Genomic DNA, 144,179 nt, shown 5'->3' on the forward strand with positions numbered 1-144,179 from the left:
TGCAAAGTGGTTTTCCACCTTTCTTTAACCTTTGGTCCTTGTCCTTTGGGTGAAAGCTTTCTTTATCCTTATCCAAGGGTTCCTCCACCTTGTCCTTAGCCTTGGAAGTTCATATGTACCCTTATGCAAAGTCTTGTAGCCTTTTTCATGTCCGTGCAAATTGTTTACTTACGTTCTAAATTCAATGAATTTAAGTTTACAAGAGTTTAGGCATACATTTGAATTTAAGTTTACAAGAGTTTAGGCATACCTTCAAATTTTTGAATTGCTTCAAAAATATACTTTTGATTTAAAACCCTTGAAGAGTGTTCTTTGTACTTGCCAAAGCTTTGATACCATTGAAACATGATTCTTTTTAGGCTTAAACCAAATTCTCACAATAACAAATAAATTGAATAGATAAAAATAACATAAGCATAAAAGATGTACGTGAACACTTGAAAAATATACTTAACCACACAAAAGACACAAGCATTGGGTACAATCCCCCCCCAAAGTGTGTGGCTCCTTCTCACACACGCAATATTTATGTCATATTCATATTTTTAGCTCTTAGAGCCGATAATAGCACCTTTTTCCAGTTTTGGCCTTTTGCTTTACATATAAATAACCTTGTCAAAGGTTTCTAAGGTTTATACATGACAAAACCTTTGCCCAATGATAAATACTAATGGGCCTTTACACATAAAATAATCTTGTGCACATTTATACATAAAATAACCTTGGACATACTCGCACATAAAATAATCTAGTGCACACTCGCACATAAAATAGCCTTGTGCACATTCCATATATTAAGCTAGTTTTTGCACATAGTTAATCAAGCATATTTTTCTACAATTATTGTGCTTCAAAAATATAATAAAATATACACCTATAACAGTCACTCATATGTTGCGAATGATATATAACTCATCTCGAGTCAATAATCCTCTTCGAGGTAATTAAGATGGCCCTTATGCAATGGAAGAGATGAGTTTGAAAATCTTCATGCTCCATAATTCGAGTGACATCCAAGAGTCGGCGAAGCCCAAAAAAATAATGTTCAGTAGAAATAACTTGCCCTTTTACGAAAATTTGAAGGCGAAGCAAATATGATGCAAACCAGCTTAATATTCAGATTTTTTTGAATTAACGGGCTCTGTGTAGGAACATCCTCTTACTCTTGTATAAAAGATTGTGGTAAAAGGCCAAAAGATGTGAAATGAGCCAAATTTAATAAAGTTTTTGACTTTAGGGCCCAATACTTAGGAGATTGGTTAATCTAGCTTAATGTAAGATTAAGCTTTTATAAAGCTCACAGCAATAAACCACGAATGCATCGATTTGATGAAGACAATGGTGGGCTGTCTTTTATCCATAAGCACCTCATGTTTTTCCATATTTTGGGCCTCCTTTACATAGGTATTCACCTGCAAGTGACGGATCTTAAAGAGGTGAAACACTTCAAAATCCACTATGACAAAGGGTAGCGCCGTTTTTCATCATGCTAGCCGTTATGGAGAAGTTTTTGTGAGCATTTTCACCTCCCAAGGTTACTCTTTAGCCCAATGAACTAAGGGTCATTGAATTGCCTTATTCTTTTGTCCAAAAGTCCTTGAGCTTTGCCCTTTGCCTTGGTTTTGATGAAGTACCTTTTATTTTGCAGGCTTTTATTTTGCCTTTTAACAATTTGCCTTTTAACACAATTTGCTCCAAAATTCATAGAGAGGCTTCTTACTCCATTAATCACCTTCTAAAAATCAATTTTTTGATTTTTTTCTACAATTCTCCATGCTCAAATTCTTTCTTTGGATTTGACCATGCTTTGATACCACTGTCAAGGATCTTTATACATGGAAACTTTCCAATAACCACACTTTCTTCCAAGATAAGGATTGAACCAATAAACTATGAACAAGATCGCAAGATAAGCATATATACATGAACATAACATAAGTAAAATAGTAGACACAAAAGCACATAAGCATTGGGTCTAATATCCCCCTAACATGAGTGGCTCCGCTTTCTCATGTGGGTATTTAAAGTTGTATTCATCAAAATTAGCCCTTGGAGCTATAATTAGTTTGTTACTTCCAAAATTGGGCTTGTACAAACTTAACTATTTGTTTGCTTGTTCGTCTCTCTCTGTGCTCTTGACTATGGGAAAGCAAGGTGAGGGAGGACGGCAGGAGTGCGAAGACCCTCCTTTTTTTTTTCTTTGGATCTTGTCAGTGCCGTGTTTGAGGATGGGGGAGGACTGCTATGTTTGAGGATGGGAGGAGTGCCATGTTCGAAGATGGGAGGAGTGCGAAGATCCTCGTGTGGTCGATACCTTGGGGTAGACTAAGGTGTTGATTAATTAAAGGGCTATTGAGCTTGATTAATTAATTAATATGTGGCTAGCCTTATCATAATATAAAATATAATATATGTTAATAAGGTAACCTGAAATATAATAACCTTCAATATAATTAAAGGGCTATTGAGCTTGATTAATTAATTAATATGTGGCTAGCCTTATCATAATATAAAATATAATATAAGTTAATAAGGTAACCTGAAATATAATAACCTTCAATATAATTAAAGGGCTATTGAGCTTGATTAATTAATGAATACGTGGCTAGCCTTATCATAATATAAAATATAATATAAGTTAATAAGGTAACCTGAAATATAATAACCTTCAATATAATAAAGTAAGGTATAAAAGTAAGAAGCCAGAAGTAGTAGTCAGTCACCTTTGGCAACGTTAGACTTGCAGCAAAGACAAAATGAGCAGCACAATTGATTCGCAACAGATCAATGATCATATTAATAATGTTGATCCTTCAACACAAACTGAAGTCATCCATGCTTGGTCCGGCCCTCGATCCCTCAGCACTAGCCTCATGTACTCCTTCGCACAGGTAAAAAAAGTATTCATTACTTCATTTTTTGGGGAAAAATTCAACCTGATTAGGCATTCTTCTTCAGCTCAATTTCGTTTTTAGCACAATGTCTCCGAGAAATGTTTGCAGATTTGATTTTCTTGGTTTCGGGGAAAATTTCGAGAAAATGAGGCCCTCAAATTTCTCTTTGATCCGCTCAATAAATCTAATGTTGTTCGTATTTTTATTTTGGGTTCTTTTTTAGAGAAAATAATTTCCTTCAGCTGAATGATTTTGATGCTGCTGGCGTTCAAAAACTAAAATAATTCTGTCCTTTTTACCCAACAGAGGGATGATACAGAAGTTGTTGATGAACCCCTCTACGCCCACTACTTGCATGTTAGTGGAGCTCAGAGGCCTTATAGGGAAGAGCTTTTAGCAAAAATGGTAAAATTTTGAAAAAATTTCCCCTATTTTTTAGTCAAAAAGGAAAAAATAAAATCTATTTTGTTTGACGAAGATCTGCTAAAGGTTTGGTGATAATGACATTTTAATCATATTTTAATGAGCAATCTAGCTAATTCTGGGGTTTATCTAGCTAGTAATGAGGTGATTGTGTGATTTTCATTAAAATTTCAATGAAACATCTGCACAGGAAACTGATGGCAACAAAGTCTTTCATGATGTGATAATGGGGCCTGGTCAAAAGAGGTACCGATACTGTAAGGTTTGCACCCCATTTCTGTTTTTTTCTTTCACCTTATACCTTTGTATCTTAGCTCAAACAATATCCTAGGCAGGTCTAAGGTTCTAAGGTTCTTCATTTTTTGTTGAAATAAGAGTAAAGTTAAAAAACATAATTTACATTGAAAACGTTGTCATAAAGAAGATCATCTGCTCCCTCAAGTGATTATCCCTTCCCACTTCTTGTTCCGAAGAGGAAGGAGAAGGCTGATGCAATGTATCCCTACCCTTATAGAAAATCTGTAGATAGAATTGGGGTAAAACCAAGCAATAGGGCCTCACTTAACATACATAGGTTTATCCTGAAACGGCCAATGAGACATGCAATAGAACACTAGCCTTTGCAACTCCAGATGAAATGTTGATCTTAGTCAATAGCAGCTGAACGTCTAGGGCATGGTGGATCTATTCCAAAAATTGCTCTCCACTGGTTAATCAGAAGTCCACCATACAAGAAAAGCCACAAGAAAAGAGAGATCTGCCTCCCCTTATAAGAATGCCAGAGTCTATGTGAGATCTTTGTATTGCTGGAGTAATCTCGTATGCGTTCTGAGCGCAGGAATCCTCTGCAAAGCTAGCTTAGCTTTCTTGACATATATTCAAAGAAGGGAAACCTCCTCGTAGTGTTGTTAGCATCAATCCACTTCCACTCTCCCAGGTCTCAATGAACATAATGGATGGAACAATCCTAGTCATAAAATTGAATCACATGCAGAAGACTCGAGTAGGCTCAATGTACCAATGTCTCCTCAAATGGCCTATTTTCCTGACAGGCTTTCTAAGAGCTCCAAAAATTGGCTATTGGTCAGCCGAGTGTTCCAATCTCCATCCCGACTAAGAGCCCCTGCTCGGCTCCAAAGAGTACTAAGCACATGAAGAGGTACTCCAATCTGAGAACCAAACCCTATCCATTAGGGAGACAAATCATGGTAGCTGGTGGAAGGTATCGCAATCCAGTCTAAAGAGGAATGGTTGATTCAATCCGCTCAATATGTATGTGGCTCCCACGTAAGTGCTGGGGACTCAGGCACCTCCTAATCGTCTGAAAGGCTTTTGGAAAATTTCCAAGATCTGTTTGAAGAGGTGGGACCTCTCCAATATTAACCACTGCATACAACTAGATGCACCCAAGTCATCTCTAACGAAATCATTCCGCATGATGGGCTGCTTGTCTTCCTCTACTGCTGAGCCTAGTAATCATTGGCTCGGGAAGGTTCTTATGTTGTGCCACACTTTGCCAATAGCTGATAAAAGAGGAGAGGAGAACATGATGTAATCTGCCTCTTAGAAAATCCAACGTGTCCTGTGCATGTTAAATATTAATAGTGATTAATGTGGGAATAAACAAGTGCTAGGTGGTTGAGTAAACTAGCCCTGAATGTAAGCCTTAAATAAAGCGGTTCCAATGTGTGTGAACAAACGCTAGTATGTACAAGTCTCTTGTGTAGGAATAGCCTCTTAAAAGGCATATGTGGTGGCATCATATTTGGCACATGTGGTGGCATCATACTTAGAATATGTGGTGGAATCATATTTAGCAGATGTGGTGGCATCACATCTAGCATATGTAATGAGGTCTCTCCTATAAAAAGGACCTAGTTCTATAATGAATATATGCTTTCCACTACATCTTGTACTCCCAACAATCCCTTTAGCTTGTGATGATCATCTTGTTGATTATCATGTCTCTTCCTCTTATCCCCACTATTGTGTGGTTGCACTTAAGACACTAGCCAACAATGCATCCCAAGACTTCCACTGTGGTGTACACTTCGTGAGTCGTAATATGGTATATGAAAAAGTTCTGCAAAGGCTGTATTCTTGGAAGCCACTCTGTAACCACTAGCTTCCTTACACAAGTTGTTTGGTTCAATAATATTCAGTCCCCCCACCTACGTTGGGCAGATGATGGTATCTAGATTCCATGCAACCCTGGCATGTGTATCTGAATTCTGATGTTCCATCCGGTCTTGATCACAAAAAGTTCTTAATCAATCTCCTCAACTAGCCAATGCAGCATTTTCTTGAACTAGCCAATGCAAGCATGTGAAAAACACTAGGAGGATTGTGGATTACAACCATCAATGCATCGTGATCCGAATGGCACCCTGGAGCACATCTGGGGGTGTAGTGTAGTGAGGCACCGGTCACCCTACCAACGGAGAGACCATTTGCTCTATCTAGACGGATCTTGTTCACACCTTTTGGAAGCAATCGGTGCCATGAGTTCGGTAGCAACCATTAGGCATCCTTCTTTCACACTTGGAGCCTAGGCCCTCTTTCTTATCTGAGTGGATTGCGGTGCCACTTGGCATTATATGCTCCCAATGTGGCCTCCACTCTCCTTCCCCCTTTCTTTTTCTATTTTGCACGTTTTACCTTATATAAGAGGGTTGTAGTATGCTTGCGAATAAGCACTTTGATTTCTACTTATAGATGCTTGAGGGGGAAAACAGAGAAAAATATCAACAAGATGCAATGAACCAAGGTGTTGCTCCTAGTTTGCAAAAGTAACTTTGGAAGCCATTGACAACATGTAGTGTATGTAGGCAAAAGTCACAAGATGAAGGATCTTTTAGAGCACAAAACTTCTAAACTCAAATTGCACAATGGGAGATAGAGAATAGTCCTATATTGTTGATGTGATGCAATACATGGTGAAGACTGATACCCGTGTGCTCTGGTGAAAGGGAGCTTTGATGGTTGATCCGAACCGCTGAGATGGGAGTTGTATGCTAATAGGATCTAGGGAATGAACTCACAGTGATGATTGTGAAAAAGGGGTTGGCCGTGTGGAAGCGTGCTTAATGATGATTAACGCAAAGAAATAAAGATTAACGCTAATCACATGCTCATGAACACAAGGAAGTAGAGAGAAGGAGAAGAGAGAGACTCTTTACCTAACCTACTTCTACTATATATTACTGAATGAATGATTAATTACAATGATTGTCATAGATCCAATGTAGATCTAGACTATGAATGCTATGAATGAACTTATGCTTATTGTCCTTAATGGAAAACGCTGATTTGGAGATGTACTTGGCTGATCCAAATTGTTAGGCTGCATGTCCTTGGTCTTGGCTCTGCAATCTTTGTCTTTGAATGAATAGAAATGACCATGACTTGTCTTTATATAGGGATTTGATAGCAAGTCGTAATCAGGTCGGTTTTCACTTTTCAGGCCATAAAAAGTCATAAAAAATGTCATAGAATGTGTTCATATTGTGCCCATAATATGTCCTAACCATTGGTGCATGTCTTGGGCACCTCCGGGCACCTAAAGGGCCACCAAATTGACTCCAAACTGCCCATATACGACCTTTAACTTTGCCCTTAAGGCGGCTGTAAGGAATAATCATGTCTACATGGCACCGGATTAAGGTGTGCATGTGACATTCCCTCTTGCTAAGCTTGGAGCTGGGGTGCACATGATGCGTCTTTGCTCTCGTTGATTTGACTGCGGACTGTATCTCCCATATGGTGTCTCCACCACTATCTCCTCAAGAATCTTCTCCTCCTCGTCAATGGATTCGGAGATAATTGTGGGAACCTCGCAAATTGTCACCTCCTCGATGGCTATTATGATCTCGGAAACTCGCATGGAATCTGGAATTGTTTGTGGCTCTGTATGCTCGAACAATTGTACCTCTTGGTTGACCTCGACCTACGGATCCGACACAATTTCTAGTGCCTCTTTGGTATCACTTTGACTCATCATGGCGAAAAGCTTCTTTATTTCTTTCCAATACTCTTCTTCACGTCTTTTGTCGTCTTTTCTTCTTTGTCTTGCTTCTTCTAAGTTCTTCACGTTGTTCCCTTTGGCGATCCTGGTCTTCACATTCTTGTTGGTAAATGAATGAATGATTAATTACAATGATTGTCATAGATCCAATGTAGATTCTATATTGTATACGTGGGGCGCCCATGACATGACTACGTAGGTCCATGGTTATAGTTGGCCACCATCCACGGGTGCAAACTCGGCCCATAGAGAACTACTAGAAACTGCCACGTAGTTCTCTACCTCCCACGGCCATCCAAGTTCATCTTGGGCCCACAATGTCAGGACAATATGTCCAAGAGTAAAGTCTACCTACTCCATGTGGAAGGGTCCACTATAGCATGTAGCCTATTTGGTAGTATGCCAAATCTAATCTAAGTTGTCTCTAAACCATTTGGCCTTCTAGTCACCATTCCATGTGAATACAAGGGAATGCTTGGTCTGCTCAACCATGGCTATTACTCATAATGAGGGCCGTACAAACATGAGCTAGGTGCGTGTGCAACACAACTTGAGGGTAAAACATTTGTTTTCAACAACTAGGTTGAATCCTAGACAACTTTAGTAAAGAAGCTTTTTACATACACTTAGGAAAATTGGTGCTGACATGGAAGATGTGTCAATTTCAACCCGATAGTCCAAATATGGGGGTTGCCTGCTCAATCTAGGTAAAACCAAGGTCAACATTCCAAGTAGTCTGTTTGAGTCATTGCTCCTAAACTGAGCCAATTTGTGCCAATTAATTAGTGCACGAGCAACTAGAGAAAATTTGTCAATTGTCACCCAAAAACAGCATAGGCAAAGATGGGAGGTCTCTAGGAACATAGTAGTGTCATCAACAAGCTCAGAATTCGTCAATTGTCACTTGCACGAGCAACTAGAGAGAATTCGTCAATTGTCACCCAAAAACAGCATAGGCAAAGATGGGAGGTCTTTAGGAACATAGTAGTGTCATCAACAAGCTTAGAATTCAGGTCCTTTATTGTCTCAATAGTTACTGCAATCTTGAAATTGGTACCCTAGAGTAGAGATAGATTCTCATAGCTTCTACTGCCAATTTGATATGGCGGATGTAAGAAACTGAAAATTAAGGTTTTTACAGTAAACCTTATTGTTCAATGTTGCTGCTTATTGAATTAGGGTTTTTTGCTGTAAACCTTAATTTTCAGAATCTTCCAAAGGCTTTCTGCAACCTTGAGCTTGTTCATTTTAATTTTCCAAATGGAATAAATAGACTTATCTAGCTCCTCATCCAAATCATGCAACTCATTAGTAGATGCCATGTAACATGCGGAAGCTTATAGACAAGGATTATACTTTGATTAACGGTGTCATGTGCAAGAAATGTGCATGCTCATTTCTAGGAGCTAATCTTTGATAGGCAGCAGGAAAAGACAGGTTTTGGGCATGAGCTGGGCACTTTGGTGTGCAGCAGAACCCCAGATTGGAACAAGAGCCCCTCGGCTGTAGCTACAAAGCTGGCCGACATGATATTCAGGTCGGGTTCAGGATGATGCTTGCCGATAGCAGCAGGTCAGTCAGGTGTCATGCACCAAGAAGCGCTATAAAAGGGGCTATGCCCATTGCTTAGAGGCATTCACTCTTTTAGGTAGTCGGATCAGTAGATTAGGACTCTATGAGTCAAGACCTCCTTTTGATGAGGCAGCCTATGGCTGCAAGACTTGTACTTCCTTTGTGATATGCAGCGGAAGTCTTTGTATTGGAAGATCCTGTCACACAAATGCTCACACCGTCTTCTGTATCCTGAGTTTCGTGAGTTTAGCAATCCACTTTAATACTTCAAACTTTAAAGAGAGATGAGAGAGGGATATGAGAACTGTACACCAGATTGGGTCCCGAATTACCCACTGAAGGGCCCCCTATCCCGATAACGAGATAGTATTTGCTTTATTTCTTTAGAGAGAATGACTGTGGACTGTAGATAAGCCAAACGCAAGATCTCGGAGGATCGGAGATTGGATGAGTTGTACACGGTTGTAGAAACACCTCGATGACCTGATCTCGACCCTATGCACTCTTCCCAATGGCATGAGGAAGGGCTGCACACGTGAGGCTGAGAAAAGGAGATGGTGGACTGTTCTAAGCTATGTTAGAATGCTGTAAATGCTTATTTATGAATGCTGTGTTGCCTTCACCAGATGACTGCTGCATGTATGGATGATGCACAGAAGGCGGGGTACTGCTGTAGAACTGATGCAAGACCAGAAAACGTAGGCTGTAGGACTGAAACGCAGGCTGTACTGCTGCTGTTGGACAGAAACGCAGGTGTGTTGCTGCTGGACAGAAACGCAGATGAGTACAGCTGCTACTGGACAGAATACGCAAGTTGTAGGTGTTGCAGATCTGTAAACGCAGGTCTTCTTGCTGATTTAGGGGGCTGATCTGATGCTGAATGCAGGTGCCTATGGCTGTAGGTGCTGCTGAACTGCAGGCCATGGCTTCCAAGTAGTCCGCCAATAACTGGGGGTACTCCTGGAAGAACTCCTCGTCGAGCCATACGGCTTCGTGGGTGCCTTGATCTCGGAATTTCGTATAGAACTGATGAATCCGTCGACCGGAACCATGCTTCCATCGATGAAGAAGGATCTGCTCAGGCTCAATAACTTCTGCCTCGTCTACCACGTCTGGCTGCTGTTCATCTGAAACATCAAACACTTCTGGAGCAACATATGGTTTTAGCCAAGAAACATGGAAAACATCATGCATTGTTCAACTGGCAGGCAACTTTAACTTCATGGAGACATCACTTAACTTCTTAACTATTGGAAAAGGGCCAAAACTACAGAATGAAAGCTTGGGACAACGTTTGCCCACTTGTTTCAATCTCTGTTTCATAATACGCAAATAGACCCAATCCCCTTCTTTGAAGTGGACATCTCGTCTAGACTTATTTGCCTGTCTGCTATATGCTTTCTGAGCTTTGGTCAAGCAAGCGGTCCTTGACTGACTCAATGATCTCGGAAAATGCTTTCGTGGTTTTATTAGCCTCTAAAGATGGAGACACCATTCTCGTCAAAAGAGAAGGAAAATGGCGACCAAAGGCTACTTCATATGGAGTCCGTCCGACACTGGATGAATGAGTGTCGTTCAAGATAGCTTGAACCAATGGAAGATAATGTTCCCATTTGGACTACTGGTCATGACAGTATGACTTGAGGACATCAAAGGCCAACTGGTTATAAATTTTTGTCTGGCCATCTATCTGGGGATGGAATGCACTAGACAACTGCAACTTAGTTCCAAAGTTTTCAAATAATGCCCTCTAGAAATGCGAGGTAAACTTGGAATCTCTATCTGATGTTATGGTGCTAGGCAAACCACAAATTGGATACCAATGCTTGAGAAACAGACGGGCTACGTCCTCGGCTGTGGCCATATGCTTGCATGGGATGAGCATGCAGAATTTACCAAAGCGATCCACTATGGTAAAACACTGAGTGTTACGGGATCCAGTGGATGCTGGTAGAGGCCCTACAAAGTCCATAGATATGTCGATGAAAGGTTCGTCGGGAATAGGCAAAGGTTGAAGTAAACTTGTCTTCTTTGTATGGGGAACCTTGACTTTTTGACAAATCTTACAGGCTTGTATATGTGCGTAGACATCACGCCTCATCTTTGGCCAATAAAAGGACCGTTCTAATTTCTCGAGGGTACTGTTGATACCCCTATGTCCTCCAACTAAGGAGTCATGGGCATCGTGGAGAAGAGCGGAACGCTTTTTCCGAGTAACACAGACGGTTCTTGTAGAACAACCAACCGTTCTGTACTGAATAGTGGCCAGGCTCAAAAGTGAGGGCCAAACCATACTGAGTACCAAACTCAGGGGAGTCAACATATTGGTCTTTCATACTATCCAAGTCCTTCCCCGTGATTTCGAGAATGGTAGATTCTTGGACTGCCTGGATGCTGGACTTTCGACTGAGAGCATTTGCTACTGGGTTATGCTTACCAGGGATGTATTCAATTATACCTCCAAACTGTTGGAAAATTTGACTCCACCTGGCCTGTCGATCACTCCACTGGGCACTTGGCATAGTCTGAAGCCACTTAAGTGCTCGGTGGTGTGTTTTCATTGTGAAAGCTTGTCCATAAAGAAAAGGCTTCCAATGTTTGAGCGTTGTGATCACACCCAAAAGCTCTTTGTCATATACCAAATAATTCTTTTCGGCGACATCCAACTTTCTACTATAATATGCCATGGGTCTATTGTCCTGCTGGAGGACTGCACCTATGGCTACATTGTTGGCATCGGTGATGACCTCGAAAGGTTCGTCCCATGATGCTAACTTTAATACAGGTGCTTCTGAGGCAGCTTTCTGGAGTGCACGGAATGCATCAAGCGCCTTACCTGTAACTGAGACTTTCTGCTTGCGAGTCTTCACCCCCTTGAGCAAGTCGGTAAGAGGTGCTGCAAGGTTGGAAAACTGATGGACATGGGTACTATAGGCCTGACAAAGACCTACGAATGAACGGATTTCTCGGGCGGTCTTAGGAATGTCCCAATCTAAGATCTCCTGAACCTTTGATGGGTCCAGTCTAATCCCATCGTAACCGATGATGTAGCCCAAATACTGAACTTCCTCAACACCAAAGACAGACTTTTTGGCGTTTATGTAGAGCTGATTATCTCGCAAAAGTTGCAAGACTTTCTCCACATCTTTCCCATGCTGCTTCGCAGTGGCTGAGAAGACTAGTATGTCATCAAGGAATATGAAAACACACTTCCCAATGTGGACTGCGAAAATCCTAGACATCATCTTATTGAACGTTGCGGGTGCATTTGTAAGCCCAAAAGGCATGACTACGAACTCGTAGTGACCACGCTCTGTCTGAAAAGCTGTTTTTGGAATGTCAGCTTCAAGAATGCGGACCTGATGGTAACCACTCTTGAGGTCGATCTTAGTGAAAAACTTAGCACCGTCTAAACGCTCCAAAATGTACTCTATCCTGGGCATAGGAAACTTATTCTTGATAGTGAGTTTGTTTAATGACCTGTAGTCTACACAAAGACGTGCAGACTTGTCCTTCTTTTGGACAAATAGGATAGGTGCAGCAAATGGGGAGAAATCTGGTCTTCAGGTCATGGACAAAGATGTCCCAGTCAAAGGCTGTGACACCTGTGGCCTGGTCTGTATGAATACTAGACCAATGCTGCCACCAAGTGACTGCCTCACTAGTGAGATGGGGAGCCGCTAGGTGGACTTTGTCTTGAGGGTCTGTGATCCTAGCTAAACGAAAATGAGCATTAAACTGATGAATAAATTGATTAATTGATGAATGATTACACTTACCATCATACTTACTGAAGTTTGGTTGATTGCGAATGATGGTGGTTGATGCTGCTGCGGACTGCTGGCTGGTGACACCTATGATTGGGGAGACTGAGGAGAGCTGCTCATACCTCAAGTGTATGGCCTCCTTTTCCCGTTGGTGCTCGAGTAACATACGTTCTCGATCAAGCTCACGTTGGTGTTCCCGAGCGGCGAGTTCAGCCTGACGCCGGTCTTTGTCGATCCTGCGTTGGGCTTCCTCATAGTCCCGTCTTTCTGCTTTTTCTCTTTTCCTTCGGGCCTTGTCCTCTCTCCTTTGTTGTTCCATCTGAAAGAAGAGGGAGATGTAGTCGGGTGCTGCTGGAGGTGTAGAGGGACGTGCTGCTACTGCCACCAAGAGTTGGAGACGCTCCATGAGCAGCTGGTTCTGAGCTCTAAGAAGAGCTATGGTGTCTACTGTAGGCGGAAGAACATGGTCTCCTTCGGGGGAGACGTCTTGTGGCTGATGAGTACTCTCTTCTGTAGACATGATGCTGAAGTCGGTGGTCGTGCCGGAACGCAATCTAACCATCCAAGGATGCCCCCACGCTAGGATACGGTGTGTGTGGACAATCTGAATCTGATACCAATGTGATATGCAGCGGAAGTCTTTGTATTGGAAGATCCTGTCACACAAATGCTCACATCGTCTTCTGTATCTTGAGTTTTGTGAGTTTAGCAATCCACTTTAATACTTCAAACTTTAAAGAGATATGAGAGAGGGATATGAGAACTGTACACCAGATTGGGTCCCGAATTACCCACTAAAGGGCCCCCTATCTCGATAACGAGATAGTATTTGCTTTATTTCTTTAGAGAGAATGACTGTGGACTGTAGATAAGCCAACGAAGATTGGCTGAGCTGTACACGGCTGTAGAAACACCTCGATGACCTGATCTCGACCCTATGCACTCTTCCCAAGGGCATGAGGAAGGGCTGCACACCTGAGGCTGAGAAAAGGAGATGGTGGACTGTTCTAAGCTATGTTAGAATGCTGTGTTACCTTCACCAGATGACTGCTGCATGTATGGATGATGCACAAAAGGCGGGGTACTGCTGTAGAACTGATGCAAGACCGAAAACGCAGGCTGTACTGCTGCTGGTGGACAGAAACGCAGGTGTGTTGCTGCTGGACAGAAACGCAGATGAGTACGGCTGCTGCTGGACAGACTGCTGGACAGAATACGCAGATGAGTACGGCTGCTGCTGGACAGAGAATACGCAGGTTGTAGGTGCTGCAGATGTGTAAACGCAGGTCTTCTTGCTGATTCAGGGGGCTGATCTGATGCTGAATGCAGGCGCCTATGGCTGTAGGTGCTGTTGAACTGCAGGCGTTGGATGAACAGGGCTGGTTGAAGCAACCTCAAGCACTCCAAGAGCTGGATGAGACTAGTCTAGTGCTGAAGGCAAGGGAAACTCCTAGGGCTGAGGAGGAAAGCTCTTAGCACACTGAAGACTGAATGAGAAACTAAGCCCTATGCAAGCCTATTTATACTAACTGGAGGTTGGTCAAGTTGGCTGGTCATTTAATAAAGTTTATATTTATAAATGACAATAAATGCTAAATAAATACTATAAAATATGGAAAAAATACCAGATAAATCCTAGTAAATTCCCGAAGGCTTCTGGGATGTTCTAAATGATGCACAGGCATATGAATGCATATTATGCAGGATGTGGGATGTTCTAAATGATGCACAGGCATATGAATGCATATTATGCAGGATGCAGAGTGCTTTCTGATGCAAAGCCTAAGGCTTCTACTGACTCTAAATGCATGAATGATTCTCTCCAAGTGGGTTAAGGGACTTGACTGACTGACTGACCCGCTAAGGCTGAGGAATGACCTACGTAGCTCGTGCCTGACTTATCCTGGACTGAGGATGTACAATGGGGTCGCAAATATCATCCTACTGGGTTCTAATACTGTACAACTGTTGCACTTTGGATGATGAGCCATCTTGTCACCATGCACTGAGTGCAGAGTGCATGTGACATCCTTTTTGTACATTATGAATATACTGAATACTTACCTGTCTTTCTCTCTCTTCTCTATCTTCTGTATGCATTTTGCATCAAGCATGTTCTAGGATGGTGTTTAGGGCTGAAAGAAGACTCCAAGAATTCCACATGTGACAAATGGGATTCAGCACCTTCAACCTTGACGATGAATAGCACAATATGAAGAGGAGAGAGAGAGAGAGAGAGAGAGAGAGAGAGAGAGAGAGAGAGAGAGAGGGTGGGTGGGGGGGGGTGGGGGGCGGAAGAGTACACAGTATTGGGTCCCAAATACCCTCCTAAGGGCCCCCACCAGTTGTCTAGTGTGTTTGCTTTCATTGCTGAATGTAGATTGACTGTATGGCTGTAAATCAGCCTGCTGATGACAACATGGGATCACATCGAGCCCTGGAAGGGGCTACTTGACCTGGCCATCTTCTTCCCCACATGCTGGACAAAACCTGGCTGGCATCTTCCCTGACCATGACGTTCTCAAGGGCAGCGTTTTGCTTCAGCCCTGCTGGGACAGGAGCACCTATATATAGGGGTATGTGGGCTGCTTCTACAGACCGACTGCATGAAGAGAAGGCTGACCAGAAAAATAGGACAAATAAATCATTCAATGATGTGTTTTCACTCTTATGGCCTGCTACACTTGGGTGCCTAGGCCTGGCTGCCTACGTGGGTCCCTAATGAGCCATGGGCAAGCCACCAGGTCTGCCCAAAGTGCCACAAGCTGTCCTTAGCCCTGATTTTGTCCATAATCCCCTTGTTGGTGCTGCTAGTTACCATTCAAATATAGGTTTGCACACATTGTGCTCCTGGACAGTGATCCTATGACCTAGACTAGACTTGACAGGTGCCCGTACAGTACTAACACCATGTGCGCTTGAAACGTTGCAAAAGAATCTGTCCTGGAACCATCACTTCGGCTTCGTCGAGGATATGGGGTTCTGGTTCATCTTGGACATTTGAGGGAAGAGGTCCGTTATAGTGCTTCAGCCAACTGACATGAAACACATCATGCGTAGTTCAACTGTAAGGGTGCTTCAACTTCATGGACACCTCATTGATCTTCTTGACAATGGGAAAAGTTCCGAAGCTCCAAAAAATGTTCCCATTTACCTTGCTAGTCATGTACGTAACACTTCAGCACATCGAACGCCAACTCATTGTAGATCTCTGTTTGGCCGTCCGTTTGTGGATGGAATGCATTGGAAAAATTCAGCGGAGTCCCAAAATTATGCCCTCCAAAAATGACTTGTGAACTTGGAGTATCATGGTATGATACTATGGTCCTAGGTGTGCCACTGATTGGGTACCAATGTTGGATAAAAAGCTCAACTACGTTAGCCCTGCAAGGAATCATCATAATAAATTTACTGAAACGATCGACTATCGTAAGACACTGCATGTTATGTTTACATCGACTAGGAGGCAAATTTGTCATGGAATCCATAGATATGTCCTGAAAAGGTTTGTCAAGAATTGGCAATGGTTGTAACAACCTAGCTTTCTTTCCATGAGACGCTTTTACCTTTTGACAAATTTTACATTTACCTTCTGACATACGTGAATACATCTTGGGCTGGCCCTTCAAAGAGTATTTGGGACCCTATCCTGTGTACTCTCTCTCTTTCTCTCTTTTCTATTACATTGTGCCATCGTCAAGAACCAAGGTGCTGAATAAGCTTCCGCATGTTACAGTGGTATCAGAGCTTTGTCTTTTGGTGAAGAGATTTAACCAAGAAAAAAAGTTTTTTTTTTTCGCTTCTGTGGTTGGTTTTTATACCACTAGCACTCCCCATTCTGGTGTGACTCCTATCCCTCAAAGGATGGTTGGTTTATAGCCTCAGGAAGTGACCGGATACGTCTCCCACACACATAGTTGATGGTTTATTTGTAGTTATTTTATAGCCTCCGGAACTGGCCGGACATGTGTCCCACACACATTATTTGCGGTCAAGGCAAAACTTGACCACTCCCACTATGGCGAAATCTGACGTGAGAGAGAACTCCAGGCCCCTGAAGAAACTGTTTCTTCTATAGCGACTACATCAAGAAGCCAAGTTGCCAGTGGTGATATAAACGCCATGTTCCAGGATTTGATGCGTATCATAGCGCACCAAGGGGAACAAATGTTGGAGTACAAGGCTGCGGTACAGGCCTTGGAGAAGTGGATACCTCTTCACCTCGTCATCCATTCCCACCCCTTTTCCTCCACTAGTTACCCCTTCTGAGACCCCTTCCTAGATCTTTGCTTCGGCTACCTCCATTGCGGAGTTAACACAATAGTCCCGTGCTTTACATGATTTACAAGTACAGGAGTTAGAGCTTTGCATTGTAACATGCAGTGGAAGTATTTGTAATTAAGGATCTTGTCACACAAGTCTCACACCGTCTTTTGTATCTTGAGTTTTGCGAGTTTAACAATCCACTTTTATGACTTCAAACTTCAAGAGATCTAGAGAGAGAGAGACTGTACACCGTACGGGGTCCCGAATTACCCACTGAAGGGCCCCCTATGATGCCCTATCCTGTTACCGGAATAGTATTTGCTTTTATTACTTTGAAGAGAATGACTTTGGACTGACGATAAGCCAAACGCAAATCTCAGAGGACCAGAGTCGGGCTGAACTGTACACGGCTGTAGAAGCACCAATAATGACCGATCTCGCATGCAGGTTACCTTCACTGAAGTGCTGTAGCAAAGCGATGATGATATAGATGCTGAAACCTGGTTGCAAGCAGAAAACGCAAGGCCTTCTGATGGGCTGAATGCTGTGAATTGTTGCGTTTTGTTGATAGAAGCTGAATGCTCATTCGTTGATGCTCCTAGATGCTGTAGGATGAAACGCTGGCTGAAAATGCTGAAGGCTGAAGTGATCTATGGGCTGAATGGTCAATCGTTTATGCTCCTTGTGCTGAAGGCTCAGATGCTTGAATGCTTGATGGCTGAATTATGAGATATCTGATATGTGAGTGAAGAGTGCTAGGGCTGGTCGGTTGGTTGTAGGGTTGGCCGACTGGTCACTAATTGCTACACGACTGAATACCATGAGATAAATGGCCTAATAATAGTTAATGATGGTATTTAAATGCTGGAAAAATATAGGATAAGTGCCAAATAATTAGGATAAAATACTATATGATATCGTAAGGCTTCTGCAATGTTCTAGATGATATGATGTACATGCACATGGAATGAATGCTATGCACAATGCAAACATGTCCTGATGCAAACACTAAGGCTTCTAAGACATCTAGATGCATGAATGATTCTCTCCAAGTGGGTTAAGGACCTTTGACTGACTAACTGACTTACTATGGCTGAGGAATGACCTGCGTAGCTCGTGCTTGACATATCCTGGACCGAGGATTACAATGGGGTCACGGCGTACGGCAAATATCATCCTAAAGGCCGCCAAGCTAAGCAGGAGGGAATGTCACGTGCACTCTACACTGTAGTGCATGGTAACAAGATGGATCATCATCATCAGTGCAACATCGTACAGTATTAGCACCAGGTTCATGGCTTCCAAGTAGTCTGCCAACAACTGGGGGTACTCTTGAAAGAACTCCTCGTCCGGCCAAACGACTTCGTGGGTACCTCGATTCCAGAACTTCGTATAGAACTGACGGAGTCTTCAACCGGAACCATGCTTCCAATGATGAAGAAGCATCTGCTCAGACTTAAGAACTTCTAACTTCTGCTTCGTCTACCACGTCCGGCTGTTGTTCATCTGAAACATCAAACACTTCTGGTCCAACATATGGTTTTAGCCAAGAAACATGGAAAACATCATGCATTGTCCAACTGTTAGGCAACTTTAACTTAATGGAGATATCACTTAGCTTTTTAACTATAGGAAAAGGTCCAAAACGACGGAAAGAAAGCATGGGACAAAGTCTGCCCACTTGTTTCAATCTCTGTTTCGTGATATGCAAATAGACCCTATCTCCTTCCTTAAAGTGGATATCTCGTCTATACTTATTTGCCTGTTTGTGAACTGAATAATGGCTAGGCTCAAAATTGAGGGCCAAACTGGGTTGAGTACCAAACTCTGCGGAATCGACATGCGGATTGGTCATGCGATCTAAGTCTTTTGTAGAGATTTTAAGAATGGTACCGTATGGGGTCTCGAATTGCCCACTGAAGGGCCCCCTATCCTGTTATCGGAATAGTATTTGCTTTTATTACTTTGAAGAGAATGACTTTGGACTGACGATAAGCCAAACTCAATATGTCAGAGGACCAAGAGTCGGGCTGAACTGTACACAGTTGTAGAAGCATTGATAATGACCGATCTCGAGCCTATGCACTCTTCCCAATGGGATGTAGGATGGTTGCAAATTTGAGGCCCAGATATGGACTGTTTGGGACTGTTCCAGGCTATGAATGAATGCTATAAATGAATGAATGCATGCGGGTTACCTTCACCGAAATGCTGTAGCATTTTGTTGCTCTCCGAGACAAAGCAACAGGCCAAGTGGTTTGGGAAGGCGGAGTGGAGAATGGAGTTTACAAGCTTTCAGTACTCTCTCTCCCAGGTCCTCAGGTTTGTGATGAGTGGCAGTCTGGTAATGGCCACTTGTGTGTGGATACGCTGCAAGTACAGGCTTTCCGGGACCAGATGGTGGATAGCTTACCAGTAGATGGCAGCAGTTGGCAGGAACTTTCTAGTACTGATGTTGGTAGTTCATGTTCGTGAGTCAGAGGAAACTGAACAGGTCACTTATGCTCTGATGTCTCGTAGTATTCGGGACAAAGAACCTCCAATAGTTGAGGATGTTCTTTCCACGGGGACCTTTTGAAAAGCCAGGCAGGTGGCAGGTGCTTACTTGCAGAAGGAGGTGGTTTCTCCAGGCTTTGTGGTTCCGGATTCAGAGGGGGTAGTTTACAGGTTTCAGAAGGCCTTGCGTGGTCTTCATAAGGTTTCTAGGACTTGTTTTTGCACCGTAACAGGTGTTGATCCTTGTGAGCAGTGTGATGTCTTTGTGACTCAGAAGCTGTATGGTTCATTGATCTGGTTGATGGACACCAGATTGGACGGGAGCTTCCTGATGAGGCAATTGAGCTCATGGTTGCGGATGACTCTTTGGGAGGCAGGATTGCGTTTCTTGTGGTTTCTGCGGCATGCGAAGGATCAGGGACTCTTGTACACAGGAGGGGGATTGTTGGATGGAGTCCGACTCCACGGTTGGAGTGACTCAGTTTGGGGAGGAGATCTGGACACGAGGAGATCTACTTTAGGCCCAGGAGCAGTTTTACGGAGTAGTCATCTTTTGCCTTGTCGAGAACAGAGGCAGAGTACCGAGCTGTTTGTGATGCTGTTTGTGAGGTGGTGAGGATGCAGAGGTTGCATAGCAGGTTTGGGCTTCCACTGGAGGAACCCATGGTCATCGAGAGGCACTTTGTTCGTGAACACATCGTTGCTGATGACATCTTGCTAGAGTTCTGGTCGACGGAGGACAGTACGGTGGACCTCTTCATGAAGTCGCTCTCTCAGGATTTGCTCAGGCGACACCCCAGCTCCCTGTGGTTGGTTTCACAGCCAGGAGCTGAGAGGGGGTGTTAGAAGTCATCTCCTGTCTAGATTTATACACCAGGGCCTTTGTTGTGGGTGTGCCCGCCCTTATGAGGTGTTTTATCATTTTTCCTCACTCCCCGCATTTTTCCCCTATTTTTCCCATTTTTTTGTGGCTTGGGAGGCAGCCTTGAGTTGGCAGGAGGATTCTTTTGCTGGCCGACTACATCAGATGTGTGTACTGGAGCTGGCCGACTGTACTTGATGCAGTCGTGGACCCTCAGAGCTGGCCGACTGGCTGCATGCTGCTGGCCGACTGTAGATGTAGTCGTGGAGCCTTTTTCAGCAGGCCGACTGCACATGTGGGGGCATATAAATAGGCCCCCACCCCCATACCACTCAGTGTATCATACCCGGGATTTTCTTGTGTATATCAGAGCAGAGTTACACGCCTACTTCTCTCTCTCTCTTGTGTTGTTTTTTTGCATGCGTTTTTTTGCTCGTGTCCCAGATCTGGTCATCATCTCCGCTGCGTATTCTGACAGATATCTCGTCTAGACTTGTTTGCCTGTTTGTGAATTGAATAATGGCCAGGCTCAAAATTGAGGGCCAAACTGGGTTGAGTACCAAACTCTGTGGAATCGACATGCTGATTGGTCATGCTATCTAAGTTTTTTCCATAGATTTTGAGAATGGTAGGCTCTGAATGGTCTGGATGTGGGTCTATCTACTAAGAGCGTCGGCCACTGAATAATGCTTACCAAGGATTACTTGTTCACTCCTCCAAGCTGGTGGAAGAGCTGACTCCATTTGGTTTGCCAATCACTCCACTGGGCACTTGGCATCGTCGAGAGCCACTTAAGTGCTTGGTGGTCTGTGTTAACTGTGAAAACTCGTCCAAAGAACATGTTTCAAATGTTTGAGTACCGACTGTTGTTCTAGCTTGCCCTTGAAAGTCTTGGAAAGACGATAGAGAAACTTGCTAGAAGGTGCTGCCCTAGGGACCAAATCGATATGATGATCCTCAAGACGAGAGGGTGGGATATTGGGTGGGAGATCATCCATAAGTAAAATGTTTGAATGAGAAAGGAGATTTGCCAACTGAGGGACTGAAGAAGAAGATGAGACATCTGTTATCGATGAGATAGAAGCTGTCTGAGCATAAATCAATGCTCCTTCTACTCCCTTGCGGATAGCTCGTCGGGCCTGGAGATGAGAAATCATAGGAATGCCAAGAATGCTCCTATCCCCCTGAATCATGACAGGCTCAGGAAAACCTTTAGAGATAATAGAGGTGTCCTTTCCCCAATTGGGAATAGGTTTATATTGACGAAACCACTCGATTCCTAAGATCATGTCACACCCCAGAAGAGGCGAGACAATGAAATCTCGTTGGAATAAGGCCTTTTGAACTACAAAGGCAAACTACTGTGCCTTTTGAGATAATGTGGGTGCAGAGACCGGGTGTGAATCCGGCCTTATACAAATGATATGGCACTAATGTACAGCTCATGTTGGTAGCCAATTGGGGAGAGATGGTGTCCTCAGAACTGCCCATGTCAAAAAGGATTATGAACTGGCGGCCCTTGGTAGAGCCATAAGCTCGGATGAGGCTTTTCTGTGCAGCATCGCTCTCACCCTCCTGCTTAGCATCGAATACTACGGATGGCATAGGATGCGTGGAAGGTAAAAGCTGAACTGCATTTGTGGTAGTAGGCGAGGCTGGAGGAGCAAGAGATGTTGCGGCAACTCTCGAAGAAGGGGCTTTGCAGGCTTGCTCCGCTTGCCCATGGTTTGATAGAAAAAACATATGTTTTCTGATTGGTATTTCCTTCGTTCCTTTGGAGAAAGGTAGCCTCCAGTGATGCCTGCTTTAGCCTTTTCTTCAGGGGTTCTCTTAGGCTTGAAGTCCTTATCCTTCTTACCGCCTGAACTAGAGCTATTAGTGCCGTTTACTGCCGTCCTTCTTAGTATCCTTAGAAGATGCATTACCTTTCTCTGGTTGTGCAGTAGATTGCTGTTGCTAGGGACGACTGCTTAGGCTTGCCTCCGTTCATCTTCATTTCTTCATTTTGAGCCAGAGTCAAAGCCCGGTCATATGTATTGGGTTCAAAGTTGCGAACTGTGAACCGGATGTTAGGATCTAATCCACGAATGAATTGATCCATCTTGGCCTGCTTAGATAACCCTAATTGTTGTGCTAAAGTTATAACCTTTCCGGAAAAGTGAAGCACGGGTGACCCGTTTTGTCCGTGTCCATAGAACTCATCTGCCAGGTTGGTCAAATACTGGGGAGGGAGAAATCTGGTCTTAAGGTCATGGACAAACGTATCCCAGTGAAAAGCCGGGACACTTGTGGTTTGGTCTGCATGAAGACTAGACCAATGCTGTCACCAAGTGACTACCTCACCCGTAAGGTGGGGAGCCGCTACGTGGACTCTATCCTGGGGGTCTCTGATCCTAGCTAAAGGAAAAGGAGCATTAAATTGATGAATGAATTGATTAGTTGCTAAATGATCACACCTTACTATCATACTTACTAAAATTTGGTTGAGTTCGGATGACGGTAGTCGATGTCGTGGGTTGCTGGCTGGTGGCACCTATGGTCGGGGAAATTGAAGAGAGGTGTTGATACCTCAGATGTATGGCCTCCTTTTCCCTTTAGTGTTTGAGTAACATGCGCTCTCGATCGAGCTCTCGTTGGTGCTTCCGAGCGGCGAGTTTAGCCTGACGCCGGTCGTCGCCGATCCTGGGTTGGGCTTCCTCATAGTCCCGTGTATCCGCTTTTTCTCCCGCCATCTAGCCTCGTGCTCTCGTCTTTGCTGTTCCATTTGCAAGAAGAGAGTGATGAAGTTGGGGGTAACTGGAGGTGTGGGTTTTGCTACTGTTTCCTACAAGAGTTGGAGACGCTCCATGAGAAGCTGGTTTTGAGTTCGGAGTAGAGCTATGGTATCTGCGGTAGGTGGAAGAGCAAGGTCTCCTTCTCTTCCTGCTGATGTGTACTCTCCTCTGTAGGCATCGTGCTGAAGTCGGTGGTCGTGCTAGAACGCAATCTGACCATCCAAGGATGCCCTCACGCTAGGATGCGGTGTGTGTGGACAAGCTGAATCTGATACCAATGTAACATGCATCGGAAGTATTCGTAATTAAGGATCTTGTCACACAAGTCTCACACCGCCTTCTGTATCCTGAGTTTCGTGAGTTTAGCAATCCACTTTTATGACTTCAAACTTTAAGAGATTTAGAGAGAGAGAGACTGTACACTGTATGGGGTCTCGAATTGCCCACTGAAGGGCCCCCTATCCCGTTATTGGAATAGTATTTGCTTTTATTACTTTGAAGAGAATGACTTTGGACTGACGATAACCAAACGCAAGATGTGAAAAGACCAAGAGTTGGGCTGAATTGTACACGGCTGTAGAAGCACCGATAATGATCGATCTCGAGCCTATGCACTCTTCTCAATGGAATGTAGGAAGGCTGCAAATCTGAGGCCCAGATATGGACTGTTTGGGACTGTTCTAGGCTATGTATGAATGCTGTAAATGAATGAATACATGCGGGTTACCTTCACCGAAGTGCTGTAGCAAAGCGATGATGATATAGATGCTGAAAACTGGTTGCAAGCAGAAAACTCAAGGTCTTTTGATGGGCTGAATGCTGTGAACTGTTGTGTTTTGTTGATAGAAGTTGAATGCTCATGCGTTGATGCTCCTAGATGCTGTAGGATGAAACACTGGCTGAAAATGTTGAAGGCTGAAGTGATCTATGGGCTGAATGGTCAATCGTTTATGCTTCTTGTGCTGAAGGCTCAAACGTTTGAATGCTTGATGGCTGAATTATGAGATATCTGATATGTTAGTGAAGGGTTCTATTTGTATGGGTGCTAGGGCTGGTCGGTTGGCTGTAGGGCTGGCCGACTGGTCGCTAATTGCTACACTATTGAATATCATGAGATAAATGGCTTAGTAATAGTTAATATGATGGTATTTAAATGCTGGAAAAATATGGGAAAAATGCCAAATAATTAGGATAAAATACTATATGATATCCTAAGACTTTTGCAATGTTCTAGATGATATGATGTACATGCACATGGAACGAATGCTATGCACAATGCAAACACTAAGGCTTCCAAGACATCTAGATGCATGAATGATTCTCTCCAAGTGGCTCCAAGTGGGTTAAGGGACTTCGACTAACTGACTGACTTACTATGGCTGAGGAATGACTTACGTGGCTCGTGCTTGACATATCCTGGACTGAGGATTACAATGGGGTCATGGCGTATGACAAATATCATCCTAAAGGGTTCTAATACTGTACAATGTTGCACTGATGATGATGAGCCATCTTGTCACCATGCACTACAGTGTAGAGTGGATGTGACATGGACGCAGGCGGCAACTTGCACTGCCACACGTGAGGAACAAAGACGACACGTGGAGCACGAGTGGTTCCTTGTAGCTCTTGATGCAAGAACAATATTGGAAACTTTTTCGACTCACCTTCACGGAAGGCTGAATTTTAGTAACTATAATGGTAAACACTAACCCCCAACTTTGTACTCATGGATTCATCAGTTTGAGGCTTATTTTGCTGATGGTAGGAAGTCACGTGTGGAAAAAGTTGTGTTAGCTAGAAGGGGAATTTTTTCTTGATGGACACATTGGGCGTAGGTAGATTGTCACTTTGAGGTTGCTGCCTATGAATGGATCTAGTTTGTCATGGACCTCAAGAAGTGGTTTCTACCGCCTCACTATCATGAGCGGCTCGAGGATGAGTGCCGAGGATTGCGCTAGAAAGCGTAGCGGGTCCTCAAATTTGCCAATAAAGTTACTCACTTGGTTTTATAGTTTGAAAAATCAGAAGAGGACAAGAAAGGAAAAATTCTTTATGGTTTAGACACGCAAATCCAATGGGATGTGCGTATGTTTGAGCCACATACTTTTGATCGGGCACTTTTGCTTGCACAAAGTGCCGAGATGAATTACTACGGTGGAAAACCGAAGACCTTCTAGCCTAGAGTGGCCAAGGCAGCACTTGCAAATGGCAAGGGTTAGAACCAGAACCAGAACCAATTGAGGTCTACCCCAAGAGCCTTTGGCTCCAAGAACTTGAACAATGCACCTCACCATACTCTAGACCAGAAGGCTTAGGCCAGTAAGAAAGGTGGTAAGCTCAGCCCCGAGGAGCACAACCAATATAAGAAGAATGAGCGATGTTTCTTATGTCATACAAAAGGACATACTTGTAGGGCATGCCCTAAGAAGATCCCTGCGCAGACCACCACTCTTGCCTCGATAGCTTCTGTGGTGAGCCAATCTCCTATACCAACCCCCCAGATTGCCACTAGTCCTCCAACTCCCAATCCTACGGTTGGCGCCATTGTTAGTTGGGAGCTCGAAGATAAGTAGAAGGGAAACCATGCTCATTAGTATAAGTGAAACGAGCTGCTCAAGACATTTGGCTACATAGTGGCTAGAGAGGAGTCGTCCTATTTGACAATAGCAATACAGAGGACGTGGTGAGGAAATAGGCCACTCGATGAGCTCTTTTTGTCACTAAAGCATCAAAATACAGGTTGCTGATATGCAAAAATGCAACGCGCAAAAAAAAAAAGTTTTGAAAAAAAAATAACGTGGCATTGATGAGGTGCTGATGGTGAGGTGGCATTGACACGTGGTAGGATAGTAGTGCAAGGTCACCTTATAGGCTTGGAATGATGCGACTAGCTTTTGGAATGCAAAATATTAAAAGCTTTTTAAAAACTAAAAAAAGAACAGCTTTTATTATTCCCTTCTTGAGGCCCTTGGTCTCCCTCAACTTTGGACATGGCTTTGTCACCCCAGAAAAGATTTCTTCAAGAGAAATTATGCTCTGATACCATTGTAAGCCCAACGGAGAGTGTGCATTGACAGATTCAACCATATGTTCGAGAGATATAAATAGAGAGAGAGAAGGGGGGAGAGAAATGGGTATAGGGGCTTCACAGGGTACACCACGCTGAGTGGGAAACAGGCCCCACCCCCTTTTCAGGAATTTATTTGAGGATCAATCCAGGAGCTCTACCAAGCCAAGACCATTACAACAAATGAATACAATATCAAACAAATATGTCGATGACGAGGTCGGTGCTGGAGTCGACGTAGAGGCACAAGATCTCTGATGCCTAAGCTCACCACTAGGAAGACCCACGAGAGTCTTACATTGGGCTAGTACCAATATCCAATGTCTGAATCAAATGTGATGCTCTCAAATACCCCCAAGAGTTACTACACCCAATCCGGACAATAATTCTCAAAAAAGCAAACACCAAGGTGGTGAATATGTGGCCTTGAAAAGTAATCCCTCTTTCTGAGGTTTTTGAAGGAACTGGTGGTGATTTTGTCTCAAACGGCGGCGTTCGTGGTACTAGCGGTGACAGTTGCTAGTCAGTTGTTTATTCAGGGTAGCGCTTAGATGAGTTGGTGGTGTGGGCGTTGTTGGGCGGCGCTCAGAGGAGCTAGCGGCATAGGCATTGCAGGGTTGCGCTCAGAGGAGCTAGCAGCGCAAGCGTTGCAGGGTAGAACTATTGGAGTAGGGCGGTGATTGGCGTTGGTGTTGTTGGCGACGAGAGGCAGCATATGGCATAGAGGCAACAAGTGGAGCAGGGGCGTATAATGGAGGCACAGCCAGGTAGGGACTGGTGCTGGAAAGCGGCGGCGGCGCTTTGAGGAGGCGGTGTGATCAGATAACAGGTGGCGGAGTCGGCTCCGAGACAGCGGCGACGTCGGTGGAAGCTGGCTCTGGGCAGCGGAGCCACCAGCGGAAGCGGAGGCGGCGTTGGCGGAATGGATGGCGACACCGGCGGCGGTGGTTCTGCAACGGTGGCTAAGGCGGAGATGGAGGATCTGGGCGGCACTTAGGGGTAGAAAGGGAAGAAGATGATAAATCTTCTAGGAGGTTCTCTCTCTTAAAGATCTCCACACACACAAGATGATTCTCAAATAGGGTACAAGCTTCTTATATACTAGATGGGGGCTCCTGCTTTTTGCCTTGCCTTGCTTTTGCTTTGCCTCTTTGCTTTTGCTTTACCTTTTAGATATTAATAACAGTAAAAAATAGCCAAAGGTCTTGATTTTGTTTTTTGTAGCTTCAGAGCCTTGCTTTTTGGCCCTGGAGTTGCTTTTTGATCCAGTTCGATGTCCTCTTTCCAATGGTGCCCTCAGCTTTTGGTCAACATAGTTTGACTTTTTGCTTTTTCTTGCTTTTTGACCAAGACTGGTGCTTTTTCTTGTGCCAAGTTCCGACCTAAGGATCCTTGTTCCCATGTATCCATCAACTTGTCCAAGTGTCCGGGCATGAGTTCCATCTTCTGAAATGAGCTCGGCGGGCCAAATAGTTACACCACCCTTGCTTTCTCATTATGTATATACATTGGACTATGCAGGGGATTGATGCCACTCATGTGGTACTGTGGATGTGGCTTTCCGTTGGGACTTGTGTAGTGCATCTAGAATTCCAAATGTGCCACGCTGTGATGCTAGCAATAATCTCCCATGGAGTGTCCAACCTTTGTGTTGGAGGTACAGAGCCTGACTCTGGCATGTCCTAAAGAAGACACCGCCGACCCACTCCTTGGGTAATCCGCATGATCATATCTCTGTTTTTCACTTCAAACCTGATTTGCAGGCCCAACTGTGTTAACCAAACAATAGCACCAAAATAAATGTAGGCATCTCTCCTCATCCTTCCAAAAGGTGTGCTATTGCAATCCAGATCCTCTCTACCTCCCTGCACTCCATAAACATTTTTTTTTCAATATTTCTTAGTGCGAGCTTCACCACAAGCATAAATGTCCTAATGACGAAGATCTTCAGCACCATCAGAAGTCTCTTATTTAGCCAGAGTCTTATTTAAGTGGGAGGGAATGTCACGATTGTGACTTTATCTCTCGTACTACTCTTGATCAACCTTCAATCATTGAAAGGACACCAGTGAAAGGTCACACCTTGTCACATGGGTCATCACTAAAGGACACATCTATTGATCAAAGGACACATCTCTACGTCCAAAGGACATAACTATTCATTCAAGAGTCACACCCCACACTTTTGTTAGGGATGTGCCTCTTCATTTGTACCTATTCACGTCCTATTTAACAAGGCCTTGTGTCTCAATGCAACAACACAACTTTCTGCTTTTTGTCTCATATTTACTCTAAGTATTTAAATATTAAAAGCTAAAAGCTTGACAAGTACCCTAGGGATGTGGCTGGTGCATTTGTCAAGCCAAATGACATAAATCAGTCCCATGTTCCAAATGGGGTGTGGGGGTGTGGGGGGTGTGGGGTTGTGGGCACAAATGGCTGGGAGGGATGATACCGCAACTTGCTTCCAGCTGTGCTAAGAGTTCTTTTGAAGCCCTTAGAAAGAATCAATCAGCCAAGAGTAGGCTTGGGCAATTAAGGCATTAGCTCAATAATAGTGGTTGGTTAATAAACTCATGCTTTCCCAGCACATCGCCAAGATTATTCTTTAATGTGATTTTCTCAAAAATTTCTAGATTCCATTCACCTAAACCTATTGGTCTCCACTTAATGGATAATTCTATGCATTGTCTCATAACCCACTCGACAATGTATATGACTTCTCCCTGGACCCCATTTTCTTGAAGCATACAGACAAACCTTCATTCATCATTGCAAATTGGTAGCCAATTGTGTTGGTGCAATATCCATCTTGGTTGGCATTGGTTTTTCTTTTGCAAATGTGTTACTTGTGCATGCAATATTTGCACAATTCGGTGCTACGTCCACTCCAAATTGCATCGATATACTCTTGTTGTGTTACAAAACCACAAGTTAGGTCTTGCAGTTCTGTAAGATATGTGGTGCTGTCCATGTATTCTTTGATCTTTTTTATAGGTAAATACTAAAAATACAAATGTTAGGACTTTTCTCTTTGAAGTGTGTGTGCATGCGTGCATGGCACCTTGTTTTTCATGCAATGATCTCAAATGTCTAGTTCAATTCTAACAAATTTATGGGTTCTTGTTGTCTAAGATATCCTTCTGAAAAATGTGATGTTCTGCTTGTTTTCTTGTGGGTGCAGCATATTGCAAAACAAAGAACACCTTGTTTAACAAACCAGCTAATGAAAACAGGCAAACATCTCATTCTTATACGGAACCCTCTGGACTCTCTTGTAAGTGAGTCATATCATGAGTACTGCATGTCTTCTCATGCCACTTTCCTTGTAAGTGAGTTGTATCTTGAGTACTGCATGTCTTCTCACACCACTTTCCTTTCCAAAACAGAGCTAATACTATCCTTTTGATCTAGAATGTATACAAGCAAGTGAATGAAAGATATGTGGGTGTGTGCATGTACGTGTGAGAGCGAGCATGGATTTGTATGTGGGGTTTGTATGTGGTACGATGTCAATTTGATGATCTTCTGATCTCTCTGGCGTCTTTGCCTTCCTTTCCCTTACCTGTCTTGAGGAAATTACATCTAAGAGAGCAGGCCTAGAAGTAGCTTCCTTGTCTCCTCCATGATAAATAGAGCGGGTAGCTCTAGATCCTTCTGCAATGGTGACTCCTTTGGCCCGAAGATAGGCGTTAGCAGCTTCAACTCCTTTGGCTTCGGTGGCTCGATCCTTGATGAAATCTTCAAACATTCAAGCCCTTCTTTGGTCCCGTTCCCTCTTGGTTCTCCAAGCAAGGAATTCTTCATCTCTAACAAATTGTCTGAACTGCTAAAAGTCATGTTACTCTTTTGATGACATGGCCACGGTCTCATGTGAGTAATGAATCGACGACCCTAGTTCTTATCCTGAAGTCCTGGATCGGCAGTACCAGACTGCGCGTGAGGTGCACATGCCAGAACAGACAGTGGAGGTCCTAGACTTCTATTTAATGAGCCATCCAGAGTGTTTCCCCGTAGTATGACACACACATCATCACACACAGAAGGGATATTTCCTAGTATGAGAGTAACAGAATTCATATTCATTTAGATGACAAGGTAAAGCCTTGAATCATACATACCATAGCATCGTGTGTCATAACCTTCACTATTCCAGACTGTGCACAAGCTGCACAGTACAGACTCAAACTCTCTTGAACTCTACTCCCAGCATACTGAGCTGCACACCCAGGTACATGCACACGCACACAAGACTCTTCCCAGCTCTTACTCTTTATCCGGGTACTACCCATTAGCCCCTTGGGCGGTTACAAGAAAGATTACAACTAATGATGGTTCCGTCGAAGAAAGGCACCAACTGGCAGTTAGCCGGGGATGAACTATAACGGCTTGTTCACCCACCAACACTGTCTCTGAAAGCTTAGGGATCCTAGGAAGAAGCAAACCACTGAGATAAAAGTAGCAAGGAATGAAAGGTAAGCTGAAACAGAATCCTTTTTGAAGCATTGAGACTTTATGCTAGCAAAGGACCGCTGTTGGTTATTCTAGACCTTTTTGTGGTTGAACATGATGAGATTCAGTCTTGAACCAAGCAGGCCATGTTTTGGCCTATGAATGTCAAAGACAACAAAGTACTAGATCCGCTATCACAGAGACCCATGATTTATGCAGTTTCTATGGGTTACCATATGGACTTCACTTTGCTGAAGGATCCTTATGCTACCAAAGATGATTTCAAAGATGTTTTTGAATAGATTGCAGAATAGAGTCATGTCATCAAGTAGGGTTTTCTTATGATGCAAACCCAGGTTATGTGTGACACAAGGAATTGAGGCCAAGGTAATGGAAGAGTGCCATGCTCCTTTGTACATGGGACATAGAGACACCTTGACTATACTTCAAGCTTTGGAGAGCTACTTCTATTGGCCTACTACTATGAGAAAGGACATTGAACTTTATGATTCAAGAATGTTGGGTTTGTCAGAAGGTCAAGTTTGATCGACAAACACCAGTAGGATTATTGCACCCATTGAATGTTCTATGGGAAAGTATTGTTACGGATCCCGAACGATAAGCTTCCCCAATAAAGCTCTACTTTGATCGACTGGATCTATAATGCCCAAACCTCCCTGAGCCAGCGGAAGTGTAATAACTGCCCATGCAACCTTTGCCCGAGCTGGCTGACCGTCCCGCCCAGACCACAGAAAGTTCCTGATCAGCCTCTGTACCTGGCTGATGCAAGAGCTCGAGAAGATCCAGCAAGACGTAATGTACCACATGGTCGCTAACAGCACCTGATTTGCACCACCACCCTCCCAGCCAAGGATAGTCGAGCTGTACTCCAATACAAAAGCTTCTTTCGAATGCTCAAAAGAAGCGGGGCAATCTGCTTCTCAGGTGACAAATCTAGGCCAATCTGGCATCCCAAATACCGCACTGCTGTGCCTGGAGGAATCCATCTAAAACCGGGGTCCGGGCTCCATGCCGGAGTGGGAGCACTACTGATCCAAAAGGCCACTGTCTTGCGCCAATTGATCAATGCTCCCGAAGCTACACTAAAAACCTGGAGCGACTGCTCTGTCCGAAGAAGATTGGCCTCTTGGCCATGCAAAAATAAGCCTGTGTCGTCTGCAAACTCAGCATCAAGCAGGTCCTGCCCCCGGACTGGGAGCTGAAGTCCTCTCAAACCGACCTCCTCTGCTGTCAAATACATGCTCATAGCCTCCGCAAAGAAGAGAAAAAGAAAAGGGGCGAGGGGACACCCCTGACGGACTGATCTGGTCAGCTCAAAACTCGGCCCCCGTCCTCGTGCAATCAACACCTGGCTGCGAGCTGTGGAATACAGAGCGGCCACCCCTCTGATCCATCCTGGCTCAAAGCCTAGGCGAAGCATAGTGCCCTCTAAGAAACCCCAATCAACTCTATCGTATGCCTTCTCAAAATCGAGAAGCATCACGACCAAGTCCTTGCCAAGAAATCTAGCTCGGGCCGTTGCCTCCCAGAAAGTAAAGATGTTGTCAAGGATACTGCGCTCCTTGACAAATCCTGTCTGAGTAGCATGAATCAACTCCCCCAGGAACGGCTGGATCCTCAAACTCAAGGCCTTTGCTAAGACCTTGTAGACAGTATTGAGGATCGTAATAGGCCTCCAATGCCTAATATCATTTGATACTCCCTCCCCCTTGGGGATAAGATAGATCAAGCCCTCTGAAAAGCTCTGCGGCATCACCCTAGTGTCCAAAACATGCTGAAAGCCCCTGCGGAGGCCTGGCCCCAAAAGGTCCCAATAGCGCATAAAAAAGGCCGGCGTCAGTCCGTCCTCCCCTGGGCAACTATGTCGCGGCAGGACCCTCAAGGCCTCGGCAAGCTCAATCTCTGACAGAGGCGCACCTAGAACTGTACGCATACGGTCTGTGACCCTCCTCTGCACATGGGCCCACACAGTCTGTCTGCAAACATCTCGATCCTCAGTGGCAGGTTCCGCTGAAAGCAGGTCTCTATAGAATGCAGTGGCAATGGCTCTGATCTCCTCGAGCTCAGTAGCTACCGATCCATCCGGTCTACCAAGCTGGCGGACTCCTGCTCGCGCATGACGGGGCCCAGTGATCTCAAAAAACTCTCCAGTCACTCTATCGCCATGCTGCGTCCACTGAGAGGCCTGACGACGATAGTAAAACTCATGTCTCTGCTCCTCTATCTCTCGAACCTCCTGGCGTGCCTGGCTCAGCTGGGACGCCACCCACTCACATGCAGGCTGCTGCTCCTGAAGGCGCTGTAGCGAAGCAAGGCTGCGTCTCAGCCGATGCTCCCGCTCGCGAATCTCTCCCAACCGTGTCAAAGCTGCAGCATGCAAAAAAGAGCTAAGATCGATGAGTCCCTGGGCACACTGGCCCGCTGCATCCTGGTCAGAGCACTGACTATCATGCCAGATCCTCTCAATGTCCTCAGCGAGACGGGGATCTGTAAGTACCCTCTCTGGGATCCTCAACTGCAAGCTGGGCTCCCGTGTCCTCTCCTCCAATGTCAAGATAACTGGCGCATGATCTGAAAATGAGGTGCCAGCGAGAATGCCGACGGAGCCCCCTCGCTCCCCTAACCAGTCGCCCACATAAAAGCGATCAATCCGTGATAGATTAGTCCCTCCCTGCCAGCGATCCGACCGGGAGAAACTAAGACTGTCCTGAGACCGGGAGAAAGCCCCATGCTGCCATGCATCAGTGATCCTCAGTGACATGCACAACCGGTCCCAAGCTGCAAGCTCCGTGCCGTGCACTGTAACATGACTGCCTCCCACCCTATCTGCCGGGTCCTCAAGCATGTTGAAGTCTCCCCCAACACACCAATGTGCGGCCTCTAGCAATGCATCCGTAACCTGGGTCTAGAACTCTGCTCTGGCACTAGCATGATTGGGCGCATAGACGTTGAGCACGCCCAATAGCTCATCATGCATCCTCAGAATGACATACTGTGCTCTACCAGGCACAATGATCCCTCGATCCACAATGGCCTGCCGCCATACATCTGCAATGACCATGCATACTCCTCCCTGTCCACCCAAAGGACCAAACCCTGCAGACCAAAAAGTGTCCCATCTACCAGGCATCACCGAACCATATCTCCGGATCCTGCTCTCACCCAAGTGGTGCTCCTGCATCATCAAAATATCAATGCTGCCACCAACCAGGCATCTCTAAAGCTCCTGCCTCAAGCAACCACGATAGCGTATAAAATGTGCTCCGCCAAGACCCTGTACATTCCATGAGATGATCCTCATGGATGCCCTGCTGAGGTGGATGCTGTCTCAGCCGTACGGCGGGCCTTCGCAAGCGGCTTGGATGAAGAGTAGTCCCCATCCGAGCGGCTGCGAATCTGCCCACCCGGTGTGCTGCAAGAATCCCGGATCAGGCGCCAGTGGCTGTGGCCCATGGCGACTGGCTCCCGCTCTGACAAAGCAACCTCGTGTATACACACATATCCAGGGTCGCGTGCTAAGTCTGCCACTATGCGAACGACCAAATGCCGAATCCGTGAGGTATCCACACTCGCGGGATCTAAGAAAAAATGAGCCAACTCCCAAAGTCGGCCTATCACATCTGTCACCTCCAGATCGCTCATGTGATGAGAAAACTCAACTGCCTGAGTCTTCAAAGTGCTGAGAGCGAGCTCTAGAGTCCACTCCCGGTCGCAAGGGCCACATAGAGGGAACGAGAAGGCCACCGCTGAGTCTAGTGCCTCCTCCCCACGGGCCGGAGGTATCACTACATGAACTCGGATGGGTGCTGGCTCATGGGGGCCCTCTGCTCCAAAAAGCCGTGTGAAGGTATAATCAAAAGCCTCCGAGCGCTGTCTAATGCCACGGCGACTCAGCCGACTGCGGATAGATGAAATCCGTGAAGCCCTAATCGGCATAGGTCTCCTCTGTGATGCTCGAGCGAGGTCAGTGCTCAGCGCTCTCCGGAGTGCAGGTGAACGCTAGGGAACTGCCAGGGCGTCCCGGGAAGGTGAGGCGGGCGGAGGGGGAGGAGGGGGAGGCGAGGGGGGTGGAGAGGGAGCCGCTGCCGAAACTGGAGCGGAGGCGGGAGGAGGCGATGGTGGAAGCGAGGCGGTGGGGGGGGACGGGGATGGGGGGGGTGAAGGAGGGGGTGCTGGCATCTCCTGGTCCTCAGTCGTCGCCGCGGGGGTCTCCTCCTGGAGGGGAGAAAAGCTGTTCCTCACGGGAACCCAGTGAGGCTGAGACTGTGGCTGCTGCTGCAGCGGTCTCTGGACGTGCTGCTGTGGCTGTCTCCCTCGGCGGCGCCCCTGTCCAGGCTGCCACTTCGAGGCCTCTGTGGCCTGAGCAGGTGTCCCGGAGGCAGCCTGCCGAGCCGAATCTGTGGGCGGGCCATCAGTAGCCTGCTGTGGTGAGGGTCGGGGTCTCCTGCGAGGGCAGGCCTTGGCCAGATGGCCGACCTGTCTGCAAATGAAGCACTGACTCGGGAGCCCCGAGAACTCCACTCTCTGATCTATCCATCCCCCCCTATCCTAGGTAGCTGAATGACCTTAGGAAGGGAGGAGATGTTAGACACCAACACTCTGACCGAAGGTAGCCCAGCTGCTCTGGCCACCACTGAAGCAGCTGAGGGGCCAGTCTCTAGGACCGAGCCCACCAATGCTCCGAGCCTGGGGAGGAGCGGAAGATACTCCCGGCGGAGTCCAGGGAAGCAAACTGTAAGATGAAAAAGGCGCTCTCCCTGCTCCGCCGCTGCTGGGTCAAATCCATGCTGCCAAGGTCTGAAGAAAGCCCGAGCACCCCTGATGTCAAGGGGACTCATGGCAAGGACCTTGGCAACACTCTGGGCGGCCTCGAACTCGATCTGGTAATGTCCACGGCCCAATAGCTGTACATCCAGGATCTTGCCTACATCTGCAAGAAGGCGGGCCTGAAGAAGATCCCGGATCTCCCCTCTACTGGGGCGAGTGCCGACTATACGGCAGATGGTGGAATGTGCCTGGAGGCGTTCCACCTCTGCGGCGAGGCTCGCTTCCTCTTCTGGCGAAAGAGAAAGCCTGATGGGGGTATCCTCAGGGGCGATCGAGGGGGCTGTAGAAGAGTCCCTCTGAGGTGGGGCGGGAGGAGCCTCCATCAGAGTCTGAAGCTGCGGCGAAGGCGGAGCGAATGCGATACCTGCAAGAACCGAGCTGCACGCGAAGGGCGGAGAGGGAAGGCGGGAGGATTTTTTTTTAAAAAAAAAAAAAGAAGAAGAAGAAAAGAAAAAAAAAGAAAAAAGAAAGAAAGAAAGAAAGAAAAAAAGAACCCCAGGGGGCGGAAAAAACAGCAAGAGCGGGGGGGGGGATAAGGCGACGAAGAAACAGGGGGGGGGCGGGAGCAACGCGAAAGGAGAGGCGGTGGGGGGGAGAGAGGGCTGGCGGGGGGGGGGGGGGGGGGGACGGGGCGCTGACGAGGGGAGGGGGCGCGAAGGCGAACTGAAGGGGGGGGGGGCGAAGGTGAACTGAAGGGGGGGGGAGCGAAGGCGAAATGAAGTGGGGGGAGCGAAGGCGAACTGAAGGGGGGGGGGAGGGGGGCGCTTCAGCGCGAGAGAGGGAGAGAAAGCGAGGAGAAGGGGGGGGGGGCGCGATGGCGAGAAGAGGGGGGGCGCAAATGCGCTGGTAGGCGGGGGACAGGGCGCGAGGAAGGGGAGGCGAGGGGCGAGCAGCGCGAGCAGGGGGGTCCCGCCATCACCGAGCCAATCCAACAAGCCAAAATTTTATGAAGAGAGTTTGAAAAATAGTAACCCCGAGATTTACAAGGGAACAAGGTTATTAAAGTTGGCACAGGAAAAAGCACTAGTCTTGGTCAAAAAGCAAAAAGTCAACTGTGTTGACCAGGAGCTGAGGGCATCATTGGAAAGAGAGCATCGAACTGGATCAAAAACTTAAAGCCGCTTTCCCAAAAAAAGCAATCCTAGGGCCAAAAAGCAAGGCCCTGAAGCTACAAAAGTGTAAATCAAGAACGTTGGCTATATTTGACCATTAATAAAATATTCAAAAGAGGAAAAGGAAAAAGCAAGGCAGGGCAAAAAGCAGGGACCCCTTTCAAGTATATAAGAAGCTTGTATTCCTCTTGATGATGAACAGCTTTTTGAAGAATAACTCTTTATGGATCAACCTCGTGGAGAAGAATTTAAGGAGAGCCACCTTGAGAGATTCACCTTATGAAGAGCAAGAGCTTCATCATCATCATCATCATCATCATCTTCCTCTCCACCCTCCGCCTCCGCCCTGCCTGCAGAGCCGCCACTGCTTCAGAACCACCACTGCCGTCGGCTGAGCTGTCCGCTCCGCCGTTGTCGCTTGGTTCTGACACCGCCACCGCCGTTGCCTCCGTCTCTGTGCAGCATCGTCGCCGCTGTGCACTGCGGCTTGGTTTGGTCGCCTCCTTTGTAAAGCGTCGCCGCCGCCTCCACCCAGCTTTGCCGCCTGGTTCCGCCGCCGCTGCTACCTCTGTCCGCCAGCTGTCCATATCATTCAGCGTTGCCACCTTAGGTTCAAGACGCTTCTTGAGGGTTTACTTGAAGATAAGGTATTGAGTTCACTTGGATTTGGACATGGAACATAGAGCTTGGGTATGGAACTTGAACATGAACATGGAACTTGGATGTGGAACTTGGACATGGAACATAGAGCTTGGGTATGGAACTTGAACATGAACATGGAACTTGGATGTGGAACTTGGACATATAGCTTGGACATGGAGCTTGGACTCGGGATTTGGACTTGGATCTGGACTTGGATTCATTGGATTTGGACTTGGACTTGGACTTGGACTTGGACTTGGACTTGGACCTGGACTTGGACCTAGATCTAGACCTAGTCCTGGACTTGGATTTGGATTTGGACTTGGACTTGGATTTGGATTTGGAGTTGGAGTTGGATTCTTGTACTTTTTAGTCTCATTTAGTTGTTCTCTTTGATGAGACACCAACTTCAGATGTACTCTCAGTTTTGGTCTCATAGGCCACTATGGCCTCTTAGAGACGTTAATATATCATTTCATTTCATTTCTCTCTTCCCTCTTTCTCTCTCTATCATTATCTCTTGGACACGTGGTTGAGTCTGTCACTGCATGCTCCGCTGGGCTTACAAGTTAAGTTAGCTCCCAGATTTTATGGCCTTTTCAAGATTAAAGAAGAAGAACATTTTATGCTTGAGTCTATCATTGACTATGAGACCATCACTATATGCAAAGGTAACACTTATGTTAAGTATCTTGTGATTTTATCATCCTATTCAGGATACTAAATGGATGTCAGAAAAGTTTTTTTGTTCTTACCGAAATCTCATTCACTCATGTCATCCACGCAATTGAGGTCAATTGCAACCTGAGCAAGAGGGAATGTTAGTCAGAACCTCTATGGGGACGTCCATTATTTTATTTCGAGATATTTTATTTTAGATGCGTCTTTTATTTATATCATTTACAATGATTAATGTGTTTAATCAGTTGTATGCGTTGGTATGATATAGTCTGGATTAATGTGTTTAATAAGCTCCGTGTACTGACTAATATTATTTTGGATATAGGCAATGATTGAGTGGTGGATTATGTGTTGATCGGGGGTGGAACATGTATTGGACCACTATGAGATATTTTGGAATACATGTGAACACCTTTTATGGTTTTATATTTTGGCATTAGTATTCTTGTAAGGCTAAGGCCTCAAACCTTTGTATATACCAAATGTTATTTTATACTTTTAGTAGGTCTAAGACCTTATAATTGTAGCTTGCTATGTTTTGTAAGAGTTTTTACGCTCAAAAACTCAAAAGCTCTTATGCTTTTGATTTTGGAATTGTCTTTTGAAAAGCAAGCTTTTAATATATATAAATATGGGTGAGTGGTACAAGGGCCATAGTCATCCAGGGAAGATTCAATCCAATCATGTTGATGGTGATCTCTTTCTTATTCTCTAAGCTATCTTGTTTATTTAATTTTGTTTATTAAGGTTTATTATGCTTTTAATTTGTACAAGTCTATGTTATGCTCCAATTTTTGTGCTTCAAAATTAGAATTTCTTCTCCAAGAGTCTTAAAGATCTTGACAAATCAAATGTGCGTTTAACAAGTGGATCTGTGCTAGGGCATGTAGTGTTAGTAGAAGGCTTAGTAGGAGACCCGACCCAGATAGAAGTGATTGTGAAATTGTCAATACTAGGGAATGTCAAAGAATTGAAAAGGTTCCTAGGACAGATTAAGTGTTATAGCAGTTTCTTGAGACATCTGGTAGATGTGGCAACGCAACTATTGTTTGACAGTGAAAGATGTGGAGTATATCTTGTTAGGAGGGTGTTAGGAAGCAGTCCAAAATTTTAAGAGAATGCTTGCTTCAGTACCCTTGATTCAAAAATCAAATCTTGGTGTGATGTTTCATGTGTTTATGGATGCATCCTGCTGATGTAGCCATTGGAAGTGCTTTGAAGTAGCCATTGGAAGTGCTTTGATGTAGGAAGAAGGATGGTTTAGACCTATGTACATTGCAAGCAAGAGACTATTCAAAGTAGAAAGAAACTATTCCATAATGACAAAAAAGGAGACACTGGGAATGATTTATTCAATTAAGAAGTTTAGGCACAACTTGTTGGGTAACACATTGAATTTCATGTGAATCATAAAGCATTGATTTACTAGGTGAATAACCTAGATTTGGCAAGAAAACTTGCGAGATGGATGCTATTACTTCAAGAATTTAACTTTACCATTAAGCACGCTGGGAATGATTTATTCAATTAAGAAGTTCAGACACTACTTGTTGGGTAACACTTTGAGTTTCATGTGGATCATAAAGCATTGATTTACTAGGTGAATAAACTAGATTTGGCAGGAAAACTTATGAGATGGATGCTATTACTTCAAGAATTGAACTTCACCATTAAGCACACTCCTAGGAATGAACATGCAGTAGCCAACCTTTTTTCAAAATTAGAATAAAGAGAAGTTTGAATTGATGTCGAAGATGTGAGGTCCAATTGGTAGGATGAAATGCTACTAATCCTTTAGGTGTAACGTTTCTGGATAAAATGACGAGAGATCAAAAGAAGAGATTTACTCTCAAAAGCAAGTCATTCATGGTAGTAGCCCGGTAAGTGTATAAGATGGGCATTTTTCAAATCTTGAAAAGGTGTGAGTCAGACCATGAGCAACAAGCGGTTCTAGCAGAAGCACATCAAGGAGTTGGGAGGATACTTTTAGAGAGTGGAAAGTGTTCTAGATAAGACCTTGATTTTTGATAAACCCTAATTTCCCAATGAAGTTGATTGAAATCCTTGCACATAAGAGAGGGAATGGATTTATGGAAGCTTGAGAAACATGCTAAGTGAAAGAATTTATCCAATTTGAAGAATGATTGCAAAATTCCCAAATCTTGACCTAAATCCAAGAACCTTCAAGAAATCTTCAAATTCTTCAAAGTTTCTTCATGTACGGATAGGATATGGTTTGAGAGTGTAGAAGTCCATGGTAATGAGAAACTTAAGAAAAGGAAGGCAAAAACCCTAATTTGATAGAAGAGATGGTAGCCAACTGTAATTAAAGATGCATATACCTTTGCAAAAAGTGTGATACATGTCAGAGAATGGGACAGCCAAATGCATTAGATCGAATGCCGCACAATCCCGTACTGCCACTTGAGTCTTTTTAGAATTGGGACCGGATACCATTCAAACCAGGAGCTAAGCAGACATGCAATATAAGTTCATTTTGGTGGCGACAAACTATTGTACTAAGTGGGTGGAAGCCGAAGCAATCAGGGATTGCAAAGTCACGTCATTAGTGAAATTCCTCTATAAAGTGATCATGACTAGGTTCGGATGTTTGATTGAGCTTGTGAGTGATCAGGGTACTTAATTCCTGAGTGAAGTTATCAGGAAGAAGTTGACAGAGCTGCACATGGTCATACACAAGAAATCAACCAAGTAGTACTTGTAGAATGATAGCCAAGCAGATTCAACTAACAGATTCCTGTAGCGAATCTTGATCAAGAACCGGACAGATTAGGGCTGGAAGTTACATTCTGCATCATGGGCTTTCTTGACAGCTCACACGAACACGATCGGTTTGACACTCTTCAGTATGGTGTATGGACTTGACGCAGTGGTGCCAATGGAATTTCTATTACCTTGTTTTAGGGAAGCAATAGTAGAAAGGTTAACTCTTTGAGAGGCACATGATAGAACATCTCCTAAAGCTTAATGAGAAAAGACTACAAGGAACCTAGACAATGGTCCAGAAAAGAAGGAAGCTCCAAGTGGACTTGAATTCCAAGTTTAGATTTTTTTAGAAAGGAGATGCAGTACTGGTGTTCAATTCAAAGATGGCTTTGCATCCGGGTAAGCTAAAGATGCGATGGGCGGACCCATGCAAGATACATAGGAAATTTGAAACTGGAACATTTTAGCTTTTCACTCGAGATGAAGTAAAGTCACCAAAACCAATGAACGGTTACAGGTTTAAGCCTTATTACGCTAATCTTCCAGATCCGGTGCCACGTTCTCCAGAACCAAACAATGGAGAGCAGGATGTTGAGACAGTAAGACATTCGGATGGACATGGAATACATGCCAAAGTCCAAGTTAATGTGGCAGTTGTGTGCGACACTATTATTGGCCCATCTATTATTCATGCTACAGACGTAGCACCTAGAATACTATTAATAGGTAGCATGCATCAGGGTAAAAGGTTCACATCACTCTATTCACATCCCTACCTCCTTGTGATCTCCTTCATTTTGTGTGCATTGAAAGCAGAAGTTGTGCAATTTCCCAAAGTCCAGATGCAGATGGTGGGCCTGTAAGAAGCTAACAAGGGTATGGTGAAAGAAGCCGCTGAGTTGAAGGCAACTGTGGGCAAGCAAGAGCAAGAAGGCTGGGAACAGAGAGAGGAACTGGAGGCAACTGACCTCAGAGCCGCAATAGCGGAAACTAGGTCAGAGAACTTTTTAAAATGCATCAAGATGTGATCCAGAGTGTCCAAGGGCAAGCGGATAAAGACAAAGCTGAGCTGGTGAAAGCCAATGCCAGCCTTGCTGTGTATGAGGCAGATGGGACTCTAGAATTTACGAGCTGGACACCGGAAAGATGGACGACTGGGACGAACATGCATGAGAAGAGATGTGGGCGGTGTGGGAGGGTTACCTAGAGAAGTTGAACCACCGGCTTGTAAGCAAGTGATTTCGCTTCTCCCAGACGACCAGAATCTGGATGTTGGTAAGGAACAGCCGAAGCCAATGACTAGCAAGGGTTCAGAGTCCAGACAACACTGAGGAGAAAAGGAAGAATCCACAATGGATTCATCAGGTGATATCAGAATAGTGATGAGGTTAAAGCGCTCAAGGAAGAGAATGCAAAGCTGTAGGTGCAACTGAATGACTGGAAAGCCAAGTTGTGGAACTTGAAAGCCAAAGGGAAAAAGGTAGCAACGGAGGTGGAAGGAAGTAGTAAAGCACTGGTGTTGTGGACCAACACAACAATGGATGCAGTCACCGCAACAGCTTAGGGAGCATGTGCTGGCCACCCACCACCAAGCGCCTTGAAGAACAATCCAATGAAGTATCCGCACTCCGAGCCCACATTGAGGAGGCAATCTGGACAGAAGCAGTCCGGAGTTCCGCCGTATGGATGGACATGAAGCAAGTGAGATGAGAGAAAGAAAAGGGAGCCAAAGGAGCATGTGTACTAAGGTGATCCAATCCTCCCAGTGTACAATGAGCCTCATGCCTTTGCCGAGCAGATGGTTGTGGCAGCAATGAATTGAGCAAGGCTCAATCATCCAGAAGCCAGGGTGATAGTAGTAGATGTTAAAAGGCCAGAAGGAAGAGCTGTAGGGGGACATGTGCTAGTGAGCAAATGCAGCAGAGAATATGAGCCGAGGTATAGCACCCTTACAAGGATCGAGTTTGTGTACGGTGGTAGTACTGCACCACCAGATCCGGATGAGCAGGGATTGGACCGGCCATAGAGCATTGCGAGCAGGAAATGGGGATTCACCAATTTTCCCCGGACGGTCTACCTCAAGTGGAAAGAAGAGAACAGAATCACGGTCCAGGAATAGTTTTTCTGTCAGCAGCTGCAGATTGAAGGGGTCTAGTTCAACTGCTCACACAGTGTCCATGGACATCCAGGTGTTGGCAGGTGAACAAGCCCTAATAGTTCACCACTGGCTACAGTCGGTGCATTCCTTCAGCGGAACCATCATTAGTAGTCTTTCTTGTAACAGCCCACGGGGCTAACGGGTAGAGTAGGAGCTGGGAAGAGTCTTGTGTGTGTGCATGGTTGTGCAGCTCAGTATGCTAGGAGTAGAGTTCAAGGGAGTTTGAGACTGTACTGTGCAACTTGCGCACAGTCCGGAATAGTGAAGTTCATGACACAAGATGCTATGCTATGTATCTTTCAAGGCTTTACCTTGTCATCTAAATGAATATGAACCCTGGTACTCTCATACTGGGAATCATTCCTTTTGTGTGTTATGCTCTGTGGCACTGTGCTATACTCTGCCCGGACCAGACACAATCCAGATGGCTCAGTGAATAAAAGATAGCGACCTCCATTGTCTCTTTTGGCATGTGCACCTCATGCAGTCTGGTACTGCGCACTTAATGTCTTCGTATCGCATTGGGCACAGTTGTAAGGTGCAGCTCATAGGAGCTGGCCAAGTGGTCTGGAACCATTGAAGTGTCGGGCTTGGCTGGGCAGCAGCAGACAGTCTTTATTTTACAAGTTTTTTCTGTCTTGGAATGGTGTGCATATGTTAGGACTTGGACCTACATTTGTTAAAAGGTTAACTAGGATTGGGAACTTAAGGTAGCCTGAAACATGTTGAAAGGTTAACTAGGATTAGGGACTTAAGGTAGCCTGAAATATTTTGTCAATATGTCGACATTATTGCTAGGAGAAATTGTTGGTCACCACGTGGTAGTAGCACAAATGAGCATGAGTTATTCCTCCCCGTATGCTATTTAATGATATGGTTGAGCTACCCATGCACACACTATAGGTCAGGTTGACTTCTTCACCATGACTTGGCATAATTGATTTTGCTTCAGGTGGATTTCTTCCATCTTTTGGGGGCAAAAAGAACAGCTGATGAAATTAATGATGGACTCCACAGCTTAATTTCTGTTTGGTAGGGTTTCACATCCCTGTCACATCAGATAAGTTAGCAATTGGCTATGGGCTGGTATCTCTCTGGACACTGCGCCTTTCATGTGAATTGGACATGACAATGACTAGGGAGGAACATGTTATGAATGTGTTGTCGATGTACTAGTTTGTGCTTGTTAAGTTTGTAATGACAATAAAGGATTGGTTTATGCTCTTGTGGTGCACTAGTTTTTATTCTAGTGTATAGTGTCCTTCGGCTCACAGACATGGAGGGGAGTAAGAATATGTGAGTAATGAGAAATCTTATGTTGCTTGTATTGGTGGTTTTGTAGCCTTCATTTGATAGTGTTATACCAGCATCCAGTGACGAACTGGATTTGGCACAATTAGTCGCTATTTACAACGAGTTGAAGCGGTTGGGTCATCCTCCAGTAATTGTTGACGCAGGGGATCTGCAATCTAATCCCGAGGTTGCTTTGCTTTCCCTGTTTTATGCTCACTTATAAACGTGTTTTATGCATTGATGCTTGCAACTGCAATATTGTATATGTCCCAATGCTTATTTTCCCACACCTCAAAGGTTTTTGTGCCTGGCTGCTGGCCACCCTGTGTAAGCATATTCGTAGGTCCAAATCATGATGAAACTGGTAATTGTCTGCTGCTTCTTGGCTGGCTGTTGTCGTTTTTGGCTGGTCCTCGATTGCTCTTTTCGTTCTCTGCCTCACATTGTGGCTGGCGACTGTTTCTCAATTTACACTCTCTCATAGCCACTTCTTGTCTTTCTTTAGATTATGGATCACAATGGGCTAGATTTTTGTGCTAGTCCCCTATACATATTTAAGCATCTAGGGCTGATGCATGTCACCGTATGTGACAGAGACAAGAAAACAAGGTTATTACCAGCTAGCATATGCAGCTATGCAAGAGTCTTAAGGTTTCTGAACTCTTTTAAGTATTGAAGAGCTTCCACTCAGGGTGCATTGCCATTTTCCTGTTTTCTGATTTGTTTTTGCTCCTCGTGCTGAAACAAGGAAACTTGTGCAGGCGATGAGTCATAGGCACTTTTGATTTATTTTTCAGGGAGTGTTGCGGTCTATGTGTGCATCCCTTGGGATACCATTTCAAACGTCCATGCTAAGGTAAGTACAATGTGTCAATTACTTGAAGTTCCCCTATTCAATTGTAGTGCTATGTTGATTTTGTGTAAAAGCAAAGAAACCATTTGATCTATTAAAAAAGTATGCCATGTCAGATCACTGTGATGCCAATAGAAGAAGAACTCATTGCCCAAACTCAGAGAAAGGTGGTCATACCAACATTTGTTTGCACCTTCCTGAGTTAGAATTCACTCTACCCTATCCAAGTGGCCAAGTTAGTGCTGCTGGTAAATGAAAGGGCTTACCAAAATGCATACAATCTTCTTTCTGAGGAAGATGGCTGGGGGAGCTCTGACCAATAGAATATTCCCACAGCTGCAGATGTGCCTGGTTGCTGTCAATGCTGTGGTTCAACAAAAATATCAAACTGAAGACCAACTAGGGCTCGCTAAAGCTCACACGAAACTCATGGAAGCTCAGCCGCAAGATCCAATTGATGTCCATCCTGACTCTGAAGAGGAAGGAAAAGACTGAAGTCCGTTTGTCGATAATAGGGCCAAATTTGCCAATGAGCAATTTGTCCCCAGGATGGCCACCGGAGAAAAACTGCCCAGAATATACCCACAAGAGTGTGCAGGTTTGGTTTTGTCATGAGCTATTGAAGGTGCTCCCTGGAGAGAAAGCAAATGAAAGTCTGTTTGTTGATAATAGGGCCAACCTTGCCAATGAGCAATTTGTCCCCAGGATGGCCACAGGAGAAAAAACTGCCCAGAATATACCCACGAGTGTGCAGGTTTGGTTTTGTCATGAGGTATTGGAGGTGCTCCCAAGAGAGAAATCACATGAAAGTGTTATTTTCTTGATTTGAGGGGGCTGGAGGCATGGCAACTGGAGGAGTCCTGTAAAAAGGGATCAAGATTACTTTCATATGCTCTCTCTCTCTCTCTCTCTCTCTCTCTCTCTCAGGCCCACCCAAGGCAGCAACTAGGGGGAAATAGCCACAATGAATCTACAGGAGCTGGAGGCATACATCAAGACAGTGGAGGACAACACCAAGAAGTTATTGGGCGAACAAAAGAAGGTGCTAGACAGGGTCCTGAACCAACATGAAAACAACAAGATTGAAGAATTGGCAGCACAGGTGAACCACCAGGAGGAGGTGGTTCAGATGTTGAAAGAGACCCAGCTGCAACAACAAGGAATGCCAGAGGCTGCCCCAATGATAGGGGAACTCCGGGCAAAAATGGAAGCCCCCTAAAGGCTATGGTCAAGGACCATACAGTGGAGGAAGGGGAACTAAATATTCAGGAGGGTCTAAGGACTGACTTGGAGCAGTTGAAAGCTGCGAGTGATAAGCTGCAGGAAGAACTGCAGACCACTAAGAATCTCGCTGAAACCTCCTGGATTGGACCAGAGGGTGCCATTGCAATTCCATACTGCCAATCTTAGGTGTTTGGTCTCATATACCCCGCATCCCTATTTGGGATGGTGCTTAGTGATAATGACCCTACCATCTTTGTAGATAGCCCACTTGCCCGCTCTACGGGCCTCATGAAGTGTCACCATCGCCTCATGCCGGTGTGCCACATGTGCCAGGGTGAGATCATCTCTTGTGTACACCTGTGTGCCCTTGAGGGCAGCCCGTCTCTCTAAGAAAGCAAGTCTGCTGGTGGCATCAGGGAATCTGATGATGGGGGGCCGCTCTCGTGTCATATCTTTGCCTGCCCTACATGTGTCTGCAAAAAGGGGGGCAAAGGGGGGGCGGGGGGGGGGAAGGTGGGGGGTGTGGGGTTCCCATCCACTCCTATCATTTAGCAAAGCATCATGGCATCCGCCTTGGGGGAAGCCCCCATCTGTAGCCCCCACTAGCACATGGAGGGCCCTATGCTTCCTACGTTACGTCTCATGTATGATGCTCTGTGGGGGTTTGTGCTTCTTCACCACCTCCACTCAATATTTCTTGTTGTTCAGCAGTTCTTATTGCAACTTATCACTCGCAGCCTTTAGCTGCTCCAAGTCCATCCTTAGACGCCAATTCTTCAATCTTGTTATTGTTGCCCTGTATCTCCTTGCAGAGGCCTTCCAACTATTTTTCATGTTGGTTCAGGACCCCGTCCAGCACCTTCTTCTGTTCGCCTAGCGCTTTCTTGGTGTTGTCCTCCACTGTCTTGATCTATGCCTGCAGCTCCTGTAGGTTCATCTTGGGTATTTCCCCCTTGGGGGCCTGAGCAAGGGTGAGAAAGAAAGAAAGAAAGAAAGCTGTATTAACGTCTACTAGAGGCGAACTCGACCTATGAGAGAGAGAGAGAGAGAGAGTAGCCTGCGAAGGTAATAGCTGTAGGAGGCACAGAGAACAGAGGTGTGCAAGCAAGGAGGATGGGCAGCAAGCGGGAAGGTCAGAGGGAAGAGAGAACTTGTAGCAGGGGTTGCGAGAAGGTGAGCAGCTCCCTGAAATGCGCTACATTGCATTACCTTGATACTCTTACATGCTGAATGCGTTTGTTTTGCTCTTTAATTTTTGAGGTAAAGACTGCAATTGTAAAAATATTTTCGGCTGTTGCTGTAGAAACAAAAAATGTGAAAGACCATAGCGCATGTGTTATAACAAGGTTTTAATTGTTTAAAGGTGGGATGCTGGAGGAAGAAAAGAGGATGGGCTTTGGGCCCCATGGTGGTATAAGGCAGTGCATCAGTCAACTGGGTTTGGTGCTCTTCCATTGTATCCCAAGAAGGTACAATTCAAGATTCTCTTTTTCATGTATCACGTCTTCAAGCTACATGTACTATTTTGTACTTGTTTGCACAATGGGAATGTATCGAAAGCTTTGCAGAAACCCACAAAGCAAAACAATGTTCTTTCTCTGTTTGGCAGCCTCCTTATTAAACTCCTTGAGTTGGAACACATGGTCCATTTTAGTGTGGTTTAGGCTTGTTCTGATGGATCTACAATGGTTCAGGCATGTGTTTCTGAACCATTCTAGATCTTTAATGCAGTCCATTTGGAACAGAAATATATGGCAGTGCTTAGATTTTCTAAACAAGGGGGATTGTAACAAAACCTTTGTCCGAATTCATATAGCATTATTGTGCTTAGCCTTCTAAACAAGTGCCACGAGCAAACACTTGGAATCATACTTCTTTCCAAATAGGATATGTGTAACTTCGGGATTGACAACTATCGAGCTCTAGATACCATGTCATCTAATGCTAATAGTTTAATTCAGTTAGTCTTGATGTATGGAGACCGATTTTAGAGAACATCAGGGCAGAGTTTGTTGATGTTTTCCCAGCTGAGTTTACTCAATGAGAAAGACATCTTCAAGACGGGATTTCACACGAGGTATGGCCATTATGAGTTTCTTATGTTACCTTTTGGACTCACGAATGCCGTGCTACTTTCGAGCAAATGATGAAAGTAGCAGATGATGAATGATCTCTTTAGAGATTATTTAGGGAAATTTGTGGTTGTGTTTCTAGATGATATCTTGATATACAATCATACTCTAGAGGAGCACGTTGAACATGTCCAGATCATCTCGAGGATTTTGAGGCAAGAAGTTGTATGCCAAGTATACGAAGTGTGAGTTCTTCAAAAGAGATCTCATATATCTAGGATATCGGATTTCTCAAGATGGGATGAGCATAGATCTTGAGCAGATACATAAGACTAGTTCCTCAGACTATAAGGCAACTTTGGGCGTTTTTGGGATTCACTGGATTTCTTAAGAAGTCGGTGAGGGATATTCATAGTTAACCATACCTTTCACGGACCTCCTTAAGGGAAGAGGACGCAAGTCCAATAGCCCGATCTCTTGGAATGAGAAGCTTGATGAGGCTTTTCAGGCTCTCAAGTTGAGGGTGAAAGAAGCACCTGTATTGGCCTTGTCGAATCCTAAGAGACCATTCGTGTTTGAGACAGATGCGGGTGATTTTGCGATAGGCGCAACATTGTTCCAAGATGGCCAACCTGTGGCATTTGAAAGCAAGAAGCTTGATGATACCTAGGTCAGATGGCACACTCAGGAGAAAGAGCTTTATGGGGTTATCCACGCTCTGAAGACTTGGCAACATTATCTTTATGAAACCAAGATTGTTGTGTTGATCGACCATGAGTCGATTAAGTACATATGTGAAATACCTAAGTTGAGGGGGAGGAAGGCATGGTGGCCTGAGTTGATGCACGACTTTGATATGGAAATAAAGTGTCGGGAGGGTAGCCTGAATAGAGTGGCGGATGCCTTGAGTAGAATTGGGGAGGTGACTCTTTTAGCTTCACCGAGATTAGGGCTAACCGTTACGACTCTCTGAGAGGGCTATGTGAGACCGATGTCATTTTGGTCAGTATTGGCAGTAGGTCCATGCAGGGAGCTCCATAGATTTAGACCGAGACTCAAGAGTTATGCCATCCATGAGTGTGGCTAGTGGTCAGTTCCTTTTTGGAATGGATTGCTGTTCTGGAATGAGAAGGTTTGTGTACCAGATAACACTGAGTTTAGGAAGAGGAACATGTATGAATTTCATGACATTCCTACAACAGGTCATCTAGGGGTACAACGAACCTATGATTTAGTAAAATGGACGTTTTACTGGCCTAAGATGAAGGCATCTTTTCACGAGTATGTGGTAAAGTGTCGTCAATGTTAGTGAATAAGACCGAACGTCTTAGGGCTCGAGATATGTTACATCATCTAGACATCCTAGGAGGTAAATAGGAGAGCATTTCCATGGACTTCATTGTAGGTTTGCTACGGACCAATAGAGGGCATGATGCTATCTCAGTGGTGGTAGACAGATCGACAAAGATGGCACGATTTTTACTTCTAAAAGTGACAGTGAAGGCAACCGAATTGGCGCAACAATTTGTTGAGTAGCTTTTCGGGTTGTATGGATCTCCTTTTGATATAGTTAGTGATAGGGACTCGAAGTTTTCTAGACATTTCTGGCAGTTAGTTTTCTAGATATTGGAGACTACGCTAAGTATGAGCTCCTCTGATCATCCTCAATTTCATGGGCAAATAGAGAGAAAGAATCAGGTTTTGGAGGATATGCTTCGTGCATATGTCTCCAAGAGACCATTAGATTGGGAGAAGAACATCATCTTGATGCTAGTTTATTTGAGAGTGCCCAATAGCTCAGAGACGTTACGTACAGGGAAGGTTCGAAGTTATCCCCTAGGTAGTGTGGACCTTGCAGGATCCTGAAAAGATTGGTGAGGTTGATTATAGACTAGAGTTGCCTCCGAATGTGAATGTCAATCGACTGAACGAGATGCTGGGAGCCAAGGATAACCTAATTACCCCTCAGGTACTAGTTGAGGTTGAGGACTTGTCCTATGTTCCACATGAACCCAAGAGGATTATGGATTTCAGGGAAAGACAATTTAGGAACAGGTTGATCCTTGAATATAAGATTAAGTGGAAAGATAGGGCAGCCGAAGACTTGACTTGAGAGTTGGCAACTAGTTTGAGTAAGTGTTTCCCTAATTTCATTTAAGAGTAAATGTTTGAAGAGGGGAAGACATTATGTACCTGGACACTAATCTATTGATTAGGGATCTAATCCAATCGGGTTAGGGGGGCCCAGGTTTAGGGATTAGCAGGTTGGTACTTGGCTAGGATTCGTGAATTAATAAAACAAGCTTAATGGCCTTTTATAGCAAGCTAGGTATTTATGGTGTAGTTATCACTAAATAAGTAAGAGCTTGGCTTATTATGAGATAGTTGTGCGGATGCACCATTGAAGGTCTGACTTGGACTAGGAGAGCAAACATGCTCATGCCATGCACATGGGAAATACGTAGGTTGGCGTGTCGAAGGCTTGTGGGTAGGCTTTGGTGGTATGCAACACCGGAGTTAGACACGGCCTATGGGATTGTGCAAGAAGCCCTAGCCTTGGCTCAGCGGAGATCGGTGGATGTTGGTCGCGGTTGGGAGGTGAGTTAGCCTGTTACCTCATGATTTGGTTAAGGACTAACCTTGATTTTCAGCTGTGTTTAGGGAGATTCTAGGAAGGACTTTATACATGCACCACACGTAGTAATGTTGTGTTGGCACAACAAGACACCAAGATGTTAATCATGTGTCGGTGTCTCTGCGATTTCATAACAAAAATATATTCTTAGTCTCAAGAGTGAAGATACTCATGAATCACAAATCTTGACTCTCATCTTTCAATGGATTGGAATTTGCAATTTAAGATACTACAAGAAGACAAAGAAGTCTGTTACCATGTCACTCCATCCATTGGAGACAATGGAGCAACCATAGCGATGCCAACATGCTTTCAATCCCTCCAACTCACTTTGGATTTGATTCACTTGATTTGTCAAGTGTACGGTTCTCAAGGATTCGGAATTGATGGGATGCAAGTTTGTAGCACTGTTGCTGCTAACGGCTACCAATGCATTGTAGAATTTTTGATAGGTTGGCAGTCCAGCTATGTTGATGGCAAGGTTGCATTGGTAGAAGAACCTATGCTTGGCCATTTGAGCCTCTTGCTTTAGCCTTGGAGCATAGCGTGCTTCCAATGTGCTTTAAAGACTCACCTATGAGAGGAGAATCCGTTGTGGTGCACATATGAAGGACAAGATGCTCCATCCAAAGCCATAGAGACTGTGGGTGACGGATCACCAACTCCGGCATCTAATGTTGGACTGCCCGATGCATGTGTACCCACATTGGATGTGCCTTTTGCTTGTGAGTTTGTTGCCTCAAATATCTTTGCTGCTTCATACATCTCTTCAATCCACTCTTGGGCCAATGCATTGTGCAAGAGTGGCCGCACTTCATTGATTCTTTGCGGTGCTAGGAAAATGCCCTCGTTCACACAGTAGCAACCATTCATACCTTGCTTTCCTTCCCATCCGAAATGGGCTCTCACCTGGGTGCTACAGTGCTACTACCTCGCATGGTATGACCACAATATTTGTAAACCACACATTTGGTCCCAGATGTCCCATACCTATTGATCTTCCTGCACATCCCAGATACCATGCTTTTGGTGAGGCATTTTGGAGATATTGATGAGTTGAAGGAGAATTTGAGGGTTCACCGTGACGAAGAGAAGAAGAGAAAAGAGAAGGTGAAGAAGAAGAAGAAAGAGGAGGAGGAGGAGGAGGAGGAGGAGAGGGAGGAGAAGGAGAGAGTGAAGGAGAGTCGAGACTTACCCTTGGTGTTTGGAGCGGCCAACAGGTGATGGCAGTGAAGGAAAACACACGCAGCGGCAGGCAGAAACACATTTTTTTGTGACAGTGGACATGATACCACAAGATCCTCACTAGTTAATAACCGAAGAAACCCATCTAATCCAATGGATCCTCCCATTATTTTCACCTTTGTCGCCAGTCACACGAGCTATAACGACAGAAGCGGTGGACATGTACATACAACCTGCACGTAGAAAATTTAAAAGAGAGGATACTAGCAATTTTAAGAACCACAACCTCACCGGGAAGCAAAAGATATGTATCTTTGCGTTTTCACCACCATTGGATACTGGTGGTTAATTGTTTCATTCTATTCTACTGTACTCAAACTCCTCGAAGATGATAGATCTACCACACAAGACAACAAAACAGAAAGAAAAAGAAAATAAAAATTAATATTGAGTAGAAAGATGCGATAAAGTCAACGGTTATAATCTAAAGGTTTGCTCATTGTTCAAATTATGTGGACATTTTATCACTAGTACTTTACAAACTTCTTTCCATCATACACCCCCAGCCCATCTCTACGGGAGGGATAAAAGCTCAATCACATATTTGCTTCACTTGCTAGAGTTTCATCTCCATATGCTACATCATCTTCCCTTGTTGCATCACATCTTCCACTTGATCTCGAGGCGGTGATCAACATCAAGAAGGGAAGTATGTTTATCACTTGGTTAGTATGGTTCTTTACCAACAATGTTCTTGCACACTTGGAAAGAGCACCTTGATTATATTGTAATTCTGTCATGTTTATGTTGTATATGTTTAAGCGCTCTTATGATGCTCCTAAGTCTTTTATGTCAAGGTTGCAACATGAGGAACCCGGCTTAGAAAGTGAATAATTTGTAAAAGCCTTGTAATTGTTCATGGGCACCTTGGTCATTTATTTCTGAGCAGCCTAGTGAGAAAAGGCGTATTAAAGCCAATTTCTCATGTTTGTGACACACAATTCTCCATTACATGCAATAGAGCTAGCGTTTTCTTCAGTCTTGCAACTCTTTCATGATCTAGGATTAGTGAGTGAGTGAGGAGGAGATTGTCACCTATTGGATGTGAAGCTTCGTCGATGTGACAACGTACGCAAGAGGAATGTGACGAGTGAGCTCTCTACGAGAGTTGAGCTGTTGAGCTTTGCTCAAGCTTGGTTAAAATAGCTAACCCGACATAAGTTGGAGCGATGAGGATCGATAAGCTCTTAATAAAGAAACGCATGTTGTGAGTATATGGATGCATTGTGACATTGTCTCTCTCATGTTTGGCCAATTGGTTGTTTTGATTGTTTTAAATAAGTGTAAGGTAGCCTTGTACTAGGGTTACCAGATTAGTATGAGATTTTTTTCTTTTTTTGTGCTTCTTTTCAATCTTCATTCTAGCCATAATGCAGTTCATGGTAAATATCTGGCATGGCAGGCCTTCCCTAGAGAACTTTATGATCTACTTGAAGAATGTCGACCTTTCTACAATATGCTTAAGCGTCATGCTTTACGTCCAACATCAACTGAGCATGGTCACCATTCAAGTCCGCTTCTTCCGATCGCAGCAAATGAGAAAATTCTGGTGTGGGTGGATGATCAGATTGTGCCTCGTGAAGATGCCAAGGTATCACTACATACAGCAGTTGTATTTTGTCTTATGTGTGGTGCGTCTATTGAGGAGTTTTTCTCTTTCAACTTATTTTTTCATGTGTTGACTATGTGTTCTATGCAGATTTCTGTTCTTGATTCCATTGTACAAGGAGGGGATGGTGTTTGGGAAGGTTTACGCATATACAAGGGCAAAGTTTTTAAATTAGAAGAGCATCTAGACAGGTCTCTCTGTTTTCTTGCAGTCTGAAAAGCAAGTTCAAGATTGTGCATTAAATTCAATACATTTTTATCCCTATACTATACTTGGCGTGCAGGCTGTTTGATTCAGCCAAAGCTATGGCATTTTCAAATGTCCCAACAAGAGATGAGGTGAGTTATGGTCACTTTGCTGAAGCAGAAACTTTCTAGGCATGTGAGATAAACAATGCAAGAATAGAAACCCTTCCATTAGTTAAAAAATGTACATTTGGAAAAGGGGCTACAATTCCTCCTGTGAGGTATAAGTATAAAGAGAGGGTAGAACTTACAACCATTTTCTCATAAATTGAACACACAAACATTGAGAAGAAGCATTCATCCTTTGAAAACGTATTGTAGAAGATCTTTTCAGTAGGTAGACATAGAAGAACAAAGTCATGACCCTTGCTTATAGACTTCTTGAAATGAGCTGTCTTCTCCCAAAGAATTATAGCCTTCTCGAAATCAGTTGTCGTCTTCCCTGTAGTTGTATAATTTGTGCGTCAGGAGACTTGAGTTGCTGAGTGATGGTTACCTTGCTGGTGTGCAGATTCCAACATGCTTTGAAGCTACATCGTGAACAACTAAGTATAGAGCACGAAACACAGGAAAAATTACTTGGATAATAAGGATAAATACTTGGGTTTGGTGATTGATTGGATGGATCAAAAGGAAATTGCACTGCCTGACTTCATATGTGCTCCAAAGAATATGAAAGAGGATAACTTCATTCAACTGCATGTTGTGGGTGTAGTATGTACTAGTGTTGAATGGTGTCATGACTACTCACGTGTTAATCAATGCATTCGTAATGGCCCAAATCTTACAATGACAATAATCCACAAGATAATTTCAGAATGGCCAGGAAGTTTTTCCCTTGTTCTTTATTTGCAATTGGACAATACAAACAAGGAGAACAAGAATTAAGTGCTGCTGGCATTCCTTAGCATGTTGGTGCAAAATAAAAAATCATCAAGAAGGTTAAGAAATGTTTAGCATATTCTCCACCCGATCAGCAAAGAAAAGTGCTTTTGATATTCCAAAAATATGTGAGGTGTTAGAAGAAGCTTATGTTCCTAGTTCCAGAATTGAAATAATTGAGGAAACATATGATTTTCGAGCTTTTGCAATGAGAGAAACAACAGGTGCCACTACTTTTTCCCTACTTAATGATCAAGATAGAAGGAATATTCGTTCATAATGTTTGTACTGTTATGAGCTTGTCTAACACTGTTTGGAAGACGTACCACTTGACCATGGGGTCCAGGAACGGTACCACTTGACCCAAGTGTTTGGAAATTGTACCACTTCATCTTGAAGGCCAGGGAATTGTACCACTTGGTTGTCATAGATCCGGGGATCGTACCGCTTGATGTATCTTCCCAAACCTGGCTCTGAGAATAGTATCACTTGAGCCACAACCTCAATGCTAGCGCAGTACACCTAGACACTGAGGATCACTGTGGGAATAGTACCAAGCTCAAAACTAGAGCGAGTGCACCTAAACACACGAGTCCACTAGTGTAAACACATCCATGGATATAATTGACCAACAAATAACTTTTATTAACAAAATAAAAATTATTACAAAGATAATTGGGGCATAATCCAAAATGGTGACATGTTGGTACCCCTTGGTCTGGGCCATTGCCTTCCAACATGAGTACTTAAGCTTTCTCAGCACAAGGATAGAATGCTCCTTGGAATGTCCACTCTAGTCCATGCCCATGGATAATTTGACATAGAACCCTTGTAGATCAAGACAGAAGACATACCTGGGAAACCCTAGCAAGGTTTCCATAGACCCGACGTGAAACTCATTGTGTGACCATGACAGATTGTGGCTCTCGACCCACCACGTAGCCGTAGGTTGAGTACCTCGAACCACCCCCGAGCCTGAGGTTAGATTGCCGGGAGCCTACTAGTCACTGATGACCCCAACCTTGGCGTCCCATACCACCAAGTTGAATCACCTGCTGACAGCTCCAAGGCCAAGAGAGCATGCACGCTATAACCCCAGGTTATAAGTGGCTCCCCACGTCACTTCTATAGCAATAACCTCGCTATAAGTGGTTTGCTTTTATTCATAAAGCTTTCTTGCTTTATTTATAACCTTTTAGCCATTATTAGCGCTTAGTTATTATTATTAGCACGTGGCTATTATTTACAAGCCCACAACCAATCAAGGCCTCTTCTTGCTAGAGTCCTTAGCCCACGTGTGAACCCTCTAGGTCCCTACGCCCTTAGCTAAGCCTAAACCCTAATTTTAGGTCAACCCTAACCCTAATCCTGGGTTAGCTCACGTTTTAATTCCACATCTTCCTCGCCCTAGCCCTAGGCTGATCGGGGCGTGAGATACTTCCTCTGTAAGCCCAACGTGGGGCGTGCACTGATAGACTCAACCACGTGTCCAAGAGATAAACATATAGAGAGAGGGGAGAGAGAGAAGGGAATAGGGATCTTGCACAATACACCACATTGAGCAGGGAACAGACCCCGCCCCTCTTTAGGAATTTATTCAGGAACAATCCACGGGCACACTGGCTAGGATCAATAAAATCAATGAATACAAAACAAACAGATATGCCGATGTAGGATATCCAAGTCGATTTCGATGTCGATGTCGATGTCGAGGCACGAGATCTCTAATGCCGAGCACACCACGGGGATAACCCACAAGTATCTCTCATCGGGCTAGTACCAGATCCAATATCCAAATCCAATGAATCCAAGTCCAATGAATCCAAATCCAAGCAAGTTCATGTCCAAAATCCAAGTCCAAGTTCATATCCAAATCCAAGTCCAAGTTCATATCCAAGTCCAAGTCCAGATCCAAGTCCAAGCTCATATCCGAATCCAAGTCCAAGTTCATATCCAAGTCCAAGTCCAAATCCAAACCCAAGTCCAAGTTCATATCCAAGTCCAAGTCCAAGTCCAAATCCAAGTCCAAATTCAAATCTAGATCCAAGTCCAAGTTCCAATCCAATGTCCAAGTCTAAGTCCACATCCAAGTCTAAGTTCTAACCCAATGTCCAAGTCTAAGTCGAGATCAAATCCTGAACCTCACAGATATCCATGGGAAGCTCAATATGCAATCTGGAAGAGAATCTCGAGAAGGCGATCACCGAAGCGTCGGATGTATGTGGCACTTGACTGGTAATCCCCTCTGGCTGGGGATTTTGGAGGAAGAGGCTGGCTGAGCTGCACAAGGTGGTGGCGCTGCTATACCATAGGCGGCGATTGAAGAACAAGCGATAGCGGCGCTAACACTAGCGATGGTGGTTGCTGGGCAGGGTAGTGCTCACAATGCGGCACAGGGCGGAGTAGGCGCTACAAGGCAGTCTTTTGGGTAGAGGAGGTGGGCACAGGTGGAGCTCGCTCGAGGCGGCGGTGGTGGCGGATCCATGCGGCACAAGGTGGCAGCAGAGGAAGATGATGATGATGAGGCTTTTCCACTAAATTGCTCTTGCTCTCCACGAGATGAATCTCCACCAAGCTTTGTTATATCTCCTCAATAGGGTGCAAGCTTCTTTTATATACTTGAAGGGGGAGGGGGAGGGAGGTTCTTGCTTTTGGCCATGCTTTGCTTTTGCTTTGCTTTTGTCTTTTCCTTTTTAATATTTTAATAATAGTCAAATATAGCCAAAGTTCTTGACTTATGCTTTTGTAGCTTCAGGTCTTTTCTTTTTGGCTCTGGAGTTGCTTTTTGGAAAAGCGGATTTTAGCTTTTTGATCCATCTCAGTGTCCTTTTTCCAATGGTGCCCTTAGCTCGTGGTCAACACAGTTTGACTTCCAATGTCGGCTTTATGAACCCTATTCCCATGTGTCCATCAACCTGTCCAGGGGCCGAGCATGAGTTCCATCATGTGAAAATAGCTCCGAGGGCCAAATAGTTACATCCTTCCTTAATTTAATTCGTATCCTCGCGAATGCATAAGGAGAACAAGCTTCTGTAAGCAAATCGTCAAATCCGAACATCCATCCATAGCATCTACTCGAGTCTAGTGCATCTTATCTAAGCCAGTGTAAGGCTCCTCTTGCAGAACTTGCTGTAAAGATCCAATTGCTTACTGTCAATCCAGCTCTCGTCCAAGAGCTGAATCCCAATAGGACAACCACTCACAAAGTGCAACAAGTAGCCTACCATAACAACCCTATCACATACCCATAGCACAACTCATCAATCATACCAAATGGCATCTTGCGTAAGTTGTTGGCAAACACTAGTTCACTTAATGTGCAAACAAGTCCTAATGTCCTTCCAATGTGTTTTCACATAACCAACTTGTCCGAATCCCAACAATTGATCGATCAACCTCTGCAAAGTACGAAAAAGGCTCGACAAGAATGAAAGGCAACCCAAAAAGTGGAAGCAAAGAAGACATGAGCGTGCTTTGAGTGCAACCACCCGGGCATATGGCCAAGGCTTGTCCAAACAAGAAGAACAAGAGCAAGTCCGTCTTTGCTCACAAAATCTCAAGTAATCGTCATATCCCTACTATTGAATCTCAGCACCTAGAGCACAAGGATGCTCTTTGGGTCCTTTGGCCTTTGGCAATCATGATCTCCTTAGGATGGAGGGTTTGATCAAGGCCCAAAAGGTATCCATACTTTTTGATAATGGCAGTAGTCATAACTTTGGTTGGTATAGAAACTACGGTTGCCAATAGTGGCAAGTGACCACATGTACAAGATAAACTTTGCACCGGAGATTTGGGACAAGACGGTTCCAAACTTAGAGTTGCGCATGGGTGACTATCGCGAGAACCTTGAGTTGACCCTGGATCGGGTTGATGTAATTTTGGGAATATCTTGGTACAAGAATAAGAATCCTACCTTGCAAATAGTTTATGAAAACCATATCATTACTTTTCTACATAATGATTATCCCATTGTAATTAAGGATTCCCATTTTGAACCTCCTAAGGGGGAAGATATTCCTATTGTATTAGCTTTTCATATGAATGAACAATTAACATCTTCTAAGTATGATGAGTGTCTGTGTGGTATAAGTTTGTTTAAGAGCAATCTCTCTTTATAAGATTCTTGATTCGCAAGGGCAGGCTCTTTTGTTACATCGATGATACCATCATAGAATCTCATGCGTTAAGGGATATTAAACGTGATTACGCAAATGTGTTCCCACCTGATTTACCAGATGGTTTACCACTTGAGAGGAACGTGGATCATGCTATCAAGTCATTGCCTCGTAGTCAGGCTTATACAAAACAACTTTATCAGTTTAGTCAAACCGAGGAGGATGAGATTCAAAGGCAACTATAGGATTATCTTGAACGGGGTTTTGTGCGGCTAAGTAAGACTCCATGGGGAGCACACGACATGATGTGCTTCTGTGTAGATTACAAAGGGCTAAACAAGCTCACAGCATGGGGGGCACCGGCACTTTTGTCCAAGAAAAAGGACAACATGATGTGCTTCTATGTGGATTACAAAGGGCTTAACAAGCTCACAATTAAGAATGGGTATCCATTGTCACGCATGGATGATCTAATCGATCGGCTTTGGGGAGCGAAGTACTTCATGTAAATCGATTTGAGGTTAGGGTATCATCAAATCAGGACTTCATCTGAAGATGTACTGAAGACAAGTTTTCGTACTCGGTATGGTCACTATGAGTTTTTAGTCTTGCCATTTCGCTTGACCAATGCTCCAACCACTTTCCAACAAATGATGAATGTTTTACTTCGTCCATATTTGGGAAAGTGTTGTGGTATTCCTTGATGATATACTTATTTATAGTAAGTCATTGCATGAGCATGTGCGGCATCTCAGGATTGTCTTGGAGATATTGAGGTAGGAGAAGCTTTATGCAAAGGAATCTAAGTGCGACTTTTTTAAAACAGAGCTCTTTTATTTGGGTCATATCATCACTCAGGATGGTATATGTGTAGACCCAGACACGGTGAGACAAGTTCTCGAGTGGCCAGTACCGCACACTATACGGCAAGTGAAATCCTTTTTGGGTTTTACTGGTTTCTTTTCAAAGTTTATTCAAAAGCGTGCACGTGGACTCAACTCCTTAAGGGAGTTATGAAAAAGAAGGATAGGAATAGTCCAATTATTTGGAATGAAGTCCTTAATAGGAGCTTCGTGGCTTTCAAAGAGTTGGTGACTATGGCACCTATGTTGCATTTAGTGGATCCTAGCAAACCGTTTGTTGTTGAGACGGATACTAGTGATTTTGCCATAGGGTAGCTCTTTTGCAAGATGGTCAGGCCATTGCCTTTGAGAGCAAGAAACTCACTGAGGTAGAGATGTGGTATTCGACACAGGAGGAAGAGTTGCATGCAGTCATTCATGCGCTGAAGAAGTGGAGACAATATGTCTACAGTTCTAAGTTTGTTGCATGGAACAATCATCATTCCTTGAAGTACATTTGTGACCAAGGGGATTTGAGTGGTCACAAAGCCAGGTGGGCAGAACTCATGCAAGAGTTTGATTTTGAGATACGATATCATAAGGGATCTAGCAACCGGATTGCAGATGCACTTAGTCGGATTCCCGATCTTCTTGGCAAAGTCACGAAAAACAAAGATAGATATCAGTTGATATCTTAGCTACTGAAAAGGCATTAACCTCGTTTCTTTTTGAAAGATCTGGCAGCTCGTGTAGTTGATTTGAATGCCCAAAACAAGAGAAATTTGAACAAACGAATGGATTGTATTGATTGCCCCAAGAGTAGGTGAAACCCCCTTTTATACAAAAAGCCCATAGGTGTTACAATCCCTTCGTGTGGGATAACTCACACACCTCATGCTTTCACATGTGCCTACTGTGGGCAACCTACCCCTTTACAGGTGCCTCGGGTGTTAAGAGTTTACTGTCCGAGTGAACAAGCATAAAAAACAAGTGCATAGCTTCTATTCATGTGCACGACTACCAAACTACCACAAATCCAATACAAAAGATAACCATTATCAACCATGAATATATGAGAAGGTGGTGTCATGCTTGAGTAATCGTGTTACCAAGCCATCTTCTCCTTACTGCACCAAGGGCGGGTCTAAACCTCCACCCCCTTGGCTCCTAACCTAGTGCACCACACTCAGTGGCTCCTACAACCTTCCCAAGCATACGTTTGTTGACTCTGGAATTAGGTCCAACCATACAACCATCAAAACCATATACACATGAGTATGAGATTTACAATAATGTCCGCATGCAATTTTGACTGAAAGCACATGCCCGCGTCCAAAAGAGGGGTGTTGATGAAGTCCAGACTCCAAACAGACGTAGCAGCGATGTAGTCCACGTGCCAAGAAAGCAGCCAGCTTTGCCAATTAGCATTGGCTGCCCTCTGCATCAGTTGCAGCCAATCCATTTTCTAGTGCAACCAGCTTGGGGTCACTGTGGAGTTAAGGGGGCAAGTGAGATGAGCCAAGGGGGTCGCGACGTGCCCGTTGCTGCTACTCTGGCTGTGGCTGCTGCACCCTTCTCGGGTAGAAGCCATGGCATCGTCTTTACTCAGAGTGGCCTCCATGTCCACTTCTCCACCATGAACCCAAGAAAGAGCAGAGAATAAGGCGTAGACCAGGCGGTTGGTGAGGCGAGGGTGGGGCCTGTGATGGAGGTTGAAGCCTGCTACTGGCAATGACCATGCGGCTTGGCCTGGCCACTGGTGTTGGTGAGGGCATGGAATTGGCTGCGTGTGCAAAGGCTTCGGAGGCTGCAGTGTGTGAAGGGGCGAGTGGTTGAGATGGCTGGCGAGTAATGGTTAGGCCTGCCCTATGGTGTGAAGGAGGTGAGTAGTATTGGACTGCCCGGTTGTGAAGGGGGGAGTGATGGAGGCAAAAAGTAGTGGGCTGCCCGTGTGTCAAGGGGGCGGGTGGAACGGGCGCGGTGACTGGACAACACATGTGACGGGGTGTGTGGAATGTGGCGACATCTGGACTGTGAAATGTGGCCCTTGACTAGGGCAGGGAGGTACGGAGATGAAGTCGACAGTGATAGAGGGCGAGGAGTGAGAAGCGCAGGTGAGGGGAGGTGACTGGAAGGGGACAAGGATCAGCCGCGGGGCAGTTGAAGAAGCACAGGCCATAGCTGAAGAAGCACCACATCACGAGTATCTGCAACTTGTAGAAGCCCCTCCTCACTGGTAACGAAACCCTAGAGAAGAAACAAAAACATCTGCAGAAATCTCTCCATGCTGATTACGAAACCCTTGAGCAGCAGCAAAATGCTAGACATAGACGCCCTAACCTAGAAACAACAAGCTAGAACAACAAAACCCTAATTCTAGCACTGCACAACAATGGATACCCTAACCCTAGGTAGGAGATAGGGGAAGGGGGGAAGATGGAATCCCTCCTTCCCCAGCAGGATTGCCAGAAATCAGCAATACCTGTAGCTGATTTGAATGCCCAGAAACAAGAGAAATTTGAACAAAGGAATAGATTGTATTGATTGCCTTCAAGAGTAGGGAAAACCCCTTTTATACAAAAATCCCGTAGGCATTAGAATCCCCTCATGTGGGATAACTCACACACCTCGTGCTTTCACGTGTGCCTACCATGGGCAAGCCTAATCTTGATCAAGCCATCCTCTAATCTTGCCTAGATTTGAGGACCACCTCCCTTGATATGAGCACCTACTTGGGCCTTTTCTCACCTTCTTCTAGGTGCCTTCTTTTGGCCTCCATATAGGCTGGACATTTCACATACATCTTCACATTTGGGCTTTCTTTGAACCGTAGTCTATGACTAATACAACTAATACATCATTTGAGGGTCACATAGCACTCCCCCTTGCTCCTAACATTTACCCAACATCACTTGCTATTTTCAACACCCCCTCTCAAGTGATGAACTACTACAACCATACATACACTGGATCTACACTCTTATTCATTTGCTAGTGTGGTCTATCATAGGTGCCTCATAGGCTACAATGTTGGCTTAGGTGTTGAAGTTTTACACAAGGGTAGAAAAACAATGAGTGGGTTTGAACACAAGGTTGGGGAGGTGTCCTTTTCCATCAATTAGAAGAGATGTTCTGATGATTGGTCTTCTTCTTGGGATAGCCCTTCATTTGGTTCTTTTTTTTAAAATTATATTTGCTTGAGTGTTGGCTTGAGTCTTCTTTTTGTTTCAACAATCTTTTTCTATGTGGCCCAATTGGCTACAAAAGTTCTACTTTACTTTTTCTCTTGGTCCTTTTTTGAAGAATTTTCTCCTCATAATGTGATGAAGGTCCACCCGCTTTGACTTTGAGTCTTTTCTCCTCTTCAATCAAGGCTGCTTCAATGCCGGTGAAGGTTGAGTCGGATAGATTTTTCAAGGTAGTCACCAATGGGCTAAATGCTTCCAAGGTTATGCTCTTGAGAAGGATTGTTATGGCATCATCCTCATCCAATGGAGCTCCAACAAATGCAAGTTGTTGCATGACACTTTTCATTTTGTTTAAGTGAGCTTGAAGTGACCTTTTTTTTAATGTCCAATCCAAAAAACTGATTTTTCAAACTAATTTTAGAGTTCTTTTGTTTGACACCAAACAAATTTTCTAGGTCATCCCATGCTCCTTTTGAATTTTCTTCCGATGCAATTTGATGGATGAAACTATCTCCTAGTCCTATAGCAATGATGGCTAGGGTTCTCTCGTCTCTTCCAAGCCAAAACCTTTCTCTTCTCCTTCCAATCCGGGACACTTCTCCCTTCCACTCACAATCCTCCAAAGTCCATCCTTCATGAGTACAAATTTAAGCTATACTTGCCATGTATAGAAACCATCACCATTAAATTTATCAACTATGAGTGGAGTTGTCGTGATTTTCCAATGAGGATGGGAAAGTCTTAACAATGGAGTGATCCAATGCCAGTGTCTAGTCCCTTACAAAGGTAGAGAGATGCATTCTATATGATTAATTCTTCCCAATTTTAAAAATTGGGAAACCAAAGAATACTCTGTTTTGGGAGAGCAAATTAGAGTTCCAAACCAAGGGAAAAATGAATTTGATGACGCACAAGGCTTTAACAACACCCCAATGGTAATGGCTCAGAAAATTGACTGTGATTAGCATTAATCACACTGTTAACAGAGAATTTTTTGCTAACAAACTAGAGAATGATTTGAAGATTAAAGCTCAAATACTTGTTGTTTGTGCTCAAGAAATCAACATGTACATCCTCCACATGCGATATGATGAACCCATGACTCAAAACTCTGCAAGATTTGATAGAAAATATAATATTGTTACCCCTAGCTGCTGGGAATTCACCACCACCTCTATTGGGAGCTTTTTGAATGATTGTCACGATCAATTCTTCCCTCCTTTGTCTGGCAGGAGCTGCAGTTCAGGAGAGGATCGGCAGCCAGCGATCTTGCCAGTGGCTTGCAGGAGATCAGCCAGATGCTCAGACAGGCTGCCTTGGACCGGCTGGAGGCCTTCAGACAGCAGGAGAGGAGCCTACGGAGGAGTCTAGCGTCCCTCCAGAGACTCCAGGAGAGGGATCCTACGAGCCCTTGGATCTCAGAGCAGATGGAGTCAGCTCGCACTGAGATCAGATCCATCGAGGAGAGGAGGGTGGAGTTCCGATTCCATGCTCGGGCGTCTTTTTGGACACAGGCTGGAGACAGAGTGACTCGAGATTTCTTTGAGGCGACAGGGCCTCGCTTCAGACGAGAGGGTCTCAGGCGTCTTCGGCAGGCTGATGGCCAGGTTGTGGTGGATCCCCCCAGGGTTCGGGCTATAGCCACAGATTTTTACAGGGATCTTCTCTCTGCTGAGCCAGCAGATGACAGGGTGAGAGAGGCTCGGGAGGCAGTCTGGAGCTTCATGAGACCGGTTGTGCCGGCCCATTTGCAGCACTCCCTTCTCTCCCCCTTCTCGGATACGGAACTGGAGGAGGCTCTTCAGGCATTACCTCGGGGCAAATGCCCTGGAGAGGACGGTCTTTCGGTGGCTTTCTTCCAGAGGTACTGGGGCCTCTTACATAGGGGCTTCAGAGTGGCATTCCAGGAGATTATGGAGTCAGGAGTCATGCCGGACAGCATGGCAGAGGGGTTGATCCACTTGATCCCCAAAGAGGGAGGAGACAGACTGGAGATGAGACAGTGGCGACCGATCACCCTGCTAGGCACGGCCTACAAGGTCCTAGCTAAGGCGATCAGCAGGCGGCTTCAGCCTCACCTTCCGGACATCATCCACTCCACGCAGACAGGCTTCATCCAGGATAGGAGCATTCTGGATAACATTTTCTCTTTCTGGGAGGCTACGGCTCTGGCTAGATTTCGACAGGAGGATCTGGCAGTGCTCCTTCTCGACTTCGAGAAGGCATATGATCGGGTGGACTGGGCCTTCTTGGACGGCACTATGGAGAGGATGGGCTTCCCCCCTCAGTGGATCCGTGGGGTCTCTGCACTCTACACATCGGCTCATAGCCAGGTGCTGATACAGGGCGTGCGCGGAGTCGCAGCGGCACTGCTTATGGGATTGCCCACAGGCACAGCAGGTCTGGCAGCGCGCTCTCAGGATGGTTTTTGCAGGCTCACCAGGTGAGATGCTGGTGACGTGGGGTGCGGTGGCTTGGGCCACGGACAGCGGCCCGGCCCTTGGATATGAGGACGTCCCTGGCAGTGCGACCATCCAGGTCTCTGACAGGGTGATGGTGGTGGTTCCGACGCCAGATTTCTCTTCGGCAGCCCCTCAGGAGGGGGTCGGGCACAGATGGGAGTTGATCAGCAGCATGACGGCTTGGCACATTTGGAGAGCCCGATGCAGGGAGGCCATTGACCGCCAGGCGACTCCACCGGCGGAGGTCATACAGGCCCTCTGGGTGGACATCATTCATACCTTGAGAGGACACTGGGGGAAACTCCAGGGCGACTCGGACCGCATGAGAGGGCGCCGCAAGGCTTTCCTCCGCACTTGGCAGCCTGGCCCTTTCCTCACCGCGAGGGGCGAGGATGTCACTTGGCACTACAGGCCTCCAGTTTGGCTTTTCTCACCTCCCACATGTACTATTAGGTAGCCCCCCCCAGAGAGCGGCCAGCCACGGGGGTGGAGCTCAGGAGTTCACCGTGTTTTTATCCCTCCTTGCGAGGTGAGCTTTGTAGCCTTATGGCGTTTTCTCATTAACTAATAGAAGGATCTTTTTTCCGGAAAAAATAAATAAATAAAAATTCTTCCCTCTGATGTCTTGAAGACTCTAGAGTTGATGTAGATGCTCCAAACAAGGTCTCCTTGCAGTAGATAAGCTCAAACCCTTTGATTCTTGATGATTGGGAAAAGAGGGAAAAAGCAGGTTTAGTAACTAATTAGTGATTCTTGATGATTGGGAAAAGAGGGAAAAAGCAGGTTTAGTAACTAATTAGTGATGCTAATGATTTTGCTAACTAGGGTTGTTCTAGGATGCGTAGATGATCAAGGGATGGTGGTTGGCTTGGTACCAAGTTGAAATTAGGACTAATGACAAAACTATGCGTAAAGACGAGAGATTTAGCAAAAAACTCATATGATATTCCATTAGATAGAGGGCCTTTATATGGGGTTGAGTACATCTCCATTAGCCACTTATTGCGACTCCTAAGCTTAATTAAGCCTACCTAGATTTGAGGACCTCCTCCCTTGAAGTGAGCACCCACTTGGGCCTCATCACACCTTCTTCTAGGCGCCTTCTCTTGGCCTTCACATCTGGGCTTCCTTTGAGCATTTGAACCTTAGTCTATGACTAATACAACTCATACATCATTTGAGGGTCACATAGCACTGCCCCTTGCTCCTAATGTTTACCGAACATCACTTGCTATTTTCAACACAAAGAAGATGGTGACTCTAGCTTTCCCCCTAGCCATGCCCATTGGCCAAGCACATTCCTGGTCTAGGAGGACCATGCAGCCATACGTGCAAGATAATGGTCTGCGAAGAGCTCCAACGAACCTTGATAGTCAGTGAATTCAACACCTGAAAATTCACAAGCACCATCTTACTGTTGGCTGAACAAGGACATGCAGCAAGATTCTACCAGGACACAGCCAGACCTTTTGGGCCCTTGCGTTCAGACCTTTGGGTAACCAGGGGGCGTTTGCATCTCTGTGTGTAGCCTTCTAGTTTTTCAGGTGATCAGCTCTACAGTCTGGGGTGTTGATTCCAGGCCAGGCACAGTGGCTTCTTATACAAGATGATGAGCTTATTGTTTGGTGGTGAAAGTGGGCCTTCTTCAGAAACCAAACAGTCAAGGCAGATTGAGAAGATACGGCAGTTGATCTTTTTGGTTCTTAAGCCTTGCCAGCACTCCTTTTAATGATAGAGAACCGATAAATCTAACGTTTGTGGTGCATTTCAAGCCGGAAGGGTTGCTCCTCTCAGTGCACTTGCAATCTATCACAGCATCATATATGAAGATGCCATCAGAAGAGGTTTTCAGGTTTCATTGGCTGTTTGTATACAGTGGCCTGCTAATCAAATATGAGAGTTTTCTCATTTTTCATTGGCTGTTTGTGTACAGTGGCCTACAAGTTATATTTTGGTTGATAGCAGGTTTTTTCGCTCGCTGAAGCTACCACCCCTCCCTGCTCGCGCTTCCTGCACACCTGCGCCCTCCGCCTTCCTGCCTGTTCGTCCCCTCGCGCCCCCCTCAGTCCTCGCGCCTCCCCTTGCCCCCCCGCCTGCTTTCGCTTCTGCGCCCCCCTCCCTTGCTGCGCTGCCCGCCATTTGCCCCCCCCCCACCTGCTTTCGCTTCTGCGCCCCCCTCCCTTGCTGCGCTGCCCGCCATTTGCCCCCCCCCCCCCCCCCCCCCCCCCCGCCTGCCTTCACTGCTGCGCCCCCCTCCCTCGCTACACTGCCCGCCGCCCATCCTCGCCTTCGCGCCCCCCCCCTTCTTTCGCGCCCTCCTCCCCTCTGCAGCGCCCGACCCCCCCCTCCCTTTTTCTTGCTGACTTCCGCCCCCAGGGGGGTTTTGCTTTTTTTTTCGCCCTCCGCCTCTCCGTGTGCAGCTCGGTTCTTGCAGGATCTCCGCTTTCGCCTCGCCTTTGCCATAGCTTCAGACTCTGATGGAGGCTCCTCCCGCCCCGCCTTAGAGGGACTCCCCCGCAGCCCCCTCGCCCGCCCCTGAGGACACCCCCATCAGGCTTTCTCTTTCGCCAGAAGAGGAAGCGAGCCTCACCGCAGAGGTGGAACGCCTCCAGGCTCATTCCACCATTTGCCGTATAGTCGGCACTCGCCCCAGCAGAGGGGAGATCCGGGATCTTCTCCAGGCCCGCCTTCTTGCAGATGTGGGCAAGATCCTGGACGTACAGCTACTGGGCCGTGGACATTACCAGATCGAGTTCGAGACCGCCCAGAGCGTGGCCAAGGTCCTTGCCATGAGTCCCCTTGCCATCAGGGGTGCTCGGGCTTTCTTCAGACCTTGGCTGCATGGCTTTGACCCAGCAGCGGAGCTGAGCAGGGAGAGCGCCTTTTTCATGTTACAGTTTGCTTCCCTGGACTCCGCCGGGAGTATCTTCCGCTCCTCTCTAGGCTAGGAGCATTGGTGGGCTCGGTACTAGAGACTGGCCCCACAGCAGCTTCAGTGGTGGCCAGAGCAGCTGGGCTACCTTCGGTCAGAGTGTTGGTGTCTGACATCTCCTCCCTTCCTAAGGTCATTCAGCTACCTAGGATAGGGGGGGGATGGATTGATCAAAGAGTGGAGTTCTTGGGGCTCCCGAACCAGTGCTTCATTTGCAGGCAGGTCGGTCATCTGGCCAAGGCCTGCCCTCGCAGGAGACCCCGACCCTCACCACAGCAGCAGGCCCCTGATGGCCTGCCCACAAATGCGGCTCGGCAGGCTGCCTCCGGGACACCTGCTCAGGCCACAGAGACCTCGGAGTGGCAGCTTGGACAGGGGCGCTGCCGAGGGAGACAGCCACAGCAGCACGCCCAGAGACCGCTGCAGCAGCAGCCACAGTCTCAGCCTCACTGGGTTCCCTTGAGGAACAGCTTTGCTCCCCTCGAGGAGACCCCTGCGGCGACGACTGAGGACCAGGAGATGCCAGCACCCCCTCCTTCACCCCCCCCCACTCCCGTCCCCTCCCACCGCCTCGCTTCCATCCTCGCCTCCTCCCGTCCCCGCTCCGGTTTCGGCAGCGGCTCCCTCTCCACCCCCCTCGCCCCCCCCCCCTCCCCCCCCGCCCGCCTCACCTTCCCGGGAGGCCCTGGCAGTCCCCTGGCGTTCACCTGCAGTCCGGAGGGCGCTGAGCACTGGCCTCGCTCGAGCACCTCAGAGGAGGCCTACCATGCTGATTCGGGCTTCACGGATATCATCTATCCGCAGTCGGCTAAGTCGCCTCAGCATTAGACAGCGCTCGGAGGCTTTTGATTACGCCTTCACACGGCTTTTTGGAGCAGAGGGCCCCCATGAGCCAGCACCCATCCGAGTTCATGTAGTGATACCTCCGGCCCGCGGGGAGGAGGCACTAGATTCAGCGGTGGCCTTCTCGTTCCCTCTTTGTGGCCCTTGCGACCGAGAGTGGACTCTAGAGCTCGCTCTTAGCACTTTGAAGACTCAGGCAGTTGAGTTTTCTCATCATGTGAGCCATCTGGAGGTGACAGATGTGATAGGCCGACTATGGGAGTTGGCTCATTTTTTCTTGGATCCTAGGAGTGTGGATGCCTCAGGGATTCGTCATTTGGTCGTTCGCATAGTGGCAGATTTAGCACGCGACCCTGGATATGTATGTATACACGAGGTTGCTCTGTTAGAGCGGGAGGCAGTCGCCATGGGCCACAACCACTAGCGCCTGATTCGTGATTCTTGCAGTACACCGGGTGGGCAGATTCGCAGCCGCTCGGATGGAAACTACTCTCCATCCAAGCCGCTTGCGAAGGCCCGCCGTACGGCTGAGACAGCATCCACCTCAGCAGGTCATCCATGAGGATCATCTCATGGAATGTACTGGGCCTTGGCGGAGCACATTTTATACGCTATCGTGGTTGCTTGAGGCAGGAGCTTCAGAGATGCCTGGTTGGTGGCAGCATTGATATTTTGATGATACAGGAGCACCACTTGGGTGAGAGCAGGATCCGGAGATATGGTTCGGTGATGCCTGGTAGATGGGACACCTTTTGGTCTGCAGGGTTTGGTCCTTTGGGTGGACAGGGAGGAGTATGCATGGTCATTGCAGATGTATGGCGGCAGGCCATTGTGGATCGAGGGATCATTGTGCCTGGTAGAGCACAATATGTCATTCTGAGGATGCATGACGAGCTATTGGGCGTGCTCAACGTCTATGCGCCCAATCATGCTAGTGCCAGAGCAGAGTTCTGGACTCAGGTTACGGATGCATTGCCAGAGGCCGCACATTGGTGTGTCGGGGGAGACTTCAACATGCTTGAGGACCCGGCCGATAGGGTGGGAGGCAGTGCACGGCACGGAGCTTGCAGCTTGGGACCGGTTTTGCATGTCACTGAGGATCACTGATGTATGGCAGCATGGGGCCTTCTCCCGTTCTCAGGACAGTCTTAGTTTCTCTCGGTCGGATCGCGGGCAAGGAGAGACTAATCTATCACGGATTGATCGCTTCTATGTGGGCGACTGGTTAGGGGAGCGAGGGGGCTCCATTGGCATTCTCGCTGGCACCTCATTTTCAGATCATGCGCCAGTTATCTTGACATTGGAGGAGAGGACACGGGAGCCCAGCTTGCAGTTGAGGATCCCAGAGAGGGTACTTACAGATCCCAGTCTCGCTGAGGACATTGAGAGGATCTGGCATGATAGTCAGTGCTCGGACCAGGATGCAGCCGGCCAGTGTGCCCAGGGTCTCATCGAGCTTATCTCTTTTTTGCACGCTGCAGCCGGCCAGTGTGCCCAGGGTCTCATTGGGAGAGATTCGCGAGCGGGAGCATCGGCTGAGACGCAGCCTTGCTTCGCTACAACGCCTTCAGGAGCAGCAGCATGCATGTGAGTGGGTGGCGTCACAGCTGAGCCAGGCACGCCAGGAGGTTAGAGAGGCGGAGGAGCAGAGACATGAGTTTTACTATCGTCGTCAGGCCTCTCAGTGGACGTAGCTTGGTGATAGAGTGACTGGGGAGTTTTTTGAGATCACTCGACCCCGCCATGCTCGAGCAGGAGTCCGTCAGCTTGGTAGACCGGATGGATCGGTAGCTACTGAGCTCGGGGAGATCAGTGCCACTGCCACGGCATTCTATAGAGACCTGCTTTCAGCGGAGCCAGCCACTGAGGATTGAGATGCTTGCAGGCAGACTGTGTGGGCCCATGTGCAGAGGAGGGTCACAGATCGTATGCGTACAGTTCTTGGTGCGCCTCTTTCAGAGCTTGAGCTTGCCGAGGCCTTGAGGGTCCTGCCGCGACATAGTTGCCCAGGGGAGGATGGACTGACGCCGGCTTTTTTTTTTTTTTCTGAGAGAAGATCCTTTCATTAGTTATATAAAAAACGCCCGTAGGGCTACAAGAGATCCCTCCTGCTCATAAGAGAAACAGAGCAGTGAATACAGCAGGCAGCCCGGGAGACTCTCCCTAGGTGCTGCAAAATACAAGCATGAGTTCAAAGGACTGAGAGGCTAAATCATACAATAGGGGGGGGGGGGGGAAAGCCAAACAGGTGGCCTGTAGTGCCAACGGGGGGATCCCGTGTGTAAGGTGGAGAAGGGGCCACAGCGCCAAGTGGTGTGAAAGGCCTGGCGCCGCAAGATCGCCTCATCCGAGTCTCCCCGGATGCGGTCATACTGTCCTCGCAGGGTGTGGATCAACTCCTGCCGAATCCCCCGTACAGTCTCTGCTGGTGGCTCCAATCTCCCCTCAAAGGCCGTAAAGCACCGGGCCCTCCAGGTCAACCAGATGGTGAGGCTGCTGAGGAGCTCCCATCGTAAATCCCTCTCCTGTGTCTAGCTGGCGGACGAGAAATCCGGTGCCGGAACCAGGCGAGGCTGGCCCCTAATGAATCTGATAGCCTGACTGCCCTGCTCCATCTCATAGCCCATAGCAGGCCCTGACGAAGTCGACCAAGTAGCGGCACCCCACGTAAACATACCCTTTGGAGAGAGGGGAGCCAGAATACGCAGCATCCGCAGCCAAATCTGCTGCGCCTGAGGGCAATCCCAAAGGCAATGTCTCTGTGTCTCCATAGGGTGGCCGCATCGGACGCAGGCCGCCGGAAGACCGCTGTAAACAAGCCAAGTGCCAACTGCTGAGCCCCTGTGGGCGACCAGCCCCACTGGAAAGTCGAGATCCTGCGGGCCTGTCGACTAGCCCAGAGCCGAGCCCAAAAATCCTCCAGGAACTCCTGTGAGAGTCCCTGTAGCCGCCAATGCCCCGCTGCCGCCGCTGGAGAGACCGTCCTCCTCGCCGTCAAAATATGCCGCCCCAGCCGAACAGTATACTGGAAAAAGGTAATCTCTGTGGCCTCAAGGGATGCATAAGGATCATGCCACTCGTACTCCTCGGGGTCCCACTGTAGCCGGGCCAAGGGGCGCGCTGCATATGCCCATATGCGCCAATCCGGGAGCACATCAGCAGGGTCGGGGTCAATATGCCACTTCCGAGAAGCGGCGGCCACTACCCGTATCCTTTGAAAGGTGCACTCTGCAACCAAAGGCGATTCCACCTCCACTCTCTGAAGTCTGCCCTCATCCTGAATCTCATAGTAGAGGCATCTGCCATCCTTAGTGCAAGCTCTGACAATAATTAGGATCTCCAACTGTGTAAAGGCTCCCATCCACCGTGGGGCCACTGGCTCGAGAGGCGTGAACCACTCCTCTGTGAGTGCCTCCTGAATATCATCCCTCATAATCAAACCCCCTCTGAAGTGACTCAGCCTCTCCACCTGGATCTCCTCTAGGAGACTGCAGAAGGCCTGCCAGTCTCCAAAACTACGTGCTCGGCCTGCCGCTAAAGGCGCCCAGGCTAGACGAGGCCGAGAACCCAGCATATGACCCTGCTCTGTGCGAACCGTTGGGCTCCAGATGAACGGTTGTTTGGCCCGCTCCTCAACACAAGGAGGAGGTCGCTGAGAGAGTCCCGGTCTCAGCAGCTCCCAAGCTCTCAGGATACTCAAAGCAAATCTGTCCTCCCATCCTCTACTGAGGCCTGTCCTCCTCATCTCTATGAAGATCGAGCGAATCTCTGGTGCCCAAGTGTCCCCTGCTGGGGGCGCCCGAGCCTGCAGCCGCTGCAAGAGGAGCTCTTTCCAAGGCTCAGTGCCTGGAAGCAGCCCCCGAACAATAAACTTCCCCAATAAGGCTCTACTCTGATCGACTGGATCTATAATGCCCAACCCTCCCTGAGCCAGCGGAAGTGTAATAACTGCCCATGCAACCTTTGCCCGGGCTGGCTGACCGTCCCGCCCAGACCATAGAAAGTTCCTGATCAGCCTCTGTACCTGGCTGATGCAAGAGCTCGAGAAGATCCAGCAAGACGTAATGTACCACATGGTCGCTAACAACACCACCACCCTCCCAGCCAAGGATAGTCGAGCTGTACTCCAATACAAAAGCTTCTTTCGAATGCTCAGAAGAAGCGGGGCAATCTGCTGGCTCAGGTGACAAATCTAGTCCAATCTGGCATCCCAAATACCGCACTGCTGTGCCTGGAGGAATCCATCTAAAACCGGGGTCCGGGCTCCATGCCGGAGTGGGAGCACTACTGATCCAAAAGGCCACTGTCTTGCGCCAATTGATCAATGCTCCCGAAGCTGCACTAAAAACCTGGAGCGACTGCTCTGCCCGAAGAAGATTGGCCTCTTGGCCATGCAAAAATAAGCCCGTGTCGTCTACAAACTCAGCATCGAGCAGGTCCTCCCCCCGGACTGGGAGATGGAGTCCTCTCAAACCAACCTCCTTTGCCGTCAAATACATGCTCATAGCCTCCGCAAAGAAGAGAAAAAGAAAAGGGGCGAGGGGACACCCCTGACGGACTGATCTGGTCAGCTCAAAACTCGGCCCCCGTCCTCCTGCAATCAACACCTAGCTGCGAGCTGTGGAATACAGAGCCGCCACCCCTCTGATCCATCCTGGCTCAAAGCCCAGGCAAAGCATAGTGCCCTCTAAGAAACCCCAATCAACTCTATTGTATGCCTTCTCAAAATCGAGAAGCATCACGACCAAGTCCTGGCTCGCCAAGAAATCTAGCTCGGGCCGTCGCCTCCCAGAAAGTAAAGATGTTGTCAAGGATACTGCGCTCCTTGACAAATCCTGTCTGAGTAGCATGAATCAACTCCCCGAGGAAGGGCTGGATCCTCAAGCTCAAGGCCTTTGCTAAGACCTTGTAGACAGTATTGAGGATCGTAATAGGCCTCCAATGCCCAATATCATCTGATACTCCCTCCCCCTTGGGGATAAGATAGATCAAGCCCTCTGAAAAGCTCTGTGGCATCATCCCAGTGTCCAAAACATACTGAAAGCCCCTGCGGAGGCTTGGCCCCAAAAGGTCCCAATAGCGCATAAAAAAGGCCAGCGTCAATCCGTCCTCCCCTGGGCAACTATGTCGCGGCAGGACCCTCAAGGCCTCGGCAAGCTCAATCTCAGACAGAGGCACACCTAGAACTGTACGCATACGGTCTGTGACCCTCCTCTGCACATGGGCCCACACAGTCTGTCTGCAAGCATCTCGATCCTCAGTGGCTGGCTCCACTGAAAGCAGGTCTCTATAGAATGCAGTGGCAATGGCTCTGATCTCCCCGAGCTTAGTAGCTACCGATCCATCCGGTCTACCAAGCTGATGGACTCCTGCTCACGCATGGCGGGGTCCAGTGATCTCAAAAAACTCTCCAGTCACTCTATCACCAAGCTGCGTCCACTGAGAGGCCTGACGACGATAGTAAAACTCATGTCTCTGCTCCTCTGCCTCTCTAACCTCCTGGCGTGCCTGGCTCAGCTGGGACGCCACCCACTCACATGCAGGCTACTGCTCCTGAAGGCGCTGTAGCAAAGCAAGGCTGTGTCTTAGCCGATGCTCCCGCTCGCGAATCTCTCCCAGCCGTGTCAAAGCTGCAGCGTGCAGAAAAGAGCTAAGCTTGATGAGTCCCTGGGCACACTGGCCCGCTGCATCCTGGTCAGAGCACTGACTATCATGCCAGATCCTCTCAATGTCCTCAGCGAGATTGGGATCTGTAAGTACCCTCTCTGGGATCCTCAACTGCAAGCTGGGCTCCCGTGTCCTCTCCTCCAATGTCAAGATAACTGGCGCATGATCTGAAAATGAGGTGCTAGCGAGAATGCCGACGGAGCCCCCTCGCTCCCCTAACCAGTCGCCCACATAGAAGCGATCAATCCGTGATAGATTAGTCCCTCCCTGCCGGTGATCCAACCGAGAGAAACTAAGACTGTCCTGAGACCGGAAGAAAGCCCCATGCTGCCATACATCAGTGATCCTCAGTGACATGCAAAACCGGTCCCAAGCTGCAAGCTCCGTGCCGTGCACTGTAACATGACTGCCTTCCACCCTATCGGCCGGGTCATCAAGCATGTTGAAGTCTCCCCCGACACACCAATGTGCGGCCTCTGGCAATGCATCCGTAACCTGGGTCCAGAACTCTGCTCTGGCACTAGCATGATTGGGCGCATAGACGTTGAGCACGCCCAATAGCTCATCATGCATCCTCAGAATGACATACTGTGCTCTACCAGGCACAATGATCCCTCGATCCACAATGGCTTGCCGCCATACATCTGCAATGACCATGCATACTCCTCCCTGTCCACCCAAAGGACCAAACCCTGCAGACCAAAAAGTGTCCCATCTACCAGGCATCACCGAACCATATCTCTGGATCCTGCTCTCACCCAAGTGGTGCTCCTGCATCATCAAAATATCAATGCTGCTCCTGCCTCAAGCAACCACGATAGCGTATAAAATGTGCTCCGCCAAGGCCCTGTACATTCCATGAGATGATCCTCATGGATGCCCTGCTGAGGTGGATGCTGTCTCAGCCGTACGGCGGGCCTTCGCAAGCGGCTTGGATGGAGAGTAGTCCCCATCCGAGCGGCTGCGAATCTGCCCACCCGGTGTACTGCAAGAATCACGGATCAGGCGCGAGTGGCTGTGGCCCATGGCGACTGCCTCCCGCTCTCACAGAGCAACCTCGTGTATACACACATATCCAGGGTCCCGTGCTAAGTCTGCCACTATGCGAACGACCAAATGATGAATCCCTGAGGTATCCACACTCCCAGGATCCAAGAAAAAATGAGCCAACTCCCATAGTCGGCCTATCACATCTGTCACCTCCAGATCGCTCATATGATGAGAAAACTCAAATGTTCCCGACCTTGAGAGCCTGACGCCGCCCTTTTTATGCGCTATTGGGACCTTTTGGGGCGAGGCCTCCGCAGGGGCTTTCAGTATGTTTTGGACACTGGGGTGATGCCACAGAGCTTTTCAGAGGGCTTGATCTTTCTTATCCCCAAGGGGGAGGGAGTATCAGATGATGTTTGGCATTGGAGGCCTATTACGATCTTCAATACTGTCTACAAGGTCTTAGCAAAGGCCTTGAGTTTGAGGATCCAGCCCTTCCTGGGGGAGTTGATTCATGCCACCCAGACAGGATTCGTCAAGGAGCGCAGTATCCTTGACAACATCTTTACTTTTTGGGAGGCGACGGCCCGAGCTAGATTTCTTGGTGAGGACTTGGTCGTGATGCTTCTCGATTTTGAGAAGGCATACGATAGAGTTGATTGGGGTTTCTTAGAGGGCACTATGCTTCGCCTGGGCTTTGAGCCAGGATGGATCAGAGGGGTGGCGGCTCTGTATTCCACAGCTCGTAGCCAGGTGTTGATTGCAGGAGGACGGGGGCCGAGTTTTGAGCTGACCAGATCAGTCCGTCAGGGGTGTCCCCTTGCCCCTTTTCTTTTTCTCTTCTTTGCGGAGGCTATGAGCATGTATTTGACGGCAGAGGAGGTTGGTTTGAGAGGACTCCAGCTCCCAGTCCGGGGGGAGGACCTGCTCGATGCTGAGTTTGCAGACGACACGGGCTTATTTTTGCATGGCCAAGAGGCCAATCTTCTTCGGGCAGAGCAGTCGCTCCAGGTTTTTAGTGCAGCTTCGGGAGCATTGATCAATTGGCGCAAGACAGTGGCCTTTTGGATCAGTAGTGTTCCCACTTCGGCATGGAGCCCGGACCCCGGTTTTAGATGGATTCCTACTGGCACAACAGTGCGGTATTTGGGATGCCAGATTGGACTAGATTTGTCACCTGTGCAGCAGATTGCCCCGCTTCTTTTGAGTATTCGGAAGAAGCTTTTGTATTGGAGTACAGCTCGACTATCCTTGGCTGGGAGGGTGGTGGTGGCAAATCAGGTGCTGTTAGCGACCATGTGGTACATTACGTCTTGCTAGATCTTCTCGAGCTCTTGCATCAACCAGGTACAGAGGTTGATCAGGAACTTTCTTTGGTCTGGGCGGGACGGTCAGCCAGCCCGGGCAAAGGTTGCATGGACAGTTATTACACTTCCGCTGGCTCAGGGAGGCTTGGGCATTATAGATCCAGTCGATCAGAGTAGAGCCTTATTGGGGAAGCTTATTGTTCGGGGGCTGCATCCAGGCGCTGAGCCTTGGAAAGAGCTTCTCTTGCAGCAGCGGCTGCAGGCTCGGGCTCCCCCAGCAGGGAGCACTTGGGCACCAGAGATTCGCTGGATCTTCATAGAGATGAGGAGGACAGGCCTCAGTAGAGGATGGGAGGACAGATTTGCTTTGAGCATCCTGAGAGCTTGGGAGTTGCTGAGACCGGGGCTCTCTCAGCGACCTCCTTCTTGTGTTGAGGAGCGGGCCAGACAGCCGCTCATCTGGAGCCCAGCAGTTCGCACAGAGCAGGGTCATATGCTGGGTTCTCGGCCTCGTCTAGCGTGGGGACCTTTAGCGGCAGGCCCAGCACGTAGTTTTGGAGACTGGCAGGCCTTCTGCAGCCTACCAGAGGAGATCCAGGTGGAGAGACTGAGTCACTTCAGAGGGGGGTTGATTATGAGGGATGATATTCAGGAGGCACTCACAGAGGAGTGGTTCACGCCTTTCGAGCTAGTGGCCCCACGGTGGATGGGAGCCTTTACACATTTGGAGATCCTGATTGCTGTCAGAGCTTGCGCTGAGGATGGCAGATGCCTCTACTATGAGATTCAGGATGAGGGCAGACTTCAGAGAGTGGAGGTGGAGTCGCCTTTGGTTGCAGAGTGCACCTTTCAGAGGATACGGGTAGTGGCCGCCGCTTCTCGGAAGTGGCATATTGACCCCGGCATATGGGCATATGCAGCGCGCCTCTTGGCCCGGCTACAGTGGGACCCTGGGGAGTATGAGTGGCATGATCCTTATGCATCCCTTGAGGCCACAGAGATCACCTTTTTCCAGTATACTGTTCGGCTGGGGCGGCATATTTTGGCGGCGAGGAGGATGGTCTCTCCAGCTGCAGCGGGGCATTGGCGGCTACAGGAACTCTCACAGGAGTTCTTGGAGGATTTTTGGGCTCGGCTCTGGGCTAGTCGACAGGCCCGCAGGATCTCGACTTTCCAGTGACTGGTCGCCCACAGGGGCTCAGCAGTTGGCACCTGGCTTGTTTACAGCGGTCTTCCAGCGGCCTGCGTCCGATGCGGCCACCCTATGGAGACACAGAGACATTGCCTTTGGGATTGCCCTCAGGCGCAGCAGATTTGGCTGCGGATGCTGCGTATTCTGGCCCCCCTCTCTCCAGAGGGTATGTTTACGTGGGGTGCCGCTGCTTGGTCGACTTCGTTAGGGCCTGCTATGGGCTATGAGATGGAGTAGGACAGTCAGGCCATCAGATTCATTAGGGGCCAGCCTCGCCTGGTTCCGGCACCGGATTTCTCGTCCGCCAGCTGGACACAGGAGAGGGATTTATGATGGGAGCTTCTCAGCAGCCTCACCATCTGGTTCACCTGGAGGGCCCGGTGTTTCACGGCCTTTGAGGGGAGACTGGAGCCACCAGCAGAGACTGTACGGGGGATTTGGCAGGAGTTGATCCACACCCTGCGAGGACAGTATGACCGCATCCGGGGCGACTCGGATGAGGCGATCTTGCGGCGCCAGGCCTTTCACACCACCTGGCGCAGTGGCCCCTTCTATACCTTACACACGGGATCCCCCCGTTGGCATTACAGGCCACGTGTTTGGCTTTCCCCCCCCCCTATTGTATGATTTAGCCCCTCAGTCCTTTGTACTGATGCTTGTATTTTGCCGCACCTAGGGAGAGTCTCCCGGGCTGCCTTGCTGTATTCACTGCTCTGTTTCTCTTATGAGCAGGAGAGATCTTTTGTAGCCCTACGGGTGTTTTTATATAACTAATGAAAGGATCTTTTCTCCGGAAAAAAAAAAAAAAGAAGTTGTTATTTTTTGGTTAAATTTTTTTCTGGTTTTTCACTCAGGTTAAACGAGCAGTTTTTTCTACACTTATCATCAATGACATGTTTGATGGTGCTCACATACGCTTGACTCTTACTCGAGGGAAAAAGGTAAGTATTTGTGTGTAAATGCAGCTGATGCTTGCTTTGAAATCCCGATTCTGTCGTTTTTTTTTTCGTCTTATCAATGAGGTGTCAGGATTTGAACTCACAACCTCTTGGGAAGGGTGGGTCCTGAGTTAACCACACTCAGGAAAGAGCTCGCTGCCAACCCGGGTTCTTACATTTTGACCTCATATATTACATGTCAAAAGTTCAGGACAAGTGGGTGCTGAGCTTGCTCAATCACAATCTATGCATTATTTCAGGTCACCTCAGGAATGAGCCCTTCTTTCAACATGTATGGTTGCACTCTCATAGGTAAACCCTTTGAACTTGAGTTTATTTAAATTTTAGTGCTTTGCTAAAGCCAAAAAAAAATGCGATGGCTTTGACAGTGTTGGCAGAGTGGAAACCCCCTGTCTATAACAACAGTGACGGAATCCGCTTGGTGACAGCTTCAACACGGCGCAACTCTCCAAATGTAATTTTCTATCAGAATTTGCCTTATCTGGCTTGATCGGTGCAGTAAGAAAGCACAACTGTATGATCTGATAGTTAACTAAGTCCAGTTTCATGAAGCCTGGCTGGCTGTTGTCTTCAAGTGGACCACCTTCTAGGTATAACCCAGCTATTATTGGTCCTTGCTTTATTTATTAGGTTTCCTGCCTTATTTATAAGTTTTATGCCATTATTAGCCGAAGGCTATTAATTATAAGCTTTTAGCCAATCTAGACCTCTTTTTGCTGGCACCGTTAGCCCACGTGTGAACCCTCTAGGTCCCTATGCCCTAGCTAAGCCCTTAACTCTAATCTTGGGTTAGCACACGCTCCTACCCCTAATCCTAGGCCTGTCATGACGACGTAATAGGGGGGTGGGGATTTGTTTCACATTATAGATAACAATTCATTGGAGGGATTTCACATTATAGATATTGATGCATTGGGGGGTGGAGGGGGTTATATTATAGATAATGATGGGTCTAGTTTAAAATCAATGCTAAAGGATGCACTTGGTTTTGACATGGAGATTTTAACGAAGTTTTGGTCTTGTAATGATGCAGTGCCTAGACTCCAAGATTCATCACAATAACCTCATTAATAACATTCTGGCTAAGGTAAAAGCTAACTTGCCTTTGTCAAATTCAGTGTTGAATTCTAAGTCATATCTCTCAACAATGTTTCGAGCGTTTTATATGATACAAGGTCATTGTCAAGGTTGCATGTGAACTTATTCTTTCGTGCTGTAGGTAGAGGGAAACCTTGCAGGTGCAGATGATGCAATTATGCTTGACATTGATGGGTTTGTTTCTGAAACAAATGCAACTAACCTTGTGAGTTCACATTCTAATATTTTCCTGTTTTCTGAAAAGAAAGCTTTTGGCACACTTTTAAGTACAGGATCTATATGTAGGCACACACTTTCTTTTTTTTCCTTTTTTTCTTTTTTTTTTTGGGGGGGGGGAGAGAGAGAGAGAGAGAGAGAGAGCTTTGGTCTGTTACTACACTGTACAAAGAAACAAGACCTCCAAAGTGAGGGAAACTTCTTGAAGTTTAGAAACATTGAGCAAACAAGTCTAACTGCAGCTGGTCCAGCTCTTGTAGTCTAAGGCAATCATATAAAGATTGGCGCAAAGACTGGCAGAAGTATGAGTACTTGTCAATCTGTGTAGAGTGAAAAATCAGATGATTGCGGCTCATTCATAGTCTCCAAAGTGCCCAAAAATGTGTCAAGCAAGGAAACTTGCATAATCAGCCTGTCTCTAGTGATGTCTTCCAAAGATCCATAAACGCTTGGAGAAATAACATCCAGGAAATCTGGCAGCCAAAGAGAAACAGCTAATTTGAGCAAGAAATCTTTTTTATCCAAACAAGACCAAAGTAAATGAGACAGACTCATTGGGATTTGAGCATCTAACACAAGAAGCAGAAGCTATCCTTCTTTTGGCCAGAGTTTCACCAAAAGGTAGCACTCCAACCAAACATCGCCAAAGGAAAACTCTCTGCTTTAATGGAAATTTATTAGTCCACATCTGTTGAGGGTTTTGTTTCCACCATTTGGTTGTCTTGTACATATTCCAAAGCCGATTAGAACAATAATCCACGGCTCAAGACTTCTCAATTTGTATATGCGAGGAGCAGTGAGCTGTAACATGGGTACTTTGGGAAAACCGGGTTCATCTTTGTGCAACATCCAATCTAACAACTTGAACTTGCTGCAATAAAGGTCTAATTTTCTGCCATACGGGCCTGTAATGCATACCTAAACTCCATTTTCTTTGTGCCTATGGGAATGTAAGAATTTTGCCATCCGGAGAGACTACATCTTGGATTAGACTTATATTTTAGTGGAAAGGAAATAGGCTTTGCTTTGCTCTTGAACTGCCAGAGGTTCCAAAAAAACTCTACTCCAATGAATGCTTTCCAATCTTAGTGTGAGTTACCTGCCTCTGAAGGTCTTCCAGACCAATGCAAATATTGGAGGACTTTTTTCCAATGAGCAATCAGTCTAGTAGTGAAAGGACATCCCGGTATCTTCCATTGCAACTTACCAAGAAACAAATCCCAATGCGTACATTGCCATCTGCCAAAAATAGAAGTAAAGGGTGAGTGGCAATTGCATATAGTAATGCACTCAAAGGGTAACCTTACCTAACTAATTTACCCAATATCCAAGAATAGGACAACCCTTTGCCTAATATATGTCATGTTGTACTGTCTTGATAAAGCCAGTGAATGACTTGTTGCATTTAGACACAAAACCAAGTTTTGTCACCATTGCAGCTATGAAATCTGAGTAAACTCTATCAAAAGCCTTTGCTACATCTATTTGCACTAATAGTATATCGTGTTGCGAGTATTTGGCATACTGAATGCCCACATAAGCATTACAGATGTTATCTGTGATTTGTCTTCTGGGTACAAAACCATATTGGTCATAGAAGGGGTTTCAGCGGGAGGCGATGTAAAAACTTGTTGGAAGTGAGTCACACACTCCTCCTCTAACGGTAGAGTATATATTGTGTCCACTCTCCATTGTCCTTTTGTATTCATGAGATGCATTGTTTTTCTCTGGTTACATGTAAGCTTTTAAAGAGAGCTTTTGAAGAGTAGCCCTTATCCAAGATAGGCTTCTGTCTAGACCTGAATTCCATCTTTGTAGCTTTCTATAATTATTCAATTCAAGCTGATGTTTGGAATAACATATCTGATCCTCTTCCCGAGGAGATAAGGAATGAACATGGCTAATTTCTTCAAGAGTTTGCAATTGATTTTTCAACTTTTGAATTTCTCTCTCCTCACCCATATACCATAATCTGTAATCACCCCTTGCATACGGGATGCAAAATGGTACCAAGAAGTATCCTTATCTTCATAAATTTCAGCTATCAAAGCAAGGACCACATCTGCAACCATGCCTCTGAAATACTGATGAGTCAAATAATTGTTGTTAATTAGCAGTAATCTCTTAGCTGATAACTGTAAATCATCTAGTGACACGTCAAAGTACAAACTCAACCATATAGGAGCATGACCAAAGAGTTGCAAAGAGTAATCCACCCACAGTCTACAAGTAAGAGGATGAGGAATTCAACAAATACCATCTGACAAGCCTTGCCCTGTAAGTTGTATAAGCATTATGATGAAAGGTATACCCCTTCTTGTCCAGGCAGGTGGCCAGCCAAGTATCAAGTGCATCCCTGTGATTTATTGCATTGCGCCAAGCAACTCTTTCAGTTGCAATCATGTGTGAATTGCCACGAGTATTGTCATGTCTTGCCGGTGAGTTGTTAAATCCCCGCATATGAGAGCATTTGTCAACCAAGGGTAATGCTACAATTGCAACCACATTCTAGCTCTTTGAGAAAATACTGTGGAAGCATAAACAAAAGCAAACTCATAAGTCTCACCATTGAGCATACATTGTACACTAAGTAACCTACCTTCCGGATCATTGTAAGCAATTAGGGACTACAATTCTTGTCTAACAAGAAAACACACACCAAAGAAAGTAGAATAACCAGCATAATATTTACAGTATCCATCAAAGAAACTAGACCGGTCAGCCATAGCATATTGGTTATGTTCCCGAAGACATACTATGTCTGGCTTCATTCTATGTACATAGTCCCAAACCAGCCTACATTTATTCAAATTGCTTAAACCCTGTACAAACCATATCAACATCTGCATATTCTGTAGAGTTTGCATTGCACCTTGAAGTACTGCAGCCCAAAGCTTTCCTGGATCAACTTCTCTCGACGAGCAAGCTTTACTCTGAGAGGAAGATGATTCCATCCACATTCTGGACTGTAATGGTCGAGGTCTGACAGAAATTACCGTTCTGGGGTTTGGGGCTTGCCAACCCTCTGAATCTATGGCATTCTTATCCTTGTTTGCAGCATTTTTTACAATATGGTAAGTTCTAGCAAGCATATGTGTTGGCTGCCCTGCTCTTGCTCTTATTTGCATTCCTATGTTAGCAACTTGCACTGTATTTTCCGTTTTAGTTGGAGTAGGCTTTGCTTGGCCTGATGTTTCCAGAATTGGAATTGGAGAAATAGAGTCAGCTGGAGATCTCAACGTAAGAGAAGGACAATCAGAAGCCAAGTGGCCACACTTATGACAAGTGTAGCATGCTCCTCCCCATTTGGGTTCATAATAATTTTTGCCCATATAGACATCATCAACCTCCACTGCAATGGATGGTGGGGTGGGTTTATCTATATCCCACAGAATACAAAATCTATTTTTGTTGCCCAAAAGATGTGGGGGGCAAATGACAGTTCCCAACATCAAAGCCAATCTTGGCAATGCATCAGAGAAGTCTACCAGAAATTAACCACCTCAACCCATACTGGGCATTGATGCTTCAAGAGGGCCTGATAGTCCTTCGTGGGTGTCCATGCAAGTACATGCACCATCTGACAGGCATAAAACAGAGGTGATTTTTCTAATAGTTGTTGCTTATATATTGGTTTTGAGAGAACCACTTCACAAAAGCCACGAGGAGCATAATCGACATGGCATCCACCAAGCAAGTTCTTAATCCACTGAGCAACATCACTCCCAGTAGGCATTTTGCCAAGAAAAAACATTATGATTGCGGATTCCGATAATTTTTTAACTCTCAGCAATTTAGTTTGGGTAGAAATTTTGTATTTCAAAGTTGGTTTAGGCTTGTCCCATGCAGTTTGATTTTCATGCCACATGCTAGGGGCCCGACCACATATATCTTGGGGTGCCTTGAACATGGGACCAGCCAGGTCTCTTGAAGATTGGATTGTACACAGGCAATTACCTCGGGAGGAGCAGGAGAGGCATGACAGGGATCCGGGCTAGAGACAAGCTCAGCATCGACACAGACTCAGCTATTCCTCAGGAGTGGCTGACTCCTATTCCAAAACCGATCCCCCCGGTGTGGCCAGGCGTGTTTACAAGAATATCGTGTCTGGTACTTGTCTGGTACAAGAATATCGGTCGGTACTTGGCTGGCAATTGGAGGTCGGTCAGCAGCTTGCCCGAGGTGCGGCCACTCCCAGGAGTCTCAGCGACATTGCCTTTAGGATTACCGGAAGGCTCAGCAAGTTTGGCAACGGATTCTCCGCATCTTCGCTATGGACAGGGCATCAACCCGGATCCTCACTTGGGGTACTGTTGCTTGGGCCATCGAGGCTAGAGTGCTCAGGAATGAGGAGGATGGGGGAGGACTACCCCTTCAGGTCTCCCACCATCGTATTGCAGCAGTACTAGTCACAGCCCCACCGACAAGTGATTGGCGACGAGGCTCCTACCAGAGATGGGAGATTTGCAACAGCATAGCAGCCTAGCACATTTGGCGTGCTAGATGCAGTGAGGCCATCGAGGGTACCCACACTCCACCAGCTAAGGCCATCAGGAGGATATGGCTTGATATCATTCACAGCCTCCGTGGTCAATGGAGGAAGCTATAGGGAGATTTTGACCGCATGCGGAAGCGGAGGGAAGCCTTCTTGAGACTTTGGAGGCCTGACGCACCCCCCCCACCCCCATATGAGATAGCCTTCTCCTCACAGAGCGGCCAGCCGGAGGAGAAGCATCTCTTCCCCTTTGATCACTTGTTTCCCACCCTTATATGCCGCGAGTTTGTATCTAACCCGTCGTGGTTGTACTTAGCCCCTTGTGGCTGATTTTTCCTGAACTAATTGAAGGATCTTTTTTCCGGGGAAAAAAAAAAAAGAAAAAAGAAAGAAAGCAAAGATAGTGGCCTAGTAGCCTTGAAACAAGAAGGCCACCTACCAAAGAGATGAGCATGATCGAGTGTAGAAGGCCACCTACCAAAGAGCCAAAAAAAATATGGAGAAGGAATACCTTGGAAATCTAAGTCGAAGAAAATGAGAGATTTCACAAAGGACACTTTTGGCATCACTGTTTCCTTTATGCAAGGGCAAGATGTCGGTGCAGCTATGTGTCTTTTTTCAAGAAGTTCTGCAATTGGGAGCACTCCCAACAAGCACCGCCATAAAAACAATCTACATTTGATTGACAATTTACTATGCCAAATTTTCTTTAGGTTTTGTTTCCACCGAGTTATCTGAGTGAGGAGCCAAATCTTATTAACTCGATCGACAAATGAAGGCGCATGAATTATCAACTTGTAAATCAAAGTAGCAGAAACCTGAGGGAAAGAGAATCTAGGATAAGGTCTAGGATCTGTCCTGTGGAAAATCCAATCCTCCATTATTACACCATCCGGAACAACTGTTAGAGGAGTAAAAGGCTGCAATTGTTCCTTTAACATGCGCCATAAAGGTCTATAGTGCATACCCAAGTACGAACATCTTTGAGCTTGAGGAAAGGACAGAACATTTCCTTCAGCATCAACAACATCTTGGCAAACCAGGATGCCTTTTGTAGAAAGAAAGTAAGCTTGCCAAGGGTAATAGATCAGGCGGTCTACCCATCCATTGAATATATTGTAGAACAAGCTTCCAGGTTGCAAGGAGACGAGAGACATAAGGGCATTGAGCAATCGTGTCCTCCACATAGCCAAATAAAACTTCCCAAAGAGTTAGTTGCCATTTGCCAAATGCATCTGTATTCGCATCAAAGCAAAGAGCTGCAATCATAAGTGTCTAGGGTTGTTGCTACACAATAAAAGTCAGAAGCAGAGTGGCTTTGTGTGCAAAAACATGATAATTGATATCCAAAATATTAAGGCCTCCATGCGTTTTTGCGAGCATATGAACTCATACTTCAGGAGTCGCAAGGCCTTCTTATATCGAGAATTTTACCAAAAGAGCTCAATGCTTTTTTTCATAAAACCAGAGATAGACCATGCCAGAAGAGGGAGAAAAAACTGAATGTATGCCATCAAAATCGATTGAACTATTCTCAATCTGAGATGAACTAGCCAAGTAGAGAGTTTCCAATATTCCAATTTAATCATAAGTTTTTGCAACATGGCTGATTGAACATGGTAGTATTACGCATTTGCCAAATTGTCCAAACTGCCCAAAATCTAACCCGAGAAAAGAACGTAGCGTTATCCTATAATCCCGGATTTCCCACACCAAAAAGCCAAAAGTTCTTGGAGCATCTTCTACTAGGGAAACAAGTAGCCAGATCATTAGCTAGACGTGCCAAGGATAGTCTGGAATACAATGCCATAATAGATGTGGCACAGTCTCAACGTGACTAAGACATCTACAACATCTGTCAGATGCAATAGCACGTTTCATAAGAATATTAGAAACGGACAACATTCCAGTCAAACATCTCCACAGAGACAATATTTGTTTTAGTGGAAGACCATTTTTGCATATACATTGCACGCGTTTCTTCCACCAATTTTGAGGTTTATTCAGAACCCATAAATGATTCGCATGCTCCTGTATCCATGGCTGTGGAGGTAAATGGAGGTACATGGAGGCTGCGGTAATCATATGCAATTGTAATCTGCTTCCATCAGGATGTTGGAAATCCCAATCACGCATTCAATCATGCGGATCTAAAGGGGGCACTGGTTCAAGATATCTTCGAGCTTTCTCCATAGTGGCCTATGATGCATACCAAGCCCATATCTTCTAGAAGCCTACGAAAAAGAAAGTACCATGCCACTGTCATCCACAACATCTTCTATTTGATTTATGGCAAATTTTGCGAGGGAATATGCTTTTCAAGGCTCTTTAAAAGCTGGAGACTTGGGATGTAGAGAGGAACAATGAATACTTTCCAAGCACATGGAATTGCCTTGAGGAGCTTGCCTACCATAATGGACATTATAAGCTTCCAGTCCTTCAGCATGCGGTTGATATATGAGCAGCCCGCAATCCAACCTTCAAATTTCCCAACTATCACATCCCAATGAGTGGGAATCCAATTACCATATGCAAGTAGACATGGTGGTCATCAAGGATGGCATCGTTATTGTCCAAGGCTGTTTTTGTTCCAAAAATGTTGGCATTAGGGTTGCCTTTCTGGCCAGCACATGGGAATGTAGATTCATGACATTAAGACCTCCATGTGATTTAGGCGAACATGTATACGGATATTTGAGGAGCCTCAAGCCTTTCTTAACGGGCTTTATTTTCCAAAACAGCTCCATGGCTTCCATAATGTAAAAGTGTAAATCCACCTTTTGCCAATTGATCAATAGAAGATAAAACTGAACATATGCCATAATGATCGATTGGACCATGCACAATTGTATGGGCAGCGGCCATGTAGACAAATTCTAGTATTTCAATTTTGATTTGAGCGTTTGGAGCACCCAATCACATGCTTGTTTGACTGTCCCAAGTGGCTGACAATGCCATCTGAAGGGATTACTTCTCCAAGCCCTGAATTATAGTGCCAATCCATACATTTCATTGGGAGAAATTTGGATTTTGAGAAATTTATACGTAAACAAGCAGATACATACTCCAGAAAGCCTTTATTTCCTGGAAGCAAACGCCTGTGAATTGCCCCATAGCAACCAATTTGTCAAGAGTGAGCAGCAACGGAGGGTGGCAATAGCAAACAAAAGGGCACTCAAAGGACAACCTTGGTGAACAGATTTCCCCAGAGGCCAAGCATCAGACAATTCACCTTGTGGAATACATTGGGTAGTACCACCTTGATACAACCAGAAAATGACATTCTGCATTTTAACTCCGAAACCTAGGGCCACCCTGACTTGTTTAATGAACTCCCAATGAATCGTGTCAAATGCCTTAGCAATATCCACCTGCATGATCAAAACATCCTGTTTTGTGTAATTAGCATACCCCGTAGTGACATAGGCATTGGCTATAGTATAGTGTAAAGGGAAAAAATTACAAGTCACTTGGAGGTGACTGGAGGATAACATCATCCAAAGCAATCCCTAAATTGGTTAACAGAGTATGCAATGGAATAGTTACACCATCAGGAAAATGTAAGCTTTTTACCCTTGTGATTCTTATTGACATATGCTGGGATGCGGAACTTCTGAATCAGAGGGTCAAATGCTTCCCTTATAGGAGGAGGCATATCCTCCAATGAAAATGTACTGCTGTCCACTGAGAGGCTGTCTCCATCAATACTCTTGCAGTCGGTCACCGGAACATGAGAAATGGGGGCAATATCACCGGTAAAGGTACCCCAGCCGAAGAGCTAGGTGCCATGGGGACCTCAGGAACTGCCGCAGGGGGCTGCGACTCAGTTACCGACTGGCTCCATAGAAGAGTCCTGGGGAACCAAGGCAGTCTGCTGAACTGAAGGGGGCTCCTGCGGAGCAACCATATCAATAGGCATAACCGTGGGCAGCTGCTGCGGGGCCTCCGACACCATGGGCAGCTGCAGAGAAAGAGCCTGGAAAGGGTTCGATAGGGGCTCTGATGCCTGAGCCTTCACCTGAGAAGACACCTGCCGCCACTCCTTTTTGTGCTTGGACGACGAGGGCCGATCTTGGGGAGGAGGGACGGGATGTTGTACTGGAAGGGGAACTGCGGGGTTTTGCTTAAAAGGTGAGGAAGCAGTAGGGCAGTGTTGAGCAAAATGACCCAACTGGCGGCATTTGTAGCACGTATTCGCTGTCTTGCCCGAAGGAGGAACAGGGGACTGTGATAAGCTCCACTTCTTCCTTTCATAACATCGAAGACGTGCGGCCCGGACAGGGAGAGGATGAGCCAATGTCGAAAAGATGAACTTGGCCGGAGATTCTGTTGCAGCCAAAGAGGGTGCACTTCATGAAGATGGAGCTGTGGAAGGTGGAGCCAAGTCCATTGGTGCGGACACTTTTTTTTTGTGAAACCACTGTTTATATTAAATAGTAAACTGTACAGTCACAGTCTCCCGAAGCGGGTGTTTATTCTTTGCGGACACACACTTTTTTTTTTTTTTGTAAAACCAGTTGAAATTGCATTATATCATAAATGTACAAAAGGGTTTTTTAAGGTTCTAGGGTTTAGACATCCTTTTTTTACTATTGCGGACACACACACACACATATTTTTTTTGGTAATATCCAGTGCAGTATATTTATATGCTCATAAATTTACATGATGGAAGGTCTCCGAAATGGAGAGTATCCCAAAGATCAGAAACATAAAAAGAAAAGCTCCATGCAAGAAGCATCCATATCACCCTCATGGCAGGCATCATATAAGGATTGCCGCAATGAGGCTCGGAAAGATTCATATGACTTGTGAATCTGCCGACCCAAGTATGCCAAATTATGCTCACTCCAGATTGTCCAAAGAGCCCAATATCTCACCCAAGAGAGAAATAGTGAGTATTGAGACCAAGACTTCATAAATCTGCCAAAGAGCCAGAAATGTTTCCCAAATCTGTGACTCGGGAAACGGAGCCGAAGATAATCTGAAATTCTCCCGAGGAGGATCCTAGAACACGGGCAGTGCCAAAGCAAATGAAGAACAGTCTCTGAAGGAGCCTGACATCTTAAACATGTGGATGGTGCAATGCGACGTTTAGCAAGTGTGACCCCCACTGACAATGTGCCTGTCATACATCTCCAAAGAAAAAGTCTTTGTTTCAATGGCATTTTACACTTCCATAACATCCCGAGATTCTTCCGCCACCATGAGAGGGGCTTCCTTATATGCCACAGAGAATTAGCATGTTGCTGAATCCATGGAGCAGGCTAAAGAAGCCTGTAAGCTTTGATGGAGGTTAAGGCGGGAAGAGGAACAGGATGAGTGCATGTAGCAGAGGGTTGCAATTGCCAATCCGTAAGCCTATCTGTGTCAGCCACACAGGAGGAACAGGTAGAAAAGGATGTAATAAATCGGCAATTTTCTTCCATATAGACCTATGATGCATTCCCAATGCATAGGAAGCAGTGGCCTGAGGAAAAGATAAGACATAGCCCTGATCATCTACCACATCATGTATGTATCTAATTCCCAATTTCATGAGATTGTATGCCCGAACAGGTTCCTGTAAAGCGAGTGGAATGTCAAAGATGGCACTCCAATGAATACTTTCTTTCCTCATTGAGTTTGTCCCCGAGCAATTATCAGGAGCCCATTTGACCTTAGAAAGTACTTGTTTCCAGTCAAGTATCAGAGCAGTAGAGAAAGGACAGCCAGGTATCTCCCAATGATCAGTAATCCAATGACCATAAGCACAAGTCCTCATGTTGACACACATGGATGCTAGCATACAAGTCCATGGCTGTTGTTGGCGGAAAAAAGTATGCAGCATAGTCGCCTTCCTTGCAAGTACATGATATCTTATATTGAGGACATTAAGTCCACCATGCATCCTAGGAGAGCACACCATTTCCATCTTCATCAGTCTCAATGCTTTCACAGCAGTTTTTGTCCTCCATAACATCTCCATAGCTTGAGACATAAAGGCTGAAATATCCCTGGAGGATCAATGCAGCAAAGGCAAATAGAACTGGACATAGGACATTACAATGGACTGTACTATTCTGAGCCTGACATGAAGAGGCCAAGTAGAAATCTTCCAGTATTCCAGTTTATGTTGAAGTCTTTGGAAGATCCATTTTAGCTGCTGCTTCCTGGTGATATGCCATCCTCTGGGATATCCCAAATGCCTAACTACATCTTTGGAATGCACCACGTGACCCGGCCAAAGAATAGAATGCCAGTCACATTGTTTCAGGGGAAGTAATTTAGATTTGTCAAAATTGACATGCAATCCCGCTGCCAAGCCATACAATGAAAGAGTGGTCATAAGCACTTGAACTTCCCGGGAAGAATTCTGTGGCATAAAGAAGGAATCATCAGCATATGCTTGTGCCAGAAAAGATGCAGCCCCAGGGATTTTAAGACCAGTCATGTGTCCTGTGTTTGTAAGATGATCAAGATACATTAAAAGGGGATGGGTCGCAATGGCATAGAAGAGAGCACTAAGAGGACAGCCCTGTCTAACTGATCGACCCAATGTCCATGATCGAGACAGATAACCCCCAAGAATGCACTGAGAAGTAGAGCCAGAATAAAGCCAATAAACTGCATTTGCCATCTTGGGACCAAAGCCCAACTTGGTCATGATTTGAGAGATAAAATCCCATTGAACAGTGTCAAATGCCTTAGCAATATCCACCTGCAATATAAGCACATCTTGATGCGAATACTTAGCATATTCAATTGCAGTCAAGGCATTGGATATATTGTCATGGATTTGTCTTCGCGGCACAAACCCATACTGATGAGGATGAAGTCCCGCATCCAGTATCCTGTGAAGCCTATGCACAATCATTTTGGTAATGAGTTTGTAAACTATAGGCATCAAAGTAATAGGCCTCCAATCTGACATATGGTCACACAGATGTTTTTTGGGCATAAGTTTGACTATGCCATGCTTCCAAGAGTGCGGCAACTGATTTTCTTGCCAGGCAACATTGATCATTTGCAAGAGGACTTCTTTCAAATCATCCCAAAAAGAAATATAAAAATCCACCGTAAGGCCATCCCAGCCAGGGGACTTATATTTGCTGAGGTGGAACAATGCATTATCAAGTTCTGTGTCAGTAAAAGATCTCTCCAAGGTAAGAGCATCATCCATTTCCACTATTCCAGAAACATATTGGAGAAATTCAGTCCTAGCCTCAGTCATTTGATTTGATGGGGAAATAGGAGCGGAGAATAATTTCTGGAAATAATTCTGGCATTCATCTTGGAGATCAGAGAAAGAGTGCGTCCAAGAGCCATCTAGCTTCCTTACCCTTAGGCATGAGTTTTTCTTTCGAGTAGCATGCAAGCCCTGAAAAAAGGCTTTTGATGAGCAGCCCTTATCCATGAGGGGCTTCATTCTTGCCTCAATCTGCCATTTGTACAATTTACACACACACACTTTTTCTTTTCTTTTTTTTGGTAAATCCATGAATAGTATATTATCAAAGAAATTCACATGAGAGTCTCCAAAACGGAGAGCCTCAACAGGAAATCAGAAGCAAAGAGAAACTATTTCGAGGCATGACTGATGAAGATCTCCTTGGTGGCAAGCATCATAAACAGATTGCCGTAAGGAGCTTCTAAAATACTGATAAGATTGCAAAAACGGTTTCCCAAAATATCTCATGTTGTGATCCTGCCATATGGTCTAGAAAGCCCAATATCTGACCCAGTACAAAAGTAAAGAGTAATGGACCGTGGTTGTAGAGAGTATGCCAAAAAGCCAAAAGTGTTTCCCAAAAAAAGAGTTAGGGAAACGAAGGCGAAGTAACATGGAAATTTTGCGGATGAAGGCCTTAGTGCTGGAGCACGTCCAAAACAAATGAGGCACCGTTTCAGAAGGGGCCATGCATCGAAGACAATTTGTAAAACCAGTTGAAATTGCATTATATCATAAATGTACAAGAGGGTTTGACATCAAGAGGATGTCTAAACCCTAGAACTTAAAAAACAGTAGTAAAAAAGCTCTATCGAAGATCAGGGCAGTGCTCAAGAAAAGAGCCTATGCCCTATCCATCAGAAACAATAAAAGAAAAGCTGAACACAAGAAACATCCAAATCTTCCTCATGTACGGCATCATATAAGGACTGCCGCAATGAGGCTCGAAAGAATTCATAAGGGTGCTGAAGGGGTGAATTCAGATATGCATGATTTCGCTGTAGCCAGAGGATCCATAAGGCCCAGTATCTGATCCAATGGAAGAAAAGAGAATACTGTGACAAAGAAGCTGATAACATGCCAAACATCCAGAAAAACCTGCAGAACCTGTGTGCAGGAAATCTGAGAGATAAAAAATAGGAGATCTTGTCCAGAAGGTCTCTGGAATATGAACAAGACCACAATAAATGCGTAATACTCTCAGTAGTATGATGACATCTTGGACAAAGAGGAGAGGCAATCCTTCTTTGAGCCAATTTCACTCCCACTGGAAAAATACCGACAATGCATCTCCAAAGAAAGAGTCTCTGCTTCAATGGCATTTTCAACTTCCATATCAATGTTAGTTTTCCTTTCCACCAAGCTAAAGACTTATCCAGATGCCAAAGAGAATTAGCATGATGAGCAATCCATGGAGGAGGTAATATCAATCGATAAGCCTGTATAGAAGTCAATAGATGCAAAGGCTGAGAGGATAATCTTGAATTTGAAGACTGAAGATGCCAATCTTGAAGCCTGTCTCTTACATCCAATGTTGGAATCGGAATGAAAGGGTGTAAGAGATCTACAATAGCTTTCCATATAGATCTATGATGCATCCCAAGATTGTATTGTTGACATGCTGCCGGACAAGAAAGAATTTGCCCTCGAGTATCTACCACGTCGTCAATGAACCGGATGCCCAACTTCATAAGATTGTAAGCTCTGATTGGTTGTTGTACAGCAAGGGGAGAGTAAAAAACAGCACTCCAATGTAGGCTTTCCATTCGAAGCGAAGAAGCTATAGAATCAGGATGGGGAGACCATTTGATGCGAGAGAGCACTTTCTTCCAATCCTGAATCAAGAAAGTAGAAAATGGACAACCAGGGATTTTACCTTGAAATTTGCCAAGCACTACTTCCGATGGATCAACTAACCAACGACCATAAGCATTTGTGCGCATCTGACCACACAAAATTGCCAACATGATAGACCAAGGCTGCTCTTGTTGAAAAAAGGTTTTGAGCATAGTGATCTTTCTTGCCAGCACATGAAATTTGATGTTTATAATATTCAAACCACCATGCATTCTTGGTGAGCAAAGTAGGTTCATTTTGAGCAACCTTAAAGCTTTTTTATGAAGCTTAGTTTTCCAAAAAATCTCCATGGCTTGAGACATAAAAGAAGAAAGATCTCGAGATGACCAATGCAAGAGAGGAAGGTAGAACTGGACATAAGCCAGAATAATGGACTGAACAATTCGAAGCCGTACGTGCAATGGCCAAGTGGAGATCTTCCAATATTCTAATTTGTCCTGAATTTTGTTTAGCACCCAAGATATTTGTTGCTTATTTTTGATTTTCCAGCCAATGGGATAACCCAAATGTCTTACTATGCTTTCCGGATAAATAATCTGCCCGGGCCACAGGATAGCATGCCAGTCACAATGCTTGAGAGGTAAGAGTTTTGATTTCTGAAAATTAATTTTTAGACCAGCTGCCAACCCGAAATCTAAAAGAGTTCCATCAATAGGCGAAGCTCCAGAGGACTGTTCTTTGGCATGAAGAATGAATCATCTGCATAAGCCTGTGCAATGAAAGGCCATGAACCAGAAATCTGAAGCCCCTTTAACTGTCTAGTATCAACCAGATGATCCATATAAAGAAGCAAAGGATGTGAAGCAATAGCATAGAACAAAGCACTGAGAGGGCATCCCTGTCGAACTGATCGTTCTTGAGTCCAAGACTCAGACAAATGTTTGCCTATAAAGCATTGAGCAGTGGAATCTGAGTAAAGCCAATATATGACATTAACTAGCTTTGGCCCAAAACCAAGTTTAGACATGATTTGAGAAACATAATCCCACTGTACTGTATCAAATGCCTTTGCCACATCCACCTGCATGACCAAGACATCTTGAGCAGAATATTTTGCATATTCCATTGCAATGAGAGTATTGGAGATATTATCATGTATATGCCTTCTTGGAACAAAACCATATTGCCTGGGATGAAGTCCATCATGAAGGATATCCTTTATCCGATGTACCAACATTTTAGCAATAAGTTTATATATAACAGGCATCAAAGTGATAGGCCTCCAGTCATCCATTGTCTCACACAGAGGTTTTTTGGGGAGAAGCTTAACCAGACCATGCTTCCAAGCTGAGGGAAGATGTTGATGCTGCCAGGCTACATTGATGAGCTTCAAGATTGGACCCTTCAATTCAGCCTAGAAGGCTACAAAAAATTCAACCGTCAAACCATCCCAGCCTGGGGATTTATGTTTCCCCAAATGCTTAAGGGCTTCATCCGATTCAGTATCTGAAAAGGACATTTCCAGCATTGAAGCTTTTTGCAAAGAAACAATAGGAGAAACAAGCTCAATAAATGTGCTCCGAGCCAATGCAGCCTGAGGTGTAGAAGAAGATGGTAGAGAAAAAAGAAGCTGAAAATGATCCAGACATTGTTTTTCTAGCTGCGATAAAGTCTGGGTCCAAAGACCATCGGGTTTCTTGACTCTCATGATGGATTGACTTTGTCTGTACGTGTGTAAATTTCGAAAGAAAGATTTCAAGGAGCAACCCTTATCTAGCATAGGTTTAACTCTAGCCCTTGTCTGCCATTTGGAAAGCTTGCGTTTATCATTAGCATCAATTATGGAAGAAGCACAAGACAATGAATCTCACACACACACACACACACACACATCCATGCATGAATGCACACACGCATGCAAACACACTCACAAGATATATGTAGGTACACACGCACACGCACACGCACACGCACACGCACACGCACACGCACATGCGCACACACACACACACAGAGAGAGAGAGAGAGAGAGAGAGAGAGAGAGAGAGAGAGAGAGAGGTACCATCTCCACACCAATCGAAACTTATTAGCTCAGTTCATATCTTTCACTTGTTTCAGTTCATGGTGAAGAAGGGTGTTGTGCTGACACCTCATGCCGACTACTGCCTGCCTGGCATTACTCGTAGAACGGTAGAATTTCAGTTGGCATGTCATTATGTGCAATGTTTCAAGAATATCAGAATTTCAAAGTTGTTTGTTTTAACTCCTTGTTTCGTACTGGGTGACATCCATTATGTTTCCAAATGATCAACCATTGCTACTTTTCTTTCAGGTGATTGACCTTGCAAGAGATGAAGGGTACATCATAGAAGAACGCCGAATCAGCATTACCGAGTTTCACACAGCTGATGAAGTACAATTCTAGATATCTATCAGTACCAAGCACATATATATATGCATACAAGAAAGCACCCTAAATTCTAATTTTTCGCTTCACAACGTCCTCATGCCTGCACTCAAGGGTTAAAAGCATCTGGGGGAAAGCTGGGCTTTGGAGGCCACCTGATGTCTTGGTGGGCCTGGGCAAGCTCCTTCGTTGTGAAGCCACCCTTGTGCTGACAAGCTTTCAAAAATTATCAAGTAATTTCAGATATGTTATGTGCTTATTTAAAGTAGAAATATGGAATTTCCCTAAATGCTGAGATGTGACAGGTCTGGACAACCGGCACTATGGGAGAACTCTCGCCTGTATGTATTTTGTTTTTTATTTTTCTTTATATACTTTAATTTTCCTTTTATATATTGCAAATCAATGCAAAAAAAAAAAAAAAAACATTTTCAGTAAGGTTTTTGTCAATCTTGTACTAGGTTTGTGAAATAGATGGCCGTGTTATCGGTGATGGTAGAGTTGGACCGATAACAAAGAAGTTACAAGGATACTATGCAGAATTGGCAGAAACCCAAGGGGATCCTATACCAAGCCAATAGCTGTTGATAAGTCCTGGCAGCTGATGTACTTTGAGGGTCTACCTAAGGTTGGGAAGACCTACCAGTGATGAGACATGGTTTTGTAGTCACTATAATCATGAATGTGAATGGATTGGTGCCAATGTCCCAACGTTGGCTTATTGAGTTGAAGATTGGATCCTAGTTGGGTTGCTTTAGGATGATTTATGTTGATGTTGACAGGGTGGCTTAATGGATTTGTTAGATTCCAAGCAATTTCAGTATGCATGCACAAGCACACTAAAATCATTTGGTGGTTGGTTTGACCTCGGCATGTGTTTTTGTAATGCTTTGGATGGCTCGAAAATAAGGTATGGATGGTTGTCATCATAGAGTTTCAGCGACCAACCATGCAGGCATAATCAGCAGCCATGCAGGCATCATCAGCAGCTGGGAAACGGAGAAGAGGGAGGGGGGTTTAGGGGGCTGTTGGGGGGATTTTCCATGCTGTCTTCTCAAGCTTGCCTTGCTAAAAATGTAAGTGCTTGGGGACATATCCATGCAGGCATAATCAGCAGCTGGGAAACGGAGAAGAGGGAGGGGATTTAGGGGGATTTTCCATGCTGTCTTCTCAAGCTTGCCTTGCTAAAAAATGTAAGTGCTTGGGGACATATCCATGCAAACTTCTTCCACATGATTCTCCAGGCATTAGCAGCTGATTTCTACTGCCAGGGCCAAGGATGCCTGTCACATTCTGGAGTTTGGTCACACGTCTTACAACCTTCAATATCTAGGTTGAACGGTCGAACCTCTCATGTATGCCTTTGAGAAGGGATGTTATCATGGATATACTGTTAAACATCATAATCGTGGATTGTTTGATGTGAGAAACAGTGTTTATTTGTGAAGGTTGCAGAGCCCTTCTAAGGGCAATTTGTCCTGCTAAGAAGTATGAAAAAGAATCGAGTATTGCTCTTGAAGTGCTATTAAAAAAATTTACCCTTCACATGGAAGGGTGAAAAAAATTGACCTTGCACATGAAGGGCATATAGGTATTAGTTTGTTGCTTCTTTAGATACACATTACACATCTTTTTTTGAAGACGTTCGTTGATAGCTTATTGAGAAAACTGATGAAGCTTTATAGCAGAACCATGGTGATCAAGAAAAACAAACTTCATAAGCAAAGAGATTGTAATACAGTGGGTCAATGGATATATTGTTACCATAATGGGTCAATGACTTAACAATTTCATTTCATTTGTAAATGTTTTAAGAAGGAACTTGAAAGATAACCTTTATGTTGGCCGTCTTTTGAAGGGCAAAGAAAAAAATATGCCCTTCACATTGAAAGACAAATTTGAAAGAGGCCTTCTTAAGAAAAAGCATACCCTACTTGCAAAAATAAACACTAGTGAGAAATGAGTTATGGATACTCTTGTCCACGCTATTTATTACCCAATCTTGGTGAAATATATTTTTGTTTTTCCTCCTCAATCCTCTCTTAAGCTCTCCTAGAAGTCAAATATCAAACACACAAATCTAAAGTAAAGTTGAGGTAAATTATCTCAACAACGAAAATGTAAGCAATGAATATGAAAGAACCATCATGTCATAAGGATCACATGGATTAGTCAAAATGTGTGGAGCTGAAGGAAAAACACGAGCCACTCTTGCACACGATATCACATATGGAAAATCCCAGCCATGGTGGATGCATATTATGCTAACAACAAAGTCACACTATGCCCTAATTGGCAATGTCTCTTATGGTCTTCTCTATACCATACCACCACCATTCTTAGAACAATGCTTATTGTGTGTTACACCTTATTAATACATAAACCTTCAATCACGTTAGTCACCACACACATCCAAGGGACTATATGTGAGCCAAGAAGGAAGTGATGTTAATCTCGACAAGGCTAGTCCAAATTCAATAGGTTACATCAATGCTCTAATTTTGAATCAAAATACTTCGTATTAGAAAAAAAAATAGTAGGTTGGTGAGAGCAAAAGAATGTAGTGCCAAGGATTTAAGGAGAAGCAATGGAAGCATTATTTGCAAGACTAAGATCTTTGGTGGCAAGAGTATTTGGGCATCATCTAATCAATATTCGGACACCTAGACAATGCACAAGATGCCAACAATAAGATCAAGAAGGGCGTCACATGGTGGAAACAAAAGCATCATCAACTGAATATGAGTCCTTTGGGAAGCCAATTTGGCTAAAAACTTCAGTAGGTGATTTCAACACTTGAAGCTTGTGATAGTATGCCTAATGATGTGTTTAGGCCAACATTTGATTAATTTCATAGTTAAAGAATAAAAAGTTAAAAAATAGGCTAAAATATGAGTGAGTTGTGCACAAAGTATAAATGCAAAATACCCACAATTTAATTATTAAACATGTATAAAAGTCAAATTCTCTACTTGCAAATGGATTTTAACACGTTTTTCTTAATTTTGTGGGTGTTTCTTGCCCTCTTTGTCTCTTGTGGGTGCTTCTTTTACCACTTTTCTTGTGAAATTCTCTTTTGAAATTGTTGGTTTCATGATACTTGTGAGTATTCTAGCTTTCACATTGAGCTCTTGCTTTGGTGAATTTGCATTATTTTTGTGAATTTGCATTAGTTTCATAGTACCATTTAAATTTTAGGTTTGTGTTAGAGTGGGAAACTTCTCGTATATAAGCTCTTTCTTTGGTGAATTTTCATTGATTTGTGATAATCTACTTTTCTTGTAGCCTTCTAATCTCCCTTTTCCTCCTCTATATCCACTCAAGTCACTTTATCCTCCTCTTAGCTAGTTTAACTACTTTTTCAAATCTACTTTTTGTTGGATAGGTGTCATCTCCAAATGGTGTCACGCTAGTGGCACACTCTTTAGCCTCTAGGCATTTTTGGGATTTATAGCATTCATTTCCATTTTTTCCTATTTACACACATTTTTTGGGTGGAGGAACTTTCCTATATATATGAGGAATTGTAGTTCATTTCAAGTTGGCTAGTGGTTCATTGATGAGTTCTTGAGTACATTGTCTCTTCTCTCATCTCTTCTTTCTCACATGGTATCAGAGCAAGGTGGTGGGGCACATAGAGCCTCCTTATCCTTCTTCCTCTCTACCTCTAGTCCTCTTCAACAACCCCGCTTTCAATTACGTTTATTCATTCTTTGATTTTCTGCTAAACGAATGCATTTTTGAGGATTGTGCCCGCGAAACTACTGGAATCATCGTGGTCTACAACTTTGCAAAAGAAAGTTTTCGCAAATTCCTCACCGTTTTTGAGTTATTCTTTGCAGACTGCCTGCATGCAGAATTTCTGCTTGCGTTTTTTGCAAAAGCCCTTACTTATCATCCTTGCACTCATTCAATGATGCAAGAGGCTTCAAACCAGTACCATCCTCTACAAGTGTGTTTTTAAAGCACTTCAATCCGAGTCCTACAACTCTACTTGCGGTGAAAACATTACCACTTGGAGGCTTCTTGTGTGGAGAGATTTCATGGGCTGCATTTTCATCATCAACTTCAGCCCTCTTCATGGTGTTTTGAGGCTACATTCTCAGCCCTCCTTTGGTGGTTTCTACGGAGTCTATTGGTTCATATATCGGCTGCGTTTTGTGGCTGTGTTTTTTCGCACTATCTTTGTGCATATTTTGGAGATACTTCCTTGGTGAACAGCCCATCTATTGGCTGCATTTTTGGAGGTACGACACTTCTTCCCTTGTGTTTTTCCACCCTCCGCTCCCTATGGGATCTCGGAAGTCCTCTACTCCAAAAGACAAAGGCAAACTTGAAGATACTATGGATCCTACATCTCCTACGACGGTTTTGGACCGGCAACTACTACAACGGAAGTTGGTGCAATTCCTTCTTCGCTAGGTGCTTCTACTTTCTCTTTTCCGTCGTATCCATTACCGTCTACTTTCTCTTTTCCCTCGTATCCATTACCTTCTACGGATCCTTTCACTCTTTCTTGTCCTTTAAGCCTTCCTATCCACATACTTCTATGCCCTCTATGGTATATCCCCCTACATCATCTATGCCTTTTATGGCAACTTCATCTACTATGATTCCTTCTTCTACTACTTCCACTACTACTCCTCTCCCCACTCAATCATATCAGCCCTTTAACCCATTCACTCAATCTTTGAGCCTTCCAAGTCTTTCCGATTCACAAAAGCTTACCCCAAACAACTACCACACTTGGTCCTTGTTTATGCAACTTCTGTTGGAAAGCGCCGGGGTGTGGTCTATAATCACTTCTCCTCAAATGGTGCCTTCTCAATATCACACCTATATGGATGCACGGGCCAAAGCTTTACTTGTGCATGGCATGTCTACATCGGTTGTGTCTCAATTTCTCTCTACAAGGAGTACGGCTCAACAATTATGGCACGCTATACAAATGCAATATGGAAGACTTTCAACGATTAAGATGGCTAAGTTGGAAGAAGATTTGGATAAGCTTTCTATCTCCGAATTCGACAACATAGTGGAGAAGCTTGGAGAATTCAATCGAATCAAGCGGCAACTTGAAGAGTTCGCTACATTGGTAAGCAATCCGGTCCACAAGCTACTTGGTAAATTGCCTTCTTCTTTTGAATCGTTCAAAGATAACATCTTTCTTCGAGTTTCTTTCCCTTCCTTTGAAGAGACTATGGGTCTTCTTCATGATAAGTGCCTTACTCTCAAGCAAAACAAAAAGGACTCGGCTTTTGTAAGCCAAGGCAAGGGCAAAGGCAAAGGCAAGGGGAATGATCAACGCAAAGGCTCTAATTTCAATGCTAAAGATTCTTGAACCAAAGGCAACAAGGACAAATCAAAGGATTCCAAGGAGTGCACTTTCTGTGGTCGTAGTGGCCATACAGAGGATCGTTGTTTTGCTAAGAAGGCGGCATCCAAGAAGGTAAAAGCTGAACTTGAATCCAAATCTAAGGGTTCTTCTACATCAACATCTTCTCACGACAAAAACAAAGACAAGAAGGAAGATGGTAATGCCAAGGTTGCATATGTTGCTATGCCTTCTACTTCTTCATGTGACACATCACTTGTGGTAATCAAAGATCTTGATACGCATACTGCGGATGAGTGGATTGCCGCCCGACAGTGGTTCTACCTCTCATGAGACGAATAGTTCTTCCTTATTGGAAAACTATAAGTCTATCTCTTCATCAGTACACATTGGTGATGCTTCATCTCTCCCTGTGATTGGTATTGGTGATGTTTCTTTTGGAGATGCTATCTTACATGATGTTTTACATGTGCCTAAGATGTCTGCCAACTTATTTTCTATCTCTAAGGCTATAAATAGGGGACCTCATCTCATTTTTGCCCAAGAGCTCTATTAGCACTTACACGCACTAAGCAATTATTCTATACTCCCAAGAGCTCTATTTGCACTATCATCATCATCCCCTTGTGGCACTCGGTAAGTTATCAATCCCTAATTTTGAATTCTTATTAATGGCATAAATGATTAATTAAATATAATTTTTGTGTAGCATGCCATAGAGCTGGATGCTTGGGTATATCGCAAGGGTAGCTTAAGGGACCCCTCCAGGAATAATTCAGCATTGGCCCGATAGATGGGGATGTATCCCAACAAAAGACATTGTGGTTGTGTGCAATGTAGTTAGCCCAATGGTAGGCTTTTAGCTCCTTGCCCTCAAAGCACGATCCAAAGTCTTGTCCCTCTCTCTAGCGTCTCCAAAAATGTTTTTATTTAAATTCATCTTTCGATGTCTTAATCTTGCAATGTGAAATCAATGAAGTGTTTTAAAAAAATGCTTATGATGAACCAAATCCAATGTTTCAAAAAAAGATCAATTTTTCATACCTTAAAACATTTTTTAATATACATTATTGGGCCTCTAAGCCCTCCCCTCCAGGGAGTTGGATGAGCTTCCCTCCCCAAGGCCTCTAAGGGGTTGGATGGGCTCAAAAGGGGTCCAAGTTAGCATAGGGTGGCTTGGGTCTAGATAGGGATCCTTTTTTGGGCCTAGGTCGCCCGATCCTTATCTGGGCGGCCTAGGTCGCCTCATGCTGGTCTAGGCCCTTCCAGGCTTGGAGGCCCAACAATGTATACTAAAAAATGTTTTTAAGGCATGAAAATGAGTCAAAGATCTTTTGTTTTTCAATTTGTAATCATAGTTATTTTGGCCTAATTTTTCTCTTAATTAAATATTTTAGTGCCCAATTTCTCACTTAATTTAACATTTTATTTCTTATGTTATTTTCCAATTAGGTTTCTTATTAAAAAATAAAAGAATGAAGATCTACTAAATATAAATTAAGTAATAACTCCATTGATAAATTTGTTAAGATTATTAAGTAGGACAGTTACTTTAATTAAGTTATTGAGAATATTAATTAGGATAGCTACATTAATTAGGTTATCAAGAATATTAATTATAACTACATTGATTAAGTAACAGAGAAGGACTTTTCTCTATCCAACCCTTTGAGGCCTTGGCATGTACCCTTCTTTTCCCTAAATGGCACTGGTTGAGCCAAAAACCGGGAGGCCAACATGGGATGACCTAGTCCTAGACAATAGGCCTAGGTTGCCCTATGTTAGCACCCTTGTTTGGCCCAAAAACTAAGGCCATTTAGGAGAAGGGGGGCTCTGGGTGGGGCCGCATGCCAAGTCCCAAGAAGATTTGATTGATGCTAACATCGTGTTATTTTCTCTTAAAAATATATATATTGATATTTCAAACCTTATCAATTTAAAAAATGACTCATATCATGATTATTCAAGTGCAAAGAAACATAAGAACAAAAAGATTAAACATTCTATCAATCAAGAGCAAACTTTACATGCTGAGAACATTGATCATTACAAGTCATCATGATGCAAAAGTCATGCTAATTTCAACAACATTATTGCAACCCTATTTTCATAGATATCATAGAGGTTTGCATCCTCAAAGAAGGAGATCAAAAATTCCTCTGTAGCTTCTTATAGAGGCAAGACTATGTAGACATAACTCTTGAGAATAACTTTACAAGATCTCCCTAATAAGGCTAGAGAAAGGAGCCTTGGGAATAATTATGAGATCAATCATCTTATTGATGTATCTCATTATGCAATGCCTTTACCCCATATCTGCTTCTCCTCCTTAGCACCTGGGGGCATCACTAGTATTAAAGGGCTAAGGGAACATTCTCCACCTCCACCTCCATCTCAACCTACACCTCCACCTTCACCTCCACTTATAGAACCTCATCTCTAAGGCCATTTTCTAAGGCCTAGGTGGATAATGTGCCAGGAATAGAGCTTGTACAAGTGCAGGTGGAGGTGGAGGCACATTCTCCTCAACTGCATAGTCCCTAGGTCCTCCTATCCCATGTTATTCAAGTCAAGAGCTTACCTTAGCCTTACGAAGTATGTGACATTGGGCCTCACCTTCTTAGAGTTGTATTTAAACTTCTAGATGTGGGTGCGTTAGCTCGTGCATCGCATCCTCGCTCCTTTGTCACACTAGAATGCTCCTTACTGATGTGGTGAAGGAAAATCTCTCTTCTCCTAGTTGGAGGCGAATAGATATGGTCCTTTACCCCATTTCTACCTCCAATTCTTTTACACCATATCTAGTCCTCCTTTTTGGTAGGGCACCATCATTTTATAAGGCCTAGGTGTATGAGGTGTCTGCCTCCTCCAACCAAGTTCCTTCTTTAGCAGATGTCACGATGAGAGGAGGTTGTGGTGGAGGTGGAGATGGAGGTGGAGGTGGAGGTGGAGGTGCAAGTTGAGCCAGGGATAGAGGTTGTAAAGTTGGAGGTGGAGATGTAGGTGCAAGTTGACCTAAGGATAGAGGTTTTATAGGTGGAGGTGGAGACATATTCTCCTCAACCGCAAAGCCCCTAGGTCCTCTTGCGCCTTGCCAAAGTATGTGTCATTGGGCCTTACCTTAGAGTTGCTGATGTTGGTGCGCTAACTCATCCATTTGTGTCCTATCACACTAGAATGCTCCTTGTTGATGGGGTGAAGGGAGAGAGCTCTTCTACTAGTTGGAGGTAAATAGAGATAATTCTTCATGACGTGAGGGTTCTCTATCAAAAAAGATGGGAGAAGAAGAGGAAGCTACAAACAATCATATCTATCAAGCATGCAAGATTCAATAGAGCATAAGCAAGAAAGAGTAGAAGAAGGAGAGCTCATAAGTATTCGAAATGATTATTTTTTGCTTATTTTTAGAAATGGCATATAGAAGTGACTAGTTTTCACACTAGGCAAACCAAACTTAAAAATAGACCAACTTCTATTACTAGTCTTAAGCAAGTATGTGTATGAAGACCGTAGACTTTCTATATTTGACATTGAGCACAAGGTAAGGTTGGTTTATATGTTTCAATGCCATCTTACGAATAATAAGTTCTTATATAAGTGAGTAAGATGGAAAAGCGCCTTACGATAGGTCAGATGGGTGAAACTTTGTTAACCTATGAAGTGGTTATCACACCCCCTTCCTAATGAAGACCTCACATCACCCAAGTCACTGGTGAGGTTATTACCGGGGTGAAAAAGTGTGGATGGTCTAGGATACGCCATGAAGTAGGTGGGTGAGGTGGGTGAGGTGAAGTGGTATTGTTCGGGACCAATATGCACATAGCAAGATACAGGGCAGGTGGCTTTGGACCGATCTACATAATAGTTGGATGCAGTGTAAAGTAGTGAGAAGCTCTAGTAACCCAGGTACCTCGATGCCATAACTACCCTTAAGCTCATGCCCACATGATCTAGCTCACACACATGTCACGATCAAATACATCATCATCATGTGCATATGCGTCCATGGCATCATGTGTATGTGTCACTATCATCATGTGCACGTGTGTGTGATACATAGATATCATCATATGTGTGTGTGATACATCGATATCATCATGTGCACGTGTGTGTGATATATCGATATCATCATGTGTGTGTGTGTGTGTGTGTGTGTGTGTGTGTGTGTGTGTGTGTGTGTGTGTGTGAGATACATTATCATGTGTATAAGTACACAATACATCATCATTATTGTCTACACTCCACATGTGAAAGTCCTAGAAGAATAGCATGACACATCTAGCACAAGAAGGTCAACTCTATGCTCATAGATATCCCATGACTCCCCATGCAAAGTATCATTAATCTTGTGAGTACTAATGGATATAATGGATGTGTCACTAATTGAAAGTTGGTCCACATGATCATCATCAAATGCATCCCTACGATCCCTAAGAAGATAGATAGACCTAGGTGTATCAACACTCATAATGCTCAATGCCATCCCTACCCTTGAGATCATGCCCACATAATATAGCTCACACACATCACTATCACATACATCATCATCATGTGCACATATGTGTCCATGGCATCATGTGCATGTGTCACTATCATCATGTACATGTGTGTGTGTGATGCATCGATATCATCATATGTGTGTGTGATACATCACCATGTGTATGAGTATATAATACATCATCATCATCATCTAGATCCATGGTAATGTCATCTACAACATTAGAAACATAATTATGGAAGCTAAAGAGTGTAAGATACTTGTACAAGTCACCAAAGGGAGACTCATCCCATACAAATAATGTCGAACCATCTGTGTTGAGGTAACCAAGCAATGAGTTAATGAAGTCCCCGTATGGCACATATATCCTCCTTATCAAATACATCATCGTCATCGTCTAAATCCATGGTAATATTATCTACAACATTAGAAACATAATTATGGTAGCTAAAGAGTGTAAGATACTCGTACAAGTCACCAAAGGGAGACACGTCGTCCCATACGAATAATGTCGAACCATCTGTGTTGAGGTAACCAAAGCAATGAGTTAATGAAGTCCCCATATGGCACATATATCCTCCTCATCAAATACATCATCGTCATCATCTAGATCCATGGTAATATTATCTACAACATTAGAAACATAATTATAGTAGCTAAAGAGTGTAAGACACTCGTACAAGTCACCAAAGGGAGACTCGTCCCATACGAATAATGTCGAACCATCTGTGTTGAGGTAACCAAGCAATGAGTTAATGAAGTCCCCATATGGCACATATATCCTCCTCATCAAAATAATTCCTCAAATGACTAGGCAAAGCAACAAACCCACAAGCTCGAACATCCAGCAATGGCATGAGTATGCCACCTCATCATAGTATGAAGTTAGCAAAGGAGGGTATAGAGGTCTAAGCCTCAAAGTACCAAAAGTATGTCTGAATGCAACAAAAGATATGTGAACCATGACATGAGATGGCAACTCAAAATATCAATCGTAGAGCCATGAAGTCAATCCCATGAGCGACCCTTCTAAGATCAGGATCTGAGATGGTAACATAGTGATGTCGATGACGATGACGATGATGATGTGTAGTGTGTCGGTCATAATAAGGATAAAGGTAATAAGAATGACCCATAGTATGTAGAAACACCACCTAACACACTCAAAATGTGTGAAAACACCTCACTGATCTCATAAACCATATGAACAAAGTCTACAAAAAGTCCCCAAAAAGTGTGCGCACAATGCACAAGGTGTGTGGAAAATCTCTACAAAGTCCCAAAAGAAAAGTGCCAAACAAGCCTCAATATGCACGCTACATGCCCAAGGCCGAAGAGAATGCAGAGAGGGAATGGCTTAGTTAAAACTAGTACTCAACCTGCACGTTGTTGCGGTATGTAAAAGCCATTAAGAAGAAAAATGTAGGAATGCAAGCCAGAATACAAAGGGTCAAATTAGAAATGGAAGTTGGAATACAAAGAGTCAAATCGATGAGATTGTTTCCTCTTATGTTTTAGAAATCAAGGATTTCTTTTTTCTCTTCTCTCCTTGTGCCTTGGTTGTCCATGGTTAATATGTAATAGATAGATAGATGTGGATTTGGGTGTATGTGTGAGAGTAGAGGGGTAGAGGGTGTGAAAGACTAAAGGAGTTTGAAAAGACCCAAAGCCCAAACTCGCTATTGCCTTTCTTCTCTATTGCCTTCACTTCTCACACAGCTTGGCCTCTCTGTGCTGAGCCTTGAGGAAGGCATGAAGCTTTTGTTTTTTTTATAACTGTGTGTGCTAGGCGATGTGGCATATTGCCAAGCTTCTTTGAATTTGTCGACACTATTCAAAGGCTTCTTCTTTGTGCTGAACTTTGAGGAAGGTTAGTGAGTCTTTTCTCAAAAAAATGTGCTATGTTGATGATCATCTCCTCCTTCTTACCCTCTCACCTACCGATCATTGTCTTGCCAAACTACACTTATAATTCTCGATGACTATGTCCAACTTGCTCTGTGGTTTGAGATACAATGAATTGTTAGAGAATTATCTTGCTCCTTGGCATTCTCTACTAGTGTGTCATTTCTACAATCACCTGTGCTCATTTCCATGTATAAACAATTTTTAAACCTCGCCATTCTACAGAGCTGCAAAGCTTTGGCCCTCTTGTCAAAAATCATCTCACTAAGCTATCATATATCCTTGATCCTTTCCTTTTGTGTGTATGGATAATACCACTTGGTGAGATGCAATTTGCCACCTTATGGGATACCGATGGTCAATCAATGATTCATGATCCTTTGACAGGTCTTATGGTGTAAGGCGCTTACTAGCTTGCTTGTGGTTTGGGTTTGATTCTCAATAAGATCTTTTGGTCTAAGAGTATTCCATTACAAGATCTTGCAATCTTGATGTTCTCACACACTGTGTTAAACTTGCTTGCACCAAGACTTTACAAAATAGGTCTCATTCAAACTCTGGTCAAGCTACTATAACTGTTTCCTAGCGAATCCAGTAGAGATTAATCAATAACTTAATCTATTGTTAATTGTTTGTAGATTCCTATAAATTGCTTAATTTTCTAGGATTCACCAAGATTAGTCTAATCACAAGATTAGTCTAATCATAAGATTAGTAATAATTCTTTGCTATTTACTCAATTCTTAGCTAAGAAACTATCCAGACTGCTCTTAAGCATCGACTGCAGCAATAAACTATCCAGACTACTCTTAAGCATCGACTGCAGTAATAAACCTTAATTACTCTTATTAAGAGCACCAAAATCTTGACCTCTGCATACTTGTCTTCACAAACTTTATAAATCCATGTCAAGATTTATGTAAACTCAATATTGTATGGATCTATCTCTTAGTACTCTTAATTTGTTGTTAGCACTTCATGGTCTCTTGTGAATTTCTTTGATTTTGTCAATATTCATCAAGATTAGTCACTAATTATTGTTAATGACTTTATTGATCAAGAATTGTCCCAACTATTAGATTAACACTAACTATAAGATTAATACTAATAAATTATTATTAATGACTTTATTGATCAAGAGATATCCCAACTATCTTAGATCATATCAAATCATCAAAGTATAGCCATAATCTTGCAGTTCTTCTAACAAGATACACTAATCTTGCTTCTCTTACATCAATTTTAACAATATCATGGTTTCTTGAATTTTCTACAATTTTTCTTAAAGAAACACAACTTCTTTTTGCAAGAAATGATTGAGATTAGGAAATTTTTAGTCAAAAATCACTCACTATTTAAGTTTATACGAAGATTTTTTAATCTTTGCACAAACTTTACAAATTTTCACTAAGAATCTTATAAATTGCACTCTACACAACATATTCTACATAATCTATAAATAGATTTTTAAATTGCACCACTCTGCACAGCAAACTTTGCATAAATATACTTTGTATCCCTTTCTTGATGACTCTGCACCAAGATTTGCATAGCAACCTACAATTTCCTCCAAATTACTAAGATCACCTAAAAACTAGGTAAATATGAAAGAAAACTAGGGTTTATAGATAGATTTAGCAAGAAGAAACACTAATCAAGAAACTGTGCACTAAACTCGGAGAATAGGATTTTTTAAAATAGTGGTTAGCATAGACTCAAAAATGATTACACTAATTTCAATGCTAATCCACATAAATCAAGATGATACCAACCTTGAAAAACTCTGTACTTAATCTAAAAATGATTAAATCTTAATCACTCTCTAATTTAAATATCAAGATCAAAGCCAAAAGCTCTAATTAGAGAGTAATTAAGTCTTAATAACTCTCTCTAATTAGAGAGTAATTAAGTTTTAATCACTCTCTAATCTAAATATTAAGATTAAAGCCAAGAACTATGATACCAATGCAGTGAAGGGATCTAACCAAGATGAGATATGAGAATGGATCTGAAGCCATGTGTTAATCCACACACGAGGGATCATGAGCCAGCTCCCATGAAAGCCAAGGTCTACTCATCATAAAGAGTAGTCACCTAAACATGGAAACACTATTAAGAATCAGCCATAGAAGCATGAGCTCCAATAAAGGTATGATCAAAAGGTAATCAAAGTAAAAAAAAGGTATGATCAAAAGGTAATCAAAGTAAAAAAAAGGTTCAATAGTTGTCTACCAAGTGACTTATATAGCCAATTACCCTAGAATGTGTCCACACTAGCTCATGCCCAAAGCCTATGTGCCTCAACCCTAATGTGTACATGTGGTAGTGGAAAATAGCTTTGTTGTTACAGAGGCTCTTCATATGAAGCCTTCTGTGGTTATTGAAGTGGTATGGAGCCTTCAAAATTAGGTAGTGGGTAGAAGCAGTCCGAACCTTGTGAGTGGCGGACTGAGGGTTAAGGACCACCATGGAATATTTTGCATGGGTGGATATGGCGGTGCGGAACATCTTGGCATGCAACCAAAGAGTATGCCCAGCCCAAATCTCACAATGTGATGCTTAGAGATTAGGCTTCTTTGTGGCAACAATACGTCAGCCAGGTTGAGGTAGTGTTGGTGTGGATGTAGAGTCAAAGAAGAGGTTGCATGCATTAAAGCTCATTGGAGGTACCTAAAAGGTCAAGGATTCTCTCAGCAATGGATCATACCATGGGCCAGGCTTGCACCCACTATAGTCCCCCCATCTAAAAATATACCTAGAGGGTTGATGTTGATGAGATTAGTTGCAAGTGCATGTGTGTGTACATACTGTGATATGAAAGATATAAAAATTTTAAAATGCCTATAGTGAATTATGCAAGTGACATGCATGGCAGAACATGTGCCTGTGGGTGTGTACTTCTTCACCAACACAAAGACTTCTCTAACTCAACAGCTTTCTTTGATCACTTTACTCCTTTCTTTGAGATTTACTTGACAATGTCCCTTTTCTTGGGTAGTGAATATTATTACATTACTTAAGGCATGGTAGAGAACTTTTCCCATAGCTGATGGAGCTGAATAGTCTATGTGTGGCTTGAGGGATTTGGCATTATCATAAGCGCTAGGGATAGAGGTAGTGTGGATCAATAAGTGGTAGGGCCGAAGAAGATGATACGAAAGGTTCTTGCTGATTTGAGGAAGGTCCAAGTGATGGGTTGCACTCACCATGGTCCCCCCATCCAAACATGTACCTGGAGGGTTGGTGTTGAGGCTTAATGGAGGTTCTTGAAAGAATGGTGCCTCTATATAGAGCTCGTGTTTATATTGCAAGTGTCGTGCATGGGCATTGGGCAAAATGTGGGCCTGTGTAGAAGATCCTTTCGATGAAAACAACACACTACTATCTTTGATGCTTTTAATTCTCCTTTCTTTGACTATTTTTTCATGTGTCTTGTGTGCAACACCCCTGGACAAAGGTTTTGTATCAAATGTGGGCCCATAAAGGATTGGGAATGTGGTAGATAAGGCCCACCATAGGGGGTAAGACTTACCACAACCCACATTGGTTCCAAAGATATTGTCGATCTCATAAAAAGATTTAATGAAGGGCTTACAAAGAAAGACATCGATCATACCGATGTATGATCTCAAAGGGCTTCCAAAAGCTAGTATCTAGCATGTCTTTGAAAGTGACCAATCTATGCCCATGGAAGTATTTGACCATGTTGTAAAGATCTATCTACTGGTGAAAGTTAGGGCCCTTATTGAGATCAAAGAAACTAGTGATTCTTTGCTTGTCCATTGGTTCTTGGTCACCTCCTTAAAGATGATGATGATGCGCTAGAATCGGCATGTGGTGGTGACTATAGCAGGGTTGAGGACCTTGGTGTAGTAGAGGTCATTAAAATTCTTTATTCGAAGCCGCATCTCCATGGTGGTGAGGAGTGTGGGGCCATCAATGTATGGTTTTCCTTCCCTTCCATGCATAGGAACTTGCATCAATGTATGGTTTTCCTTCCCTTCCATGCATAGGAACTTGCACCAAGACCACCTTCTTTTGATTGGCATGTACTTGAAGTCAATGCAGACTTCTCTGGGTACATCCATGTTCTCTCACCACATTTGGTAATCACTAAAGGAGATAGGGCATGCACCAGTCTAGTTGGACTCCTATGTGGCTAGGTAGTCTCCCTAAGATCACCAAAGTGTCAACAACCTCCTAGTGTGCTGGAGGTGGTTAATCTTCCACTGGGCAAATATGTGATCCATGTGTTGATTCAACATATGGCTTTAGACCATATCAAAGGGTGTATGTAGGTGGTTATGGAAGTTTTATTAGAATGTGAGATCCCACATGGTATGTGAGCAATTATTCATGGACATGTAAGGACACCCTTAGGTCCTTCCCATCATCTTCACTAGAGTATTTACGTGATGGTATCTCAATGAGATCTAGCTCCTCATGGAATGACTCAAGGATGGGGGGTTTGTGGTGGATGTAGTTAATGAGGTGGTTGGGTTAAGGGAGAAGGGCTAAGCTTTGGGGTTGAATGGTGGATGAGGTAGGGGCCTCCTTGTGGATGCAGTTAATAAGGTGGTTGAATGGTGGATGAGGTGGGTGCTCCCATGGAGGATGGTGTGGATAGATTAATGGGAGAGTTAAGGGTGGGGATTAGAGTTAGGGCAGTTGGAGATGTGAGTGGGTTTTAGCTCGTGGGGAATTTCTTTGTTTCCCAAATTGTTCAAAGAGGGGGCTTGGTTAGCTTGTAGTGCTTCTTTTGTAGAATATTGATGCACCCATCCTAGTTACCTTCTAAGAATTTGTCAAGGGCATCCTCTTCATCTTGCCAATCTTATGGCTTTGGAAAAAGATAAAGGCCTCTTATGGCTCATCAATAGAGCACGCAAGCCACCTGGATGGTATGAATGGTGGCTTTACTGGTGGCAAGGGATTGCTCGATGTAAGTGTAAGCTATATGATATAGCACAAGAGGATGCCAAGTAAGTTGTACTGGTTGGGCATGCTACAAAGCTAGTGGAAATTAGATTTCACCGCTTGGCGGCATGAACAAGGGTCTTCTCATGGCTATTAGTAAATTGAATCTTCATTGATGGGGAATTTGAGGCTGGGTGGTGTTGTGAGGTCAAGGAAATGGACTTCATCTTGGTAAAGAGTGTAGAGTTCACGAATAGGTGCACGAATAGGTGGTACTAAGTGGCAAGATAAGACACTAGTGGATAGGATTCATTGGAGTATAAACAGTGTAGAGTTCACAAATAGGTGGCACTAAGTGGCGAGATCAAACACTAGTGGATGGGATTCAATGGAGTATAAGAGTGTGGTGTCAAAGAATGAGATAGCTTGGTCGAAGAAGAAAATGGAGGTGAGGGTGGGTTGTTAGGTTGTGTTGATGGCAGGCTAAGATAGTGTGGAAGGTGGGGGTTAATAAAAAGTTATTGAAATCAAAAAAAGTAAAGGAACAAGACTTGGTTGATGAGGGTGAGGGTATCCACAGGAGACCGGCTCATGGTTGATAAAGTGTCAAGGTCGGTGGCCCATGAGAGAAGATCCCTTTGGTTGCACCCTTCCAATGGGGTATCATCCGAGGCAATGGTTTCCATCTTAAGAAATTTTCCATGTGCTTGGGTGATGAGGGTTTCTTTGTGGTGGAGATCTTGGTAGGCTACTTCCCAAGTGGCTACTTTGCTCATTGTGTGATTGTACTCATGGAATTCAATGAGAGCTTCCATTGCCTTATTGGTTGTAGTGAGGGTACCATCACACTCCTTTCCAAATTGATTAGTTGTCCATGCACTATTTAGGCTTCGTCACCTTTATCTCACTTATAGCTCATCTAGCATCACACTTCTTTTCAAATTGATTAGTTACCCCCACAAACTTCTTGGGCTTCTTTGCCTGTAGCTTGCTTGTAGCTCATCTAGGATTTAGTCTCTTTAGGCTTCATGTGCCTAGGCCGCTACAATATTGTTGGTCTCTAGGTCTTGATATTAAAGCCATAGGGCATCCATGTCGTGCTTATGAGTGCTGGCTAGATCCTCCTGTATGGCCTGCCATGAGCTTATTCTTCTCATGGGAGCACCTACCTTATTCTTAAGAATGAGCTTGGGTTTGAGCTTGGCATTCTTCTCATGGGAAGCCAAAAGTAATCATTGGGAATGGCTAAGCTGATGCTCTTCCAAATATATGCATGCCAATGCTTGAGCTCTTGTTTTGTTACCAAAGGATGTGGTGGTTAGAAGTTTAGGCTACATGGCTAAATAATAAGCTCAATCCACCAATGAGTGTCAATTTTTGAAGTATTGGGGGACCTACAAAGTCATGGGTCGATTTCAATGGAATTACATGGTCCATGAGAGACTAATCTATGGCATCCTTAAGTGTGTCACAAAGGTAGGGGTATGGAATGGTTGCAAGGGTGGAAGGCGGAACAAAGCAGATGCGGTAGAGGTTGGGATGAAGTAGGAGTTAGTGACAGATTTTTGGGGAGGGTGGTGGGAGCTTGTTGTGCTTATGGGTCACTTGGTGACTCTCTTGATGGGCCTCTTCAGCTTAGGATCCCTGTACCTCTCAGATGTGGGTTAGGTGCAAATAATTCTCGAGGCTCAAACATATCACTTGCGGAGGTGAGAGGAGCTTCCTCTCAAGTGGACTAGGGAATGGGGATGGTGGCTATGGGAGGTGGTTATAGTTGGATGGTTGTGTTTGTCTACAAGAGGTGGCTGTGGGAGGTGGTTGTGGTGGATGGTTGTGGTTAGATGGTGTGTGGGTGGTTGTGGTTAGATGGTGTGTGGATGGTTGTGGTTAGATGGTGTGTAGGTGGTGGTGGTTAGATGGTGTGTAGGTGGTTGTGGTTAGATGGTGTGTGGTTAGATGGTGTGTAGGTGGTGGTGGTTAGATGGTGTGTGGGTGGTTGTGGTTAGATGGTGTGTGGGTGGTTGTGGTTAGATGGTGTGTGCATGGTTGAAGGTTCCCCCATGGCTAGCCTTAGGGAAGAAACATATGGGGGTGTCTCCCATTTGTGTTTTTTGAGAGGAGGTTGGGGTTTAGGGTCATCGATGTTGCACTACCCATAAGCTAGGAATGGGCTGGATCAAGTCACAATGGCATGACAAAGGATTTTTGTAAGCATATGGACGTAATGTACTTGCCCACTAGGTTCTTATACAAGAGCTTTAGAGTTCATTGGTAAAGGCTTCATCCCAATTTGTCCGCTCGCCAGTAGCTTGGCTAGGATGGTCAAGGGCACCCTGTTATATCGGTCTCAGATCTTTTGGTGGTGAGTGAGTGAGGAAGGTGAGCACACAGGCTAGGGGCACCCAATCAGGGACTATGATGTCATCGAGTTTAGCCTCATTAGAACTAAGGCCATCGTGTCAAGTGCCAAATCTCAGCCATGGCTCCCTTCCCATTATGGAAGTTGGATGGAGCATCCAAGAGGTGTTGGGATCTTCCCATAATATCCTTGATGAGAGGGATCCGATGAAGTGATCCATTAGGCATCCCCACCTTCCCTGAATTATCCATATTATGGTAGGACCCGAGCACCATGTGATTGGTTTCACAAGGTCATGAGGTCAACCTTATTCAAAGTAAGGGGGTACTTTGGGTAAATTGAACATAGCATGACATTTTGACGAGTAGGTGACCCTAAAGAGGTTTTCTAAGGGGGGTTTTACCTTAAGCATGAATGAGGCATCCTTGGATGGTGCATAGTATTTTGGGATCTAGGGAGTAAAAATCACTCCTTATGGTAAGTGACATTTCGGCAGAAAATGGAACCGAAAGATTGAAAGGCCGCTTTCTAGGCTCCCTACATAGTGGTGAGGATGGATGTGGCTCCATTAGCCATGGTGAGTGTGTGAATGTTCAATGAACAAGGGATCAAATCCTTAATTTCAAGTGTGGGATTATAATGTCTGGTCTATGTGAAGTGGCATGGTGAGTTGGCTAGGTGTGGAATGGAGTGTGGACTTGCTAGGTGGAATCTCTAGGACTTTCTAGGGGTGCTTTTTAGACTTTTTGGGAGGGTAACTGCAAACAAACTCAACTATATGAGCAGAGAGTGCTCTACCCACTCAGTGTGGTGGTGGGGAGCCATAATAAGAAATGAAAGGAGGGCTAAGAAAAATTTTACATCACTTGTTGGTTGTCGAGAAGAAGGGAGGACACCGACATTGCGTTGAGCTTTGCTTACTAGAATGCCAATGGTTGTCGAATGTATTGCTTTTCTTCTCCCCAATTGCTTCTTGCCAACGTCGATTATTTTACCTTTTTGCTTACATTTGGCTCGTGGTATTCTTCTTTGTGGGGAGGGGTTTCCAATTTGTTGATGACCCTTTTACTTGTATGCTCACGTGTGAGATTTTCATTGCTGGTTTTTTTTTCAATAAAAGGCTTTACTTGTCTTCCATTGTTTTTTTTGCAGCTTTTGTTTCTACCGCGCCCGAGGACGTGCGCGATTTAGGAACGGGGGAATGTTCCACGATGGGAACACTCACAAGAACTCACGGGAACAGAGATTATGGAAGGAGGCCGGAAGCAATTAATGCGAGAGAGCGGGATTGTAGCCATGGGAACATAAAGACGCACATAATTTTTCCATATTTTTGTGCCGAAGTGCAATGTAAATTGTTTTAGGCCAATGTGGGTTCTAAATGAGAGTTCTAAGTGTATTAAGAAAGGCCTTAAGGGTGTGTGGTCGTTTTGTGGGCATTGAGCTCTGCATGACGATTGCTGACTCTTCTTATCGAGGGACTTGTTTTTGCTGGGGCCGATGGCCTGGTGGGTTTTTACTAGCTTTGGTGTTTGTGGTGGGGGGGTGTCTGGTGGTTCTTGGCCCTTACGAGGGTGGTGTTGGTGGTTTTGTTATGATGGGGACTGGTTGGTGTTGTTTGAGGAAGCTCTCTCTCTCTCTCTCTCTCTCTCTCTCTCTCTCTCTCTCTCTCACACACACACACACACACACACACCTTACCGGCATTGGCTCCATCCCTTGATGATGTAGGTTGTGGTGTTGAGGTATAGTAGCTTAAAGGAGATGATCAAGCAATGCAGAGAGAAGGTGGTCAGACAATGCACTGGAGGTGGCCGAGATTTGGGTGCCCTCTTTTTTTCACCTATCTCTCCTCTCACTTGGACAATGTAGAGAGGAAGTGGGTGGGCTAAGGTTCCAGATTTGGGTGCCCTCTTTTTTCACCTATCTCTCCTCTCACTTGGGTGAAAAAGAGAGACATCAACATCCCCTCTTGATGCCACATTGGTTGCATAGCACTAGAAATGACACCTCCTCTTGTTGACGTCACACTATGATGTATGCCCTCGTGTTGCATTCTACCGACGTTAATACCTCTCTCTCTCTCTCTCTCTCTCTCTCTCTCTCTCTCTCTCTCTCTCTCTCTCTCTCTCTCTCTCTCTCTCTCTCATATGGAAAGAGCAATGTGGCAATGGCACGGCACGATAGCTATGTAGGAGGGTGCATCGGCATGATAATCGATAGAAGCAATGGTGCACACACGGCATCAACGAGGGATAGAGAATGGGGGGCAATGTGTGGGTGAACAGCGTCAAGGGGAGAAGTAGGGGTGCATCCATAAAGGCTAGAGGTAGAGCAAAGGGCGGGTAGTGGGGTGGTAGTTCCCTTGGCTCAAAGACTGGAAGGGGGGGATAGGGGGTTATGGACATGGCCCAAGGGGGAAGGCACCCCTCCTACTACCATGGCCAAGGGTGCCTGGCCATGTGGCCCATTTAGAGTTGTGTACGGCTACGTGTTTTTTTATTTTAAAAATTGGAAATAAAATAAAATAAAAAAGGGGGGAGGAAAAATAGGGGGAAGGGGGTTGTGCATGCGTATGTGGGGGGTGGGTGTGCATTCATGCAGACCCGAGGGTGTTCACGACATCTTAGTGGGGTAGTGGACATGCATGAGGTGCACATGGGTGTATATGTGCTATGCAATTGTGTGTGTGTGTGTGTGTGTGTGTGTGTGTGTGTGTGTAAGCGTGGGTGCATGTGTAAGCGTGGGTGCATGTGCATGCGATGCACACTATTCAAGTGAGTATGCATATGTGTGGGATATACATTATGCAAGTATATATGCACCTGTGTATGGTACATGAATGCAAGTGTGTGTGGTGCTTGTGTGCATTTACATGTTTTTGTTTTTAATCATTCCCAAAAAAGGTAACTATACACTTGGGATGTAACATTACATATGTACAATAAGGATTTGGGTTTATGGCTTACCTTGTAGACTCATAGAGAAATGGCTGGGAGGATAGAGAATCATTTACCCATCCATGATGAAAGCTTGGATGCCACATGCCACCACCATTGACTTTGCCGATGCACTTGTCTAAACTTTGGCCTTCCATATGGCGAGTTGATGTTGTGGCATGGCACACAGGGACATCTGGGGATGGTTCTATTGGTATTCCTCTAAGACAGGGAGGCATCTATGAGTGCCAAGGGAGTGAGTGTGTGACACAGTGGAAAACTTGGCACCCTGGAATTAGAACTTATGGGGTGCAACCACTGCACATGGATGGATGTCAGGATTCCCTTTCTAAAATCCAAGTACTTCAATAAATTTTATCAAGATCCATTGAAGCATCAATTTGCTAGGGTGATACTGGGTACTAACATCATCACTTGGGTCTTTTTGTCTTATGGGAGGGATTATGTGGACGGCAAGGTTCTTTGGGACCCAAACAAACGGTTGGTTCCCCTCATAGAAGCCTCAGGCTACTAGTATCTTGATTGAGTTCCAAAGAGACTTGTGTTGAGAGTGTCACATCTTTGCTTAATTGTCATCCTGCTTAGGGGCTCTATGCTCCAAGCTCAGCTTTGTGCCAAATGATGGCTAGAAAGCCTTCGCTTAAGCGTCTCTTCCCTGGCTAGCCAAGGTACTATTGGGGTACCCACTCTTTTTTAGTGACCTCGTCGAGATTCCATTGAGGTTGACATTTTGGGGGAGGTCTTCACCTCTTTCAATGAGATTTTAGTTTTACCATAGGGTTGGAGGGGGTGCCAATGTGTCGAGGCGAGGGAAGTGTTGTGTGATAGGGGATATCTAAAATGATGATGTTTGGTTGAATGATGAGCTTGGGATGTTGATACTTTCCAAATAACCTCGTTACCAAAGTTATGGTAAGCTATTCCATAGGGGAATTCAAGCATTATGGATCTCCTTCGCTAGCTCTAATGATGTAATTAGTGGCTTGCCATGATCCATCCCCTTTCGAGGATGATGCTGTCTCTCATTGTACCTATAGAGGTCCCATAAAACTTGCACAACATAGGTTTAGATCCAATGAAAAGTTCCACTTTAAAATAACTGATAGCTATGGATTGGGAATTGGTTGCCAGAGTAATGGTTGTTGTGGATGATGATGTGAGGGATGGGTAGCCTAACAACATCCACATCTCCCTAGACAAAATATTATGGCTAGCCTCACTTTCCACCAAGGCTAACCACCATGAAAATAGATGATCTTTCAGAGGAAATTCTATGTCAAGGTAAAGGGGTTCCACTAGTGTTTCTATATTGGCTCCATCGTGGATATTGGCTACATGTATAGAGATCTATATGCTTGGGGCCTCTACAGCCACTTTGGTTCTTCTTTTGTCGATTGTTCGCCGAGGTGCACCCTCCGTTTTTTGTTGCCAACTTCTTGTTTCTCCTCTTTTTTCCTGGGGTGAGAGGTCCATAGTAGTGCTTCAGCTTACTACCATTGAACCATTAAAGTGTCCTTATATCTCAACCCCAACCAAGTTCTCTATTATCTTTATTACGCTTGAGGAGAAATTTCTATGGCTCAATGGGGACCTTGACCTCCATAATTAAGTTTCATTTGGTGTTCTTGACACTATAATACATAAGCACCATGTCTTCTACCTTCCTTGAGTTGGTAATTAAATTATTACTTGCATTGTAGTTTTTCCACCACCAATTCATAAGTGAATAGTAATCTTTGCTCGCTAATTTACTCTAAGGAAACTAACCTCTTCATGAGAGGGTTTCCCTTGAGGTATGTCTAGCCACAATTCAAAGGCTTGGAACCAAGTGTTCCATTGGCTTTCTACGTTTAAGCACAAATGCAAGCTGATCGTAATCTTTGCTTACTAAGTCTAAGGAAGCTAACCTCTTTGTGAGAGGGTTTCCCTTGAGGTTATGTCTGGCCATAATTCAAAGTCTTAGAACCAAGTGCTCCATTGGATTTCTATGTCAAGCCCAAATGTAAGATGAAAAAGTGCGATGTTAACAACCACCTTCTTATATATGGTGTTGTAGGCCCATAGAGTAGACTAAACATGTACTCCTAATTGCTCCTTGTTGATGCCTTTTATCATCTTGGTGAGAATGGTACACAACTTCTTGTTTAAGATTTTAGCTTGGCCATTCACTTGTGTATAGTAAGGTGTTGACTTTTTGTGCAGCACCACAAGGAACTCTTTGAGTAATAATTCCACCACTAATGTGTACCACGATTGTTCACTATTTCTAGTGGGCTACCAAAATGAGTAATCACATTCTCATAGAGGAACTTGGTGGTAGATCTGGTGTCATCTTTCTACATAGCTTTAACCTCGACCCATTTCATGAAGTAATATGTGGCGATGATAATGAAACGTGCATGGGTTCCTTTAACATATGGGATAATAGGACCCACAAAGTCTAAGCTCCATTTTTGCCCTTCTCTTAGACTATGGAAAATATTTGGCATTCATTACAATGTTTGACAAATTCAACTGCATCTCTAAGAGTGTACACCACCACAATTTAGCTTGGAGGACCTTGCAGGATGTTGTGTCCCCCCTAAAAAGTGTCCTTCATCTATGCCAAAATGGCCTTCCTCAACGATGATAAAATCATATTCATGCATGCACTTTGTCTCATGATGTCATCTTGACCCTTCTTGTAATCATTCCCTCTCTCAATTGAAAGGGTGTGGCCTTCCTAATGTGTTGTCTGCCTCTATCCTTTTTGATGGGATGGTCAATGGGAAATCCATTGTTGGCGAGGTTTAGGTGATATCTTTACTCTATTTCGGTACGTGATTAATGTGGAATGATGGAGCATTGGGAAGATCATGTTTCACTCCTAGAGGGGGTTCTCCATTTGGAATTCTAGAAAGGTGGTTACATAGACCCCTTTCACATGTGGTGATGGTAAAAATCAAACTCTAAAAGAATAGACCCCTTTCACATGTGGTGATTGTAAAATCAAACTCTAAAAGAATGAGTAACCATCTAGTGATGCACCCCGTGGTGCAAGGCTTATTCACTCACTACAAAAATGCTTTTTATGTGAAAATAAAACAAATTTTAAATCAAAGAGGTAATGCATGTACTTCTTCACAGCATATACCATGGCCAACCCCTCTCTCTCATTGGTTTTGTAGTTATGTTCAGCATCATTAAGTTGATGACTAGTAAAGCTCGTAGGTAGAAATTCTCCCTCAACTATGCTAACATGCATCAACGAATAGTAAATTGCCTTGATATAGACATGAAAAATCAAATCCCAATTGGAGGATCTCACAATGGGTGTACTAATGCTTTCTTCAATTTTTTGTATGCCCATTGGCATTTTTTCCTATCATTTTGAAGACAGTCAATAGCTGATACATGGGTCTGGCATATATGGCATACAAGTAGATGAATCTTCTATAATAATACCCTAATGCTCCATGAATATTTTCACCCCCTTCATGGTTGGTAAAATCTCTAAGATCACATAGATCTTGTTCTCATCTATGGAGATACCATTCTTAGAGATGATGTGTCCAAGGATGACACCATGTTTGACCTATAATTAACATTTGAGTGGGTTTAACAGATGTAGTAGATTCTGCATCTCTCAAAGGCCTAGCCAAAGATGAGTAAGATGCTCCTTCCACTTTAAGTGTACACATAGGTCATCAACGAATATCTCCAAGACCTTTTGAAGGAGATCCTTATGAAGGCTATACACATTATGCGTGTTAGAAGGTGGTGGGGATATTGGTCAAGCCAAATGGCATGATGGGGTACATGTAGGTTCTCCATTTTGTAGCAAATTATTTCTTGTATTGATCATCATAGAAGACCTCCAAGAAGCTATGAGTTTATGCTCTACATAGACTATTTCCGACATGTGGTCGGTGTAAGGCAAGGAGTATGATCATGAACTATGGTAGCATTAACCTTTTTGAGGTTGACATACATTTTAAGTTTTTGTTCTTTTTGGGAACGACCATTATTGGCAACACCCACTCGTTGTGCCTAATCTCACACATAAATCTCATGTCGATGGTCTTGTCTAGCTCTTCTTTGACCATTTGTTCTTCGTACTTAGGATTCATGTGATAGCTCTCTATTTGGAGGGTTTTGTGCCTTTATGGAGAGGAATGATGTGTTTCACCACCTCCGGAGGAATTCCCTTTTCATGTCAATGTATTTCCAGGAAAAAACATCTTCAAATTCCTTGAGCAAGGTTATCGATTCTCCTTCTTACTTACGACTGAGGTCCTTGGCAAGGTTATCGATTCTCCTTCTTGCTGAAGGGTGAGGTCCTAGTAGCAATAAACATTGGCTTGGGTTCACCTAAGTCAATAAGATTTACTTCTTTGACCTTGAGGGTGCGGGGTGTTATATGAAGCATGTGGCTCTCCACCCGAGCTTCTTTAATCCTTTTCATCATGTACCACTATGTCATTAATGTTGTAGTACTTAAAGTACTCAATCACTTGCCTGTCTTAGATTTTCCTCTTGAGGCTCGGTGATCCCTTTGAGTTTTTCTCCCTTCTCTACCTCAACCGGGGCATGCTTTAGAGCTCATGGACTTCCTTATCACTTTTATTGACCATCACCTTGTTCTGAATGGTTGAACCTATTTTAGATTAGATTCTCACTATCAAGTGTAGGTTTCATATGAATCTATGGCCTCAACATAGCCAAGCCAATGAAGATCCATCTCCATGGGGAGAAGATACTTCTTAAGCTTTCTATGTTCCTTCTCTAGGGAGGAGTGATCGTCTCACTAAATGAATTACTAGTACTCCTCGTTTGAAGTCCTTTGTTAGCTCCCAAAGGGGGTGTTACACTAAGCATGAACAAGGAGGTTGTTTCCATCCTGTCTAGTTGTAAAACCTTTTTCCAAGGTTTTGTGGGAATGTCCATGATTGCCAAGACATGGACTCAATCCTCAGAGTCATTAAGGCAAGGCTTTTAGTCTTGGTTCTCATCTTCACTATCTAATAAATTGTTACAACATTTACACATGTTGATCGAAGCAGTTTCGAGAGTTGTGTAAGACTCATTGGCAAGGATGCCTCGACCCACAAGATGAGTCTTCCCTATCTTCAGGTTAATCTTCAATAAGGACTAGTTACCTTTGTGTATATAAATGTGCTTAATTTCCTAATTGCCAATGTCACTTCTCTCATGTAAGGTCTTCTGAGGATCCTCGTATATGAGCCGCTTCTCAAAAGTGCATCACCACAAATATGTGGTGGAAGCTTATTTTAAAAGTAGTGATCTTTCTCAAAAGTCCATCACCACAAATATGTGGTGGAAGCTTAGTTTCAAAGTAGTGATCTTTCTCTTGCACGATGGCTAAGGGTTTAACTAAGTTCTCATTGGCAATCTTGACCCCATGAGGCTTGTGCCTATGAGTGGTGGGCTACCCAAGCCTCCCAACAATCCTTTAGTGATTATGCTAACTCACTAGCACCACTATCCAAGATACATGGCAAGTAGCACGACATTCATTTTTTCACTCTTAAAATAGTGCCCCAACTTGTTCATGGGCACTTTTTGGTTGTCCTTTGGTTTTGGTTATGGAGGGAGGATGCTCAATGGGGCATGGTTCGTCCTCCTCCTCTTTAGGTTTAGGTTTAAACGTATCCTTTGGTTGTCCTTTGGTTTTGGTTATGGAGGGAGGATGCTCAACGGGGCATGGCTCATCCTCCTCCTCTTTAGGTTCAGGTTTAAACTTATCCAAACTTAGACTTCTGAGAAAACAAAGGTTGTGAGGCCTGCTATGTTCCATAGGTGATATTCACACTCATTGGGTTCATACTCACTTTGAGGTGGACTAGGACCTACCAATGTGTAAGGGATTTGTGCACTGATCCTTCCCTACTAGGGGTCCCTACTAGGAGGTAGTGCCTCTAAAGGGGATGAGACAAAGTTGTTCATCGATCACTTTGAAGAAAATGTTATGTTGACTATGAGATGACCCATGGAAGACCAACTTTAACCTCCCACTAAGTACTCCCTCATTATATCAAGAAATGTGGGGCTTGGTTGAATTGGCTCCAAAGGTAGAGGCTCTAGAATTGGTTCTATTTGTGGCCCCTTATTAAGAATATTTATGGGTCTATTCAAGGCTTTGGAAAACTCAAAGGTTCCCTTATTGGTTCTATTGATTGGCTCTGAGATAGGGTTTGGTATATATGCTCATGCAAGCTTAGTGGTTCGTACTCGACCACTTACTCTAGCACACTGGCTCAAGTTCATCTTACACCTTTCTCACAAGCTCTTGGGCTTACTTTATTCTCTCTTTCTCCAACAGGAGGCTAGGGTACTCCTTGCATTTCCTTGGAAGGTTTTCATATTCTATGGATTTATTTTCTTTAGGAAGAACGAGTCTGTGTAGGAGATTATTGGATGTCTCTGCAAGGGAGGTAACTTCATAGCTCTTATCCAAACCACTTTCAACATGTCAACATCATTCTCCTTTCCTGCATTGAGGTAGCTTCATAGCTCTTGTCTCCAAATTACTTTCAACACTTCGACATCATTTTCCTTTCATGCATTTTTACATGCTCTTTGAGGTCTTCTTCTTTTGGACCTTTGGTTTTGGTTTATTAGCCTTTTTAAGGTTTACTATAGCCTTTGGGGCTTGCAACTGTAACTCTTTTTTTACTGCTTTCTTCTATGTGGAAGCTTGGCCTTTCTACTTATTGATAGGCTTAGATGTTCCTTTGGCTACTACCCTCGTCTTAGCTTGGAGCCTCTTGAGGGCATTAAGGGGGACTATATGAATAAGTCCTCCTTGTACTCATCAAAGTGGTAGGAGATGCTTCTACCCCACAAGGGGATTGTCACTCTATTAGGGTAATCCTTAAGCATGGTAAAATCCACACTTATAGCATATGCTAACATAAGGAATTACATTACGGTTTGGCACATGATTTAGAATGCTTGGAGTGCTCAAGGGTAATTGTCACTCTATTGGTACAATTGCCCATACAGGGGATTGTGACTCTATTTGGACAATACCCCCCCCATTGGGACAATCAACCATGGGGGCGATTGTGACTTTGTTCAAACAATCCCCCCCACCATTGGAACCACCAAGGCGCGGGGTCTGTCAATCTATTTGGGAAAACCCTTGTAAAAATTATTAAATCCGCATTTATAGCATGTGCCATTGTCATGAATTACATTAGGGTTTGGCACAAGATCCGGAGTGCTTGGAGAACTTGGGAGATTTGGTGCACAATGATAACATCACCATGGAAAGACATGAAAGTATGCTTGAGCGTATGGACCAAAGTTTCAATCTCTATGGTTGAACAGTTGGACAAAGGTAAGGAGAAATATGGTGATTGGCTAATGCATGCTTATGCATCAAATAATACTCAAAAGGACTTGCCTCCACAATCAATGCATCATGGTGGGACACATATGTTGGGAATTCCCATGCAAGTAGTCTTTTCAATGCGACGAAGAAGATTTGATAAAGGTAAGGGCCTTACCTTGGATGAGTCTCTTATAAGTGAACTACAGGATGCAAATGCAAGAACTTTGCATTTAGGAGCCTCTGTTGTAAAGGGAGTGGGCACTAATTATGTAATACCAAGTGGTTCTCATGGGATTGGTGATATGAAAGAAATGAAGGATGGAAGTGGCACTAATTATGCAATACTAAGTGGTTCTCATGGGATTGGTGATGAAATAGAGAAAGAATTAAAGTGGCAATTACTTATCTTGAAGCAAGATGGATTTGCATTTAGTGACCGTGCTTGTGATGGTGGACAAAGCGGATCGATTGACATCATCCACTCAAGGAAGGTGGAGTGCAAAGTGACGCGGTTCTCTCTCAAAAATGGCATCCTTTTGCAAGAAGATGGAGATACTTTTATGTTGGTTCTCTCTCAAAAATTCTCTCTCAAAAAAGACAAGATGGGAAAGAACGCCAAAAAGGGTTGCATTAGACCAATGTGGAAGTGAAGAGTATGCCTACTAGGGATGACGAAGCTAATGACAAACGAGATGACAAAGGCATTTCTTTGTTCAAGTCTCAAAACGAGTCCGCTCGATTCTAACCCTAGCTCAAAAAACAAAAACAAAAAGTATGCCTACTTGCAATGTCTCTATGGTTGAAAATGGTGAGAAAATTATAGAAAATTCCTTTACTTTGGTACTATTAAAGTCAAATGAGGTCAAGCTTAAGCTCATCACATGTATCCTATGCATCCGTGGTCAAAGGATAAATGGAAGGTGAAGATGTGAATGCTTGCATAGATGCTATAAGTGATTCTCTGGATGCATTTTCAGCTCATGATATACTGCCACAAAGGAAGCTTGATCTTGAGGACAAGATAATTGAGGAGACATCAGTTGATATTGCATGGAAAGTTTGTAAGAATGCATTATATGAGCCATTCTTGATGCCAAATTGAAACACATATGATTGTTCATTATTTGATTATGTGGGTGTCGACCATGTTATATACATTATGGACGGTCATGGTGGTAATACTTCACATACATCTACATGATGGATAGTCATGGAGAAAATGCATGGTTCTCTTGTTGCAAAAGGATAACATTAATAGTGATACATATGAAGAGTGAGAAGGACAGCCATGAAGATCTTGGTAGTGATGAAAATCAAGAGGCAATTGAGGATAGTGAACATGAAGATAAAAGTGTTAAAGACTATCAAGATCAAGATGTGGATGATATTGATGATGCACATTCTTATGATCCATTTAATGGTTTATATAAGAGAGAGACAGAGACAGAGACAGAGAGTAAGGAAAAAATTAAGGGGTGAAATTTATCCCAAAGGCTAATTTTCAAGGGTCTTTCAAAAGTCGGGCTACTTTAGACCCAAAAAATGGTGAATTAGCCCAAGGTAGCATTTTTGGGTAAATTTTAGAGGAAAAATAGTCAAATTTACACTAAAAATGAGGATATATCCTGAAAAATTTTAAACATTCGCCAAAGTTTCCGACAGACTCTAGATTCTATCAAAGAAAGATTCGCCAATCACCCGTGCTTTGTGGGCAAGGAAAGTTTTTCCGAGTTCGATTTTTGAAAAATCGAGGGTTTAGTCTCTTGTCCGGATATCCGTGGGGGCGAGGCCCCGAGTGAGAGGCTCTACCTTACGCAAGAAGTGCTACTTCTGCTACTAGCACCCTTGATTTCGTTGCACAAAGGTGGCACGGATCTTTCACATAATTAATTAGCAAGTGAAAAGAGTTAAGATAGAATATCCATCACACAGATAGAATCCCTCTTAACACTTGATTGTGATAAGTTATCCATCACAGATATATATCACTAAGTATTTGTCACACTGACATGTAAAAGAGTATTCTTCACGAACACTAAGATGAGTGTGTGTCACAAACAACTCATCGGCCTTCTTTTAAAATTGAAAAGAAAATAATTTGTAGATTTGAAATATATTTATACATATATTAAGATTTATGTGTTCATTGTGAAATGACAATAAGTGACATATATCCTTCGATGATCAATCAAAAAACATATGTGTATCATTGTTAGTTCACCGAAGGCTTAATAGTGAATGGTCTAATATGTATTTTCTTCCGCGTTTAGAAAGTACATATCAACCATTTTTGAGGCTACATGTCTAATAATTTGAACTTAACTAAGCACCATTTTTTGTCTATTTAGAAAATCAATAAACATATCCAAGAAATAAAATTTCCCTTGGTGGCAAAAAGGTCTCCTATGGACTCTAAATTTGTTTTTATATTGAGCAATGTAATAGAATGAGTTTTAGGCTTACCTTGCTAGTCGTAGAAGTCATGATTTGGTTGGTCACCGCCGTTGCCTTTCCCTTCAATCACATTCACGACCGCAACTCGATTCTTTGTCTTCTATGGGCACCCATATGCGTGATGTCCTTCTTTGTCACATCTATAGCATGTAATCACACGAGGCTTTTGATCTCCATTGTTATTCTTCTTTGATGATTCGGTCTTCTTTCCATTCATTTGTTTCCTTTGTTGTTTCACCTTTACGTTGAAATTTCTCAAAAGGTTTGGAAAGATGGTTAGATTTAGAAAACTGAGGAATGTGAGAATCCACCACTGTGGTGTTTTTGTTCATTTTTCTTCTCACAGTTTAAGGCTAGAGAAATGGCATTGCTAAGAGAATGGGGATGGAACATGTTCACTTCTGCTCTAATGATTGACTTCAAGCTAGCTACTATAAACTTTCTCCTTTGCTCTTTTTCACGGCCTTTCTTTATAGCTTGAAGTTGTAATAAAGTTTGATAAAATCTATCAAGATAAGATGACATGTTCTCCTTTTCCAACTGTCTAAAAATATCCCATTGCTGTCTGGCTTTACTCTTATATGATGAAGGTAAGAAATCCTTCTTGATGATCAGCTTCTGGAATTCTTTCCATGACTTTGGTTTGCATTTGCCTTGTCTAATAACATTCCACCAAAGAGCTACACTACCTATGATTAGTAGCACATTTAACCTTATCCTCCTTCTCAGAAAATTTCTCTCTAGATAAAAATAATAATCAAGCTGGCTCAACCATGCGAGTATGACATGTGAATCCTTTTTGCCATTATAATCTTGAAAAGTAAAAGCCTTTCTACTGATCTTACTTTCCTTCTTTGTTTCCTGTGCTTGAAGAGTAGCCTATATTGTCTTGCATGTATGATCCCCCTTAGAATCTGAAGAATCAAATCCAAAAGATGACCTTCTTCTTTTCTTACGTGAAATTCTTCTCTCAAGTTCTTCTTTTTGATTACTCTTGGTGGAAAGTTGAGCTTGAAGTGCATTTAATTGATCTTGGATAGTTGGCAGTTGAGGATTTTTTGCCATGGTGGAAATGAAGAAAATATAGAAATTATAAAAATATGATGGAGATAAGCGAGAAAATTAACTTAACTATCACCCAAAATTTGTAATAGCTCGTATCAAGTTGATACTCCACCAATCCAAAGTCGGCAAGTTGTTTAACACCTCCAAAATTTACTAACTTGATAAAGAAACTTGCCAGAAAGTATCAACAAAAGCCTAAAATCGACACTTAAATCCCTCGATTTGAATTGGAGAGGCTAAATCCAAAAGTGGTAAGTGGCTAGAAATTTGACCAATCTATTGTAGAGGCTGCAAAGAAAATTTAACATTTTTTTAGGCTCTTGGAAGCTCAAAAATAACATATTTGGAGTAAAAATTAGAATTTTAGAGTAACAACAAAGCTGAAAATTTTTACAAAATTTTTAAAAGACATCGTTGAGGCTTTGGAGATTCTGTTGTAAAAATTTTGGAGCTTGAAATAAATATATATACATATATATATATATATATATATATATATATATATATATATATGTAGGCTTTATTTATATAGCATAGTAAAGCTTAAAAGCTTTAAAACTAAGCTTATTTGGGAGGGCTTCTTTGGTGAGCATTTTTGAGCGGCGCTTTTTGGGAATCAGGGGAGCGGACTCCAAAAAGAAAGGCCCCTCCATGAAGAGAGAGAGGGGGGCCAAGCAAGTTGGGGAGAGCAACATGAGATAATTATTTGAGAGGGAGAGGGTGAGTGAGCTAGAGGGAGTGAACATAGAAAAACATGTCAACATCACATCCTCTACATTGAAGTTATTGGTTCAAACTAAAAATAAAACCAAGCTCGTTCACATACAACTTCCAAATACAAAAATTCGAAACCCCTCTCCATGAAGAGAGAGATGTGCGAAGCAAGTTGGAGAGAGCAACATGACATAATTATTTGAGAGGGAGAGGACGATAGTGAGCCAGAGGGAGTGAACACAAAAAAAACATGTCAACATTACATCCTCTACATTGAGAAATTGAAAATAAAGCCAAGATCATTTCATGACAACTTCCAAATACAACAATGTGAAAACCATCATCTTTACTACTATGGGCCTTGCTTGTTCTCTGGGGTGGTGTAGGCATAAATGGTAAAAGAGGAATTCCTATGACATTTGGAATTCAATCATTTAAAGAAGAAAAGTGAAATTTATAGCATATTGAAATTAATGGATATTTTATTTAAATTTAAAGATGAGTTTTAGATCAATTTATTTTATGCATGAGAAATATTTAAATGATAAAAGAGGAATTCCTGTGACATTTGGAATTCAATCATTTAAATAGGAAGAGTGGAATTCTTAGCATATTGGAATTAATGGATATTTTATTTTAGATAAATTTATTCTATGAGAAATATTTAAATGATAAAAGAGGAATTCCCATGACATTTGAAATTCAATCATTTAAATAGTAAAAGTGAAATTCTTGGCATATTCAATTAATGGATATTTTTATTAAAGAAAAGAGAAATTTTAGATAAATTTATTTGATGATAAAAGAGGAATTCCCATGACATTTAGAATTCAAGCAATTAACTGTAAAAAGAGAAATTTCCATGGTATTTGAGATCCAAGAAATTAACTGAAAAAAAGAGAAATTTTTAGTGTAATTCAATTTATGAATATTTATCAAAAGTAGAAATATGGGTAGAATTGATTTTTGTAAATCCCATGAATTCTTTTATTCAAAAGAGGTATATTAAATATAATTCATTTGAGAAATTGAGAAAGAATATGGAAATAGTGGTCGAGAAAAAGAACCTTTGTCTAGGCCAAGCAATTGTCAAAAATTTAGAAAAAGTCCCATTATCGGTATCGAAGTATGAAAAGCTATTAAATGGGAATAAGATGTGAATGGGATGCAATAGGATGTGAATGGATGTGATAAGATGTAAATGGGATGTGATAGGATGTGAATAGATGTGATAAGATGTAAATGGGATGTGAGAAGATGTAAATGGGATGTGATAGGATGTGAATAGATGTGATAAGATGTAAATGGGATGCAATAAGATGTGAGTGGGATGTGGTGTGATGAAAATGAATGTGGATGAGATGTGAAGTAAATGGATGTGGATGTGAATGATGAGATGAGAATAAGATGAGAGGATATATGAAAGGATGAGATGGGAAGTAAATGGATGTGGATGTGTATGAGAAAGAATGTGAAGTAAATGGATGTGGATGTGTATGAGATGGGAAGTAAATAGATGTGGGTGTGTATGAGAAAGAATGTGAAGTAAATGGATGTGGATGTGTATGTGAAAGAATGTGATGTAAATGGATGTGGATGTGTATGTGAAAGAATGTGATGTAAAGGGATGTGGATGTGAAAGTGATGTGGATGTGGATGAGATGTGATGTGATGAAAAGAGATGTGAAGGTGATGTGGATGTGGATGAGATGTGATGTGATGAAAAGAGATGTGAATGTGATGTGGATGTGGATGAGATGTGATGTGATGTAAAGGGATGTGGATGTGAATGTGATGTGGATGTAGATGAGATGTGATAGAGATGTGGATGTGAATGTGATGTGGATGTGGATGAGATGTGATGTGATAAGAGATGTGGATGAAATGTGATGTCATGTGAATACATGTGGATGTGAATGTAATGAGATATGAAGTGATAAATATGAATGTGAGTGAATGGATGGATGTGAATAGACGTGCATGTGAATGAATGAATATGGATGCAATGAGATGTGAATGGATGTGATGTGTTATGATGTAAATTGGGATAGATGTGAATGGATGATATGTGAATGGATGATATGTGATGTGAATGGATGTGATGTGATGTGAATGGATAAGATATGATGGGATGTGAATGGATGAGATATGATGGGATGTGAATCGGGATAGATTTGAATTAATGTGATGTGAGAGGATGAGATGTGATGTGATGCGAGATAGATGTAAATTGGATGAGACGTGATGTGAGTGGATGTGATGTGATGTGAATCGGGATAGATGTGAATGGATGAGATGTGATGTGAGTGGATGTGATGTGAATTGGGATAGATGTGAATGGATGAGATGAGATGTGAATGGATGTGATGTGATGTGAATGGATGGGATGTGATGTGATGTGGATCTGGTAGATGTGAACGGATGAGATGAGATGTGAATGGATGTAATGTAATGTGATGTGGATCGGGTAGATGTGAACGGATGAGATGAGATGAGATGAGATGTGAATGGATGTGATGTGATGTGAATGGATGAGATGAGATGTGAATGGATGTGATGTGATGTGATATGGATATGGGTAGAAGAGAATAGATAAGATGTGATGAGGATAGATGTGATAGATATGATGAGATGTAAAATGATGGGATTCGATGAGAGTGGATGAAGGACGATGAGAATACATATGATTGGATGTGGATTGAGTAAAGTAAATTGATTTAGAAGAATGTGGAATAACGGGAAATGATATGGACCGGTGTGAAAAGATGTGAGTTCGTTAGAAACTGTATTTATGACCTATTTTTAAATGACTGTTTTATGTCAAGAATGCTGGGGAAGCATTTTGACCATCTTGTGAATGAGGTCGTGGTGGAGACCTAACTGATAAAGTTGCAACAGCTGACGGAGAGTCAACAGAGGACGTCTCGCGTAGCAAGGTCGGCCGAGGTCTTGACTAGCCTCGGTTCGATTTAAATGGTGAGCTTCCGTGTACGGCCGAGGTCTTGACTAGCCTCGGTTCGATTTAAATGGTGAGCTTCCGTGTACGGTGGATGAGGGACCAAGGAAGTGGCCTATGAGTGAAGCGCTAGGTGACCTCTGCGAAGGATCCTAGAGGGTACTGACCATACGGTGCTCGGGCTCTGGGTCACCGAAGATATCCGCACGTGTGTCGAGAAAGATATTTGGAATAAGGAGTAAGAGTTGTTTTCTAAATTCGGGCATGGATCTGGTTGATTGACCTTGCTGGTCCTCAACGGATGAGTCCATGGCTTTTTTATATGGATCTATTGGTTGATCTTGCTAATCTTCAACGGAGAATCCATCTGGATTTTTATAAGTGAATATATTGCCGAGTACTATGAAATTAGAATTCAATCGGATATTTTGAGGATTATGATCAGTGATAATATGGTTTCATAAAAAGATTGTTTTAAAGTCAGCTGAATCAATGAAACATGCAATTTCATATTGGGTGTGTAAGTGGTGTGACTATCTTGAAGTTTGCATGAAGCGCCGGCTAGGGGGCCCGAGAACTCTTTTCCCTGTGGTACCCAGGATAAAACCTAACCAAATTCTTAAATGGATCCCATCACTATAGTGGATGAGCGGTTGGCTAACCCATGGGACTAGATAGGGTTAGGCTGGACTAAGGGATCCTAAAATGAGACTCAATTCTGTTATGGTACGATAGATAAAGTAAATCCCAAATAGTCTTATTCTATGGAAAAAAATCAATGGCTGTGCCTCTCTCAATGAGGAAAAAAAGCGTTGGTCTCTATGATCCAAGTGCAAGTTTCTTCCTTGATCTGACCAAGTGGCTTACAGGTTCGGTCGGATCAGTTTGGTTAGCTAAGGTTCTTGACTACGTTAGAGTAAAAATATCTTGGAGGAATCGCCTGTGCTTATTGGGCAAGGAGATTTAAGATTAAAAGATAGTTATACTATCATAATTATATTACTAAGTCTTATTCTTTTCAAAAATATTGAAATTTGTTAGTAATAGCAGGTGAGCTATGGCAAAATTTTTAAGAAATTGATACAGAATTCATTTTTATGCGTAACGTGAAAAGAGGACTTCCTACCATATTCTAGGATTGAATATCCTAGGCTAAAAGAATGATTTTCGAAGGGAAAACTAATTTTTAAGGTTTATGTATCATTAAATAATTAAGAAAAGAGAAAATTATGGTAATTTTATTTAAATGATAAAAGAAGAATTCCCATGACATTTGGAATTCAATCATTTAAATAGGAAAAGTGGAATTCAATCATTTAAATAGGAAAAGTGGAATTCCTAGCATATTAAGTGGTGAGCTTCTGGTATGGTGGATGAGGGACCAAGGAAATGGCCTATGAGTGAAGCACTAGGTGACCTACGAAGGATCCTAGAGGGTGCTGACCATACAGTGCTCGGGCTCTGGGTCGCCAAAGATACCCACACGTGTGTCGAGGAAGATATTGGAACAAGGAGTAAGAGTTGTTTTCTAAATTCGGGCATGGATCTGGTTGATTGACCTTACTGGTCCTCAACGGATAAGTCCATGGCTTTTTTATATGGATCTGTTCGTTGATCTTGCTAATCTTCAATGGAGAATCTATCTGGATTTTTATAAGTGAATATATTGCCGGGTACTATGAGCAAGGAACTATCGAAAAGGCCCCTGAGTGGATAGGTGGTGAGCGTTCTGGTTTTGCCAATGATGCCATAGGTACACCGATGAGGAATGATTGAAAATTAGAATTCAACCGGATATTTTGGAGGATTATGATCAGTGATACTATGGTTTCATTAAAAGATTGTTTTAAAGTCAGTTGAATCTTTGAAACATGCAATTTCATATTGGGTGTTTAAGTGGTGTGACTATCTTGAAGTTTGCATGAAGCACCGGCTAGGGGGCCCACGAACTCTTTTCCCTGGTACCCAGGACAAAACCTAACCAAATTCTTAAATGGATCCCATCACTAGTGGATGGGCGGTTAGCTAACCCATGGGATTGGATGGGGTTAGGGTGGACTGAGGGATCCCTAAAATGAGACTCAATTCTGTTATGGTACAATAGATAAAGTAAATCCAGGATAGTCTTGTTCTATGGAAAAGAATCAACGGCTGTGCCTCTCGACATAACCTTTGTCCAATTTTCTAAGGTATCAACAAAAATAGTAACTTCGCCCAATAACTATGTACGTGTGGGTCTAGCCATAATAAATAAACTTGTGTATATCCGCACTTACAATAGTACCAAAATTTACAAATAGTATATCAATTGAATACTCAAATTTCATCACATAGCCACAAAATATTATATTCAATATTTAAATCTCAGTCTTCACATCACTACTCAATCTAGTGTCCATACAACACCTCAATCCCTTGCATGTCTTCTCTATCATGAGATCCTTTCTATCTTCATATTCAATGCCATTTGTGTTGAAATGTTTCTCCTTCAACATGTCCTAGAATGGTAAATCTTTCTTCTCTACCCGGTGTGACCTTACTGGTGGTGGTGGGTGCATAGCTCCCCTAATGTCACTTTCTGTAATCATGATTTTAACTTTGTTACCATCAGGGGTTGAGGAACTTCACTTATCTTTCTTTCCTAGTTAAAACTCTTGACAAACTTTGTGCACAAGCCTGAGTCCATATACTTGGGTAATTGCTTGGCATACATGTCCAAATGACAAGGCTTGCAACACTTCACTTTTACGTTCGGGTCCTCTAGAAACAACAGCAGGCATGTTAAGAAATCTTGGGAATGGTACTAGAAGTGCACTTTGACCTTTGGAGTATCAATGTCATTCTGCACAATATACCGAGCCACTTGGTCCTCCATTTATGGACCTAAGTGAGTCTTCTTCTAAGACATTGATGTGGACTTTTGCTTCTTCTCCTTGGCTTGTATGGGGTGGTTACCTTTAGTTTCCTATTAAGACACAAATTAACCAATCAACCCTATGGCCTTATTTCCTCCCTTGTATCCTATATGTTGAGACTTGTTTGGTTATGGTAAATGACAGAGAAGTAGAGGACATTGTTCATAAGTGCTAATAAAAGATGCGATGCACCACTTACACCCAATGCCTTATACAATATTTCATAGAACCAATCAAGAGAAACTATTCCAAAATTGAGGTAATATCCCTCCAATACTACTTCAAAATACCATATAATCGCCTATCCCTAACTTCAACTAGCACATGGATTCCAAGGGGAGAAAGACATGATTAGGTGAATTTCCATATGTTGGATAAACATATCATCATTCCCTAATTAATGCTTTATGTAAGCTTGATGTGATAAGGCATGTTCCATGCTACTAAAAAAGGTTACTTCCAAGGTGATAGAAAAAGGGCACCCAAGGGCTTTTCACCTCATGCAGTTTAAAAAGGGAACCCAAGGGCTTTTCACCTCATTAGTCTAGTATTGAAGAGATTTTCCATTATGTGACTACTTGAAGAGATTTCTCATTATGTGACTACTTGAAGAGATTGCATAGTCATAAATAATTCATTATCAAACTCAAGCATTATCTCCTATTTCACACATGATCTACAAGCAAGGTATGGGCATCCTTCATTCAATAACTTTCTTTTATTTTAGAGAGAGGAATAATCATAAGATCAGAAAGGGAGGTTCTTACACCTGCACACCTCAAAAGCCGGAGGGAGGAATCTTACATCCTACCCCACTTAAAAAACGTGAGATGTCCTCATCTCGCAAAATTAGGGGAGAACTCTTTCCCTTAAGATCCAACTGTTTCTGGGGTTCCTTATAGTCTGGCGAACCCAATATAATCCTGGGATAAAGATCCATTATATAGAACTCATCATCAGATAACAATTCACTCAGATCATCATAACATTTGAATCCTTATAACAATAATGGTCCATTAGACCGAAATTTCTATCTGAACAATCCTCCATGGGAATTTTCAATCATACAGATTTTTAATTTGACATCCCTTAACTTGATCCACTGGGTCAAGTGTTAACAACAGCAATCTGTCAACACAATCCACTAATCTCAGTGATTTGCTGAAATCATTAACGTCATTCCAGTTATGAACATCATCACAGGGGCTCGTCCCATTCATCCTCATTGTGGTTTTGCTCAGCTTATTACATTTCAACCAAAATTCAGGAATCATCATTTTTCAATCGGAATCCAAATCAACTCATCAGTTCTCAACCAGAATTTAAAAATCATATCAACCACATTCGAATTCATCATCTCGATAGCATTTATGCTTATAATTTCAAGTCTTAGATTTACTCATATATATACTGCCAATAATAAAGAGCTGCAGTTATACCTTCGGTATATACGGGTAGTCACAGTCCTTGGAACTATAAGGTAAATACCATCATGTCTAGGTCTCAAGCAGGTCAAGGATTCCATGCAATTGCAGTACTTCCATCTGAAGTCCCAATTACCAATTTATGAATTTCAGTCTGAATAACAATTTGTATGAATTTTATCACACAATTACAACCTTTTACTGCTACTTCATAAATTTTTGACATTTTTGGCTTCTCGGTTGATCCACATTAGCCAATTTACTCTGATACTAGCTGTGAGATCCTTGTCCCCATCGCGTAACAAATTCAGGGGTGCTAACATCGGAAGTAGCACTTCTTGCGCGGGGGGTAGGGTCCCTCACTCGGGGCCTCGCCCATGGATATCCGGGCAAGAGACTAATCCATCGGTTTTTCCCTTGCCCGGAAAGCATGGGCGATTCGTCCAGGATAATTTTTCTCTAACGTAGTCAAAAGCCTTAACTAACTGAACTGATCTCACCGAACCCGTAAGTATCAAAGTCAAATCAAGGAAAAGATTGCACTTAGATCATAGAGACCAACATTTTTTTCCTCATTGAGAGGCACAACCGTTGATTGTTTTCCATAGAACAATTTTTATCCGGGATTTACTTCATCTATCGTACCATAACAAAATCGAGTGTCATTTTAGGGATCCATCAGTCCAAGCCTAACCCCATCCAGTCCCATGGGTTAGCCAACCGCCCACCAACCACTGTAGTGATGGGATCCAATTAGGAATTTGGTTAGGTTTCGTCCCAGGTACCAGGGAAAAGAGTTCCCAGGTCCCCTAGCCGGATTTTCATGCAAACATAAAACTAGTCACACCACTTACACACCCAATATGAAATTGCCTTTTTCACAGATTCAGCTGTCTTTAAAACAATCATTTAATGAAATCATAGTCACTGATCATGATCCTCCAAATATCCGGTTGAATCCTTAATTCCAATCATTCCTTCATCGGTGTACCTATGGCATCATTGGCAACCAGAACGCTCACCGCCTGTCCACACAGGGGGTCTTTTCGATAGTTCCTAGCTCATAGTAACTGATTCACATATCAAAATGGAATCTCCGTGTTGAAGATCAGCAAGGTCAACCAACGGATCCATATAAAAGAGCCATGGACTCATCTGTTGAGGACCAGCAAGGTCAATCAACCAAATCCATGCCCGAATTCAGAAAACAACTCTTACTCCTTGTTCCAATATCTTCCTCGATGCACACGTGGGTATCGTCGATGACCCAGAGCCCGAGCACCGTATGGTCAGCACCCTCTAGGATCCTTTGCACGTGACCTAGCCCTTCACTCATAGGCCGCTTCCTTGGTCCCTCATCCACCGTACCGGTGGAAGCTCACCATTTTCATCGAATTGAGGCTGGTCAAGACCTCGACCGGCCTTGCTACGCGAGACGTCCTCCATTGAATCTCCGTCAGCTGTTGCAACTTTATCAGACTAGGTCTCCACAACCTCATTCACACAAGACGGTCAAAATGCTTCCCCAGTATTCTTGACATAAAACAGCCATTTAAAAATAGGTCATAAATACAGTTTCTATAAAACGAACTCTCGTCTTTCCACACATCTCGTTACATCTATTCACCTCACATATCATCACCTTCACATCTATCTTATTCACATCACATCTCATCACATCTATTCACCTCTGTTCACATCACATCCATCCATCCATTCATTTATCTGATTCACATCACATCTCATCACATCTATTCACCTCACATCTCATCAACTCTATTCACATCACACCCATCCATCCATTCACATCACATCTCATCACATCTATTCACCTCACATCTCATCACCTCTATTCACATCACATCCATCCATCCATTCACATCTATCTGATTCACATCTCATCACCTCTATTCACATCACATCTCATCACATCTATTCACCTCATATCTCATCACATCCATCCATCCATTCACATCTATCTGATTCACATCACATCTCATCACATCTATTCACCTCACATCTCATCACATCTATTCACCTCACATCTCATCACTTCTATTCACATCACACCCATCCATCCATTCACATCTATTTGATTCACATTACATCTCATCACATCTATTCACCTCACATCTCATCACCTCTATTCACATCACACCCATCCATCACCCATCCATTCACATCTATCTGATTCACATCACATCTCATCACATCTATTCACCTCACATCTCATCACCTCCATTCACATTACACCCATCCATCCATTCACATCTATCTGATTCACATCACATCTCATCACCTCTATTCACATCACACCCATCCATCCATTCACATCTATCCGATTCACATCACATCTCATCACATCTATTCACCTCACATCTCATCACCTCCATTCACATCACACCCATCCATCCATTCACATCACATCTCATCACATCTATTCACCTCACATCTCATCACCTCTATTCACATCACACCCATCTATCCATTCATATCTATCTGATTCACATCACATCTCATCACATCTATTCACCTCACATCTCATCACATCTATTCACCTCATCTCATCACTTCTATTCACATCACACCCATCCATCCATTCACATCTATCTGATTCACATCACATCTCCTCACCTCTATTCACATCACAACCACCCATCCATTCATTCACACTTATTTGATTCTCATCACATCTCGTTACATCTATTCATAGAATTTAAGAGAATTCTAATTTTTGATATAAAGATTCTTTACACATCTATTTATGCATAAAAATCAACTTCAATGGGGATAACACTTTTATAAAAATCCTTTTATGCATCTATTTATGCATAATTTCAATTTTAAGAAAAATAACACTTTTGAAATAAAATTAAATCCTTTATGCATCTTTCTAGGCATAAAATCAATTTTAATGAAAATAACACTTGAAATAAAAATAAATCCTTTATGCATCTTTCTATGCATAAAATCAAATTTAATGAAAATAACACTTTTGAAATAAAAATAAATCCTTTATGCATCTTTCTATGCATAAAATCAATTTTAATGAAAATAACACTTTTGAAATAAAAATAAATCCTTTATGCATCTTTCTATGAATAAAATCAAATTTAATGATAATAATACTTTTGAAAGAAAAATAAATCCTTTATGCATCTTTCTATGCATAAAATCAATTTTAATGAGAATAACACTTTTGAAAGGAAAATAAATCCTTTATGCATCTTTTTATGCATAAAATCAATTTTAATGAAAACAATACTTTTATAATAAAAATTTCCATTATGCATCTTTCTATGCATAGAAATTAAATTCAATGAAAAGAACTCTTTTATAATAAAAATTTCCATTATGCATCTTTCTATGCATAGAAATTAAATTCAATGAAAACAACACTTTTATAATAAATATTTCCATTATGCATCTTTCTATGCATAGAAATTAAATTCAATGAAAATAACACTTTTATAATTAAAAAATTTCCACTATACATCTTTCCATACATATAAATTAAATTCAATGAAAATAACACTTTTATAAAAAAAATTTCAATATGCATCTTTCTATTAAATTTAATAAAAATAACACTTTTATAATAAAAAAAATTCCAATATGCATCTTTCTATGCATAGAATTCAAATTCAATGAAAACAACACTTTTATAATAAAAAGATTTCTAATATGCATCTTTCTATGCATAGAAATTAATTTTAATAATTAATATCAGTGATATCCATGCATATTTATAGGTGAATATGTACATGGAGTAAATAAAAATATTTCTTTTAGAATGCACAAACGGTGGGAATTACTCTTTTAGAATAACATAAAAATAAACTTTATTTTTCACAAAATTTAAGAAAATTTTGCCATAACCTCCTTTGTATGGTTGACCATTTCTCAAATTTTAACATTCTATTTTCAATTTAAAATTAACCCCAATTTGAAGTAAAGTACTCTAATCTACACAATTTTCACTGTCTATGAGTAAACAATAAGAAAAGTTTAATCAATTTATTTGTTACTCATTTTAGGATAAAGAAAGGCTAAATTCTTAAGGAAGAGAAGGGGGTAGCGTTTTCATCAAGACATAACATCAAGATTCACTTTAATCAACTATAAAAAAAATAAGAAAATCAGAAAACCATAGATTTGAAATTAAAAAGTAAAAATTTTAGCTTACATGGAGTTTTGTAAGCTTTCCTTTGGCTTGAGGGATTGAGGATTCTACTCTTGTTTGGATCAAGAGTGGCCACCAATTTCTTTGGAGAGGATTTAGTTAAAAACAATTGAATTATCAAGTGAATTCAATGTAATTGGCTCTAGGTAGGAGTAGAGTAACAGTGCATAAACACTATTAATCTTTTACAAAGAGGGAGGCTTCTATTTATAGAAAAAATGAGCCTCTAACCAAGCAAACTGATTCTAAAATTTTTCAGATCAGTTTGGTCAATTTTTGACCATTTTTGGGTCAGTTTAGCTTACTTTTTGGATCTAGTTGAAACAAGAGAGAGGAGAGATGAAAATATCTCATTATTTATGAGTTTAAAACTCCTCCACACATGTGAAATAGGTGCCTCCTTCATGAGGGGAGATCCCCACACTGAGGTGTCAAAAATGCATCTCTTCCTCTAAATATCTCTTCTTTTTTAACTAATAAACCTTGTCCTTAGTAGTTAACTCTTCATCTTATGTGAGCATTTACTCATTTTTGGGGGATTTTCTTTTATTCTTCAATTTATCTCCTCCCTACATTTGGATTAATCTTATTGGTCCATAGGAACCTTAATTGGAGCATAATTCAAATTTTTTTGAAAATCTGGACCCTTAGGCTAAGGTCCTTTATACCTATTTTTAATTAATTCCAATTGCACATTGGAAAGTTCTTTTTGAATTTCTGTTTCAGGGGAAACCATTTTAGACACTAGGAGGATTTTTATATCCAAAAATATCTCAATTTTAAATTATCTCTCTCTAGATATTTTCTCTCTCTAGGTCAAAACAGGGTAAGACATGATCTTTCTTTTATTTCAGAGAGGGGAATAATCATAAGATCAGAAGGGGAGGTTCTTACACCTGCACACCTCAAAAGTCGGAGGGAGGAATCTTACAATGATAGTCACAGTAGGAACAGAGAGGATTACTCTCAAGGCTCCTACTTCTTCCTTATGTTCAAGAATTATTGAAGGCACATTGACTATGGTCACCGGCTCATCATTGGAACCGATGTATGAAGGCATGGTTTGTAGGGAGTTATGTTTTGAATTTTTGTAACACCCATGCCTAGTCAAATAGGTTCCCTTGAAAATTTTCTTCCATCATGGATTCTCCAAGTGTAAGTTTCCTCTCATGAATCATTTGCGTCCTCAGGATATGTTCATCATGTAGCACTCTCAAGTTCTCATCATGTTCTAGCTCTAAAGGCCCATCATGGATTTCCTTCTTGACTTATTCTTTTCAGAGCTTCTTGAGTTTTCAATGTTTCTCCTGAGTGGTCATTTAGTGGTAGATATTTTTTTGATCCCTCACTAGAGACAATTTCTTCATGGGATGCTACTAAGATTGACCCTAATGGTCTTTTTTAAAGGGTATTTGGAAGTAAGGAGGTTATCCCAATAGTTCCTTCTCTATTGCACCACTTCCTGTGCCTCATTCAAACTTGTGATCTCTCTTGGGTTAGGGTATTTTTGCAATTTCTTTAGAAGGGATTATGTCTTGTTTGTAATGTCCTTCCATTGCCTTCTTGGCCATTTCCAAGAGTTTTTCCTTCTTATCCATCAAGATAGATCCATTACTACTTTCCGTGCCTCCTTCTCTGTCCAAAGTGATGTGAATTGGAGGTTTTAAAACAACTTCAATCTCAATGTCATCCATAGGATTCCTGATTTGTTGTATATCTCATTTGTATGGGCTTGCAAGGATTCTCTCTAGGCTTTCTCCCTAAGTTCTTTAATTATGTCCATGAGGATTAGCTCATCATCATGGCATTTCCCATTCCCCTCTCTTTCTCTAAGATAATTTGATAGAGAAATCTTGAACGTAAATCTTGAACGTCCTCAATCTCTAACCTAGGAGGTCCTTGGGTTCTTCTCTTTTGTTCGCTTTGCCATCTCAAAACTTTGGGAAGTTCTTGGCTTGAGAATGTTTCAAATGTAGGCTCATTTTGGCACTACCTGTGACTCCCCTTTGTTATGAGCCCTACACTTTCTTTTCCCTTTTTTGCTTTTTAGGGTTTTTGACATGGATGAAGCTGTGGATAGGGCATCCTAGTCTTACAATTGTTTGGCTTGAACCCTTGTCACCACGTTTGATGGTGTTTCTTTTTTGTCATTAGAGGATGATGCTGGTGGATACGACACATTCACAATTCCCAACCTTGTTGGGCGATGTACTCATTGAAAGATTTTGAGCTGCTAGCTTGAGAGGGTAGTTAATGATCAAGTGATTAATACCACACTTCGTACACACCGTCCAAAGGTGGTGGGCAAGTAATAGCTACTTCTGGGTTATCTCCACTCTATGAGGGCCTTGACATCCAAAGCATGCTAGTGGAGCTCGCCTTGGTGCATTGATATCCCTTGGTTTTTGTAAGCTCTAGATGCTATCTACATTAGGGTTGTCAATTGATGCATGTCAAGTATCAAGTGACCGAGTTAGGCCATATAATGGTCACCCCTTCGGGTATTTGACATGTGAGTTCCCCTTCTTCTCTATTCTTGCTTACATGTATGCTATTGAATCTTGCTTACTTGATGGATGCATGCAAAATATTTACTGGTAGGTTTTCCT

The 144,179-nt window shown here is 43.7% G+C and overlaps 1 protein-coding gene across 3 annotated transcripts; it reads left to right on the plus strand.

Moving 5' to 3' along the window:
• Nucleotides 1-2,706: 2,706 nt before the first annotated feature.
• LOC147603845 (branched-chain-amino-acid aminotransferase-like protein 2) lies at nt 2,707-97,979 on the plus strand. Of its 3 annotated transcripts, XR_015265485.1 has the most exons (20): nt 2,707-2,891; nt 3,201-3,299; nt 3,508-3,579; nt 29,333-29,425; nt 44,111-44,248; nt 44,859-44,917; nt 47,502-47,607; nt 53,493-53,681; nt 53,790-53,890; nt 53,983-54,037; nt 79,222-79,308; nt 79,566-79,617; nt 79,695-79,780; nt 80,360-80,413; nt 80,546-80,629; nt 96,261-96,332; nt 96,475-96,555; nt 96,855-96,890; nt 97,011-97,249; nt 97,286-97,364. XR_015265485.1 is itself a non-coding variant. In XM_086795772.1 (19 exons), exons 1-19 carry the CDS (start codon nt 2,757-2,759, stop codon nt 97,128-97,130), a joined length of 1,719 nt encoding a protein of 572 aa, XP_086651898.1. In that variant the 5' UTR covers nt 2,707-2,756; the 3' UTR covers nt 97,131-97,979. The 3 variants fall into 3 exon arrangements, 2 of the variants coding, with proteins under 2 accessions (XP_086651898.1, XP_086651899.1); XM_086795772.1 differs by having other exon boundaries at nt 97,011-97,979; XM_086795773.1 differs by having other exon boundaries at nt 2,718-2,891; nt 3,508-3,574; nt 97,011-97,979.
• The last annotated feature ends 46,200 nt before the right edge of the window (nt 97,980-144,179 follow it).

The sequence above is a fragment of the Cibotium barometz genome, chromosome 63, assembly GCF_041138505.1.
Source record: "Cibotium barometz isolate CiBa-2024 chromosome 63, ASM4113850v1, whole genome shotgun sequence".
In the NCBI taxonomy this organism is placed as follows: domain Eukaryota; kingdom Viridiplantae; phylum Streptophyta; class Polypodiopsida; order Cyatheales; family Cibotiaceae; genus Cibotium; species Cibotium barometz.

Coding starts and splice junctions, on each gene's coding strand:
- LOC147603845 (XM_086795772.1), top strand. CDS start 2,757: ATGAGCAGCACAATTGATTCGCAACAGATCAATGATCATATTAATAAT. Junction 29,426..44,110: donor GGAACCCTCTGGACTCTCTT/GTAAGTGAGTCA, acceptor GTGGTTTTGTAG/CCTTCATTTGATAGTGTTAT. Junction 47,608..53,492: donor TTCCATTGTATCCCAAGAAG/GTACAATTCAAG, acceptor CTGGCATGGCAG/GCCTTCCCTAGAGAACTTTA.